The 101487-nt window shown below is 39.2% G+C and overlaps 16 protein-coding genes, 3 long non-coding RNA genes and 2 pseudogenes across 25 annotated transcripts, besides 3 other annotated features; 11 read left to right on the top strand and 10 right to left on the bottom strand.

The window, feature by feature from the left end:
• Positions 1–9065: 9065 nt before the first annotated feature.
• Positions 9066–10904, bottom strand: CG33309 (uncharacterized protein). The gene is made up of 2 exons (NM_205995.3): positions 10853–10904; positions 9066–10792 (listed from the first exon to the last, which is right to left on the bottom strand). Exons 1-2 carry the CDS (start codon positions 10856–10858, stop codon positions 9080–9082), a joined length of 1719 nt encoding a protein of 572 aa, NP_995717.2. The 5' UTR covers positions 10859–10904; the 3' UTR covers positions 9066–9079.
• A 1681-nt stretch (positions 10905–12585) lies between these two features.
• Positions 12586–17730: a mobile genetic element.
• Positions 17731–18371: 641 nt separating this feature from the next.
• Positions 18372–19331, bottom strand: CG33308 (uncharacterized protein). The gene is made up of 2 exons (NM_205994.3): positions 18694–19331; positions 18372–18642 (listed from the first exon to the last, which is right to left on the bottom strand). The coding sequence occupies exons 1-2, from the start codon at positions 19225–19227 to the stop codon at positions 18598–18600; spliced, it is 579 nt and encodes a 192-aa protein (NP_995716.2). The 5' UTR covers positions 19228–19331; the 3' UTR covers positions 18372–18597.
• A 5691-nt stretch (positions 19332–25022) lies between these two features.
• CG18420 (uncharacterized protein) lies at positions 25023–27149 on the top strand. Its single transcript, NM_205993.2, has 4 exons — positions 25023–25356; positions 25468–25513; positions 25581–25732; positions 25825–27149. The coding sequence occupies exons 1-4, from the start codon at positions 25128–25130 to the stop codon at positions 26295–26297; spliced, it is 900 nt and encodes a 299-aa protein (NP_995715.1). The 5' UTR covers positions 25023–25127; the 3' UTR covers positions 26298–27149.
• A 9917-nt stretch (positions 27150–37066) lies between these two features.
• Positions 37067–38364, top strand: CG18636 (uncharacterized protein). The gene is made up of 4 exons (NM_205992.3): positions 37067–37313; positions 37391–37436; positions 37500–37675; positions 37731–38364. The coding sequence occupies exons 1-4, from the start codon at positions 37079–37081 to the stop codon at positions 38321–38323; spliced, it is 1050 nt and encodes a 349-aa protein (NP_995714.2). The 5' UTR covers positions 37067–37078; the 3' UTR covers positions 38324–38364.
• A 190-nt stretch (positions 38365–38554) lies between these two features.
• On the top strand, positions 38555–39950 carry CR15280 (annotated as a pseudogene).
• A 6733-nt stretch (positions 39951–46683) lies between these two features.
• CG4650 (uncharacterized protein) lies at positions 46684–47851 on the top strand. 2 transcript variants are annotated; one of them, NM_001299014.1, is made up of 4 exons: positions 46684–46881; positions 46938–46983; positions 47046–47201; positions 47293–47851. In NM_001299014.1, exons 1-3 carry the CDS (start codon positions 46689–46691, stop codon positions 47074–47076), a joined length of 270 nt encoding a protein of 89 aa, NP_001285943.1. In that variant the 5' UTR covers positions 46684–46688; the 3' UTR covers positions 47077–47201; positions 47293–47851. The 2 variants fall into 2 exon arrangements, with proteins under 2 accessions (NP_001285943.1, NP_609722.2); NM_135878.3 differs by having other exon boundaries at positions 47041–47201.
• Positions 47852–54439: 6588 nt separating this feature from the next.
• Positions 54440–55757, bottom strand: CG4701 (uncharacterized protein). Its single transcript, NM_135877.3, has one exon. It carries the CDS (start codon positions 55656–55658, stop codon positions 54504–54506), a length of 1155 nt encoding a protein of 384 aa, NP_609721.1. The 5' UTR covers positions 55659–55757; the 3' UTR covers positions 54440–54503.
• A 1842-nt stretch (positions 55758–57599) lies between these two features.
• On the bottom strand, positions 57600–58900 carry CSN1a (COP9 signalosome subunit 1a). The gene has a single exon (NM_135876.2). It carries the CDS (start codon positions 58802–58804, stop codon positions 57710–57712), a length of 1095 nt encoding a protein of 364 aa, NP_609720.1. The 5' UTR covers positions 58805–58900; the 3' UTR covers positions 57600–57709.
• Positions 58901–58973: 73 nt separating this feature from the next.
• Positions 58974–59693, bottom strand: lncRNA:CR44858 (long non-coding RNA:CR44858). The gene has a single exon (NR_124268.1). It is a non-coding gene; the product is annotated as a long non-coding RNA:CR44858 (long non-coding RNA).
• Positions 59694–59740: 47 nt separating this feature from the next.
• Positions 59741–60898, bottom strand: CG4691 (uncharacterized protein). Its single transcript, NM_135875.3, has one exon. It carries the CDS (start codon positions 60692–60694, stop codon positions 59906–59908), a length of 789 nt encoding a protein of 262 aa, NP_609719.1. The 5' UTR covers positions 60695–60898; the 3' UTR covers positions 59741–59905.
• A 13686-nt stretch (positions 60899–74584) lies between these two features.
• Positions 74585–74858, top strand: CR45458 (annotated as a pseudogene).
• A 630-nt stretch (positions 74859–75488) lies between these two features.
• Positions 75489–75794, top strand: lncRNA:CR46411 (long non-coding RNA:CR46411). The gene has a single exon (NR_167821.1). It is a non-coding gene; the product is annotated as a long non-coding RNA:CR46411 (long non-coding RNA).
• A 660-nt stretch (positions 75795–76454) lies between these two features.
• Positions 76455–76820, top strand: CG42587 (uncharacterized protein). Its single transcript, NM_001169510.2, has 2 exons — positions 76455–76497; positions 76585–76820. Exons 1-2 carry the CDS (start codon positions 76480–76482, stop codon positions 76714–76716), a joined length of 150 nt encoding a protein of 49 aa, NP_001162981.1. The 5' UTR covers positions 76455–76479; the 3' UTR covers positions 76717–76820.
• Positions 76821–76847: 27 nt separating this feature from the next.
• CG42681 (uncharacterized protein) lies at positions 76848–77244 on the bottom strand (the record flags this gene model as incomplete). The annotated part of the gene is made up of 2 exons (NM_001201883.2): positions 77219–77244; positions 76848–77165 (listed from the first exon to the last, which is right to left on the bottom strand). Exons 1-2 carry the CDS (start codon positions 77228–77230, stop codon positions 76848–76850), a joined length of 330 nt encoding a protein of 109 aa, NP_001188812.1. The 5' UTR covers positions 77231–77244.
• Positions 77245–77616: 372 nt separating this feature from the next.
• Positions 77617–77724: a mobile genetic element.
• A 61-nt stretch (positions 77725–77785) lies between these two features.
• Positions 77786–78472, bottom strand: CG34166 (uncharacterized protein). 4 transcript variants are annotated; one of them, NM_001299013.1, is made up of 2 exons: positions 78358–78472; positions 77786–78283 (listed from the first exon to the last, which is right to left on the bottom strand). In NM_001299013.1, the coding sequence occupies exons 1-2, from the start codon at positions 78367–78369 to the stop codon at positions 78047–78049; spliced, it is 249 nt and encodes an 82-aa protein (NP_001285942.1). In that variant the 5' UTR covers positions 78370–78472; the 3' UTR covers positions 77786–78046. The 4 variants fall into 4 exon arrangements, with proteins under 4 accessions (NP_001285942.1, NP_001097162.1, NP_001162980.1 ...); NM_001103692.3 differs by having other exon boundaries at positions 77858–78283; positions 78358–78413; NM_001169509.2 differs by having other exon boundaries at positions 77940–78283; positions 78358–78413.
• A 1352-nt stretch (positions 78473–79824) lies between these two features.
• On the top strand, positions 79825–80504 carry CG42586 (uncharacterized protein). 2 transcript variants are annotated; one of them, NM_001169508.2, is made up of 2 exons: positions 79825–79875; positions 79943–80504. In NM_001169508.2, the coding sequence occupies exons 1-2, from the start codon at positions 79864–79866 to the stop codon at positions 80198–80200; spliced, it is 270 nt and encodes an 89-aa protein (NP_001162979.1). In that variant the 5' UTR covers positions 79825–79863; the 3' UTR covers positions 80201–80504. The 2 variants fall into 2 exon arrangements, with proteins under 2 accessions (NP_001162979.1, NP_001162978.1); NM_001169507.2 differs by having other exon boundaries at positions 79943–80262.
• Positions 80505–80526: 22 nt separating this feature from the next.
• On the bottom strand, positions 80527–81751 carry CG42585 (uncharacterized protein). Its single transcript, NM_001169506.1, has one exon. The coding sequence runs from the start codon at positions 81641–81643 to the stop codon at positions 80594–80596; it is 1050 nt and encodes a 349-aa protein (NP_001162977.1). The 5' UTR covers positions 81644–81751; the 3' UTR covers positions 80527–80593.
• A 1600-nt stretch (positions 81752–83351) lies between these two features.
• Positions 83352–83397: a mobile genetic element.
• A 498-nt stretch (positions 83398–83895) lies between these two features.
• CG31775 (uncharacterized protein) lies at positions 83896–84575 on the top strand. 2 transcript variants are annotated; one of them, NM_165091.3, is made up of 2 exons: positions 83896–83946; positions 84014–84575. In NM_165091.3, the coding sequence occupies exons 1-2, from the start codon at positions 83935–83937 to the stop codon at positions 84269–84271; spliced, it is 270 nt and encodes an 89-aa protein (NP_723882.1). In that variant the 5' UTR covers positions 83896–83934; the 3' UTR covers positions 84272–84575. The 2 variants fall into 2 exon arrangements, with proteins under 2 accessions (NP_723882.1, NP_001162976.1); NM_001169505.2 differs by having other exon boundaries at positions 84014–84333.
• A 22-nt stretch (positions 84576–84597) lies between these two features.
• On the bottom strand, positions 84598–85822 carry CG31835 (uncharacterized protein). The gene has a single exon (NM_165090.2). The coding sequence runs from the start codon at positions 85712–85714 to the stop codon at positions 84665–84667; it is 1050 nt and encodes a 349-aa protein (NP_723881.1). The 5' UTR covers positions 85715–85822; the 3' UTR covers positions 84598–84664.
• A 2834-nt stretch (positions 85823–88656) lies between these two features.
• Positions 88657–89104, top strand: lncRNA:CR44857 (long non-coding RNA:CR44857). The gene has a single exon (NR_124265.1). It is a non-coding gene; the product is annotated as a long non-coding RNA:CR44857 (long non-coding RNA).
• Positions 89105–91487: 2383 nt separating this feature from the next.
• CG42685 (uncharacterized protein) lies at positions 91488–97048 on the top strand. The gene is made up of 5 exons (NM_135873.5): positions 91488–92915; positions 93003–93148; positions 93208–93421; positions 93636–94945; positions 95145–97048. Exons 1-5 carry the CDS (start codon positions 91619–91621, stop codon positions 97005–97007), a joined length of 4830 nt encoding a protein of 1609 aa, NP_609717.5. The 5' UTR covers positions 91488–91618; the 3' UTR covers positions 97008–97048.
• Positions 97049–101487: the final 4439 nt, after the last annotated feature.

Genomic DNA, 101487 nt, shown 5'->3' with positions numbered 1-101487 from the left:
ACATAGTTTCAATTCCTATGAGGTTTGTCGAAACCGCATCCAGTGTCAATTGATTGTAATGCCATATTTAAATTTCGCTAATGCGGCTAATTCCAATTAACCGCAGCGCCTGTCATTAAGCCAATGCAAAATTGTAAGTTGCGAAAAATATTAATAATCATCAGCGCGGAAAGCTCCGAAAAAAGGCCATATATGTAGTATTAATAATCATTTCGCAGAGACCGCAACTTTGAAAGGCTTTGTTGGCTCTGCCCTGAATGCATTTAGCACGTAATTCACAAGCAATTTAAAACCAAAACCTCTGGGCGACCTTTCGCCAAACCAGGAGCCATCCGGCTTATACTTTCGCTCTACGCATCATTTGTTTGCAATGCGAACACGACCGCAGAATATTTATTCTATATACACGCTATATTTATACATTTTTTCAATTTTTTCCCTCTGGCTTGTCAAACGATTTGCAAAACCAACTGTCGGCTGCCGTTAACAATTGCATTTGCAGGTCTGTTTTCTGTTTGCGTGGTCAATTCCTCCACTTTTTGTATGCTCTCTTTTTCGCTCGCTGTTGTTTTAAGCGTTAAATTTAATTACTCGCCAATGGCTGGGAAAACTATAAAAATTCATGGTGGCATCCGAGTGCGTTTGTGTGTGTGTGGAATGGAAAACGCATTCAGCGCGGTATAGAAATTTGAACAGCTGCTGCAAATAAGCAAACAATCAAGAGAGGTGCTTGCGAAAATATGAGGATGGCCAGTTTGCAGATAGTCGACCGCATACATCCGAAAACCGTTTTTATATTAACCAAACCAAAAATAAATATCGCTATATATCAATTAAACTTGTTTATTTTTTCAAATCAAAATATTTTTAGCGGAGCAATAAGAGCATTGTTTTTTAAGATAAGAACCACATTTCATTGAAGAGAATACTATGTTTTGCAAGTTGTGGAGGATTTCACTGATTGCTTACGACATTTCTAATTAATTTTTATTGCACTTTATGCCTACGGTATTGAGATTAATTAATTATCCATTAACTTGGATTATCTTCTCGGCAACAAGTTCAATTTAATGAATTTCAATTTTCAAATTAATAAAATCGTTAATTCAAACCAACATATCATCGAAAAAAATCAGATTTTTTTTCATTTAAAACAAGAACTCGTTAATTGAAGACCCTAATAAAACCTTGGGTGGAAATGGTCAGCAAATAACCGCGTAATATTGTCGTGGTCAATTTCCGATTTATGGCTGATTTAATTCGCCAAACTTCACTATCGGGTTCACTGGGCAAATGTTTCGGCAACACGCATTGGGTTTAATTAATTTAACACGAAATCATTAAGGCGCTGTTTCCGAAATTAAGCGAAACCTGCACCAAATAGCTTATTGACATGCCACAAGTGGATGGTCATTTGTTTGTAGGTGAAAGCCAGAAAAAGTCCACCATTGGTGTTAGAGAGTATATTATATAATATAATAATTTAATTATAATTAATCAGTAGCTTTTAAGTGAACTTATGACCATATGGAGCACAAGTAAAAAAAATAGTATCAATTTTAAAATTAAAAGTCACAACTGTATCGCATACTAAGAAAACTTTGACGTCGCAAATTCATTTTATTTTTCTTGTAGCTTAAGTGAGCAACGCACTTTTTTCGAGAAAATAGGAAAGGAAAACAAGTATTTCCAACGGTGAAAAATTTTCAATTTAAATTTTCAGTTGCAATCTTTTCGGCTTGTTAACGACCATTTACTGAGAGCAAAGTTTTGCAGCCTCTATCCCCGCCCACGATACTTGGATCTTGGTCTATTTCAAAGTGTTTATGCGGCTACAAAATGAAGCAAAGCAAAGTTTTCGGTTTCTTCTCTTTTTTTTTTTTTGTTTTGACAAACTTTACTTTCGGTCACAAAAACTTCTGCAGTTGGCAGCTGGCAAGAGTGGCGGAAAGTAAAGCAAAACATTTTTCATAAATTTAAAATTGCAAATTTTTGGTCCCCAAATCAAAGGGGAGTGAGAAGTGAAGTGAAAGGGCCCCGTAACGAAAAATATTGTATATCTATTTCGAGAAGCTTGGCTTTGGCCAGAAATCAATAAAGCGGCACAAGACGGCTTAATTGTGCGTCCTTGCGGTTGTGCGAGTATGCGGATGTCGGCGGACAGGACCTTAGATAAATAGGCCCACGGCACGGAATACGATATACGGTATATACGGGATACGGAACACGATGGACGGACGGACTGTGCAACGTCTTAATTGATTTAACACGAAATCAGTCAAACGATAATCGAAAATTGCTACGCAAACTGTTTGATTACATGCAATGTGGGCAAAGGACCTCAGCCGGCACAATTGACCCATCGACCCACCATCGACCCACCATCGGCCCAACCACCCAATCACCCACTATATCCTTCGGCTCATCCGCTACCCGCACGCTTCACTGCCGACTGAGGAATTGACAAAGTTGCTCGATTTGGCCTGGTCGTGGGGACATAATTGAATTTCCTAAATTGCAACCGTTAGTTACTGCGGCTTCAACGGATTTGATTTGGGCGGTCCGAGCTGTGGGCGTGGCCGCTCCTATCAGCAATTGTCGTAATTGTGTGAGTTTTCTTTGCTTATCATTCATAATTGCGCCTCTCCCACCTTCCGAACAAAACCACAAACCAGTATCTTTTGGATACTTGGATTCATCGACAGTTGTACCATCCAGTTCCTTATCGCCAGGCTTTACATTCGATTTGGCAATGAACTGCCCGTCTGCCACTGTTGACTAATGCCCCTAATTAGTCAACGGGGCCGTTGTTTTTTCCACCTCGCTTATTTCTGTTTGCTTGGCTTATTTCGAGTTTCCCATTGTAGTTTTCCCGCTAATGTTGGATAATTTATATTTATTTTTGGTTATTTATGGGAAATGCGCCAATCGTGGGAGGTGCCGAGTGCGAGGTTAGTGAATAATATGTACACAAGAAAGAATAGATTGAATGCCAGTCCTGATTGTAATGAAAATTGATTGAGTGTTTTTGTGGTCGGAAATATGTGGAACAGTTTTCCGTTGAACTGTGAGTCTGGGTGAACTCTAAACTACTTATGACAAAGTTTGGTGCCTTTAGATATATCAACAGATTCCATTATCCTAATTCGTAGAGTAAGAGGGTATTCTAGATTTTTTTTACCAACTGATCGTGTAAATTTCTTAGCTTTAACCGAGGGGGTTGTGTACGTATGGCGGTCAGAGTCGAGCAATTATGCATGCATAAACAAAATGGTCATTTCGGCGGATTGTGGGTGGGGGTCAATTGAGGTCGATGGGTGGCCAGGGGAAATACGTGAGCAAGTTGGCACTTAACCCCGACCACGACCCGCAAACCCCTTGCTCCTTACCGGTGTCTCCGGAGAGTTTGCAATTGAATTGCCAATGAAGCAAAGTGCCATCGTATGAATTAATGAGCAGACGGTTCGGTCGGCGACAACAATAAGAGCATTATAGTGGGTCGGGGTGGGGCAAAATCAGTCAGGAATCGAACGGAACGGCACTATCGAGTGTGATAATCCGTAGGCCGTTTCGCTTTCGCTTTCCTCCTTTCACTTTGACTGAAATGGTTCTGGCCGTTCAAATATTCATGCACTCCATATGGGCCGGCCGTAAATGATGCACCAATTTTCCCTCTTTGAGTGAAACCCATCGAACAGCTTCGATTCATTCAAATGGGTTTCAAATGTTCCCATTTTCGAGTTTTGAAAGAATGAAAAAAAAAATTTAAGGGGCTAATTCAAAATAATAACATATTTTTCATAAATCATATATATTAAACAAAAACAATTATGTATTTGTCAGAAAATGTTCCATCCATAATTCTGTTAACTGATTGAAGCTACTGAGTAATTCAGTGAATAAAGGCCGAGTGAGTCAACACTTTGATAGACATTCGGATACGTAATCGAGCAGACTCATTTTACCTGAAGTGGATCCACGCCCACAATGCACACGACTCCCACGCACGACCACACACGCACGGCAATGTCGAAACGAGATTCATGCATAAAATTATAATAAATCATGGTCCGCAATAAATATGGAATGCAGGGAGGATGGCCCATATGCGTGGGCGTCGATAAGCTGCCCGAAAAGCGGCTAAACATAATCGAAAACGCGTTTCCGTTTCCTTCCTCGCCCCACAATCCACTCACTCCACTTTACCGTTTCGAAATCCATATTCCCGAACCCCCTTGCCGCTTGCCGATGCTGTCTTTTCTTCTACGTTTTTTGTATTTAAATATAAATGAAAATGTTTTGCAGCCTGATTGCGGCATATTTTGACGCAGCCCAAGGGTGTCGATGGGTCCTGGAGTGGGATGTAGTGAGTGGAGTGGTATTCGCGGTGGGCTGCTTAGTGGGTGGCTGAGATCCCCGGTTCGCTTTCCCTTTGATAAAATCACGTACTGCCTCCTCGGGCGTTGGGCTCTCCAGAAAGGCTTAAGCCTTAAGTTTTACGCCCAACAAAAGGAAACGCTTGCGCCATTTTGTTGTCTGCCTCAAGTGACGTTGCTGCTGTTGTTGTTGTCGATGCGTCACCACGCCCACCTCCACCCTGCCTGCCATCCGCTTAAAGCCCTTTTAAATCCCCCCATCGGTGGTACTTGAGATGGCTCTGAAGTGGTGAGAAATAAGCAGTTTACAGAACTTGATAAAGTCACATGTGCGCCGAGTGCATTCGGTGGAGTTGAGGCGGGTTTTGTCACCATTTCACGGGTGTTTAGCCACGGTCCTTTGGCCGCGCCCACTGATTGAAAATGCCGCCAAGAAGGCGTTCAATTTCATGGCTGACTACCGGCAGGTGAGGTCACCGAGGGTCAATCGTAATGTTTGGCTCCAGGTGCACTTAATGCTTGAAGTTGTAGAAAAACTACTTGTGCTCTCACGTTTCTCTCGGTTCTTTTTTAAAAATTGATAGCTCGTTTAAAACTTATTTTATGAACTTTAACCTTTCCCACTTATGCTATTATCTACTCTATTCAACGTTTTTTTTTTTTGCTCTGTGAGTTCAATTTCAAGCAATATTAATAAATTGGCTTTAAAAATCAACTTATATGGTAAAAACTACAGTTAATATTAGTTTTGTACGCCTTCATTTTTACGTTGAGTAATAATTGCGCTTTTCAAAAACCCCTAAGAGCAACAATTCACTGTGGCTACCCTCGATAATGTCGTTGAAATTTTACCATATATACATTTCTGATTTAGTAACCATATCCCATATCGTAGCGGAGCAATCTCGCTAAACGCATTCGCAAACAAAACGTTTTTGTCACCGTGCTCGGCGATGGGTGAACAATTAAGCAAGTTGCAAGGGCCGTGAGTTCCCTCAGCAGTTTTCCATAACGAGGCAAAAGAACCGACCGACGACGCCCCTTCCCATGCCATCCAGCCACTGAGATCTGGCCAAAAGTCAAACAAATTTAAGTACTTTTATGCGCCATAAGAGCCACCTGATAGAAATCTTTTATTTGAACAGGAGACGAGGAAACTGGCGCATCCAACCTTCCCCTTAAATGCACTTTGCATGGGGGCTGTGAGCAATAAGGGTTGCCATGTGTGCGTCTTTCGTATCAGCGCGCTTTGTGCGATTTATGAATTAACTTTTTTTGAATGAATGAATGAAGTCGACTCGCAAAGCACGCAAACACACACGCTCACACACACACCCACAGACACATTGGAAAGAAAGGAAGACATGGAAAATCCTTACAAATGCTGCCCAGACATATGTATGCACACAAAAAAACCAAAGAAAAGAAATTCGAATGCACAGCGATGAGATATATCATATATGAATGCTCTTTATTCCAAAACGACTTTCCAAACTAAGGATGCTAACATAAAGTTACATGTTTTGAGATATTTTTCTGTCATTAAACACAAATTAAGAAAAATATAATCGCATCAATTTTTTATTATAAAATTTAAATTGCAGTTAATTAGTTTTTAACAAAGTGCCCATATTAGCTGTTTTTTCTGGCAAATTAGGAGAGTTAGAATTAACCTATGGCAAGTTTTTACACCGCCAACTGAACATTTCACTCTTCTGTGCATATCGTATTAGTTGAACTTTTTTACCCGCAATTCTCATTTATGTGTATTTTTCTGGATGTGTTCCTATGCCATCTTGCACATTGCGAACCTTTAATTGAAATGCCTCTCAGACTAACGAGTGACTTGACTTGCACGTTTTGTTTTGACATAATTTCCACTTGCCTGCAAAAGTGCCTGCATAATGCATTGAAAAGATGGGACGGATGAGATGCCTTCGTTATGGGCTTTGTAGCGCTGATGCAGAGGTCCTTTGAGCACATATTTGCTGATTGCATATAGATAGCATTTGTCTAGTGAGTATTTACATCACCAGATGAGAATTTTTATGTTTGACTTGGTGTAATCAGGCCAATGTGATTCTCAAATCATGAATGTGGCGCATATTTGGTATTGAGGTGAACACATAAGAATCGATCTGTAAGGGTTTTTATAAATAGTATCCCAATTTGGAAATTAATACAAATGGTATATTAGGCAAACATTAAATGTAATGATGTAGTTCTTATATTATCTTAGCTTCTGATTTATGAGTACATATAAAATAACTTAATTTAATAAATCTATACTTAAATATTCATCCCACATCATTTGCCTTTTATACGGCGTCACTGTCATGAACGCAGCATGGATTTTTGCCTATCAATACCTCGCTACTGATAAGCAGGCAATGAATGAGCTTGCAACTTCGAAGTGGCTCTTGAGTACAGCCTAATATTAATTTCATCAACTTTGCCAAAGTGCAAAAGTCATGCAGAGCCGAAGAGGGGGCGAAAAAATCTCTCAAGAGTCATAATCATGCGAATGTCAAAGTTAATGCGACTCAGTATCAAATTGCTAAAATAAGAAACATAAATATATACTAACATTTTTATATAGCAGCGCACATAATGTAAAAGACGACCCTCATTTGATAACCGGCCTCAAAAACAGAGTTCATCACTTTGTGGCTGTCATCGTTGGGAATTGCTTTCGGCCACGCCAATCGGTTTCGAGATTTTTTTTTGCCAGAGATTTGGCCTTTGTCTGGGCGGAGTTTAAGTGATTTGACGCCACTAACTCGGTACAATGGCTCCTGCGTTGTCATTTCCTCGGCCAGCCAAAATATAATATTGTATTATCTTCTATCTGCCGCAGAGCCTTTTTCTTTGGCATGATGAATTCATGTCTGGTTTGTTTTTAGATTATTTGGACTTCTGTTTCTCTCAGTCGGATCTGAAGGAACCAAACTCTAAGCGAAAAGACAATACATAATTTCCAGCTGGAAACTAAGTTATTAAGCCTATTATTAGCTATAAAATAACTATAAAAAGAAATTGTAAAAAGCGAACACTGATTATAATATATTAAAGATAAATTTATTAAGTAATATCGAAAATAATTTACTTTCCTAAACAGACAAGCGGTTTTGAAGATGCAAAAATAAATTGAAAACGTAATGCCAGCAATTCTATAGCTTCGAATTAAACAAATAAAAGCAAAACACGCAAACACAAATAGTTCATTAAGAAGTGCAGTGATATTTCAAATTCATTTGTATCGTACCATTTGGCGATTTGCATATTTATTTGAATTGGGGAGACCATTTCTCTAGCCTTCGTTGGCTTTCTCGTCAGCTGTATGGTTGTTGGGCCCCTTAAAATCTATTCATGGTAAGTGCTTTTCCGAGTTGGTTTGCTCTGTTTAATGAACTGAACATGAAGAAATTATATTTTGCCCAACAAGCATGGAGACACACACTGAGAGCGGAATGTATCTACCAGATACAAATACACCCTGCCACACAGCTACATACAGTTTAATTTTTGCTTGTCAAGCTTAATTTGCGCTTGAATGCATTGCCCCTCAATGAGTGCTTGTGCTTGTATTTGTGTGAGTAGTCAGGTTGTTCTGGCTGTTGTGAGTGTGGCAGTGCTTGTATCTGTGTGTTTTGGATTGCATGCACGAATAACAGGACACGGCAGGAAATGCCAAAGAAAAAGCGACACACACAAATCCCCTCTGCGGATTGCAGCTGACGAGCGTCCTCCGCCCAGTCAGCATTTGCTTGAAAGCGTGTGATCCGATCCGGGCCATTGCTCATATTTGACTGCGGTCGTTGTCGGTTGTCAGTTTGGCGATCAATGCGGGAATGAGCAGAACAATTACCGTAAATGTCGGTTGGACACACACCTATGTATATTCTGTGATTGCAGCGCACAAAACCAATCCATAGCACAGGCTTAGCTTTGTTGGCATTTTTTGGCTACCTATCTACCAATCTATATACTACAGAAAATCTCGAATCTGAAAAAATAGGCATCGAAACAGTGGTTGTTTAAGCAAGTGTACCAACTTTAAATATTCTTTAACATTACAAACCTATACTCAAGTGTACACTTTCGGGACATTAGATATTCAATACTCATCAGACTGGTACATTTTTGCGGTGGTTCCTGAGCTTCACATCCCGTTCGGCTAATCTAAAATTTAAGCTAGAGTTTGCAAGGGATATGGCCAATTCTCCAGCAGAATAAGATGAAATAACACCATCAACTAATGCGCATTGATTTTCGCCTTTCTACTGGCGTCATTTTCCATTGTTATCCGTCGCTCTTGTTGTTTAGCAACGGCTCTGATGGTTCCGACGGTGAACTAATAGCAGCGGATGTGGTTAAAAGCATTTGCCCGGCTACCTTTTTCATAGACCATTAAATTTGCATTTGCTGACGCTCACTGGCGCGATTGGCTGTCGGGAAGGCTGCCATTTCCATCTTCATCTGAAACCGGGGAATTTCGGAAAAGGACTAAGCGGGAAATGCTCGTAATCCACTTGGTACTAAATACTTAAAAAGCTTGTTTCTGAGACACGTGCATTTCGCAACAATGGCACAAAACGTATAAAAGTCACTTTTAATAAACGGGTGGAGTGGAGATTTACCATTACATTTTTCCCAAGTTTAAACTTAAATAAATACTTCATAGCAGGTCTAAATATATTAGTTTAAAAAATGTAATTGAAATTATCAAATATATCGATACCAAAACATAGCAAAATTTTCTGCCAAAATGTTAGAGACTTCGGTCGCTCAGAATATATATTTTGAAAGCTCAAGAACGAAGTGGAGATGGCAATTGCACTGCAAATATTACACATTGTGCACAATTCAAAAATAACACATTTCCTCCCCCCATTTGCATTGCCCATTTCGTCTTCAAACCGCCGAGTTTCAAGCAATATTCTTCTGCGGTAAATATTATTCAATAACTGCCTATAGTGGTTCACTTCTATGGGGCTTGTATGATTGGACCTATCAGCAAACATTGCCTCTTGGTTCTGTTCGATGTATTGCGATTCCTTGTCTTCGTTATATCCAAGCGAAGTTAACGGCACTTGAACCACTAGAGTTGGATGGAGATCATCATAGTTGTTCCACTCTCCTGGACGAATAAGGTAATCCAAATGCAGATGTGTTGCAAAAGAGTGATGCTGACTAGGGCGAGTAACATGCAAAATGTACACACATGGTTGATGCACCATCCAAATATGATTGACCTGGTTTTTCAACTGTTTATCACAGCTTAATAGAATTGTCGTCAAAAGTGAGGCATCCAAGTGAGTCCAACGAGGGGTAGCAATTTGCAAAATGGTCACATATGCTTGTCGTACCTTCCTAGTTGGATTGAACTCACGGAATAGTTTATCGATGCATTTGATGTATTCGTCATACTGTTGATCATTTTTTAAATCGTTGTCAACAATCAAGTAATTTTCCGGAAGCAGTCTCTCGTCTTCTTTTGAGTGTCCTGTCAATTCATCTGCCTTATGTCCATGGATCTCTTTTTCTGCTTCTTTCACTGAATTTAAGATCTTCACCTTCTGTTGATCTTCACCTTCTGTGGATATACCCGATTCATACCCTGTCAGACTTTGAACGTCTTCATCAGAAGTAAATATATCGTTATTATCTATTACACTGCTTTCTGTTATCGTGCCATCGCTGCCAGTGTCAGAGCTATAGCATTTTTCACTGTCATTATACATTGGATAATTCCTGGGTATTATGTCTCCGAAGTTGCACAATGTTATATTATCATATTCAACATCTTTCTTAGACATCCTCATTGCTCTTCTTCTTTTGGTTGTGCTATATAAAGGTTTCGATAAATTACTATCGTTACTCTTCTGAACTCGGCAACTTCGGGACTGATTGGCGCGTCGCGGCGATATCCTTAACTTGTCTAGAATGCCTTTATCTATCGGTTTAACTATCTCGGGATTCAATAGAATTTGTACCTTATTATCGAGGCAGAATATTTTTAAAGGTTGTTGCTGAGTTACTATATTATTATCACCTCCAGAAGCATTGGTGTCATTGCGCAACTTCGATTCATATCGTGTATCTAAAATATTTCTTTTCTGGGTTAAAGGTTTCGAACGATTTTTCATGACCGGTCCTTCAAAAAAATTATTTACGTCTATTCCCAAATCCCTGATGTGTTTTTTCTGTACGCCAATAGTTTGACTATGGCAATTAAGCCAAGTCGTTGCACCTTCCTCGCTAAGTTTATAGTTTTTGACATTTTTTACTTTCTGGCAGACGCCAGTCAGCGATTTCTTTCGACCTAGACCATGGCTTACATTGCAAGTGGGTGTTTGCTTAGTTATTTGACCGTTGACCTCTTTTCTGTTCCTTATTGTCTCGTTGGCTATTATCTGTTAACAAGACGAGCAAAAGAAATAAAATGAAACCAATATTCAAAATTTGTAACTTACCGGCATGTTTTGATTTGGTTTATGTATTTCCTACGATTGCTACTGATGGAAAAATCAAGTCTTACTGCAAAAAGTAGGCAACTATGAAGCTAAAGCTAAATCTTTGAAGTTCAGAACGCGTACCACTTGCCATCGGGTACGCATCTCTGAGCCCCTTTTATAAAATTTGAAATCCTTTTAAAGCATCACCGTCATCACTGACAAACGGTTGGCACGTGCCCGATGCATAAATCGAACTGGGATGAGTATTGTCGACATCTGCTTCTGGTCTGGCGCACATGAATCATTCATGAATCGTTTTGGCACAAATGCAAATCGTGCAAATCTTTACAACAAACAAAAGCCGCCCCCCTACATCGAGCTCGCCCGCATAGCGACACGAAAACGCGAGCTAAACAATGTAAAATGTTAAATAATTATTTAAAACAGTCAAATGGGTGGGTTGTGCGGGAACGAACAACAATAAAATGTTTACTGTTTACTTTTTGGCAAATTTATGGCCTAATGCAGCTGGCACTTGACCAATACTCTCCCAAAGGCGATTCAGCAACAAAAAAGGACTATGCGAAAAATCATTCACACTGCGGGTTGGCAGTTATGTAAATAACACAATGCAACATAAGTGATTTGCATTATATTCAAATAATAATACCACAAACACTGTGTTAGAAAATAATGCAATGCTTTAAATGCTGCACATAATTCATAAAGCGATTTTATTTTATGACTTATAATCTTCGATTTTTCATTTACTTCTAACTTAATATTAATAATGAAAATTAAACCCAAGCAAGAAGATTGCTCGTTCTCGCTGAGTGCGCTTGTTGTGTTTGCCAGTTTAGGAGGCAAATCAAAGGCCCCAGTATGGCGACCACAATAATCAGGGTGGCAAACAAATCACGGTATTAAATTAAGTAACACCTTCGGCAGTGCAAAACATAACCCTAGCCTCTAGCAAGTGCAACTAAGGAAGGAAAGCTGGACAGGCAAATGTTTGACTCTGGCACATATGGCCTCAAGAGTGGAAATTTTAAAGCAATGCGAACCAACCTGGCAATTATATTTATGTTCCCATTTACCAAGGGGCACTCTGTTTACTTGAAAGCAATTAAAAGCAAACCAGAAGCAGGAATCCAAACATATACACCCACCTCTGCCCACCACCACCCACTCCCCCGATACTTCATCATATTTGTGTGCGAATATTTGCTTAGTTCTGGCCCCAAGATAGGGGTTGAGTAGCTGGGAAAGATGGTTTGGGTGGGGCCACTCCGACTGAAAGGCCTCGCAGTAAAATGGCCACTCAGGAAACGAACTTCGTTTATTGTGTCAGGGATATATATCTTTTCTGAATTGTTTGTCTGAATGTACGTACGCTAGCATCCCGGAATGTAGACCGTGCCAGCGAGTCAGAGCGATGCACAAATAACCTACGGGGCCATAAAAGAAATACGTTTACTACGTACTAAAATTGAGTAAACGCTGCTATTACACAGGCAGCACTGCAGTCAGAGATCCTTGGATCCTCCTACCAAGTTTTTAGCTTTCAGTTTGCGTTTTGTCCCTTTGTCGTATTTGCTCTATGCTGCGCTCTATTATTTTGAGTGCACACAACCTGCTGCAGTAAAGAAGACAACACAATTTAGAATGGATCTCTGAATGGGCATACATTCAATTTGAATTGTCCATTTTAGATTGGGGGCTTTGGCATTGCCCATTTGGGCTTCGGTTTCTGTTGGAATATACTATTCAACCTACAAAAATAACGTTAAACAACACTACTTTATATTTGATATGAATGGCCACACCTTTTATGCCATAAAACATATTGTAAGAGAATACCACTCTTTTTATTCCTTCTTTCCTTCTTGTACGTTTTTTGCTGTGAGTAGGTCGTGGTGCTGGTGTTGCAGTTGAAATAACTTAAAATATAAATCATAAAACTCAAACATAAACTTGACTATTTATTTATTTATTAAGAAAGGAAATATAAATTATAAATTACAACAGGTTATGGGCCCAGTCCATGCCTAATAAACAATTAAATTGTGAATTAAAGATTGTGAAAATAAATTGTGAAATAGCATTTTTTCACATTCTTGTGAAATAGCTTTTTTTTTCACATTCTTGTGAAATTATTTCCTTCTCAGAATTTGAGTGAAAAATGGACAAGGCTAAACGTAATATTAAGCCGTTTGATGGCGAGAAGTACGCGATTTGGAAATTTAGAATTAGGGCTCTTTTAGCCGAGCAAGATGTGCTTAAAGTAGTTGATGGTTTAATGCCTAACGAGGTAGATGACTCCTGGAAAAAGGCAGAGCGTTGTGCAAAAAGTACAATAATAGAGTACCTAAGCGACTCGTTTTTAAATTTCGCAACAAGCGACATTACGGCGCGTCAGATTCTTGAGAATTTGGACGCCGTTTATGAACGAAAAAGTTTGGCGTCGCAACTGGCGCTGCGAAAACGTTTGCTTTCTCTGAAGCTATCGAGTGAGATGTCACTATTAAGCCATTTTCATATTTTTGACGAACTTATAAGTGAATTGTTGGCAGCTGGTGCAAAAATAGAAGAGATGGATAAAATTTCTCATCTACTGATCACATTGCCTTCGTGTTACGATGGAATTATTACAGCGATAGAGACATTATCTGAAGAAAATTTGACATTGGCGTTTGTGAAAAATAGATTGCTGGATCAAGAAATTAAAATTAAAAATGACCACAACGATACAAGCAAGAAAGTTATGAACGCGATCGTGCACAACAATAATAACACTTATAAAAATAATTTGTTTAAAAATCGGGTAACTAAACCAAAGAAAATATTCAAGGGAAATTCAAAGTATAAAGTCAAGTGTCACCACTGTGGCAGAGAAGGCCACATTAAAAAAGATTGTTTCCATTATAAAAGAATATTAAATAATAAAAATAAAGAAAATGAAAAACAAGTTCAAACTGCAACATCACACGGCATTGCGTTTATGGTAAAAGAAGTGAATAATACTTCAGTGATGGACAACTGCGGGTTTGTCCTTGATTCTGGTGCTAGTGACCATCTTATAAATGATGAGTCGCTGTATACTGACAGTGTGGAGGTTGTGCCTCCACTTAAGATTGCAGTGGCCAAGCAAGGCGAATTTATTTATGCCACTAAGCGTGGTATTGTCCGACTACGGAATGACCATGAGATTACACTGGAGGATGTACTCTTTTGTAAGGAAGCTGCTGGTAATTTGATGTCCGTAAAGCGTCTCCAAGAGGCAGGAATGTCGATCGAATTTGACAAAAGCGGTGTAACCATTTCGAAAAATGGGTTAATGGTTGTCAAAAATTCAGGTATGTTAAACAATGTACCTGTGATCAATTTTCAAGCATATTCTATAAATGCTAAGCATAAAAATAATTTTCGTTTATGGCATGAGAGGTTTGGCCATATAAGCGATGGCAAATTATTAGAAATAAAACGAAAGAATATGTTTAGTGATCAAAGTCTTCTAAACAACTTAGAGTTATCATGTGAAATTTGTGAACCCTGTCTAAATGGTAAACAGGCAAGACTTCCTTTTAAACAATTGAAAGATAAGACCCATATTAAAAGACCACTTTTTGTAGTACACTCAGATGTCTGTGGGCCTATTACTCCAGTTACTTTAGATGATAAAAATTATTTTGTGATCTTTGTTGATCAGTTTACACATTATTGTGTAACTTATTTAATTAAATATAAATCTGATGTGTTTAGCATGTTTCAAGATTTTGTAGCCAAGAGTGAAGCTCATTTTAATTTAAAGGTTGTGTACTTATACATTGACAATGGTAGAGAATACTTGTCAAATGAGATGAGACAATTTTGTGTTAAGAAAGGAATTTCTTATCACTTAACAGTGCCACATACACCTCAGTTAAATGGTGTTTCTGAGAGAATGATAAGAACCATTACGGAAAAAGCTCGAACCATGGTTAGTGGTGCAAAGCTAGATAAAAGCTTTTGGGGCGAAGCAGTATTAACTGCTACTTATTTAATCAACAGAATTCCTAGCAGAGCACTTGTTGATAGTTCAAAGACCCCATATGAGATGTGGCACAATAAGAAGCCATACTTAAAACATTTGAGAGTGTTTGGTGCAACTGTTTATGTGCATATTAAAAACAAACAAGGAAAGTTTGATGATAAATCATTTAAAAGTATTTTTGTGGGCTATGAACCCAATGGTTTTAAGTTGTGGGATGCTGTAAATGAAAAATTTATTGTCGCAAGAGATGTTGTTGTCGATGAAACCAATATGGTTAATTCTAGAGCTGTTAAATTTGAAACAGTGTTCCTGAAAGATAGTAAGGAAAGTGAAAATAAAAATTTTCCGAATGACAGTAGGAAAATAATACAAACAGAGTTCCCGAATGAGAGTAAGGAATGCGACAACATACAATTCCTGAAAGATAGTAAGGAAAGTGAAAATAAAAATTTTCCGAATGACAGTAGGAAAATAATACAAACAGAATTCCCGAATGAGAGTAAGGAATGCGACAACATACAATTCCTGAAAGATAGTAAGGAAAGTAATAAATATTTTCTGAATGAGAGTAAGAAAAGAAAGCGAGATGATCACCTGAATGAAAGTAAGGGATCAGGCAACCCGAATGAGAGTAGGGAAAGTGAAACAGCAGAGCACTTAAAAGAAATTGGAATTGATAATCCAACTAAAAATGATGGCATAGAAATTATTAATAGAAGAAGTGAGAGATTAAAGACTAAGCCTCAGATATCCTATAATGAAGAGGATAATAGTCTAAATAAAGTTGTTCTAAATGCTCACACTATATTTAACGATGTCCCAAATTCATTTGATGAAATTCAATATAGGGATGATAAATCTTCTTGGGAAGAAGCCATCAATACAGAGTTAAATGCTCATAAAATTAATAATACTTGGACAATTACAAAAAGGCCTGAAAACAAAAATATTGTAGATAGCAGATGGGTATTTTCTGTTAAATATAATGAACTTGGAAATCCAATTAGATACAAAGCTAGATTGGTTGCACGAGGATTCACTCAAAAATACCAAATAGACTATGAAGAGACATTTGCTCCTGTAGCTAGAATTTCAAGTTTCCGATTTATATTGTCATTAGTAATACAGTATAACTTGAAAGTCCATCAAATGGATGTAAAAACAGCTTTCTTAAATGGCACGTTAAAAGAGGAAATTTATATGAGACTTCCTCAAGGTATATCGTGTAATAGTGACAATGTGTGTAAATTGAATAAGGCAATTTACGGACTCAAGCAAGCGGCTAGATGCTGGTTTGAAGTATTTGAGCAAGCATTGAAAGAGTGTGAGTTTGTAAACTCTTCAGTTGATCGCTGTATATATATTTTAGACAAAGGTAACATCAATGAAAACATATATGTATTATTATATGTAGATGATGTGGTTATAGCTACAGGAGATATGACAAGAATGAATAACTTCAAAAGGTATTTAATGGAAAAGTTTAGGATGACTGACCTAAATGAAATAAAACATTTTATTGGAATTAGGATAGAGATGCAGGAAGATAAAATCTATTTAAGCCAATCTGCATATGTTAAAAAAATTTTAAGTAAATTTAACATGGAAAATTGTAATGCAGTTAGTACTCCTTTACCTAGTAAAATAAATTATGAATTACTTAATTCAGATGAAGACTGCAATACCCCATGCCGTAGCCTCATAGGATGTTTAATGTACATAATGCTTTGTACACGCCCAGATTTAACTACTGCAGTAAATATCTTGAGCAGATATAGTAGCAAAAATAACTCCGAATTATGGCAGAACTTAAAAAGAGTTCTTAGATATTTGAAGGGCACTATCGATATGAAATTGATTTTTAAAAAGAACTTGGCATTTGAAAATAAAATTATTGGTTATGTGGATTCTGATTGGGCTGGTAGTGAAATTGATAGAAAAAGTACAACAGGGTATTTATTCAAAATGTTTGATTTTAATCTCATTTGTTGGAATACAAAGAGACAGAACTCAGTAGCAGCCTCATCAACTGAAGCTGAGTATATGGCCCTATTTGAAGCCGTGAGAGAAGCTCTATGGCTTAAATTTTTATTAACTAGTATTAACATTAAACTAGAAAACCCCATTAAAATTTACGAAGACAATCAAGGCTGTATTAGCATAGCAAACAACCCCTCATGTCATAAACGAGCTAAACATATTGATATTAAATATCATTTTGCCAGAGAGCAAGTTCAGAATAATGTGATTTGTCTTGAGTATATTCCTACAGAGAATCAACTGGCTGACATATTTACAAAACCGTTGCCTGCTGCGAGATTTGTGGAGTTACGAGACAAATTGGGTTTGCTGCAAGACGACCAATCGAATGCTGAATGAAATTTTTATATATATTTTTCAAATTTAAATTCCTGTAAACATATTTTGTTACAATGATCTGATCGGGTTTTTCTGGGTTTTCCCCGTATCCTCGCAGCAAATGCTGGATCAGTTAACACTTCCCAGAATGCACACCACCCACATTTGATAGTTACTAATGAATATTATTGTTATGTTTTTAATTATAGACGTTATTTTTGAGGGGGCGTGTTGGAATATACTATTCAACCTACAAAAATAACGTTAAACAACACTACTTTATATTTGATATGAATGGCCACACCTTTTATGCCATAAAACATATTGTAAGAGAATACCACTCTTTTTATTCCTTCTTTCCTTCTTGTACGTTTTTTGCTGTGAGTAGGTCGTGGTGCTGGTGTTGCAGTTGAAATAACTTAAAATATAAATCATAAAACTCAAACATAAACTTGACTATTTATTTATTTATTAAGAAAGGAAATATAAATTATAAATTACAACAGTTTCCCTGTCTCATCAATTAATCTCGTTTGCAGCGTTTACTCAAATCAATTAAGAACTACCACACAACGATTGACGATAATCGAATTAACCCCGTTTTGCCCGAACAATAACAACCAGCGATGGAGTTAGCTAAACCTGCTTATATCAAATCGTGATGGGAACATGAATTAAGGCAAGCAAAATAACTACTGATTAAGCTCAAATTTTGCGCACCTGACGTATATCGGTTTAGATACAAATTCAAATGTAAATTTCGACTTTAACAATCATCAGCTCAGCCAAAGCTTTAACTTGGGACTAATGGAATGGAATGAAGAACATCATCCAACCACCTGACTTGCCACTTTGCCAACATTTACATTTGCACAACAGTTGCGGGCTCGAGTTCGAATTCGATGAGGGCAAGAAGTGAGATACAGATACAGTTCAAGATACATTTTAAGCAACAATCAAGGCTTTGCATTCAGGGCATCTCCTCTGATGGAAAAAATGTTCGATTTCAAGTGGTTCACCACATAAATTTGCACTTTGCTTTGTTTACAAAGCCATTGAAGGAAAAACAGAGAGATAACAAAGAAATTGGGGAGCAAGTGAGACCTACAATTGAAAAAAGTAGAATGGAAAGGTTCACAGGTTATTCCCAGTTAAGTCAGGTTATCTAACACAGTACTTTTAATGGCATTTTATAAAATGTTCAAACAGATATTTGTTATAAATAGTTGACAATTTAATAAATTTTTTTTAGTTGCAGTCCAAATTTAATATCCGCTTTGCGTCCATGAAGTATTTTTTGTACCGATTGAGGTGAATATCATTACCATGTTGCTAAGAAAGACACGCTTATCCCATTTTGATGTTTGATGGTTTAGATACTTCCTGTCGTCCTGCCGTCCGAGTTTGCTGTGTGCTCCTTGATAGGGATTATTATTTGAGCTTATTAATTTTATAATCAATCACGTACCTTTTGAATCGATGGGACTTCCGTTGGTGGACCAACAAGATGGGCACTCAACTCTTTGGGATCGTTTGTGAGATAATGGCGCGACTGGTTCAGTAAGTCTTCAGACTTCTTAACATGTCTTAATAAAATTGCCTTTTTCGCGCTGCATAACTTACTGCCACTTTTATCGAGTTTTTCGATCCTATTATAAATAGTGTGCAAATCCAAAAATATTTCAGCTATGTCTTGATCCACTGCTTCCGCTTGCCGACTATAAGTGTCCAGGGATTTTTGGATATTCTCAACCTTCATTTCGATCGTATCATATTTGTTTAATATTTTGGGCAGAATAGCATTTGCAATGCTATTCACAGTTACGTCGACATAGTTTGGAGGTGTTGGAATCTGTTTAACGGCGTTTCTCACAATTGTCTCCAATTCCGAAGTGCTTAAATTTGGCTGAGCCTCCAGAGAACTGCTACTAATATCGATAAGTGATTCTTCTTTCTCCAGCGCGATGTCACCATTTATACAAGTTTCATTTGTTTTCGACATATTTTGGACAAAGCGATAAAATTAAAATAAATTTTGAACAATTTTGTAAGAGTTAATTATTTTGAAATAGTAACTGACTTTTGAACTGACAAATTTTTCTGAGCCATTGTAAAGTTAGAAACAATTTAATTGAACATCTCCTATTGTATAATTTTTGTGTTCTATATTAATATTTATCATTTTCTTTTTGTTTAGAATTAACCAAATATAGATTAACAGAAAATTTGCGACCGTCAAAATGGAAGTTGTTCTGTTTTTCATGTACAGTTCGTGTTGAATGCAATTTTCTACCAAAAATCCTTTGCAGATTTCACTGATTTATTCCTGGGCCTCGGGGCCTAACTCAATTGCCTACATGGGAAACTGCCCGCTATTTCCTGCATGCAGTGCGCAACCATTCACTTAAACCCACTCATCTGGTTCCGACTCGCCTCTGCCCACAGTCAACCATATTTTGTACCATTTTTATGGAGCATGCAAAAAATTGCCAGAGCAGAGCTGACTCGAGCCCAGCCGAGTCAATTCGATTCGAGTGGTCGATGGTGTATGTCGATGGCTGGGTCCGTGGAGAGTTCAGCGGGACGCTGAGCGCTGTCAACAATCACGAACCAATTGTCTATAAATACCAGCAGCGTTAAAGCAAACTCATTCGGAAAGGGCCGTAGTTCGAAGTCCTGAATCAGAACCGGACCCACTGGGCCCCTTGCTGAAATGGGGAGCCCCGTTGCGACTTCCGCCCTGTCCTTTTTCATTACATCGCATGTAACTTCCGGTTTGTTAAAGCGACACGCACTGTGCTCTGGTCCTCGTCGTTGTCCTCGTCCTCGTCCTCGAGCTGAATCCAGTCACCAGTCCTTTGGCACGGCTGCTGACAACCATGCCAACAGAAGCCCAAACAAGAGAAGGACTCACGAATGGCTGAACAGCGATCATGAATCTACATAAAGGAGGATCATGCAAAGTGACAATCAGCAGATGAAATGTTAGAGATCATATTCTATTATTAAATGGATTGATAAGCTAAAATATTACAAGCTTAGAAATATAATCAACATTTCAGGCAAAGCTCTGTTCTTTAAATTACACGTTCGATTATTTATACAACGTGTAATTTTATTGGTAATAAACTGTATAGTTTAATTGCAATAGTAATTTTATCTCCATTATCCAAAGTACGCATCACGCAATCATCTCTAGAAGCAACGCACACTGAATCGGCATTGAGCAGGCACAGCTTGGCTCGGGTTTCCGTGTTCCATCTCCTGGTGGGGCTGTCCGGCCCTCTGCGAATGCCGATTCCCGTATCGTTGTATCCCCGTAACCTCGGGCACGAGTGATTCAGTGTTTGTCCGCACGTTTAGAACTGGAAATGACAAATTCACTGTAGGTGGGCCCAGCGACGGAATGGCGCTGTCCTGTCCCCAAACTCATCCCGCTTAGCTTCGCCAACACGTTTGCGACTCAGCAAACACCATCATCAATTTCCGTGGGGAAATCACACAGAATTTTTGCACAAACAAAATGTTTGGTTGGTCAGCGGCAGCAGGAGCAGCTAGAAAAAACATCGAAATGCCCACGAATTTTTGCATGTGACTCTGCGGCGAGTTTTTATCTTTCGTATACCAGTTGTATTTCGAACTGCGGCTTAGGCTCGCGGTGGAATATTGAATTAAAGTGCGTGTATATGTGAAGTTGGGTTCATTAACGTTGCAATTCATCACCTTCACCTTCAATTCATCACCTTCAATAATTATCATGTAGTTATAATAAAATGATTATAATTAGCGCTCGCAATTAAAAGTAATTGATAGACATTTTAAGTTTTAATAAATTAAGTTCAATAAATACACATAAAAATATGTCAATTAACTTAAGCTTAAATTTTCGAATCAGATTTATTTATTCTGTAAGTTAAGCTTGCGCACTTTAATCAATTAAATCATTACATTAGAACCACACCGAGCTGTGGCCCAATTAGTCGCAATTTTGGCTCATTTGTTGCACTCACTTGTTGGGGACCAAAAGTCCCGAAGTCTCGACCATCAAATTATGATGAGGAGCGAAGTGTGGGTCACAACTTTATATCTTTGGCAGTAACTCCTGCCGAATGTCGATCTTCTTGCTCTTGTTATTGTTGGCCATAAGTAATGCCGTTTTACTTCTGGTGAAGCGTAAAACTTTCAAAAAGTCATCAAAAGTTTTTTTAGGCGGACCCACCTAAGTCGAAGCACACAGCATTTTGCCAGCTCTTGGATTTTTTTCCTTTGCATATGTTAACAGAGAAATTTTCAACGCTCGCAAGTTGGGCACAACTTTTAAAGTCTTCTCACTTTAGAGTCCATTTAAATGGGCATAATTTAAGTTGGGGTTTTGGGGAAAAGTCGGGCTGCTGTTTCAGCTAATTAGCCAATGCCAATGGGGAACGCAACGCACTAAACGTAAACTCGATTCGATGCTATCGGGTTGCGACTACTTACATTCTCCCATCCAATTGCTTGTTTCTGCTTCGCTCACTCTCGCCTCTTGTAATTGCAAAAGTTTATCTTTATCTCGGCCAACGCAGCAACTCGCAGCAGCAGCAGCTACATCAGCAGCAACTAAAGCGGCAAATGGTCGCATTAAAGTAATTACTTTCGCTGCCCTGTTCGCATGCAAAGCCAATGCTACATGAGACGAAACCAAAACCAGCTAAAAGAAATGAAGGATAAGGAAGCAGCTATATAATACCCATTGATCAGGAGTCAACCCTTCTACATTGGTAAAAATAATTTCTGACCTAAAATATAAACCGCTTGTATAGTTTTATAACTTATTTTAGAGCTCATTAAATATTGTTTTATAAATAGTTGCGATCTTTTGTAATCGCAACTGTAATAAAGTCATCTTTGTGTGAATTACAAGTCACAGTATAGAAAACACACACTAGTTTACCGGAAACGTACATGCAGTATACAAGAAATGGGAAAGCTACAACCTGGTAATGAGTTTAGTTGTTCACAAATTTGTTTTCCAGAAGAAAAATAAACTTAGGATGATAGAACCAGAAGCCAAATGATTCCCATATGGATATTCGGTGAGTTCTCCAAATTCGGGGTAATCAATCAAAGGCTTTCTATGTACATCGAAATAAGCTAAGCTGTTTATACCATCTGAACCAGGAATGTTTTAGGAAGAAAGCAGAGAGCTATAAAAGCAACGCTAGAAGGATCTGAATGCTTCTTGGCGGGTTAACGCCTTGGCTTGCTTTATTACCAACTCACATTCTCCTCTGATGACAGTCCTCCACTGGCACAGCAGCTGTGCCCGATGCGAGGGCAGTCTCACTTAAGAAGATTAAAGACTATTCGTTAGTGGGACTGCGAGTGCAGTATTTCCCATTTCCTTTTTTCACTCGCCAGCTCAATTTTCCGTTTGCGGCTTTTCGCGGTCTGCCTATATGTATGTATATAACCACTGGTGACAACTTCATTTGTTTGCGGCATCTCTTACAATCAGTTCTAAGAGCCGCAAAGTCGAATTGCTTTTTATGGATGCTGCTTTCCCGCTTTCCACTTTCGAACGTGCAGCACGGTATCCAGTTATACCTTATAGTTTCTAAAATTCAATTTTAAGCTAAATTTTCCAGCTATTAAGTTATGGTATAAACATGCATTTTAAACATGCCACGATATCGAAACTACCCTCTTCAGCAAGATGTTTTTGCACACCTCAAATAATAATCCTTAAAAAGGAGCTCAAGGTTGTATCTATCCTGTCATCGCAAACAATTGCATTCCCCTGGCGACATCCCTTTCCAACCATCTACTTATTTGCAAGTATCCTTGTATTGTCATCTCCCCCTGCTAACACATTTATAGCTGAAAACAGATTTCTGCTGCATTTGTCGCCATTCCGTTCGTCAGCCAAAATGCAAATATCGCACTAAACATAAATCGAAGCATTTTCAATAAATTCCCACAGTGTCGACGACGTTTCTCTAACTCTTACTATGACAGCCCTCCGCTCCGCTGTTCTATCTCTCATCGAAACGAAGCGAAAAATAATAAAAACTAAAAAATTTTCAACGAAATAGCGAGACACGAGAACAATGTGTTTCACTATTTGCAATTGAATTTGGCACTCTTGATTTGCTGCACCCCACATTTCCCCCACCAAATGTACCAGCCATCGACTCCTGAATTTTATTTGCAATGGATGCTGTTTTCGTTAGAAGCAGAACTGAGCGGTTCGAACGACATCCGTTGAATTAAATATTTTTAATCGTTTTTATTTTTAAATGTTTTATAATAATATAATAATTACAAAACAACGAATTATAATTTGGTGAGCTTTGTATTCATGGTTATAGGATTAGGTAGGGAGGCAATTCGCGAAAAATGATAATGAATATCGAATTTTTGTTACGTTATCCAATTAAAAAGTTATTAAGCCCTTAGACTTAATGTAAATTATTCCAAACCATCGCCAAATCGTATAAAAGTGTTATAAATTTATACCATTTTACCAATTTCTGCTGTCTCTCTTCGAATATATGTTCTGCTCTCTTATATGCGGGTTTTTAAGAGTCCTGTTGCCGGCTTTTAGCTTCAGTTGGCCTGTCTGTTGCTCCACTTATTGCCTTCGTTGGCAGCCGATTTTTCCTTGGCCTACCGCAAGCAAAAACTTGGTCAACATTTTCCGCCTCTCCACATTCAGCTGTTTCTCTAGACTCGCTGAATCGGCTCTCTTTTGTCCCCATTTTCTCTCATTTCACCAAAAATTTTCTCGTGGCGCTTGGGCCTCGTTCGCCATGCCGCTCTGTGTCAGTTTGAGTTTATGTCTTCATCGGATTGGGTCTGCTGGAAATTTATTTGCATGCCGGTCAGGCCTTGCCCCTTGGAGTATGCTCTATAAATTAAACATAAATCGGCTGCACGGCAAATCATTTGATTTCATTTGACGAAGCTCCCTGCTTTGCATTCTAGCTGATGACACATAGACCTGTCTCACGTACTCCATGCATGGATGGGCCTTTAGGTCCGGGGTCCAAAATGACTGGAGTTAGTCGAATAAGGGGTAGCAGTTGATGAGTGAGTGTCAAGGGTCACAGGTCATTGGGGTGGGGTGTTGGAGAGGTGCTCCATTGGGTTGAGACGGCATTGATAAGCAAATAGCCATTTAATGGGCCTGAACTGAATACTCAAAGTAATCAGAGTGATTAGCTGTGAATTAGGTTAGGAGCTACGTTTTTTGTTCTGTCTATCAGGCTTATTGTATTCTGGGTAGTACAAAAATCGATGATGGCACAAGGTACCCCAAAACACCCCCCATCGATATATGCATCTATCAATATATAATATTTTATGGTGCATTTTCAACCAAGTTTACGATTCACCAAAATGAAAAGTTTTGAAATAAAAATGAGGGGATGGTTATGTGGAAATAAGAGCTTACATTGTTGGACAGGTTGACGACAAAACAGACAGCCACGTGTGGCCATAAAAAGTGGTGGTACACCGATTGTACGTTAGATGGTCGATTATATTCCGCAAATGTATTAAGGTTGCCTGGCCTCGACTTAGCTTAACCTATTCATCATATAGTAAGGTAATATAATCGACCGTTTCATCGTTTTTTGAACATAACATATAAATTGCTAATATTATTTCTTAAATGATTGAAAATATAAGGTAAACTTCTTAATCGCCTCGCATGAAACTCAGCTTATACTTAAACAACTGGAAAAACAGATTATATTAAAAAAATTGGCAACCCTCTTATCACCAAGCAATGGCGACTAATGGCTAAACTTGCAGTTCCAGGAATGCGCATTCATTGCGTGATCTTAAATTCTTTGAATTGTACGCATGCTAAGCATTTATAAAATCGACTTACCCAACTGATCCGTTGGCATTCCGTCAATGGAGATCGTTGTAATCGGAATGGCATCCATTCTGCTGCTATTGACAGTTTTTCCTCTCCTTGGATCAACGCAATTTCTTGATTCGGAATGTGGTACACGGTCTCCGTTGAAGCTAGGACCTCGCATAGTTAACGGCAAAGTCGCGGTTAGAAACTCTAGTCCTTGGATGGCTTTTTTGCATACTTCGAGTAATCAATTCATTTGCGGCGGAACTCTTATATCTCGCAGTGAGTACATATACATTTTCTTGAAGAAAGTTTTTTTTTATCAATGTTTCGTTCGCATAAAAGTTGTGTGGTTCTCAAGTGGTAAAAATATTGTTTCGATTTTTTTTTTAGGACTGGTACTAACTGCAGCTCACTGCTTTATTCCGAATACCACAATGTAAGTTTTGTTAAAGCGAAAAACTTATAAATATGGATAAAAATAAATATGTTGTTGTCCTCTGCAGCGTTGTTCGTCTGGGCGAGTATAATAGAAAGCTAAAAGGATATCGAGAAGAGCATCAAGTGAATAGGACCTTTCAACATCGCTTTTACGATCCAAACACGCATGCCAATGATATAGCCCTACTGCGACTGGTGTCCAATGTAGTTTATAAAGGTAGGTTTGTTTGAAATCCAATATAAATTTAAATGTAGTCTTCTATTTTTTACATCCAATGCACCGGATTTTTAACTGATTTTCTTTAACAGCGAACATCAGGCCTATTTGCATTATGTGGGATGCGTCGTGGAAACATCATATCGATAGCATTAAAGTGTTAACTGGTACTGGATGGGGACGAACTGAATCGATGCATGACAGCAGTGAGCTCAGGACACTGGACATTTCGCGACAGCCTTCAAAAATGTGCGCTTTTGGCAGCGTTTTGAGCAATCAGTTTTGTGCCGGAAATTGGAACAGCAATCTTTGCATCGGCGATACTGGTGGTCCTGTGGGAGCAATGGTTCGATATAGAAATGCATTCCGCTTTGTTCAAGTAGGTATCGCCATTACTAACAAAAGGTGCCAGAGACCAAGTGTATTCACTGATGTCATGAGCCATATCGAATTTATCCGTCGTATATTTTTGACGCAAAACGGCAACGATAGGAACCAACCGACACCAAAGCCAGATAAAGAGCCGGAATTCGATTGGAATAATCCTTATCCTATACTCTGGTAGGCCTCTTACAAATAATATGTTCTAATCATATTTAAGAGGTCATATAATACTGTTACTGCTCACTAGCAACTACCTTCTGATATGCTGACCTGAAGTTTGCGTCGGAGAATTTTTAATTTTTACTTCCTAAAACATGTTAAGTCGATGGACAAAAAGTATGCCAGTATGCTTACATTTAAGCCCCAATATTTAAGCCTGCAGCCAATATGGTGGCTAACCCCTTAATAGAACGTGAGGGATTTTTTGCCACGTCATTGAAAATACGCAATAAAATCAAATCATGCTCAAAATTTGATGAATATTCATGGCATTAAAAGCTCTTGAATTATTAACGACGAGCATATTCAGTTGGCCAAATGCTCTTCGGCAAAAGCACTTGCCCATCCACACCCTCTGTGTGGTAACCTCATGCATATTCCCGTGCTATCATCTCCGTCGATGGCAGAAAGTGTTCAATAATGAATTTTTGACAATGCTTCCCTAGCAGCGGCGAACTCGAGTAACCGGCAGAAGGTGGAAGAGCTGCAAAAAAAAAAAAAAATTGTCTGTGAAAAGGGGGCTAACAACCCTTAAATGGGTCTGCAATTTCACCTTTGCCAGGACTTTATAGTGAAGAGTCATTGAAAAATGCCTTTGGCAGAGTGCATCCGTCTGATCCCCAAAACTGAAAAGAGCAATGCAAGTGAAAGGGCCAACAAAGGCGCTGATTAGACGATGGAAGAGACAAAAGAAGGAAAGTGTCGTCCTGGATGCATGTTAATTGAGACAGAGGAATGGAATTTGTGTCGAGCGTATGCAGAATGATTCTGTCTGGAAAATTACTCTTGTTGCTCTTCTTACAATCACAATTGTAAGAAGTCCTTAACTTGCATGTGTTTAAAAAGAAATTTTACTCTCACGAACACAAAAAACTCAGAAAATAAGTTATTGACGGCAAGAATACATTTTTTTATAATTATTATTGTTTATTTCTACTTTTGTTTCATGGGACGCACAAAAAGCTAGACTGTCTAGACTGCACGACGTGATAGAGCCCCAAACATTGATATTTCTTTGTAAAATGATAAAGAAATTGTGTAAATTAATCATAATCAAATAGTCGAAAGTCAAAAAGTTGTTGAATTTATGAATTATAATGAGAGTAGAGTGTTATATATATATGAATCGACTACACATTTTATACGGCCTAAGAATATATTTCAAGGCTACGATAAATGAACAAACCCATTTAGTAAAGCAGCAACAGAACCTGAAGAAACATAAAAACGAAATCAAATTATGACTTAATTATTCCTAAACGCCTATTACCACAAGGACACAGATGTTCGGTGTCATAATGTTTTCCTCCCCGCAGATAGCTACTGCGGAAAGTTGATTTCGCAGCAAAATAAATACTCGTAGCACAGAAATATTTGTTACTTGAGTAAATTGGTCACGTCGTCGGTTTCAGGTATAAAGCGGATATTGTAAAATTAAATTGATTCTCTTTTGCCCGCCCCTTTCTGTTCGGTTTTTGTAGACTTTATTTTTCGGTTTTTGCTTTATTCGCATAATGAAAAGCCGCATGTATATATTGTGGGTAGAATAAATAAATATAGATGTTGGTTCATCATTCTCATTTTCATCAAGAAAACGTTACAAATTTACGTGACAGATTAGTGAGTGATAGATTGTGTATCAGGAAGCAGAAAATGGCAGACGAGGAATTTATTTTTGATAAATTTCAAATGTATTTCCAGGCTTAACTAGAAGGGCTTTGAGTCCTGCCGCTGAGCTTGTGCTCGGCGTCCCAATGTTAGGACATTTATCAAAATGTTGAATACAAATTCATAACAAATAGGTAAACTAAAGGTTATTCAAAAATGGTAGCAATGGTTGGTACGACAGTATTCAAATTAAAAGAAAACAATTTTTTAAAGAAAATATAGCTTACGACTTGTTTTATGACAACAGTCAAAAGTATGTCCCCTCAAGGCCAACAATTTAAGCCAGATGTAAACTACAATAGTTTCATGCTTAAGACTACACAATTTTGAGTTTTCAGCAATAAGTTAACGGCTTTCCGCATTTGTTCTTCAATTAAAATCATAACAGCATAACCTACAATTCGCTTCAATTCTATTCAACCACTGTCAACAAGCACATCAAAATATAGAGCAAAACAAGACCGGGAAATCGAGGAAAAAACCGTGGGAAAACAACGTGAAAAACACTTTCATAAATGAAGGGGGGGGGGAGCGATGAAGGAAGCGCAACAATATGCTGCAATTTTCTCCCAGCGCGTTGCAACAAAAGTGAAATTCTAACATCACGTAGGATGTACAAGCAGCGAAAACAAAGAAAAAATGGGAAGTAAGAGCATCAGTATCGGAAAAAGCTAGAGCCACGTATGCGAACGTTTGGCGGCGGGTCCTCTGATTTTCCCGAGGTATTCGCATATATGGTCATATCGCTATGTGAGTGTGTGACAGAGCTGGTGTGTCCATCGCAGTTGCCGTGACAATCGCAATCACAACAAGAACAAGGACCCCGCGGCCAACTGCAGCAAACAGTGAAACGAATCCAGCGCTAGTATCACGATAATTGGTACTACGCGAATGAGTTTCTCCTCACATCTTCCACAAGGCGTTATGACCCACGCCAACGGCTGCGAAACGAAACAAGAAAAAGGACCACACCAGATATTCATTTTCACGAACGGCAAAAAAAAATTCGAGAAAAGTGATCTAAATTTGATAAGAATATATACACTAGATATCCGATTTCACCAATATAAACTTTTATTATATTAGAATAGTAAATAATATAATTATTTTGGATTCCTAAGTATATATATATATGTGTTTGAGATAAAGTAATACAAACGATAATATATAGATCACAGCTGAAAATACTTTAAAGGTTAATCGTGTTTACACACTTGGAAACACAATTGGCAACGATCCGAGCTTGTGTCTAATCTGAAAGACACTAAGTGCTAATTTTCGGCTGTGTTATTTGGGCCAAGTGCCAGAAACAAAGGTGTTGACTCTGCTTGCCAGGCTGCTAAACAATATATATTTTAGGCTGTAGTTTTCTTAGAACGTCAGTTTAATCTTAAGCTCCCGTAAAATGAAATGCACTTCTTAAGTGATGCACATACTTACTTGATGAACAAATTTTAACATCTTCGGACAATTTAAGCTTCGATAATTACAGATCAATCGGGTCGTAGTATTTAAAGTAGACTACATTTAAATTATTTGTCCCTGCAATTGGGACAGGGAAATGTGGGAGTTGAACAAACTTTCCATGTACTTTCTTTTTCATGTTTTTGTAACAAATGAAGCATTTCGCATTATGTTTCGTTACTCCCTAAAAGCACCACACAATTTACACACAGACATCCGCAAATTCAGGTTCGCTAACTGTCAGCAAATCCTTTACATCTCACATGGACACGTCAAAAACCACATTTATTATGCAGAGATGCAACTTGCCTAGGAAGTTGACGACGGAAAGCTTTTTAGTTCGCTCCTGTATGTTTTTAGTTTGTGCAGACTGGAGTAGTAAAAAGAGTGTGTCTTTTCTTATATTCCGCTGCTTGTACAAAATTAAAAGGACTCGCATAGATGGATTGTTGTAAGAGTTTAAGCCTTAACTGAGCAAAATATGGTTGGTTAATCTGTCTTTGCATGTATAAATATAAAACAATTTTATAAAACAATTTAATTAAGCAGTTTTATATTTCAACACTTTTATACCCAACTATTTATGTTCTGGATTCTATTATAAATACAGCTTAAGTGTTTAAAATTTCACTGAAAAAGAACTTTTTCAAAAATGTATTTAATTATTCATATCATTATTTCTTATTTATATTGGTGTTTTATGGTTCTATTTTAATTATAGCAGGCTTGCGATAAGCGCAAATTATTGAAAATAAATGTTAAATGTCAAATGGTGTCGTTTCAAACTGTCGTTTCCCTTAAATGATTCAATTAAAGAAACAATTTGCATTCGATTTTAAACGATTTTTATTTTCATTTTAACTTTTGCACGACAACAATTACTGCTGCAAATAAATTACATTAAAATAGGCAGGGGAAACTGAACGATGCTGTAGACAGCGAGAATTTAATGCCAGTCCTGTCGAAATAAGTTCATCAGAGGACACCCAATGTTGGTTACGTGAACTGAAAATATTTGATATAAAATGTGTCAGAAAGGTGGATGCCCCTTGGAGTTACGAACAGATTTCCAATTTTTTATATAGCTTTATGAAAATGGTGTTTAATTATTTCTTTTTGCATGTAATTTTCTTTTCTAAACATTAAGAATTTTTTGTTCTTTGGTATCCGAAACTAATTTCAGTAATTTCAGAAACCTGAATATCCCAAGGGTTTTGTAATATTCGTTCGTAAAAATCCACAAATACATTTCCGCTTCTGAGTGTCCCTGATCGTTATGTTGTTTCAGTTGTCTTTTTAATTTGCATATCAATGGGCAGCGATTCGACCCGTTTTCCTGGCCGCGCCCAAAATGCATCCATCAGCATTTCCATATGTCGACATCGTCATCGACAGGAGCGGAAAGGACAACACTTTTGCCCAGGAGCGAAGGCAATCGGGCAATTTGTTGTTGTCATTTGGCACCTGTGAAGTTGTGCGCTGGACTGCGCGTTTTAAATTCATTTAACCGCAAAAATGTCAAGCCGCAAAAGAGTTAATGCCACGCCCAATGGCCGCAGCTTCCCCCTTTACGCCGATGCTGAATTTAATTACTCAAGTGGCAGGCACATAAAAAAACGTACGGAAAGAAGTTAGTATTGGTAGCGGATTACTATACACATACAATTGTGTGTGTGGGTGAATTTATGGCCATTGAATATATTTTCTTCCCATGTGACTTTCATGTCGAGCAGGAGCATGAACATTCGCCAAGAATGGCCAAGGACGGATGATCAGAACAACAGAAAATCTGAAAGAACAATGAAACATTTTCCTTGATTTTATTTCCCCTGTTATCATGAGTTTTCCTTAACGGTTGATTGCGAAAAGACAAATGAGTTAAATGATATTAAGCGGAAATTATATTTATTGTACTTATATACAAAGGCTTTTTCAACATTGGTTCTAAATTTAGCTACTAGCCGCACTATACTATATATCTGATAGAACTTACCACTTTTAAGCTTAATGCCAAAAAATTGAACAAACTTAGAGCGATGCACGAGAGGGGAAACTGTTGCCATTTCGCCGTAAGTGGCAGTTTTTCGCATCCCAGTGGGAGATTCCCCTGCTGCAGGCATTTGCTGCTGCCTACCGAGATCCCGACAGAACTCTCCGGTTAAAATATTCGATTTCTGGCACTTGCCAGCCAACTCTTTAAATATGCATTATGTACATTTGTAGCACGCCCCGAGACAGAGGTTTGGAACCGTCCTAGGGGATCGTGGGGTCGGAGAGGAGCCTTCGGTGCTAGTGCCTAATGGCACTTAAGCTTAGGCATCTCCTCTGGTGGATGGCATGCCCGCAGCCCATGCCCCCCCTGCTCTCCTGCCTTTTGGTGGTCCTGGACCCACTATATCACCGCTGGTTCTGGCGGAACGTGATTCGTTGACGCCCTACGACTTTGCTTTGGTTCCGCATCTCGCATTTTTGCTTAGGTGCAAATGCAAATTTCAGGAAAATCTGATTTCGTCTATGGATTCCTTGCTACTCCTGCATAATTTATACGCACAATGCAAGCAGCCAACAGTTGGTGAGGGATTGCTCAAGAAACGGAAATGGTGTAATGGAGGATGTAATACAGATATTCCAGATATATGCGATATTTATACTATTACTTCATGGCGGTAGGAATGATAGGTAAGAGAATAATTAGGGAAAGCAAGAAACTGTGATAAATTTATATCTATTAATATGAATCGTTAACAAAATATATTCGTAAATTTACAAATTCACATCCTTCTTCTAAAAAGCTGTTGTTTCAGAATTGTTACGGGATTGCATACTTGGTTGCATACCTTAAAGGGTTTTATTATATGAAAAAAATTTTAAATAAGGATTAATATTTAATAATCATTCGCTTCATATTTATAAGTATTTTATTTCCGATCAATAAAATCAATTAATTTAGTTCAGCAAGTTAATCCTTGCTTTTTGTTCATTTTTTTACATCCGATTGCTTTGTTATCCCAATATTTTTTCCCTATCTGTGTCGGTGTCTGCTGCGAAAAAAAGGAAAAACTCTGAAATGACGCCACTAAAGTCCGTGCTGCATAGCCGCGGGCTGCATTAACACAATCTTTGTAAATAAGCTTTTATCCGTGCCACGCAGGAGCATCGCTCCACCCATTTTAAGCATTTCTGTACCACCCAGTTTTCCAGCTTTCTCTGTTCTTCGCAGACGTATTGTCCAAACCGAGTCGAAAGGGGCTTGCTTTCTCTTTATCTCTGTGCGCTGAGGCTTTTGTTTGGGCAACAACAACCGAAACAGACGTCGCGGAGCCGCAGCGGCGCTGGGTTCAGTCGTGCAACGGGGCGTATGCGTAATGTTTCCACTTTTTGTCCATACATATGCCTGCCAGTGTGTATTTGTGTTGAAGTCTTTTGTGTGCCGACGGTTGTAATTATTGCTACTGCTACCGCTACCGTCGTTGCTTTCCTTTTGCTTTACCTTTAGCCATATCGTTCCGACATACATACATACATATATACATGTATATACATATATATATATAAAAACGTATAGAAACACACATACTTCTGGTCTTTCTTTTCGGTCAGAGCTTGTTCTGGGTTTTCCACACTTCGTGCCCTGGCAACTCCTTGTATCGCCTCTGCGGCGCTGCGTTCAGTTTTTCGAGTCTTTTGTCTGCGCTAATTAGCACAGCTTGTGGCCTTTTGGCTGAAGAATTGCCAGCCAGCTCTGGTACAGTAAAGAAAAATTGTACGAACATGGTCTAATTTCCAGTGCTTTCCATAATTGAAGTATTTTTTGAAACATCATATTTTCTGTGAGCAGCTGTAGGCTTGTTTTATTGCAATATAATATTTAAGAAACTAGCAATTTAATTTATTTTTCTACCGAAGTGGTGAGATTTCTTTATTATTTATAATATTAAATACTGAAATGATATTTAAAAGTTCGAAACTATTTAAACTTAATATTATGAATAACTTAGAGCTTCAACATGTCACTTTAATTGAGTCTATTTAGTCTCCAGCCTGAATTCCCTTATACACCCTATTAATTTCTGTAAGCCGTCGGCGACACCTTTATCCATTTAGATGAAACACATTCATCAGTACGCTTGTGTGCGGCTCTATCCCTAAACTGTCAACTCAACATAATTTCAATTCCACAAATTCTAAATCAATTAATGTTAAGCTCTATCCGAAAACTTCGAATTTTTTGTGAGCCAGAAGGGGCTTGTGCGGAGGGGGATGCACTGCCCTAAATTGGAAACAACAAATGTCAGCAGTTTTATGTACTGCGGACCACTGGCAGCAGCAGCAACAACAACGGCAGACAAATACAATGTATAAATGATGATGTGGCTGATGATGAATGCACAAGGATGTGCCTGTGCGAGTGTATGTGTATGTGTGTGAGTTCGAATAAAGCGGACATCCCTTCGTGCGTGTGTATTTGTCTATTTGTGTGCATGTGTGACAAAGTGAATACGAAATTTGCATACGTTGGCTTTACGACTGAATATAGGGAAAGAGTTTGCCTTGGCTACCAATTTACGAGCAGATCACCCAAATTGAAGGACTATCCGTCTCACTCCGCCGGACGTGTGTGTGTTTGTTGGTCTCGTCGCTTGTCATTTCGAATTTCCAAACATTTCTCGCAAAAAATAAACGATTTCAGCTTGAACCACTTGATTGCGGTACTAAATTAAATTATGGCGTTACTGAATACAGAATACATTTTAAATTTATGTAAATTTTGGTGCAAGTTTATGTTCATTCAAATGTGTTTATAGTATACAAAATGTTAGAAATCTCTGGAAGTGAATGAGGTTTATTTGGAGGAGAAGCCCAGAAAAGAGGTAATGAAACTAGCATTTCGATTATATTTTCAAGTTACGTTTGCTGTCAATTTAAGGATATGCGTTTCGGAAACATACTTTTTTAATTTTTTAAAGGACTTTTCTTGAATAGTAAGCGGCCTAAAATCTAAACATTTTATCTACTAAGAGAAAAGTATGATGTAAAAGTATTTAGATTACACATAAAACATTATCGATTACATTAACTGATAAAGAAAATAAAAAGGGCACGTTTATAATTTTCGTTTCATCTCATTTTCCCTCTCAGGTAACTTTCGTAAAAAACTCACTTTTATAAACGAGCCCCAGCCATCTTTTGGTTCAATGCTTTTTCAGCCATTTCTCGTTAGCCTTCGTTCACTCGATTTCCACCTGAGTGTCTTGAAAAGCAAAGCGTAGCTCATTATGCAGTCTATTTGCAATATGCTTAAGTAACCAGACTCCCAATCCACTGGCATCCAGTTCCACTGCACCAGCTTCACCCACCGCCGACCCACCCACAACTCCACAGAGTGCATTGTAGTGCCACTTGGTGGTCCTGGGCCCTCTTTTGCGTCCTGGGGCGGCCCGACGCTGATGTTTTGCGAGTGCTGCGGTGAAAATTAAAATTACTTTGGTTACGTCAAATAATGTTGCCTGCGGCGCTGTCCAGGACTCAAAACATAAAGCGATGGCAAAGAAGAACGGGTTGCCCAGAGGAGCGACGCAAAAAGGATGCCAAAGCCAGCATCTTCAAAGGCAAAAGTATCAAAAGGCAACAATTTATAGTGGCCACCGAAGAAGGTATAGTGATAAATTTGACATGGCCAGCGCAGAGACCCAAAGGCAGCTGCGAAGAATGTAGTTGTGGAAGGCAGCAAGTGCTGCATTCCATCCCAACGTTCTCTTCATCAATTTTAATTATGCCCAAGACGGAACAATGGCCGCATTCTAGCGATGATATGGTTGGGAAGTACAAAATTGGAGTGTAAAGTGCTTTACTTATTTATATATTAACTAGTATTTATAGATAGCTTTCTAGCAGATCCAGAGATACCGATAAGATGGGAAAGTCCTTGGTGTTATATATAATAGTATCGATATATATAAATTAAAGTTATTCGCCCTCAATTGTAATAAAAAAAAATCCACTTTAATCTTAGCTTAATTCTCAACTACTACGCCAACTCATATTGCAATCATGCTGGCGTTTACCTCCTTTCAAATCAAAGGGAAAATTTTTATAACGAGCACAGTTCGTGAAAGTATACAGAGAAAGGGAGAGACACAAACTACTTGCATGCAATATTTTATGGTAATTTTATGCAATAAACGTTGAAATGTTTGTCATCAATTTTCTTAACTCATATTTCATGTGCAACCCACCCACAAATTCTCCCACTTGCCCCACTTAGTCAACAGAGTCCTGCACTTTCTTCGCGCGGTTGGATGGAATTGAACGCCAGATGAAAGGAGCGGGTAAGCCGCCTGAAAGCTATAATTTCAAACACTTTTTATTTTAGCCGTTGTCTTCGCTAAGCGCCCCCCTTTTCCACCCAATATACCACCTTTTTCTTTCAACTCCGCCCCCTGCATCACGTTTTACCTCTGCTCTCTATCCAAATGATTTTACGGCAGACGCAAAGTGCATCTCTCTGAAAAACAGGGTAGTAATATAATTGGCACTCCAGTTAAATAATCAAAAGTATTAAGTATTCAAAAATAAATATTAATGTTATTTACAATTACGTTGTACTTCCTGTTTATACTTTCTATTTCATCTTTAAAAGGGGGGTTTTGTTAAACTATTTTAATGAACACCCAGTATGAGCCATCTCTATTCTGGGGTATCTTGTATTGGGGATTGTTTGGCCAGAGTTCGAGTGGTGGAGCTATGCACTCTCCGTTCTCTGATGCCGGCCAATTTTTATTCGCTCCTCTTGGTTTTACCCTCACCTAATGTGATTTTCAGCGAATAAAAACGATAAATCTATGGGTAGTCCGATGATGATGATGACTGCGGGAGGTGCGACTGTGTTTGGGAAGGAAAGCGGTTTCGTTTTCATTCTTTCGTAGATATTTCGCTGCCTTCGCTAACGAGGCAGTTAAAACGAATCTACGCCAATTTCTGAATTGCTTCGAACTTCAGCTAGAAATTGCATCCCATTAAATGCACATTTCCGTTTGTGAACGAATTTCCTGCTTTCCATTTCGAGTTAGCAAAATTTTTATTTGTATTTTGTGTTTTTCCCCTTTCATGCTTTTCAATTATAACCTCGAACATAAAAGTGTTTAGCTAGATACCAATGTTATTTTGCTGTAAATGGTAAGCAATGTGAACAATAATAACATGAAAGAAAACTAAGTTCGGCAACTCGAAGATTATATACCCTTACACTAATTATATATTAGAAAAAAAAACACCGATGTATACCGAATATGAAAACGGTCTGATTGAAATATAACAAACTTCGATATTTTTTTGTGGTTCCAAGTACCTGCTATAAAAAAAAGAGCACTGGATGGATGGTCAGACGAACATGGCTATATCGACATGACTGTTGATAAGATCAATAATAAATGTGTGTATACTTTATATAGTAGTTTTTAATGCAATTTATAACTGCTTAAAGTGGAACTTCTTTACACTTTTCCTAAAATGATTGAAGAACTTTAATATTATTTTAGATACGAGTACCACTCGCCTGATAAGCTGGATTATAAAGCCGAGCCTCAGAATCAATCGTCAAGCACTCGCGCAATGCACACCGCATTAATCGGAGTTCCAACATTCGTTGGAATTATTCTGATGTTCCAGCTTCTACACTCCGGATGCAGTCAATTTCTCGATCCAGCCTGCGGAATTCGAACACAATCGAGGACTGCGTATCGCATAATCAATGGCCATACAGCTAAATATAACTCGAGCCCCTGGATGGTTTTTCTGCACTCAACTACAGATATGTTTGTGTGCGGCGGATCTCTAATCACGGACAGTGCGTATTCATTAGACTTTAATGGCGTTTGTTGTAAATTTCTAAGAACTGTATTTAATCTTGGTACATTTCAATAGAACTAGTACTAACTGCAGCTCATTGCTTCATTGCAAATCAGCATTTGTAAGTAGCTTTAAAAACAATACAGATAGACTTTCAAGAACTCTAAAATGCATACCCTAATAGAGTAGCCAGGCTGGGGGAGTATGAAAGAACGAGGAGTGAAGAATGCACCGGATATTACTGCAATTTTCGAGAGGAGCACATGGTAGATGCGGGCTTCAAGCACAAATTGTATGATCCAAATACACATGCTAACGACATTGCCATTTTGCGGCTGTCCAAGAGTGTTGTGTACAGAGGTAGCAACTTCGGTTTTTGGGAATAAAATCATTTTATATAACATTATTTTCGTAGACAACATCAGGCCCATTTGCGTTGTGTGGGACCATAGGTGGAGGCACTATTTAGACAAAATCGATTTGCTCACTGCTACTGGATGGGGAAAGACCCAAATGGAAAGTGACAGTGATGCTCTTCAGACACTGGACATTCGCCGCCAACCACCAGATGTGTGCGCTAAGTTCATCGGCCAGACCATCGCTGGTAACCAATTCTGCGCAGGAAACTGGGATAGTAATCTCTGCAATGGCGATTCCGGTGGTCCATTGGGAGCAGTGATCACGCATAAAAACACACAGCGCTTTGTGCAAGTCGGTATAGCCAGCTATACGAACAGAAATTGTCAAAAGGCAAGTGTTTTCACTGACGTTCTGAGCCATGCCGAATTTATCCTTCGAGTGTGGAGGATGTACGGCAAGGGTCAAACGCTACCGATCCCAAAGAAACCCCCAACGACCACCCGTCCTCCTACATGGTGGCATACTACTCGGATTCCAAAACAGACTTTCCAAGACTATGATTATGACACCAATCATGGATCGCATTGGGATTGGAACTATAGTCCCGAGTGGTATCCTGGAGGATACTTTTATATTTCAACATGGTAAAAGTTATTAGAATATTTTAAGTACATACATATGTACATATTAATTAAAAGTTAAAATAAACAAGAAATGATTACTTAATCACAATTATCTTGCGTATTGCTCGACCTATTATGAAAATTTACTTATACTTACAAATTTCCGGGAATCAATTCTTGATAAGCCCATTGGCGGCGTTATAAAGCAGAGATCTTCTACCGATCACCCGACATTCGAGCAATTAAGACCGCAGTTATGAAGTACATAGCATTAGCCGTTGTGGCTATGCTATTTATTCTACCACTTCCAGGATATTGTCAGTTTCTCGACCCGAATTGTGGAATTATAACTAAATCAAAGAGTGCAGTAAGGGTCGTTAACGGCACAATAGCTAAATATAACTCCAGTCCGTGGATGGTATTTCTTAAATCAACTGATGGTGATTTCGTGTGCGGCGGAACTTTGATCACAAACAGTTCGTACAGAAATTGTTTTATATGTATATATACGTTTATATTATAAAATGTCATTGCAGGACTGGTACTGACTGCAGCGCATTGCCTTCAACCGAACCAGACATTATAAGTGACATCCATCCAATGAGAAATTTTACAATATATACTTTTTTTCAGATTTGCTCGTCTGGGGGAGTACATAAGAAGTGAAAAAAATGCCAAGTGCTTTGGAAGTTACTGCCATGTTCGAGTAAAGCACAAAGTGGACGAGGGTTTCAAGCCACGGCTATTTCACAACCAAATGTTATGGAACGACATCGCCATTCTGCGACTAGAAAAGCCAGTGGTTTACAGAGGTGGGTTTTATAATATAACTTCAATTTACCACACAAAAGGCAAATCCAACTACATCCTTTTTGTATGCTTTACTAGAAAACATTAGGCCCATCTGCATTTTCGTGAATTCTAATTGGAAGAAGTATATTGACAATATTCAGATACTAACCGGAACTGGTTGGGGCACCACCGAAAACGGAACCGACAGCGATGCGCTCAGGACCCTAAACATACGGCGGCAGCCAGCGCAAATTTGCCGCCAGTATATCGGTGCTAAGATCGTGGGAAGTCAGTTCTGCGCCGGAAACTGGAACAGTAATCTGTGCAATGGCGATTCCGGTGGTCCTCTAGGTGCCTTAATTCCCTTTAAGAACTCGAAGCGCTTCGTCCAAATTGGTATTGCCAGCTTCACAAACCGACAGTGCAAATATGCAAGTGTGTACACGGACGTTATGAGCCACATCGACTTTATTCTCAAGGTTTGGCGTAACTTCGGCAGCGGTCACAAAAAGACAGTTTCAAATAGACCTCAGGTCAGACCTTCAACCCGACCGCCAACCAGACCAACAACTCGTCCGCCGAGTCCACCGATTACTAGACCACCAGCACCTCCAACCATCCCACCAACACCGAATCCTCCTTCCATGCCACCGTTCATATCCCCGATTCCGGAACCTAACTTTAAGGATACCATGACAGCACATTGGGACAACAATTATGATTCGTCTTGGGACTCCCATGAAGGTCATTACGGGAAAGTGGACTATGACTGGTATGGTGATTATAGCTCAGAGGGCGATTCGCACGAATATTTCTATGAGCATAGATATCCAGAACACTTTCCAATGATCATGTTTTAGCTGAAAGCGTATATGTTCGTAATAAAATATTTAAATCAATGTTAAGAAGTACAGAAATATATGCGTCAGCTTTACATGCAATGCCATAGACAAAATTATTTTTGTTCCAGCTAAGCTTTTGTTTTCCATGGGGGTTCGTGTGAAGGGTCTGGCAAAAAGCAAAGCAAAAGCATTGCCAACTAATTAAACTGATGAGAGACAAAGCCTCATGTGAAACAGTAACAAGCAGTAACAAAATAGCAGCAAATACTGCCTATCTGTCAGCAATCCACCCTGTACACTTCTGCCTATTCCCCGAGCCCAGACTGATGTATGCAAACAACGGGCAGGAGTGAATCTACATCAGTATCTGTCTTGTTCGAAATACCCTAACCAGCCTGCAGATACATCTGTTTATGTGGAGCAGTGGGGGCAATAGCATTCAGAACACCTTGTTATATTGACAAAATGAAATCCCGAAGTTAGCGCAGCATCCTGGTAAATTTACAATTTTGCTAATTATATATATATGTCATATATCTTTTTAAGTAACATCATTTACTTTACTGAAGGGCACTCCGAATTTGTGTTGCGACAGACAGAATTTCTTACAGGTTTTGTGTACTTTTTTGCACTGTTGTTACGGCACATTTAAGCAATTGAACACGCTCGTATCCGTATGATGGTCAGACCATGTGGCCATGTGTATGCGTGGCATAAGACCCCCCAAAAGCGAACTGTTGTCATGGCATTTGCACAATTTCCCACAATGAAAAATAAATAGGTGCTGGATTCATTAGGATTACAAGAGTTTGCAGTCGACAATTGTCGGAAAAAGCGGAGACATCTCATGTGAATGTGTAGAAATATAAAAACAGATAACAGTCAATTCGATTTTTTAATTGATGATTCCGGCCGTGAGCTGCTAAACTGCCTTTAGCAATCAATGGATTGACGTGTTCAAAAATAAATATTTTTACTGCCTGAAAAATTTTAATAACCCCTCAAAATTTGTAAATATGCTTTTAACATTTTAAAAAATATAATAATTTGACAAGGATATTAATTGCGTTTTTAGCAGATGGGTTTTAAAAAATATACATAAGTTCGTGGTATATAAATAAATAATGTATAACTTCTCTATGTTTAATTAACAGAGCAGAAATCTTCTACACTACAAGGAAATATTATGTAAAATGTACTTTGTGTGAAATATTTAGGTTATCTGCACTATTTGATTTCAGTGCAACATAATATATTGTTTATATATTTATCGCACTGATATGCCGACTTTCGTTTCATATTTACCTCTGAGTTTAGGGACATAGCTTACGCTGCGTCGCCTGCTAATTTCAATGTAGACTCTAATTTCATTGGTGAAATTCCCTTCTCTGGTAAATGTTTGCTCAACAACTGGCAGTACAGTTCCCAGCACTGCTAAAATTTCTGCAGTCAAAATTTTGAGCAAATAGAGTTGCAGAATGCATGTGCATGCGTATTGTTTGGACAGAAGCAGCAGGATGTGTCGGTCGTAGGGTCTATGAGGTGGTGGTGGAGTCTACCAAAATATTTAGCTAATTTATAAATTGCACATACTGTCCCCTTTCATCGACGCGTACACATATGCCCACTTTTTGTTGAGGTTTTCGACCAACAAAGGCATATGAAGCACAAGTGCTGGTCAAACAGCAGTCAATTTAATTGGCAATATATGCCTGCTTTATAAAATTAAAAGCCCGAAAACGACTGAAGGGAAATTTCCCTTCATTAATGTAGGGAAACAAACAAATATCTTTATTCTTTTAATGTGTAATGTTTTAATGAACTAATAGGCACTTATTTTCTACTGAGTTTGTAGCACACATTCAATCGTTTTTTATTAAATGTTATATACAATACAATATCCGGTATCATATCGCTTCAGGACGGTTACATACTTGTGTCCATAAATGTGTATACATATTGCATAACTGCAAACATAATTCATTTTAAAAATCGATTTACCCGCTGGGTTCTGTGTCCAGTGTCCTGTGACGCAGACGTCGTCGCTGCAGTTTATGAGTTTATTGTTTACGCTGCTTTCAGCCATAAATATTTGCAAAGTGCTTGTAAAAAACAAAAGGTGGCAAGAAAACGGGGCACCCAGAGTGGGTGAGTTGGAGCATCGGACAGACAGTGTTGATGATGGCCAAGAACGCTGGGCAGCGGAAGCGAGGGAAAGCCAATAACTTTGTTAAACGCCATCGAGTCGAGCGGCTTTTGTTTTTACTCTGCTGGCGTCGGAGTTCGCATCAGAACTTAACTTTTAGTTAGCATGTTTCAGCCATAAATGGAGCTGAAGGAAATTGAAGTGTCCATTGTCCTGCTGGGAATGGGAGAGCCAGCCATTAGCCAGCTCCACCACTATAAGCTCGCAGAAAACAAGCCAGCCAAATCTATAATTGCCCCCAAACAATCGTCAATCAAATTGGGATCCTTCCATTGACTACTGCTCCCGTCTGTCCTGGCTTCCTTCCGTGTTAGCGCACCCAAGCTATAAAATTTAATTTATTTGTCTCTAATAATTTCCCACGGCGACTGTTTGTTCTGCAAGTGTTGGCGAGCTTGTCGAAGGGCGCAGAGTATGTAAGATATTGGCTGTAGTTTATCTTTTGTACTTACTATTGTATGTTAGCATATTGTTTAAAAAAAAAAATGAATGAAAATTTTAGAGCCCTGTCTCCTCCTTTTGATCATAACTCTTTGATATGAAGTATTCCAAAAAGACAAATTTATTATTTGACAAGATAGTTAAAGGCTTAAAAGCTTGGTGATTTTTATATTTAACATCTACGTTTTTCATTTATTTAGGGTTTAGGGTCATTTATTATAAGGGTACCCACACGGCGGTGTTTAGGTATCTGACCAAAGCGCACACTTGTTGTACCGATTTCTCCAGACTTCAGCCGAGCAAATCTGAAGCAACAAGGAGCTTGAGTAAGGACCACACACTCGCTCCAAGACCCTCTCTGTTAGCCAAACTCATAACTTCATTTGGCTTGCGTGCCAATTTGAATCGAATCGGAGGTGGCTTGAGTGGGAGCAGCGACGGGAATGCTCGTAAAGCTGCTGCTTTCCCACTTAAGCGCAATTGGTGGCCATAAAAGCCACCGCGCTTGGCTTGAAGGGATGGTCAACAAAGCAGGGAAGGGCCACGGATAATAAATAATTAGATCGTTTCGAGCACAAATTGAAACAAAATGGGGCTAATAATAGGCAAACCCTTAGCTGCAGTTATTTGCATTTTTTCAATGAATTGCTAGTTGTCTGTGCACTCAAACGCAATTATCGCGTCTTAGACAATTAAATATGTAAATAATTACAAGTATACGTTATAACTTATAATAAATAATAAAATTAATTCTTTAAATATGTTTTTTGTTTCATAGCTTTCGCTTAGTTTTATTTTTACATAACTAACCATTTTCGACTTATTCCACAATAAGATAGGAACTAAAATTCTAATTTTTGTTTCTATATTTTTACTGCTCCATAATTTGATTTGTATTTATTTTTCTGAGTGCTGGAGGCGTAGTTGCTGTGGCAACGGAAATTTCAAGCCAAACAATTGACTTATCATTTGAATGGCGGAGCAGCCAATCCCCTAGAAGCGATCAAAGGGGACAATGGCGGAATTCCACGCAATCGGCTTATTCTGTTGACATTGCTGCGGTTTGTTGCCACTCCCAGGACCTTTACCTTTGACCACCTGCCAACAACAAACACCCAAAGCCAACAACAATCACCGAGCATATCTTCCCAATGCGAAACAAAGAAGAGCTCGTCGGAAAATCAACAATGTTGACAGATATAGATTCTCGCCTGGGCGAGGCACGGAAGTATCCAGTTTATTTCAATTAAATAATGCTTTTAAAATAGAAAAATATAATCTTCTTTCACTTGATTTTAGTCCTGATCAGCCTAGAAGAATATTTCCCTTAAAATTGGTTAGCTAACTCGTTAGCCTTTTGCTACCACACTAGATAAAAAAATTTGATCAATTCATTTAAATTTGCATATTCTTTCATTTTCGCCATTTTACTTTCTGTTACTAGGGACTTTTCTGTCTACACTTTTTGGAAGTACACGTGGAAGAAAGCCACATTGGCCGAGATAAAAATTCAATTAAGCCCGTCCCAAGCCCACTAAAAAACAACTGGCACGAGCACCTTTGTCAACTAATTACATGTCGGCAACCCGATGGCCGACGAAAGGTTAAAGTAATTTGCAGGGGACCGTTCTTTGGCTTTTAATTGGAAAAATACGTTTTCGCATTGAGTGACAAAGGTGTGATTTATTATATTCAATGGCTATTTGGTTCATCACTCCTTTTGGTCTTTTTCCAACTCCTTTTGGGCCCCCTTCTGCTCTTGATTTTCTTATGTTTTGCCTTTTGTTGTCTGCAAACTTTTGTATTTTAGATTGCTTCGAAAAAGATTTTTCTTTCCAGACAAATCAAATTGAAATGTATTTGTCTATGCTAACCGACGTTTGCCTTAAGCACTTTTAAATTTAATTAAATTATATAAAAAGCACAAACAGTTAACGAAATTAGATTAATTTAAATTAAGAAAGATTTATCCCAATAACCACCACCTTGTTAAATGCAACAGTGACGCATAATCAGTAATCAGACAGGAAATTAACTTATTGAACACCTGCCAAACGAATACAATTCTCGGTACGTTCCATCAACTTCGATAATGATAAAAATTTAATTAAAAAGTCTAGGAATAATACCAATGGATATCCAATGGATATAATGCATATAATAAACAGGAAAGACAAAGAAAAAAAAATTATTAAATTCAAAAATTAGGAGGGAAATCGGTACGCTTAAAAAGCTATATGATATGAATAAAGGGTATGATCAAAAAGTTAAAATTATTAACTTTGTGTAATTTTAAAGAATAAATGGAATTGTTATCTATGGATTGTGAAACTTAAAATAATTTAGTCAATATACCTTAAAGTGTTATATATTTGTGTAAGTGCACAGTATTATTTGGTTGCGATTTTTATTAAGGAATTCATATCATTAACTTATATATAAAGTACGTAAACTTAACTCATTGATTGCAATTAGTTGTATCTTCACCACACTTCCTAATAAGGACCTGATGTGAAGGCCATAATGGGAACGATCCTTTAGAGATTATAACGTATTTCCATAAAATTATCAGTTCGGTCTTATCAGCTTATTTGGTGTTATTGCCAGGGCATTATGAAAAATTCCCTCTGTGTTCGATGTCTAAGTGGCCTCAGGTGCGTGTGTTTTAAGCCACTTTATGCTGCTGTGCACGTAATTAGTTAACAAGTTGCATAAGTCCTCAGACCTAAGCCGTTTAAGTAGCCATGGAGCGTTGATGTTTTCGTCCTCCTTTCGGGTTTTCGTTCTTCTGCCACTTATAGTCGGCTTTGTCCACTTGTAGCTAACGTACACGTTCGTATAAACGTGTATATGGGTATCTACACGGATAAAAATTACAGTCTTCTTTATAAGTTTTTATGGTATAAGAAAAATAGGCATAGGTTAAACGTCCATCTTAAGACTAACTATAAGTAATGATGAATTAATCAATTAATGCATATGCTTAAATAATACCTTGCTATTTAATTGTGTACTTAAACATATTTAAACATATATTTAATACATCTTTAAACCAATTTGGATCGACATATAAGTTCACCAATTGCTCTAAACCCAAACGCATTTGTTGTTCCTTTTGAACGAAACTATTTTTCCTGTGCATCAGTACGTTTGAGTTGGCAAGGACATTTTATGCAGCTAATGATGTATTCATTTTCTATGTGCAGCTCTTGCTCCTCCCCAGTGTGTCTTTTCAGGCTTTCAATTGCCGGCAAATGAAGCTCCTTGTGGGGCTGTCAGAGCGTTCTGTGTGCTTAGTGCACTGGAAAGATACTTAAATTCGTATAAGCAAATAATGCGATTTGCTTAATGAGCTTGCCAGAACACAGAAAAAAGCAGACAACACATACACACACCGATAAGTAGGCAATTCGGTCAGCGAATTTCAACCTTGAACTCAATCTGTTAGCCGTAGTTAATTCCGGTAAATATATTCACAAATTCCGGCTGGCTCGGGCCGATTCTTTGGCCCTTCGCTCCCAGGAGAACTATAAATAACCCTTTCGATAACAAACATTGCGATGTGTTGATAATAAAGGGTTGATTTATTTCTATGCTATGTTGTGATTTATGACCTTTAATGGCCGCCGATGGAAAAGCTTGTGATGCGAACGCCGTCGCTGTTGAACAATAAAGGAAGAAGGAATTCGACAATGAAAATTTAACATTTAACATTGGGCAGCTGCAAAAAATTTGAAACAAAAAACGCAATGAGAAAAAGCAGCAATAAATGTGGTGACTGGTGTGCCTTGAAGTTAATCAGTGAGAAGACAAGGAAACATCCTAATTAAAAGAAATAATATCCAATGAGTTATTATTGTGTTAATGTAATTGCGCCAAAGGGAAACATCTTTCTAATTTATCAAGAAAATTAATTCATTTTATTCAATATTTAGTGATTTTAAGATATGAGCAACGGTGCTAATGATTATGTTCAATGATCAAGTTCAATTGCAATGCATTATACTGATATAATAATGACTCAAAATTCTCGGAATAAACAGCCTGATAAGCCCGATTGTCGAGCCTATTAAAAAGAAATGCTTTACCGATTGATACGCAGTAGCGTAATGGATTCAGTTGTAATTGGAATCTCAGCACTGCTGTTTCTGCTCCCCGTCCCGGGATCATCACAGTATCTCGACGGAAGGTGCGGACTTCTGACGAATGGGAAGATTGCGAATAATATCTCGAGTCCGTGGATGGCTTATCTACATACTTCGGAATTGCTATATGTGTGCGGCGGAACTGTGATAACTGAAAGTTCGTCAATGCAATCTACTTCTTTGATTCCAGTTACATTTTGATTTACATTACAGAATTAGTTCTGACTGCAGCGCATTGCACAAGGGCCAGCGAACAATTGCACGTGATCTGAAATATTTACCAACAATAAATTTCTTTTAATATATATGCTTACAGAGTAGCTCGAATTGGAGAGTTTATAGGAACGGATGATGCTAATGACACGATGTTATCAGAGTACCAAGTAAGCCAAACCTTTATACATTCCTTATACAATACGACCACAAGCGCCAATGACATAGCTATTCTCGGCTTGGCTACGGATATTGTGTTTTCGAGTAAGTTTACTTGTATTTCCTTTTTTTTTTAACACTATTAATAATGCGAAGAATATTGAATTTGCTTAAATCGAATTTGTTCTCTCCGTAGAAACCATTAGACCAATTTGCATAGTGTGGTGGACCATTTGGAGAAAATATATCGACAACATACAGGTGCTAAGCGGTGCTCAATGGGGTCTACCCAATGATCGAAATGAAAGCGATGCATTTAGAATTACAGACATCAGACGTCAACCAGCAAATATGTGTTCTACCCTAAACGGCACTGCAATTTTGAGCAGTCAGTTTTGTGCTGGAGACTCGGATTCCAAACTGTGCAATGTTGACTTTAGCAGTCCTCTGGGAGCCATTATAACCTTCAAGAATATTCAGCGCTATGTCCTAATTGGCATAGCAACCACTAACCAAAAATGTAAAAGGGCAAGCGTTTATACGGATGTCCTGAGTCACACCGATTTTATTCTTTCAGTATGGCGACAGTACCGCAACGGTGAAAAATCTCCCAAAACATGGGATCTGCAAAATAATTTCGATGTGGAAAATACCACATTGAAAGCTAATTCAGAAGAGGAACATTATTTTGTTTAAGCTTTTGCAGCATATTAAGTATTAATAAAAAAAAGTACAATTACTAAACTGATCAATCTAAAATGTGGCTCTTACTTTAAGAATTTAAAAAAATAATACAGAATTACATCTAATAGCAAAAAATTTCGATGAAAATGCCGCAATCTTCTTACCGTTAGCCTGCATAAATGAAAGCGTCCATTTTGACGGAGGTGGTACTGCGAAAAGTAGGAAGGCCACCGAAACTTCCGGAAAATCCCGATTTTGTTTGAACAATTAAAATGCCTGAATAGCCGAGGTGCCCGCCCACATGCCAACCGACAGCACATTAACTACAAATTACATTCACATTAGTGTTTCGGAATTTTGCAGCCTGCCCATCCGGTCGGTTCCTTGGTCCTTGTGCCATGTTCCTTCTTCCTGGTTCCTCGATTCGGCCTGCTCGTGCTCGTCCTCTTGTACTTTTCATTTCGTTGCCTTGCTTTTTTTCACCAAACACCTAATAAATCAAAGCGGACTCGTGAGAGACCCCAGGAGTATGCTTGTTAAATGCTCGTAATAAATTAGCTGCCGCCTCCCGGACCGCAAAGCCCGGCCCCGCCCCCTGAACAACCACCAACTGAACCGAACCCCCGCCCACCTGCCAGACACTGGTGGTCCCCAACTCCAGACCCTTGATTATTGGCTTAGCTCATGGTCTGACCATTTTACAATTGCCTCCCCGCCATCCGATGCCCGCCAATTGAACTCAATCGATGCCATTCCTGCTCTACACTCTGTGGCCCAGACTCATTCATTTTGCTTGCAATTTTATTTCCTATTCTTTTTTTGTTAGACATTTTTTTGTGTTATTTTTTAATGAAGTCAGCGCAAAATTTTACGCTGGTCTAGCAATTATTGAGCATGGCGGTTGGAGTTTTGCGATTGGGGGAAAAGATTTCCCGCATTCGCCGTTCCCTTTTATGCAATTCATTTTTAATTCCGCTTTGCTTGAACTTTACGCTAATAATTTGGGTGAAGTGTTTAAAACTAGTTGTACCAGTTTCTTTGTTCTCAAAGCATACTGTCAACTATTAAAAAATATTTTACGGCTCATATTAAGAACAAAAAATACTAGTCTAAAAATTCGGTGCTTGAGTTCCCTAATATCAAACTTAAATTTCAACCCTTTGCATTAGCAAAGGGCTAGTGACTGAAATCAGCTTTTTTTGAGATAAATACAACGAGCTCATGAGCACACACGGGCATTTTTATGAGTTGCGCGTAAATGTTGCATAATTGTTTCATGTACACAATGTCACACGCACGCGACTAACGAAGTGCTCCATGATCGGCGAAGAAGTCGCAGTTTTCTGGCAGAAGGAAGCAGGTGGGTCGAGTCGACGCTAATTAGAATGCCAGAGACAGGTAGAGGAAACCAAGTAGCATGGATAGTCATCTGCAGCATCCCACGTCCTGCACTAAGAAAAATGGGACGTTGTTAACGAAGTATTTGTAATAAGCAAATTATCACGCAAATTATCCTAATTGTACAAATACAAAATTAATCTGTGCCGCATATAAACCACATTTGTAAATAAATATTTTGATATTTTAAATACAATCAAAAAAAAAGTCGTGCCGACTTATTTTCAGTGCTGAAAATTTTGTGCCAGCCAGGCAAACTTGATGAGAGGCTCCTTCTTGACTTTCAGCCTCCGTGCCAAACTTCCTTTCTACCATTTTATTTGAACAACTTTGGCGCAGCAAAGTTCTTAAGCGTGCAAGTAAAAATGCAACGTCAACGCCTCGAACGTAGACCCAAAGTTAAATGTATCTGAGTAGCAGGCAGGTTGGTAATGGGGAGTGCATCACGCTAATTTCAGCAAACGCGTGGCAGGCTAAAATTAAAATAGCAACGCCAGAGATGCTTACTTTCTGAATCAGCAGCAAATAAAAGGTGGCGTGCGCTGCAAGCTATGCGACCAAATTTGTGCAGGCTTCTGCAAAAAGTTATACGTTCTAAGTGGATACCATTTTTAAAACTTTTTGTATCTCAAATACAGAAATCTCACACAGAAAATATTGAAAAAATTTTATATAGTTTAAAGGACTAAAATTCGCACTCAAATAACTAACAATATATTTATAAAATGTTTGATTTTATTTTTAAGGCTGCAAGAAACGATTCTAATGTTCATCGCCAACCCTCCGTATGAGTACATAAAATAAAAGCCCCAAAATTCAGAGACTTTTTTATTATTCAAAGGCCAAAAATAGGGGAAACCTTTATATATTCAGAAGTGAGAGGCTGAAAGGCTAAGCAATTTTTTTTTAATACATGCAGCAGCAGACGTGGTGGCTTGGTCACTTTGCAGTTGCATGCCGCACGCGTTCAGTTCCCCCACCACTTTTGGCCACAACTGTTGCCCAAGGCAGCCCAAGGAAAATCGCTCCAAATGAAAAATCACAGCGCCGTGCAGCGGTGTCTCATTCCGTGCGCCCCACTTCCGCTTTCCCCGCATTCTCTTCCGCTTCCTGCCTTTTGAGTTCCGCTCACCCACTGGCCAGCGAGGTCCTAACATTTTTATTGTGTTCTGCTCGGTGTGGCAAAGTCATATTCATTCACATTCATTCATTCACTTCTGACTTGCAACACATTTTTATATCTCCTCCTTTGGTGTTGCTCTTTTTCTGGGCAAAGAGTGTGAATGGTTTTGAATTTTTATCCTAGTTTCTCATATACACTTTTTAAAAATTTATTGTAAGCCCAACTTCTTGGAACCGAACATTGCATTCAAATATTCAGCCAATTAAGGATAACAATTAAAATATACTTACGTTCATTGATTTCATCTAAGGACTCCTCTGCAGTCATTTATAAATGTATATTCATACATATTGTAGTCCATTTTTAAAAAGAGAGTTGTTTGTAGTCGGCCTAACTGAACAACATTCGGTTTTTGTTTATTTTTTTTCGTTTTCATTTCCTATTTTCACATTTTTACTTCTGTCTGTGCTTTGGCTTTTTGATGTGTCCCATTTTGTGTTTGGTGTGGTGTGTGCAGTTAAAAGATTTATAAATATGAATTTTATACATTGTGGCATGAAAAATGCAAATTTTAGAAATGGCCAAAGGAAATAGAAATGGTCGTGCGCAAGAGCACAGATTTTGCCATTTCCCTCAAAAGACTGAAGTCCCAACATTCCCGTTTACCCCTTGCCAATGTCTATTTTGTCTCTCATTTTTCTGTGTCCTTTTACAAAGGAGTTTAATAGTTTTTTCCACCATTTTTTTTTTTTGTGTCACACAGATGCGTTTAATGACCAAACGACTGAAACATCCAGTATTGCAGCGAATGCAACAAATGGCCACAGGAACCACGAAAATAATACTCTTCTAATAGAATAAAGGATGGCATATCAGTACAGTATTTTGATTAGCTATGGTAGTATACTTCAAAATTTGGAAGCTATAGTGTATTTAATCCTTTCAATGAAATTTTTATATGTTCCTTGTTTTCAAAACAAACTGCATTTTTAAAAGGTACATAAAGGTCGTTTCAATGTTAAATTAAGCGCTTTCGTTTCATTACTAGATAATTAATTGCAATTTGTGCAGGATTTTTTTGCAACCCCACTGGCTGAATAAACTTGTTTGTTTTTTTTTTTTTTGTTTGGCAATGTCATAAATCAGTACACTTTTATGCAAAATTTTCCGGAAATTTATGGCTAAAATTGGCAGTTCGCTGGCTAGCTGAAGGACATTAATATTTATTAACATGCGGTGCATGATTAATGCACAGTAATAAAATTAGTTAAAGCCTCGAGAACTGCCGGCATGCAGCGGAAAAAAATAGGATGTGCCCTTTACAAATAAAGGTTTCAAGTTGGATTGTAAAGTGTAATTAATATTAAATGTCATCAATTATTCTAAAACAGCACATTCGTGCACATGGGGTGCGATAATTGAGAGAGAAATCGCTATTCCCATTTAAATCAATTAAATTATGAATGCGACTAAAATTATTTAATGATGCACAGGGCCATCCCGGTTTGGCTTCTCCCAGCCACTTGATGACAGCAATAAAATAAATTTTGTATTGCGCAATTGCAGTTAATTATTAATTCAATAAATTTTTGCCCACTCACTTAAAAGTATTTCAAATAATTGTCATCAATAAGTGCTCGTGAGTGTGTCTGTTGGTGAAGCAAATTACATAAATTATGCAGTTTATCAACAGCCGAGGCAAAGAAATTGTCATTTAAAGAGTGTGTTAATTGTCAAGTGGCTTGTGGAAGTACACATTTTAATTGAAATAGCCAACTGAATGACTTATGAAATTAAAATGTAAGCTATCAGATAAGTAGCAAGAGGTAAATAATTTAATATGGCAAAAACCACACGTCAATTTAAATCCAAAATCAGAAAACAGGTGAACAATCGTCGCCCTCATGTTCTCCAAAATGACATGTATTTGAATAGTATAGTCCACTGTAATTTGAATTAGCTAGCAGAGTGAATCATTAAAGTTTATGGACTGTACGCATTCAGCTTCACATGACTTTGCCGCAGTGCCTTACTAAATGAATTGTTTTTTTGCTGCTGGCTCTTAAAATCCTTCTTCAAAAGTTTCTCTTGGCTCAATTATGTCCTCTAGTAGGCAATTGTGAAGACGCCACAGCTGCATTTGATTTTATTACACCGATTTACATAAAACAGTCAAGCTAAACGGCGCATACAGTCGTAAACGTAAATTTTGTTGACAATCAAATTAGTTGGCTAAATCCGTTAACGCTGGGTGACATTTCAAAGAGTATTTTGCCATCCCTGATAAGGCAGTAATTAGCAAAATTTACATATATAGAAATTGGTTCTAGCTGAACTAGATTCTAAGCAACTGTGACCTTTACAACTTTTATCGCAAACAATGCGCAGCAGTTAGTATCAGATCTAAAAATAAGAAATCCGTATTATCATCAGGCAATCAATCATATATATAGAAATATGTGATAATTAGAAGCTTATATTAGTTCGCGGTACTGTCGTTCAATCGGACGAAGCTCTCAGTTTATTATAACCGCCATATTTATAAACTTATCAAGAAAAAAAGGGAAATGAGCTCGCTATCAAGCCACAACCAATTGGGATTTTGTCTAACCGTTTTTATTCTTTACAGAACAAATGTTGTCATTGAAAAATATCTATTGAAACTGAGAACAGAAATAGATTCAGGTTTTCCAGACTTCCACTTAGGATCGCCTTCTATGTAGAGAATCTCTATTGAATTCAGGGAAGTGCATGGCATTTTTGGGAACTCAAAAGAGTGCTCCCAAGTTTACAGGTCACCAGCGGCAGTCAATTTTCTTGTTTACAATAGAGCACACATACGCAGCCCCACAACCAACACCCCATTCACACACGCACACAATGACAAATAGCAAACAATTACAGGGGGCGGGGCGAGGCCGTCTACGCCCCCATATCTTTGTGCGGCTTCGGTGTTGTTGTTGGTTTTTGGCCGCAATAAATACAATTTGCATGACAAAATAGCAAACACCGGCAGCTTTTGCATGTGCCTGTGTGTCCCTGTGCGGGTAAGTGTGAGTGGGCGGCAGATGAGTTGGGGGCGTGGCGCGGAAGCGTCTGCAGGTTCGCTCAGCCAAACAAAACTACACACAAAAACAATCAACGAGCAGTCCAGTGCAACAACACTACCAACAAAGGACCTCATTGCATGGTCCTAAATAACGAATATAAAGTACCCTTTGCTCAAATAAGAACTTAAAAAAAAAAACAGTTTTTTTTTTCGATCTTTAAGTCGTTAGCTTTAAGCTTATTTATTAAGTTTATTATTTATTATTGTTTGGTAATTGGAGAATAAATAATACAAATATAAAAACTAACTAAAATATAACAAATCATGTATTTAGTTCATTTTTTAATGCAATCAAGTGAAGTGACTGGCTAATAAAATGTTAAATATAAGTAAACACTCCTATTTCGTTTTCAAAGAACATTTTCCATATACCGACTTTATTAATTAAGTTCTTTACTACTGAATTGCATATGCATGATAAAATTAAAAACACTCTTCGCAAGAGTAATTCAGAAGCAAACGAGGCGGAGGCTGAGGTCCGTAGTTAGGCTTCTGCCGCTTCTGTGAATCAACTTATGAATATTCAATTTTACATAAAAGATTTTTTGTTGTTGCTGTCGTAGCTGTTGTTATTTTGAGTTTTTGTTGTGCCACTGTGCTGGTGCTGTTCTTTCGCAGCCGTTCCTGGTTGCAGACCTTTTTTCAGATAACTCGCCGCTCTTCATGGCTGCAAAAACTCTTCATGCATGCCATGAAATGTGAAAAATATAGGTCGGGCTGACAGTTTGGGGTGTTGGTAACTGGGCAGGATGAGCCAAAGTGAGGTATAAAGAGCGTAGTCTCGTAAAATAGAACTAGCCGGAAGATAATGGCGAAGCACTGAGAAAAAATGAGCTTGGCTGTGCAATGGAATTTGTTATTGAACATACCAATTCGCTGAGAGAGACCAGCGGTAAGTGAAAGTGGGAGGAAGACAAGGACACTTTTTTAAAGGAGGCTTGATGCTTTAGAGTTTAAAATATTAATTAATATAAAATTTGGCTTATACAAAGAAATCTTCCAAATAAGACAAGAGAAAACTGCAAAATTGATGAAGCACATAACGAAGCTTTTATTGCCGATTTTATGCTCATCAATACCCAAAACGGCACCCTCAGTCCAACTCCAGATCCTTTTCGAGAAAAGTGCCCTGCGCCTGATGTTTCGACGCCTTCATGACGGACAGCGACTTGAGAAGGTCTTCCATTTGAATTTCCAAGTGCTCCCACTCCTGCAAGGCCTGATCCTTTACCTCGAAGTCCCATTCAATCTTGTCTTTTCCAATTTCCTCGCCGGTGTTCAGCTTTTCGCGCATAAACTGGCGCATACGGTACATGGATGCGTGGCGACACAATTCCCGCAAATCGGATCCTGAAAATCCAATCGTCAGTCGGGCCAGCTCCTTCAGATTAACCGAAGGACTCAGTTGCTCTGTCTGGAGGATCAACTGAAGGATTTCGCGTCGCTGGCAGTCTCGCGGCACTCCAATGTGAAATTGTGCGGGCATACGGCGCAGGATGGCTTTATCGAGGTCTTGCGGCCGGTTTGTGGCCCCCAAAACGAGGACACAAATGTTGGTATTGCTCATTAACCCATCCCACTGCAACATAAACTGAGTCTTAATCATGGCGGTTGCCTCGTGATCATTGCTACCGCGCATCCTGAGAAAAGATTCAATTTCGTCTATGAAGATGATGCAGGGCTGAAGTTTTTTGGCCAGCGTGAAAACGGCTGTGGCCAGCTTCTGGCTTTCGCCGTACCACTTGTCCGTTAGCACACCCACGTCCAGATTGATGAATCGCATCCCAGCATCCTTGGCAATGGCCTTGGCGATCAGGGTCTTGCCACAACCAGGCGGTCCATGCAGCAGGACTCCCTTGGGCGCTCGCCACAGTTTCGATCGGCTAAAGAGCTTACGATGACGCACTGGGAGAACCACCGTCTCCCTAAGCTCCTGAATAGTCCCATCCAGTCCGGCAATATCCGACCAACTGATATCAATGTCCTCAGGCGTCACCAGATGCGAAGCAATCATCATCTCGTGCTCATTAAAGTCACGGGCTCGAAACTTCTTTGCCGCGCCAATCGCCGAGGAGTTCAGCTTGCGCAGCTGCTCTTCCGCAACATATTTCGCCTTACCCCGGATCTTATTATTGGGATCCAGCGCATTGATCATCCATTTGGCAGTGTAGTACGTTAACGCGCTAAACACACACACCCGAATGACGATGGCCAGGATCTGGCACTGAGTACCCTCCTGCGAGTCCATTTTTCACACACCAATTTGTATCGACAATCTAGTATCGAATAATAAATAAATGTCACTTAAAAATTACACATCGGTATATTACTAACTGCCTACTGCTATGCGATGCACAACACTGATTTACTAGAAATATAATATAGGATTGTCAAGTGTTGTAGAAAAATATTCTTAAAAAAGTTTTCTTAGTTCCCAGAGACAAAAAAAAAATAAAAACAAAAGTTGCTTTTTAAAGATTTGTTAAGATTAACGTGGAAATATGAATAGTAGTTCTGCTAAATTACATTAAACCAAAGTTACTTACTGCATACAATAAGGAGTAATAAGCCATTTTTACCCACTGTGCATTGTCCAGATTCGTTTTAATTTCTGTTTAAGTTTTCCGGGCTCTGTTCTGGCCTCTGTTCCTCCTGCAGGATTTTGACGCTAACCTGCAAGAAATGCCGGCAAATAAAACTGAAAAAGCCTGAATGGAAGGCGGAGGAGAATGTTTTCTAGTTTAGTATCTCTCAACAAAGTATTTGTCTCAGTAACAAAAGATAAACTTGTCGAGCCAGCTGCTGTTCCTTGTTCCTTGTATCTAGCTGCGAGAATCCATCGCTGTTCGGTATCCTGCTGAATTGGAAGCAGCAGCCAAGGACGAAAGGCCAGGCCATAAGACGGTCAGAAGTATTAACTAAACACTGCAGCAATTTATCTGCGAACCCCTTTACCACCCAATTTTCCCAGCCCACCGAACGCAGGTCAGTTCTGTGCTTTGTCTTGAAGTTATTTCCGCTGCCCTTTCCCTCTTCACGGAAATCGCTGTGCACTGTGTTGTTTTGGGCTTCCTTCCGCATTACAAAAGAATTACTCAACACAATGTCTGGACGAAGTTTCCACTACTACGAACAGAGCCCTATTATCCACCGTTTTTGCCCAATAGTTTTCATATTCCTGGCTCAGGTGTCTCTGTCTGCCATCCAAAAATTGGTATTTCGCAAAAGTCTTGTTAGCATTTTAATCCAACATTTTCACGTCTGTTTGTACCGATCAAAAATTAAATCCAATCTAAGCCAGAAAATGTTGTAAGTTAACGGAAACCAAAGAGGATCCCACGAGCGCTTACTCCATGTAAAACTTAACCTTTCCATAATCCATTTGACTTTAGTTAGATTGATAAATAAAATGAATTGAATTGAATGAATTAAGGCACGTTTAAAAATTTCTCTAAACAAATCCAATTAAATTACTATTTGAAAGAGTACCTTACGGAGTAAGATCTATCTTAAATAGAAAATTGGCTTATTTGTGTGGAGCCCTAACTGAACTGATCTGCTCTTGACCTTTGCCCACTTAACAGAGTTTTCCAGACTTGGGCGCAGCTTTCGATGAAAATCGCCTTTATCCCGAAATGGAAAATGGCGAAGGGAGCCCTTACTGAGCATTATATCATACCGCCTCCGTTGGGCGCCATTATGGATGCAATTTCAGTGCGCACTTTGTGCAACATCTTTAAGCTCGTTAGCGTGCCGGGAACCTTTATGTTGAACAAACAGCCCAAGTTCTTCCACTGTCTATTCGCCTTTCACTGAGCTACTTTTGAAGAGTTCATAAAAATCACTTCAGCTATGCAATATTTCATGATTTCACCAACTCCTGCTCGCTCACTACCTTTCGCTGGATACCACCCACTATATTCGTAGTCCTTTCCCCTTATTTTGTCCTCTTTGTCAGATTCCAAGTCCGCTCGTTCGTTCTGCTGAGCACACGAAAAATTTAATTATATATTTTGTTGTTATTACTGTGCCTATATTGTTGCAAAAGCTGGAGCTTTCACTTGGAAAGTTGTGGAGCATTCGTCAAAATGTGACAAGACGACATAAAAAAACATCCTTTAAGTTAGATGTTTTTAATGCAAGCTTAAAGTAGCTGGCAGTATCCAACGGAAAATATATTTATAAAATTAGACTTTCAGGTTGGGCTTTATTTACTGTATAAGAGAACAGGGTCTTTATGTCAATAGGGTCCCCGAAATTCAAATAAATACTATGTTTTGATGTCTTTTTTTTTAGCCCTTATCTTGATTTCCGCTTTTTCACAGATTCCGTCATAACTTCCCTGTTCCTTTTCTTCAGCATTCTGGCCATTATCAAATCGTAAAGCGCACTAACATGGGGAGACAAATAAACATCCAGCCTAACATGATTTTCGATTTCGCGCAACAGGGTCATACAGGCATCGAATTCCCCCGCGTAGAATTTGGCCAATATGGTCCACATTTTTGGCGAAAGCTGAAAGAATGGCTTAAATGCTTCCGAGTTGATAGCGTTCAGCTGTAAGGTTTCCCGATCGAAAGTGGCTAGAGCGCAAAGGCCAGCATATAAAGTAACATCTTCGGGTGCCACGATTTTATCGTAGTCGTAACGCCCATACGGAGTACTCAGGAAATATTGGGCAGCAGACTTGTATATCTTTAGGCCCAAATGAGCCAAACCGGCGACGCAGCTTAGACGTGCTGGAACCTCCTGGGCCAGATTTTCAAAGCCATAGGCATACTGCTTGGCCTCGTCAATGTAGGTGAGGACATGCCACCAATTTTCCATATAAATTGATACCCTAATCAGATTCCGGAACATATTGATGACATTCTCGCTGCTGGTACAGTAGGGCCTGGCTCGAGCATAAAACTTGACCGCCATCTGCAAGTTTCCACTCTTCTCGTGGTGATCCCCGATCTCCTCTAGAATGCGTCGCACATAGGAGCTGCCCGAATTCGATTTCTTGAAGTTCAGTTCGGCGTCTAGTTCCTGAAGCATCAGAGTGGCCTCCATAATGTTGTCCTCCACCCAGTAGGAATCATAGGGAACCACAACTCTCCCCCTGCCACTCGACGTACTTGGCTCGCTTCCACCAGTGGTATGAAGTTCTTCGTTCCCCTTGGACTGGTTGGGGTACTTCCTGTCCACCTCAACGCACAGTGTTTTGTAGAGTTCGTCGTACAACTTGACATTGTAGGTGGTCTTCACATGATTGAGGGCCAACTCGAGGGCAAGAACACTTAGCTCCGGACAGACCTGGGCAATGAACTTCAATCGGATAAGCCGGGGAATGTCCGTATAGCGATCAGCATAGCTGGGCAGATGCAACATGGTCTCCTCCCCATTATCCATGGCATTGGCTGTTATCAAAATTTAGGATGATCGGGAAATCAAGGGGAAGGAAATTCGGAAACTTTTTCCGAAATTTGTTACTTATTTAGTCTAAATGCTTATGAATGGGAAAGAAGAGCGTTCTAGTTTTTAAAATGAAATTACTAGTATACTCTTAAAAAATTCTTTTATTAACTTACATAGATACATACTTTATAGTTTATCAAAGCGTGAAAATTTAGTTTTTACCTTGAATCCTGTGAAGAATTATTTTCCATTTTTGATTTCTCCGCACATTTGGCGTCCAAGTATTTTTTAGAGCACAGCATTTGACAGCTTAAGAAGCCGGCTAAGAGCCAAATCAATTCAACGCTTTGCACGATTTTCCTCCATTTCGGTTTTGGCCATTTTCCATTTGCGTGCGGAAGCGAAAGACCAACGACCAGGCCAATAAATTCAGCCAAAAGCGACGCATCAATAAACCGTTAACTAGCGGTAACAATTTCTTATATAAGTACGATTCCTTTCCCTTCGTCTTCCCTACTGATTTATGGCTCTCTGATGTCTGCGATTTCTCAAGTCCTGGTAATTTGATTTTTGCATTTTATCCCTACCTACCTCTCCTCCAACCGACCCTCGTTTGATCCCTTTCAATGCCTTTTGCCAATTTGATTTGTATCTGTATAATGGAATTTGGTTATTTCCCTGGGAATTGTAACCATTTCGGACAATCTGCAGATACAAACTCGCGTACGGGCTGTTGCATATTGCATTTTTGCGAGCATGTCAGGGCACCCGGCACCAAATGCCAACACCAAATTCATATCAGCTCACACTCGAAGGTCGAGTTAACATATTCACCAGGACTTACTAGGATGTAAATTCCAATTTAGGCGTTCATTTAGGAGTAATGAATGTTTGCGCAAAGCCCAATACCAATAAATGTAATTCATTTCTAATATTTGTATAGTTCTTTAATACGAGCATGACACAACACATAGTTGGGATAGAATTGTCATATGCTCTCAAAATGCGAAAGCATCTTTTGTTGCGATAGGCCTCGCGACATTAATTTAGTTCGGTCAAAACTTGGTAAAAATCCTTTGGTGAAATCGAAGTTGATTAGCCAAATCGGCGGCGGTAGTGGCGCCACATATCGCAGATGGCCGGCTTGAGCAGGCAGTTGCACTCGATGGGTCGAGGATCCGGGAAGGGATCGCGTCGACACTCGGAGAAACTTGGATACTTGGTCTTGGGTCTCTGGCCACAACGTCTAAAGGGACGACGGCACTTGGGCGGATCGCGGGCGGCCACACAGCAGTTGGGCATTCTGAAGCGCGGACATTTCGATGATTCCTTAACGCAGGGTTTGATGAGGTTAAGCTCCAGTTTGCCCAATACACACAAATCCTCGGGGCAGCGGGGCTTTTTCGACTTGCGCTTGCGCCGCGGCATCGGTGGCGGTACGGGGACGCAGTGGGCCTTCCGCTTCCGCCGCTTGACCACACATTCGAACCAGGTGCGCGGATACTTTCGTTTGCCCATGTCCGAGGGCTTATAGTGGGTGAGATCGATGGCCAACATCTCGGTGGCGCAGGGGTCTTCTAAACAACTTTTGCGCGAATCGATAAAGGCGTGCATCTGAAACTCTGGATCCGAACGGCACTTGTATTCGGTCCGCCGCGTCGTTTGCCAACAGGCATCGTATACCTTTGATCTGTCTTTCTTCTCCAACGGCTTTAGGTCCTTGCGCGGCAGCAAGGGCGCCGGATAGCCACTCTCCCAGCCATCCTGGGAGTACAAATTGCCCTCGGAGTTAAAGTGGCGAAACGAAGACGGAGGCAGAAAGCCTAAAACCTGCTTTTGCAGCAAGTGAGACATGCCAATCAGCGGTTTGCTTTTGGCAAGCATTTTAATTTTGTTTGATTAAAATTATTTTGCAGCGAGTCTTCAAATCAAAACGAGATAATTTTGGGTAAAACTGGTAAGACGCCACGAGCTTACTTCGATTTCAATTTCGCAATTTAACTACTGACCGCACCGCATTTTTTTGTTTTAGATGTGCTCCCTTTGGAGCGTTTGAGAAGACTGCGCGTGGGGTGTTGTGCTGGGGGCAAATCATTGACATAAGAACTGAAAGAAATCTCATGGATGTTTAGAATTTTCCAATTTTCCACTAATATTAGGATATTTTCAAATAGCATTATAAGGAATATTTTATAAGAAAAAACACAGCAAATGAATATAAATAAAACTAAGAAATATCTTATGTGACCGAAAATTATTTTTCTCTTGAAAAAATATACAGAATTGCGAAACCGTGTTCAAGAGCCAAAGTTTCCGAAATTTCGAGTACTGCTTTATTTCAACTGGAAATAAGGGGAAGCAGAAAAACCTTCCGACATGCCACGCCCCGCTAATGTTCACTGACAGTTCCACACTCGCCCACTTGACCGCTAATCGAGCACCGCGGCTTCGAGCCTAGATTGCAATTAAAATCGATTTTCAACTTTGATCGGCGCTCTTTGATTGCCAAAGCTGCCCCTCCCACAAGCCCCAGAGCCGCCCACTAGCCTGCGTTTGACGTCTATTGTGTCGATTTGTGTCTGTCAACGTCTGGGACTCCAACATCCATCCGACAACCGCCCTTTGCCGTCAGCCCTTTGAACAAATTTTAATGAAATTAGAAATTTGAGCGCGCGCCGACGAAAAACTGAAAACGATGTCAACGTTTTCTGGGGTACTGCACTCTTGTCCTCTCGATTACTTGCCAATCGTGAGCCACTTTTGACTTTGATTGCCGAGCCTGGGAGAAAAGCGAGTCCCCATCTCTCAGCTATCAATCTGGTCGACTTTGATGCGTGGACCCAAAATCTGTAGGCGCGATTTCTACTTTCAATCAAAGGTCACTTTACAACAGACAGGTCACAATGGCCACGCCTTTACGAAAAAGCCAACTTCGCTTTACCAAAATAAATTGAAAGCCTCTATTCTTAAAACACTTCTTCTTAAAGCACTACTTCTAAATTTCACAGATTTTATTACTTTTTAAAACGACAATTTTAACACATAATCAGGCTATAAAACACTCAAAAAGTGCAAGAAATTTATATGGCAGGTCTGCCGTTGTAAGAAAATTTAATTATATTTCAATTTATTTCCATTCCTTTTTCCCACCGCAGGAAATTAGCACAAACAAAAGATGACTAAGAAACGCAGCCGGGAGTGAAAGAAGGCTTCCACTTTTTGCACTTCAATTTACTGTCTTTGACGCGGTAGAAGAAGCTAGACAGTGTCTGCCACGCCCCCAGAATCAGCTTCGGGGGCGTTAGCCACAACACAGTTGGTAAGTTGGAAGGAATGAGCAGTTCTGGCTGTGCTAATTAAGTTTCGACTGATAACAAAGCTTTGTGACTACCGATAAGTAAAACAACAGTTCGTAAAGTATTTTTTTCTTTTAAAACCGTATAATTAATTTAACACAAAGAATATTTGTGTTATTAATATTCTATTTTCTTCTTATATTAAATTATTTCATAGAATTAAATTTTATGTATTGATAACTGTCATAAATCACAACATATGTATTTTGTATGCATTTTGAAAATACATGTAAATATCTATGTTGGTCTAAGCCGTACTTCATAGCTTTTAAAATTTTCCTGTGAAATGTGTCATTTTTTTTTTGTTTTAAGGCTTCCCAAACTGAATCGTCCAATCAAAGCAATTATCCAAAAACAAAAGATGAATTCAGACAGAAGTTGAACTGACAACTCAAAAAATGGCAGGCAACAAGCCAATCATGTCTAAATACTTGTTTATTTTCATCAAAATTTATTGTTCACTGCACCTGCGGCATGCCCCAAAATTGAGCACATAGACTGGTGCACAGAAAAGGGGCAGTTGTGTTTTCCAGACTTGTATAGATTTTCATTTGTACTCAAAAACATGGAAACTGAATGCCCTCATGAGTGTGCAAATTTTGTATATAATTTGTACAACAAACAAATGACTGCCAGAGTGAGACAGAGACGCAGTGAGTGAGACGGGGAGAGTGCGATTTAGGCTTTGTGCTGTGTTGACCATTCAGCTTGGGTAAATAAAACATGTAAGCTGTTTGTCAAATATTTACCATTGAGGCTTAAACGCCATTGCACGCGCGATATCGGACACTTAAAGCCAACCTTTCCACATTGGCCTGCGATGGAAAAAACTGAAATATTCGTTGTGCATGCAAATCCAAATTACAAATTTAATTAATTATCTTTTATTTTAGAATTTTTAAATGAAAAGAACCAAGGCTTTAAGATGGGCTAAAAATTGGTTTGTGGCATAATTGCTTGCAAGCAGAGAAAACAATAGTCTAGTTTGTACAACAATATATGCAATAATCAATAATAAATATCATATTCAATTTAATTGATTAATTATGGAAGGAGCATGATAGGGCCCTGAATTTATGAGGAGTTTGGCTGCTGTTTTTGCTCTGTACACCTGACATACTGAACAGGCAGCCCGAGTGGCTAAGTGGGAGTCGAGGACGATGAGCGGCAAAGTTCAAATTCAATTACCTTTCAAATATTTGCATTTTGCGACACAAACTTTCATCATAATGCTGCACAATGGCTGCCACTCGAACGCCACTTGAAAGCGGCCAATGGGCGGTGGGTAGAGGTGGGCTTGTGGTGGAGGCACGATAAAGAACAGACCGGCAGGAAGCAGCACTCAAAACAGTTGCCGCTAATGTCGTCCCTCTTCTTTTGGCCCAAACGACAGGGACCCAACGTCGTCGAGTTCGGAAACGACAATGACGTTAACTTTCGCCGCCTACTGTATCCCGTTGCTCCTCGTTGTCGCCCACTTTCGAAACAATTACAAAACAAAGGCCAGGGACTCTGAAACCCCTGCAGCGCAGCACGGTCGACGTTGAATGTCGGGCGCATAAAAAATACGTAAATAAGCCAATTTCAAAACAGAAATTGCAACGGCAACTATGCCGTCCTTTTTCCAAAAGCTGAATGCAGCCCGGAATATTCTCAATGTCCCCACGGCTAGATGAGAGGAAATCCAAGAACCTGCTTAGGCTCACATTTAAAAATTAATTTTCGAATAATGTAGTGAAATGCAGAGAACTCAGGATCTTACCCATCTGAAAATCAAAGAACTAATTGCTTCGTAAGTTTATTATTTTGTTTAAACAGTCTCCTCATCAAACTCTTAAATATACTTAAAACTTCAAAACGAGTTTTAAGGACAAGCTTAAAATATTTTTGAACCGCAATACATCGAACTCTCGACCAGAATTGCCAATTGATGCAAGCTGAAATTTGTCATTTCCGAAGCAGACATCGAATGCATTATGCATCAAGGTACATAGTCACTCACTGACTCCACACACTAACCCTATTTACATGATGAATTCTTTGCCACGCACCAATTGAGGAACCCAGGTGACTGGCGATAGGTCCGCACAGAGCATAGGTAATGCCTTCCGTCGTCCTGCCAGTGGGAGCCCGCGTGTATAGGGCAAAATGAAACTCCCATCTGCATACATATAATATGAGTTCTGCATGTACTTACATTCATCGTACGAATGCCCTCTGGCACGATATAAAATGCATAGAATTTTCCCTTTAGTCGATGCGTTTTGAGTAAAATTTTTATATTATGCATGGCGCTGTCTCAACAAATAAGCTAGAATAAAAAAAAATGAAAATGGCAAAGCAACAAGAAAAATCATTTGTAAAGGAAATCATTTAATTTGAAATTCACAAAGTATATTTATAAACATGAGTTACTTAAACATGTGTCTAGTTTTAATTTGGGAATCTGAAGTGTCTACACTTATGACAACATATGTGTTGCTTTTGTCTATTATAAAATACACACACCATGTTCTTAATTATTTTTTTTAAATTTTTTGGTTCCCTTGAGAACAGATTAAAAGATATGTCTTTGAATATATCCGAAATTTATGAGTCATGCCAGGGACAAAGCAGAGGCTTAAGGAACAAAAAGAACAAGCTAATGGGGAAATATGGTATATAGGGTGCTGGCTCCCCTGGCGTAATGTGGGTACTATTCCGTCCGATCTGAGGCGGCTAAATGTGCAGCTGCTGTCGCTGCAGGAGTCAGCGAAGGACAATGGGAGCTGTCATCTACAATGAAGATGAGCAGCAGACTGGCTTGAATGAGCTTGGTATGGAAAGTAGTATATGGAAAGTAGGTGGGTATGGGAATTGTCTGGCCGCCTGCATGACCAGCCGGGCAAACAATAAGGGCTAACATTTATACAAGCCACCCACATGGGCACATGCATGTATCTGTATGTAGGCACATGCGAGAGGGGTCATACATACAGTCCAATCCATTCGGCCAAGTTTGTTTCTGTCCTCGTCATCGTTGCAGTTCCCTTATCCCCAGCATTGTCTCTATGCCGGTTTAATCTGTGTCAAAAGGCGTGAGTTATTACAAGCCGGCCACGCCCACTTAGCTGCAGCCTGAATTGTGGGTAGAAAATGGGGCTGAAATCCAGGGCCAAGTCAAAGGTTTATCTCTTGTCAACGGCTTTTGTGCTCACGGCCTAATCAACTCATCTTGATCGGATTCCCCTTCAAAGCTTAAGTTACCAGACACGCAATCCGTCTCGTTTAGGTCAATTATGCACGGATAATTAAATAAGAGGCATATGCTAAAACATTTACTTATAGCCCATGCTAGCTAAAAAGACCTTGGCTATAATGGAACCAATTAAAATTCAAATACAACTGACCATACGGCACATCTGACCAAACCACATAGAAAAAGCCTATTCAAAGGGAAATTAAAATATGGTTATATGAGCATAAAAGTAACATTAACTATAATTAAACTAAAAGGTTCTGGCAAGCATTTGCAGTCTGATGTTGGAAGTTCCCCCTCTTTTACTTTAATGCTAATGAACTTATTCCGCATTTTGAACTCGAATGCGGAACGTTTTCGCTTCACTCGCCCACACCTGCCCATTGCAAATTGGCTTATGGCAATCAAGGGTCATTAAACAATCGAATCTGCTCCTATGGTAGGTAAAGCAGAGTGCAGGCTATTTTGAATATGAAAGGATTGCCGACGCTGGTTGGTGGTCTTTAATGACATCCTTTGATTTTAAATGTTTTACAAAGAATATAACTTTCCTGAATTACTTAAAACTAAATAAATAATTGCACAAAATAAATATAAGCTATAAAAATATACAAAATATAGAGATTGGTACCTGAGTTAAGTGAACTGAAACTAGTAAAGCGTGCAGACGGCATATAATTTCTTCTGTTCGCAGAACTCCAGAGCCAAATGCATACAGTTGCTGTTGTCTGTGCTCTTCAATCGAACCCTTATTAGTTCAACAATATATAAAGCTATTTTAGTTGATATCTGTGTGAAGTGGGCGTCGGAACCGCCCCTAGTTCTGTACTAAAAGTGCAGAGATATGGGGGAGCTGAGGAAGCGAGAGGATAGAAAAATATGGCAACTAACTATAGAACAAAATAACCATGAAGCTGTATGTTTTGCAGTTCACTGCATTCTGCTTATTGTACTAGCCATGGCTGCCCCTCTAACAACTTAACCCACTATTTTCTGTAAAGTACTTTGCCGGATGACCAAATAAATGGTATGGTATCAGCTGAACCCAGTTAGAAGTGCTTGTATTTGATCTTCTTACCTCCTGCCTCACTTGACCGCTTTTCAATTTATTCATTTTTTATTGGAATGTTTTCAGCTTTTTGTCTAAGACAGGCTAAACTCTAGATAAGTTGTTAAATTCCTCGGAGATGGGATTGTTTTGTTACCGGTGCATAACAATTTATGTATTTATGTAGGAGTAGCAGTAGCAGGAAGTTTTGGTTTCTGGAGGGTTTTCAGAAGGTTTCGAAACCAGTCTTCATCAATACTTAAACGATTGTAAAGCAGTGGAAAGCTATTTTAAAATATATAAACGCCTTACCTCAGGGAAACATTATTAAGCCAGGATTGTTTGCTTAACATGACGTACCTATTAGGCAACGCAATGTCGTTTGCTCTTCTATGTAGGTATTAATTTTTTTTCAAACTTTGTAACTTAAGTTGTGTAGTGGCATTTACATATTTCCTGAGCTGCATGCACTGTGCGATAGGATTAATGACACTTAACATCTGGGACGGAGCTCAGAACCAATAAAGGGAAAAGCCATTTTCAATAGATATCTACACTGCTAAAAAAATTAATGTTTTTCCGGACAAATTTCATATCTTGATCAACCGAAGTTGTAAGAATAAAAATTATATATTGGACCTTTTTTTTAATTGTCAGGAGATAAAATATTTAAAAATAATGTAAGGATTGGTAAGTAAACGTACAATATAAATTTAATTTATAATTATATACGTTTCCTTTATATGTTGAATTTGTCAGCACTGACGAATTTTCAAAAAATAATATAAAAGATGGCCAACGATAGGGGTGAGGAGTTTGAGCTGAAAAGTGTTTCCAAGTTAAATGAAGCGCATCAAACGTCAGTCGATAAATTTAAAAGCCAAAGCTATTGACTTGCAGAAATAAAAGCAAATAATGCTCCTGACCAGGCAGAGTCAGCCAGGATGGCAAAATGGAGGGATCGAAGGATGTCGCATGGCATGGTGGAATGGCTGCAGGATGACTGGATGGCGGAGGCCAATCGCCAACCCAGACCCAATCAAATACAGGAGAGTGGAAAAAGCGATTCCATGTGCAGGCTGCTGACATTTTGCTGACAGCAGCAGCAGTGGCAGTGGCAGCGGCATCGGCATCGGCCACCGGAAGTCCAAGTGTTGACAGCGCTCTCTACGGACCGCCAAAGGAACTGCACACGAAACTTCAGGAGAGAGACCGAGGGTTGCCAGGGCTGAGTGAAGGACAAAAGGAGGACATGGTGATTGGCTACTTAACTCCTTGGCAAACTCCTGACTCCGAACAGTGGGCGTGGCAGCAACGTATGTGATCCAGCCTCTTAACTTCCTTTGCCCAACCCCAAAATTCACCCACACCTCCTACAGCGGGCAGTGGACAAAGTTTGTCTTTTGCATGCTGTCGAAACTTTTATAGAAATTCAATTTCTCCTATATCGGTTCTATTTTATTTTGTTCTCGTCGAACTGCATGTGTCGCCGGGGTCTATTGAAACAATAAATTTTTGAACTTGAGAAGGGTATATGTCTAACCCAGCCGAGAGCTTTGACCCCAGCCCAATAAAACGTATAAAATGAATAAAAGTGTTCGAGCAGAAGGTAAAAATAAAACAAAGTTTGCCCATTGCTAAAGGTATTGTGCAAAGAGTTTTCGAAATGTTTCAGTGAAGGAACAAATAGTACAATGTCACCAAGTTTATAATTGGAAAATAGTAAATCAAACTATAGTAGTTTTAAGACGAAGGCTTACCTTGTAAATACAACCAATAACTTTGGTATATACGTTAAAGTCTAGAAGTTATAGCTTGTTTCGATAAAAGCTGCTTCTTCTTTTGTTTTTTATTACATTCTTATTCCTGTTGCTTTATATGCTCTTGCTTTCTGTTATTTTTTTAAGCTAATAACATCCACCTCAACATATTTCCCATTTCAGAAAACGCTGACACAATTAGTCAAATACGGTTTCACTCACTCTAATTTGTGCTTTCCGCAAACAAATTGCATATAAATTGCACTCATTTATTTGCGGGTTGGGAATGATGTTGCAAAAAATGTGGAATCTACATAAAAATAGTTCGTGGGAACATAAATTTCAAATTTTGCAATTTTCTTCTACTCTGCAGGAGATATCATTTGGCTGCCACGCCCCCAACTATACCACTACACCTTCTCCTGTCAGCAAATGAACAACAATATCATCAACACAATCAAAAGAAAAGGGAAGGACAAGTTTTACCTTGTCAAATGACTTGCCACGGCAGGTTCCCCTTTTTCGGATGGTATTTTTGATGAGCCGTACTTGCATTGTGGCACTCGGAGTGTCTACCAAAGTCCTGTTTTCCAGGACTTTATTAAAATTATATATTTGCATACTCGTTGCAATTTCGGCGAACGTACGAATGCAAAAGGAATGGGAGTATTTGAATTTATAAGTATGAAAAGCCATTTCAGTTAGCTTTTTTAAATTAAATGTATACTTGCTACTCAAGGAGGAAAAGGCTATTCTGGAAATTTGAAAGTAAAAAAAAGAAGAGTTTTTGAAAACATAAAGTATATATTTTCTTGATCAAAATCACTGTCGATGTGAAAAATTTTTAATATTTTATTCTTACTACTCTGACCAGCTGAGTATCTAATAATTGTATTTTAATAAAGCAAAAAATCCAAACTCGAACGGATGTACTACATAGAATTGCCTCATGCACTTCATTGAAAAAAAGTTTCTCATTACATAAGTGCATCAAAGCTGAAAATAACATGTCCTTTTAATCAGTGAATGGAAATCAGCTTTTAACTTTGTTTACCAGGAAGTGATCCCGAAAATTCCTCCACGCCAATGAGTTAAGTGAGATGTTTCCGTATCTGTGTGCAAAATGCTGGCTCTTGAATTTTTGTGCGCACCTTCAAGTGGCATAGACGTCTGCACAAATAAGCCGAGCATAAAATGCCTGTACAGATAGCAAATTCAGGATGCGGGAGTCGTGTAAACCAGTGGCAGGTGCAAGTGTTCGAGTCCATGGGTTAAATTAAATTGAAAGGCAAATGCATAGAGCCAGGAAATGTGAGCATAATATTTGCGCCTTGTTAGTTTGTCAACGCTCCGCTGGAGCTGAATGATGACGACGACTACGATGATGGCGCTGAGTGGTAAGCGGAAGGAGTCGAATGGAAGGGGGCGATGGGAGAAAATGTTTCACATTTAATGACATTTAACGTCCGACAACGTCGGCCACATAATTAAAATGCTGAACACACTAGCTTACAAAAAATGCATTTCTAAACTTTTCTTGAAAACTCATTTATGTGGCTTATAATTGCTCAATAAGTTTTAATAAAAGTCTTTTATTCCAAGGGCCTATATTTTATAATTATTTTACATGATCTTAAGAAAAATTTAAACCTAGCTAGACCCACTCTCCACATTCAGCTCTGTAAACCAGTGTAATTATGGTGCAAAATAAATAGTTCAGGAAAAATTAAGTAAAATAAAATGCGAACAATTTCTGCTCCAATTTCAGCTTGGCATTGGACTACTGAAAAAGTTAAAGAATTGCCGCACCGAAAGACCAAAACCCCAACCATGCAACTGCCAGAATCACGCTTAAGCTAACGATTTATGTGAGATTCTTTATGTGAGATTCTTTAAGCGAAATCCAAGTCAATTAGTTTCCTAATTCGTTTTACGAAAAGGAATTTATCGATTTTATCTGCAGACGTGCAGAAAGTAGTTAAGACCAGTTTCCTCAGAACCTACTTTCTCCCCATACAATTCAGCGAGTGTGTGTGAGTGTGTTTCAGTGTGGCTGTGCATTAGTGTTGATAATGATGTTGGGTATGTGTGAGTCCGTGTGTGTTTTATGCTCTCTCTGTGGGAGCGTAAGCAATAAACCAGCCGCATTGTTCATACGCCGCGTGGAACATTGTAATAAAAAAAATTGGGGAACTAACAAAAGAAACAACAAGCGAACTCTGCTTAATTAAATAAGATTTGAAATTGTTTGGAATTTCATTTGATTGCTTAAAAGGACCAACTTCTTTTTTACAGGTGGGCACTCTACCCAAATAAATAATAATGTCATGTTCTTCTATAAACTAAAACACACATGTTTTGCTATTGTTTTTTGACAATCTACAAATGTTTTTCGAGTCCTTTATTGGCCCTTTAATTTTAAGTATATAAAAATAAACAAAAATATTATTTAAAATTAAAAACCTAAGTTCATTCCGCATTTGTTTACACTTTCCAGCGCCTCTCCATCTCTCTGCCCTCCTCTCCTCCGACATCCTTTCAATCCGCGACGCGATCGCAATTTGTTGGCCTTCAGCAGGAAGGAGTCTTGTAGTGGCTCAGGACGAAGTGGTAAAAGTGTTCCGCAGTCTTAAAGAATTTTTAATTGCTTTAAAAACAAGTTGAATGCTGTTTTATTTATTTTGGCGGCGCGCGGCAAAAGGAGTGCTGGCGAATGGGCGAATGGCAGGCCTGGGGGCAAGACGATGCCATAGACAAATTCCATTAAACTTTTGGCTCCTAAACTGTGTCAAAGTTTTGGCCGGGGAGTAGGCTGCCTTGGTCCGCTGGCTCAGGATAATTCACTGAAGAAGCTTAGGGACGGGGGACTCGGAAGCTCTCTGGGTAAAAGTTTTAGCGCAAAGTAAACTCAACTCTGAATGAAATGAAAATGCCACAGAGGCAGAGTCCAATAGGGTATAAAAAGCGGGGAGGATGCTGCCATTGCTGCTGGTGTTCTCGGTGAGCAATCAATTTCTGTTGACGTTGACAACAAGGCAAAAGTCCGGCTAAAGTTAAGGCCAAAAAGAGATGGTACCGGGGGCAAGGAAGATGAGATGAGACGCGACCGTGGCAACAAATCAAAGTCGAACCGATGCCGATGCCTCTTAAGACGCCTGTCGAATTGTTCTGAACGCTATGCGGTGCCACGCCTCCACTTCCTCCTGCCTTCCGCCCACGGTTTTTCCTACTGCAATATCTCAATCTTAAGCCTGCTGCGGTTGAAGTGTATTTAAAAGTTTGATTAGTTTTAATGTTTGTAGGGTAAGTTTTTGATCATCATCGTTTTTTGGTACTTCTTGTAATTTCTATAAAGTTGATTCGATTTGCGGCTGGTATTTAATGTATCTGCATCTGAATGTACATATGCCCAACACTGCCTATTCATCCATAAGCGAACTAATCACAAGCATATTGCATAAAATAGCAATTTCATAAATGGAAACATTTGTCTAGACACATTGTTTGGTGCCCATTTAAAATGGTATGAATAAAATTATGCAAATTGCTTGAGTTCCAATGTTGTATAAAAGCTCAATTGAATTTTATAAATTCAAGGAATATCCATTCGGTTCATGACTACATTTGATAATTTTTTGATTATTTTAGTTGATTTTTAAGAGCCACGAGTTTTATCGCATAGCCTTTTTAAGTGAATTCAACTATTTCGAATTTTGCAATAGAACTGTAATATTAATTAATTATAAGCGTGCATTCCGCTGCAGTAAATTAAATTATTTCAAGTATTTCAATGCTTTCGGACTTCAAAGTAATCTCCTGTCTTCCGACTGCCACCTTTCAGCAGTTAAATTATAATATATACATTGGAAAAAGGACCTGGCAGATGCAGTCATAAATTATGAATTATGAATGTCAAGGTGCCTACGTACGTGTGTGGCCCAAGGACTTCGTCCTTTCCGTTGCGTTCCTATTGGGCTGCTCGTCCCTCGGGTCCAATAATGTTAAGAGTCCCATGCTCTGCAGGGGGAGGAACCTGGGGCCAAGTTAATAGAAACACTTTTGGTGTGCTGAAGTTATAAACATTTATGGCAGCTACTTAAAAATGTCAAGCGAAAAAATTATGATAATGATACGTGACATTTGAAAGCAATAACAATTTAGTTAGCACGCACTTTTTGATTACTCTTCTTTTTCATCGCATTCAGCCATTCCTCTTTTTTGGCATCGACCTCATACTTTGCTTTGGGTTGCCTATATTATTTATGATTTGGTCCGCATAAAATGGTAAAATTGCTTTAAAAATTGCCCCTATACACATTCAGCGGAACAAAATGAAATGGCCAAATAAAATGCTTCCGCCATTTTGTGATGTTTAAGTAGGAAGACAGGTACTTTATGGAAATAATTCCCTTATATATTTAGCCATATACGATCGTAAAGAATGTTTAAATTCATATATCCTTCCATGCCACCAAGTCAAACAGTAAACCTTAAAAAAGGCAAACACCTTATATGGAGGACACTTAACAAGGATTTCAGAAGCTGAACATTTTGCAAACAAAAAATATAAAGTCAGATATATGTATAACTGCAAAACTTACACAGCTAAGCGCTTTTTTGGCAATCCGCGCTTTTAGCTTATACAACAGGCAAGTGTGGGTGTGTTAATTTTTCACCAATTGTCATGGTTACGAAATTAACCAAAAATGCAGAGAAAACTGGGCTAGGATCCGGGCGCAGATCCTCTGAGGAAAGCGGGCAAACAAACCAGAAGCCAGCAACTGCAACCAGCAGTGTGGCAGTGCCAACAACATGAACAGCAAAGCACACATCCTGTGTGTCAACTGAATAATTCGTTGCATGCACAAAAGGCATGCACTCACATCCGGTTTCCTGTCATTCTTTTTGCTTTCTGCTTGCCAGAGACAGAAAGGGCTAACCAACACTGTTACACTACAGTGCTGGGAGTGGGAGTGGAATGGAGTGGAGTGGCCAGGCCTGCAATTTATGTCTATATATTTGCTGTTGTTGTCTTTATGGCGTGTTCGGTATTTGTTGCAACTTTTGTTTTGAATTCCTGCGGCCTTGTCACACGGCTCCATGAGTTTGCAGTTAAATTTATGTTTCATCCCACACTCACACACACACACACACACATGGGTCCAACTCTTCACGAACAATGAGCGGGGCAGAAAAAAGTGTTGAATGCATCAGAGGGCATCCAGACCGGGTCCGGGTCATAGGTCTTCTGGGATGGCGACGCGTCGCCCGCTTTTGTAAAGCAGCGTATAATCCACTGATTGCTCCCAAGGTTCAGCTTTCAACAATGAAGGACACAGTGCATGCACAGAGCGAAATCAGAGGGCGCAAACGTGAAACATGGGCAGTGCGGAAAAGAAGAATGATGACGGGACACGTTACCTTTGGTTCTGCCATAGCTGTCGGGTCAACGGATGTGATGCACTTCGCTGTTGCAGGCAGAGCAGTTGCCCCATTGTAGGTCCATCAGCTATTGCATCTGTTTGTAGTTGACCTATATATTTATTTAGGATATCACAATTTCGCTCAAAGCTACTAAAGACTTTTATGGTACCTTTTTGTTTGAGAATATTTGGCAACAAAAAGATGTTTCTAATCAAATGGGTACACAATTTTTGTAATTGTGCGAAAAAGTTTTAACATAGTTTCAAATATTAACTTAATGTTTTAAATGTTTTAAAGAGTGTATTTAAATTGTTCACCATCCCGGTAGCTCCGTCATCCCTATCCTTGGTCCAACATTCTGCAAGTCTTGGAGTCCTTTGTATGTCCGCTGAATGACATCGCACCTGGCCTGTTCGAGGCTTGAACTTTCCACAGCAAAATTCCCCATCTGGAGTCCCTAGCCAGTATTAATTTTGGATATGAATACGATGAATATGGACCATTGAATGTGTTCTTGTGCTTTGCCGCCGCTGCAACTATTCCCAGCATTGCCATTTTCGTTGCTCCCACGTAAAACTTATTGCATGCGAACCTTTTAATAAATAGATACATTCTAAATAATAAAAAGGGAACATAATCGTACACATAAATTACTTCCAAGTATATTTAGTGACTTCTTGCACTATACCTGTTATTCGATAACTAAAAGTATATAACGGTTAGTAGAGAGAGTTTCCGACCCCATAAAGTATATACATAAAGTAAATACATTCCTAATTAGGATGACTAGCAGAGTCGATTTAGCCATAAATTAGTCAGTCAAGTTTGTTTCAGAGTCCCTAGCCAACAATCCGCAGTGAACTGCTAAACTTTTGTTTCTAAAATGTTTATCGATATTCCATAAATGTTTTGAAAACGCATACGCTAACGCATATAAACCTCTGATTTTCTTGCCACGAGGAGGCTAGGAGAAAACATTTGGAAGGCAAGATTCTCGGCTTCTTCTTCTAGAGACACCAAGTTAACATCGTAGAGAGTCTGTATGTGCTGCTAAGGAGTTTGATCTGTAGGTTGATGTTTTATTTCACCAACCATGCATTAACTATGTACTTTGTGCAGAGGAAACAAAGGTCGAAAACGCTGCTACGTTCATTCAGAAAACAAACGAAGATAAATGTTCACAAAGTTACGCGAAATAAAATGATTGATACATAATAATTTTAATAACGATTTTGTCTACGATCTATATACTATGTTAATAGCGACAGTAAAACGATCTGTTAACATAAAAAAAAAAGAAAGATTCTTCTAATCACTTCTCGTAGCTGAGAAAGGTGTATCCATTGGGCGAAGAAATCGACTGAACCGTCCTCGATTGTTTTTGTTTTATTGTCTAGTACAGCAACATATCTGTGCCATTTGTATTCAATGTGCTTTTACCATAAATAACATAATTTCCGAAAGCCTAGTCCTGACTTCAAAAAAACCTCACCGAAAGAATGCAATGAGCCTAGAATTTTCTAACCATAAACAATCGATGTTTTTGCTGCTGATTTCCATTTGCATTTTCCGACGATGGCTTCATTAGGCAGCACCCAAGTAAATCAAGTCTGCCTGCAAACGTAGCAGAAAAATTTAAATGATATGTATGCACATCTGAACCAAGTATTTTTCTTTCACATACGCAAGCACACTCACCTGAAAAAAGGGGTAAAATAAAGCTGCCAACTCTGCAGTTGTTGTTGCACTGCACTGCATTTAAGTAAAATGAATTGCTTGCAATTTATTTTTGTTGCTTATCATATAAATTGCACTCGCTCGCCTGCAAGTCATTATTTGGCACATTTGCGCTCAATGACTGCACATTGTTTCTACAACGTCCTCCAACCGTATCCCTCGGCCTCAGTGTTAAATAGGAGTGACGAACCGGAAGTTTTCAGATACAACAACTGCTGACCCAGTGGGGTTTGGGTGGCCAAAATAGACCTGATCGGTTGGTCTTTTGCACTTGACTGCATCCTTAACCTTTTGCCCAAGCTGAATTCGAAGACACCTGAAAGTGCCACTTGAGCATTTTCAGATTCTTTATTTACCACCACTTGAGCACCCCGCCCAACGCCCACCCAAATAAATTTCCGGTTTGTTTTCCACATTTTTGATTTACGCATTGCTGTGTGGAGTGAATGGAAAATATACATTTTTACATTTAAAAGTGCATGTCGATCTTTACCAAATAAAGTCAGTAGAGAAAGTGTTTGGCCTATATTTTTTTTTCAAAGAGCAAAGAGTACATACAATGCATTATTTTAATTGCAAGTAATAACTATAATTTGCATTATAAATTATAATAATTTCCAAGCATTTGCTTACATTAACATGAAACATTTTTATAACAATCGCTTGTGAGGTCAAATTCCAAAAACCTATGTTATCAATGATGCTAAAAACCATGTACACAATTTCACAAGAAATCTTGGGCCCCAAATACAAATTTCAATCGCATTGAATGTCGACACCGAAATATGAAAACAATAAATTCAGCACACCGAAAAAAAAGCATTAATTTGAAATCATGAAACAAACCATTCACATGGACTCAAACGTATCAATAAGTTCAAAGGGTACCTTTGTGTGTGAAAATTTGTGAATTAAAAATTTGATCTCCATTTAATATGATATTTGAAAAGTTTGTGTACATATGAGATGAATTTTTTTAATTCGCTTTCGTTTCAAGTGCATGTTTTGAAAATGGTAAAGTAATCATTGGGTTTCCCAACCGTTTGGTATATAAGCAGGCCCTGCGGCTCCCAGCAGATTCATAGCAACAATTTTAATTGGTGACGATGGACCTTAAGTGCTGCGTAAGTTCGCTTGGAGCAGCATTAAGCTGATCTGATAGCCGTGAGCTGGTTCTGACCCCACATTTGATTAATAATACCTCTCTTCAGCTGCTTTTGCTATCGCTTCTGTTTGCCGGGGCTTTGGCTCGCCCAGAGCCAGACACGCCACGCCCAACTTTACCGCCCTGCTCGCCGTGGTGTGCCGGACAGCCCCCACCGCCACCCGGAGCAGTGAACTAACTTGTCTTGTCATTCCGATTGTAACACAAAGAAATACCATTTTATAATACCTCTAAGTAGCTAGTCAGTCGAACAAATAAAGCTGCTAAGCGATAATCAATCTTAATTTGTTTATTCATTTAATTTCATCCTTACTTTGTGGTAGTAACGCTTGTGGTACAATTTTTATGACCGCCGAAATATTGGGTGCATCGTATATGAGTGCATTTATATACTCCAGTATTCCAAGCACAAGAATACCTGTAGGAAGATGCTCTTCTCTGGCCAGCTATATTTTTAGGAATGAAATCACTAGTAGTGCAATTTTGTGTACCATCCAAAGTATTTGTGCAAAACTTGTAAGTGCATTTATATTCCCCTGTATTTAAATTACAGGCATACCGGTAAGATGATCCTAAGTTGCTGGCAGCTAAAGCAACGACCATGAAACTGACTAGTACAAGCTGAAACTATTATTATTTTTTTATCAACAACTTATATTAGCCCATTTCACTCCACTTACCATAAACTCCATATTCTATGTGATGAAGCTCTCTATTGCAAACTTCCACTTATATAGCGAAAATTTAAAGGAGCTTACACCTTATCATTAAATACCCTACCAAATACAATCATTTAAAATACTTATTATAACCATTTAAGGTACACATATTTTTACTTAGGACCTCACCTCAAACGTATATGCATGTTTTTTTATATTTCTAAATAGATCGTAAAAATGGTCGTACTCGAAATTTTGTTGAGAGTAATTACATTTCCCTATCATCAGTATTCACTAGAAGTTGATATTTGCAGCCTTGCAATGTTTCTTCAAGAGAATTTGCTGATGCATCGATGAATTCCCAGACCTAATTGAATGACAGAGAACACTGCTCTTATTGAACATGAGAAGGTTCTCGTTCGATCTGTCCACGTTCGTCCGCCTGCCTGTCCGTCCGTCGAGATTAGAGGAACTATAAAAGCTAAAAAGTTGAGCTTAGGCATACAGATTCCAGGGGCATAGACGCAGCGCACGTTTGTTATTTGTTGTAGACACGCCCACAAACTGCCAAAAATTTCGTGGCTATATAACAAATACAATAATATAATATATTATAATATAATAATATAATATAATAGGAAACGAAAAACTCCGCTGCTTGTGTAAAATTTTAACAACTCTAACTGTTGCTTTACTAAACTTACAAGAATTTACGTGAAAGAAGAAAATACATCGGCTTTTTAGCTATTGTAAATAGTAATTTCTGTACATTTTGTGTTGCGACATTAAAAACTTAACTAATTTAAGGGTTTTTAAATTTGGAAAATATTATTTTATTAAGGCTGTATTTTAGTAACGTCCACCGTGTCCGAATCCTTGCTGGCCATGTCCTCCTTGTCCGCCGAATCCTTGCTGGCCGTGTCCACCCTGTCCGAATCCTTGCTGGCCGTGTCCACCCTGTCCGAATCCTTGTTGGCCATTTCCACCTTGTCCGAATCCTTGCTGACCACGTCCACCCTGGCCGTGTCCACCCTGTTGTCCATAGCCAGCGGCAAAGACCACAGCGATCAAGGCGAAGAAAACAATCTAAAAGAAGAGAAATAAAACAATGTTTAATTCCGAGCCCACCAAAATCCTTGAAAGGAATTTGCAGAGCTTACGAAGAATTTCATTTTGGTAGATTGATTGTTTACACTGTCGAAAGCGTTCTAACTAATTCTATGTAAATGGCAGGGCTTTTATAGCAGGTGGAAGCCGAATGGAGCGATTTGCACCAAAACAAAGTAATAAAAACAAAATTTTCTTATTTTTTGCTTATTATTTCCTATCGAAATCTATATACCCCAAGCTGTGATTATTAGATTAAGCGTCTGCGATGAGGTAGCAAAATTCTAGCACTGCATTAACAGAGCTGATTTCTGATCAGGGGTTGAGGACCTTTAGCCTGATCTTTCTTCTTGTTAATTTGTTTTGCTTATTTTGGAGCTGATTAGCTATATACCGATTAAAAGCTTTTCAATTGCCACTAAAAAAAAAGTATAAGAAACGGCGAAGACTTTTTAGCGCTGCATTTAAATTCACAAGCTTAACAGTATTCTTTTAGGCTGAATTTGCTCTCAAAAAAAGTACAATTGGTTTGGAAAATTTTAAATGTTTTTGAATGTAACCAAACACAGCGAAAAAAAATACAAATAATATTTCTTTAAAAAAAAGGATGTAAAGAAATAAACTAGTCTTATTAGTTTAATAAATACAATTTTTTAAGACACATAATTTCTATGTTTTTATAGACGGTACTTGTGGAGTAATTGAGTATACCAAATTCTTTAAAAAGTCTGTGGGAGTTCGAAGAAGGCGTTGCCGAACCTTTACCTATACAGAATATATATATTCTTCACCAGCATCACCAGCGGAGTCTATCTAGCCGTATTCGTTTGGCCATCTGTCTGTAAGCCTGTCTGTATGAACTGAATGAGATTCAGACCTCTAAATAGTTCCAATTCTTTCAGAACCTGTGCCAACAACACTCTAGATTCTTCATTGATTTCATCTAGTCTTGTCTTGTAAATATCTTAGTTCTTCTATTAGCTAAGAAATGGGTATCTGATAATCGAGGAATGCGACTATAGTGGTCTAACCTGTTAAGCGCTAAAATTCAAAGACATAACATAATTATACGTATGTATAAAAAATTAATCCATGATTACAAGGATTTCATACTTAATTATCCCTCCTCATTTCGAAAGTCTAATGATAACCCAGAAAAGCAAACAAGAACATTTGTTGCCGTAACACGTTTGTGATGCGTGAAAACGGAACATAAATGATCTAAAGTAATCTCAAACAACGTCTTCTTCTAAGTCGCCCTTAGTTTTTCTTAGCAACTGTTGCGGACTTATTAGATTAGGCTCGACTTCCCAGATAAGATTGATGTTGAAGGGTTCCCCCCGTTGAGCATAGGCATTGATACAGTGCTCAAATATTAATTTCCCAGACGTCTGGAAATTTTTTTCGTATTTTTGTTGGGTTAATTGTACTTGATTTTGTCAGAACATTGATAATACTTCGGCGCGTGACGACATGATGAGATTGCAGGAGAGTATAAAAGATCGGAGGCGTCCAAAAATTTTATTCACATTAGCAAGACTAACCGAAGTATCAGCACCATGAAGTTTTTGGTACGTTTTACATATACGCTTCAAAGAAAAACCTTTAAGAACTAAGTTGATTTTAATATTGTTACAGATCCTCTTCATTGCCCTATTCGCCGCGGCCGCTGCCCTACCTCAGTTTGGATTCGGCGGTGGATTCGGTGATCAGCAGCAGCAGCAGCAAGGAGGATTTGGAGGTGGATTTGGTGATCAGCAGCAGCAGCAAGGAGGATTTGGCGGTGGATTCGGAGGTGGATTCGGTGATCAGCAGCAGCAGCAGCAAGGAGGATTTGGAGGTGGATTCGGAGGTGGATTCGGTGATCAGCAGCAGCAACAGCAACAAGGCTGGTAAAAACCAATTCATAGCACCGTCTTAACGCAGATACCTCAATAAAAATATGACACCTTTATGATAAAAAAACAATTGGAATTTTTTACTTTATCGTTCTCGAAAATTTATGAGTTTTATGAAAATAAATTTATATTTATTATTCATTTATATTTATTAAATAGTGCCCAGAAATAAATACACTTAACATAAGGGACAACGGGAAATATCTTCTCTTTCAGATGTTCAAATGGTTTTACTTAAAACATTGTAAATATAAATAAAAGCCAAAATATAAAAGCCATATTATAAATATAAGCCAAATTTTCACAAAAATTTTGTTTTTCTTTGAAATATGTAACGCAACTAAAAAGCGGATTCAACATGATTGAAAAAACAGATACAATTTCGAGTATCCTAATCAATGGCCTCCTCAGCAGCCACCCTTTTGTGCTCCTCGATCTGCACCTTGTCCAGATCGACTCCATCTTTTTTGGCTGCCCGTATCTCGCCTTCCCCCTCCGATCCGTCTAGCTGGTTGGTCTGCCAAACTCCTGTCCACGGCAGTGACATCACTGACATGACCTTGACCAGACTGCTATGGTTTTCCTGGTCTAGATCACTCTCCCCATTTCCTTCCCGTATTCGTCTGTCTCCATCCGGCAACTGCAACTCCTCGCAGCACAGCATGGAAATCAGCAAGTGCTCAACGAAGAGGGTTCGCCGCAGCCTTTGAGATTCGTCCGTATCGTGGCACTGCACTTTTTGCTGTGCAATCCACTGAAGTAGAACATATCTGTCGTCGTCGTGTTCGAATGGCCCCCCGGAACTCAAGCCTAACGCCAGGGACTCTGAATTGGCTGCCTCCTCTGGAGGATCATTGTTGCTTAGGAGCTGGGGATCGGAGCTCACACGTCCAGTTGACAGCCATACGGATATATCGAATATCCTTGAATTCGGAGTTGTTTGCAACTGCGATTGGCGGTGGTGGCGCATGTGATTACGGGTAAATATTCGGCGTAGTGGCGGTGTGTCGGGCTCTAGGTAATTGGCGTGATCGATGTGGTTGTGCAGGAGATGTTTGGAAAGGTGGCGTATGGCCACCAGTTCGGCGGCCGACAGTCCGGCGCACATGGGGCAGACCACATATTCATTGGACACCCGATGTTGAACGTAAACATGTTCGATGAACCGCTTCGCTGTGAGCGCAAGTAGGCCGCAATGTGGACAGGTGAAGCAATTGGACAGGTGGACCAGCTCTGGGATTTCGCCGTAAAGCAGCGGAACCAGATCGTCCGAGTCAGGGAACAATTGCATGGGATGATTGGCGCGATGCTCTTCCGTTTCTATCTGATGATCGTAGCATATGTCACATAGGTTATAGTTCACGCAGCGCAAACACCGGAAGCGGCTACCCTGGAAGATCGTCATTTGACAGCCGTTGCAGCAAATGTTGCGGTGACCCATCCTCGATCCTTGTGCTAACTTCGTTCTTAGCGAATATACCTAAACTCTGGTCGAAAAAACGGGCAAAAGGGTTCTAAATTTTAACAAATCGAATCTATACAATGACATGATTTTCATAGATGTAAAATATTTCGGGGCGTTTGGTAATAACATATAATTCTACTTTTAAAACTATTTTTCAACCTAAATGTATCAAACTTACTCAAGCTTTCTACATATTTCCTTTGCCTCTTTTAAACAAATGTTTATTTTTGGAACCTTAAGTACAGCGAAAAAAAAGTTAAATAAACATGCACTGTACTATTTTGTCCGGTGAGCACAGCTATCTACGTGACAAATAACGATAATGCAATTTGTTTTCCAAACCTATATGAAACGAGAAATAAGCCCCCATTATTGATAAGGAACTAAATCTTTTATCTAAATCTTTTGACAGTAGAAGATAACTCAAAGGATATTTTATATTTGCTCAAATCAGAATGCAGTTATCGAAAATTAAACTTCCCTTGAGCTGAAAATTTAGCTTGAATTTATAATTATACATATGTCCAAATGTAATACAGCTTCAGTGTGTGTACACATAAAATTCAAAACCCAAAAAATCCACAAAAATTGCTATTTTAGTAGGTATTGCGTTGAACACATCGGTTCTAAATGTGGCTGTTGTGCCATTAGTTACTCTTCTGTCTCTGTCTCGGTTTGAATCTCCATCTCGCTCTCTTCTTTTTAATTTTCCCGACTTGGTGCGCGGCAGTTGTAATAGAAGTTTTCCGGCTTCATGCACCTCCGCCCTTGCACCACCCCCTTTCGGCGACCATTGTGGTGGATTCAGTACACTCTTAAAAATAAGATGTTTAATAAACATATAGCAGGTGGAAGCCGAATGGAGCGATTTGCACCAAAACAAAGTAATAAAAACAAAATTTTCTTATTTTTTGCTTATTATTTCCTATCGAAATCTATATACCCCAAGCTGTGATTATTAGATTAAGCGTCTGCGATGAGGTAGCAAAATTCTAGCACTGCATTAACAGAGCTGATTTCTGATCAGGGGTTGAGGACCTTTAGCCTGATCTTTCTTCTTGTTAATTTGTTTTGCTTATTTTGGAGCTGATTAGCTATATACCGATTAAAAGCTTTTCAATTGCCACTAAAAAAAAAGTATAAGAAACGGCGAAGACTTTTTAGCGCTGCATTTAAATTCACAAGCTTAACAGTATTCTTTTAGGCTGAATTTGCTCTCAAAAAAAGTACAATTGGTTTGGAAAATTTTAAATGTTTTTGAATGTAACCAAACACAGCGAAAAAAAATACAAATAATATTTCTTTAAAAAAAAGGATGTAAAGAAATAAACTAGTCTTATTAGTTTAATAAATACAATTTTTTAAGACACATAATTTCTATGTTTTTATAGACGGTACTTGTGGAGTAATTGAGTATACCAAATTCTTTAAAAAGTCTGTGGGAGTTCGAAGAAGGCGTTGCCGAACCTTTACCTATACAGAATATATATATTCTTCACCAGCATCACCAGCGGAGTCTATCTAGCCGTATTCGTTTGGCCATCTGTCTGTAAGCCTGTCTGTATGAACTGAATGAGATTCAGACCTCTAAATAGTTCCAATTCTTTCAGAACCTGTGCCAACAACACTCTAGATTCTTCATTGATTTCATCTAGTCTTGTCTTGTAAATATCTTAGTTCTTCTATTAGCTAAGAAATGGGTATCTGATAATCGAGGAATGCGACTATAGTGGTCTAACCTGTTAAGCGCTAAAATTCAAAGACATAACATAATTATACGTATGTATAAAAAATTAATCCATGATTACAAGGATTTCATACTTAATTATCCCTCCTCATTTCGAAAGTCTAATGATAACCCAGAAAAGCAAACAAGAACATTTGTTGCCGTAACACGTTTGTGATGCGTGAAAACGGAACATAAATGATCTAAAGTAATCTCAAACAACGTCTTCTTCTAAGTCGCCCTTAGTTTTTCTTAGCAACTGTTGCGGACTTATTAGATTAGGCTCGACTTCCCAGATAAGATTGATGTTGAAGGGTTCCCCCCGTTGAGCATAGGCATTGATACAGTGCTCAAATATTAATTTCCCAGACGTCTGGAAATTTTTTTCGTATTTTTGTTGGGTTAATTGTACTTGATTTTGTCAGAACATTGATAATACTTCGGCGCGTGACGACATGATGAGATTGCAGGAGAGTATAAAAGATCGGAGGCGTCCAAAAATTTTATTCACATTAGCAAGACTAACCGAAGTATCAGCACCATGAAGTTTTTGGTACGTTTTACATATACGCTTCAAAGAAAAACCTTTAAGAACTAAGTTGATTTTAATATTGTTACAGATCCTCTTCATTGCCCTATTCGCCGCGGCCGCTGCCCTACCTCAGTTTGGATTCGGCGGTGGATTCGGTGATCAGCAGCAGCAGCAGCAAGGAGGATTTGGAGGTGGATTTGGTGATCAGCAGCAGCAGCAAGGAGGATTTGGCGGTGGATTCGGAGGTGGATTCGGTGATCAGCAGCAGCAGCAGCAAGGAGGATTTGGAGGTGGATTCGGAGGTGGATTCGGTGATCAGCAGCAGCAACAGCAACAAGGCTGGTAAAAACCAATTCATAGCACCGTCTTAACGCAGATACCTCAATAAAAATATGACACCTTTATGATAAAAAAACAATTGGAATTTTTTACTTTATCGTTCTCGAAAATTTATGAGTTTTATGAAAATAAATTTATATTTATTATTCATTTATATTTATTAAATAGTGCCCAGAAATAAATACACTTAACATAAGGGACAACGGGAAATATCTTCTCTTTCAGATGTTCAAATGGTTTTACTTAAAACATTGTAAATATAAATAAAAGCCAAAATATAAAAGCCATATTATAAATATAAGCCAAATTTTCACAAAAATTTTGTTTTTCTTTGAAATATGTAACGCAACTAAAAAGCGGATTCAACATGATTGAAAAAACAGATACAATTTCGAGTATCCTAATCAATGGCCTCCTCAGCAGCCACCCTTTTGTGCTCCTCGATCTGCACCTTGTCCAGATCGACTCCATCTTTTTTGGCTGCCCGTATCTCGCCTTCCCCCTCCGATCCGTCTAGCTGGTTGGTCTGCCAAACTCCTGTCCACGGCAGTGACATCACTGACATGACCTTGACCAGACTGCTATGGTTTTCCTGGTCTAGATCACTCTCCCCATTTCCTTCCCGTATTCGTCTGTCTCCATCCGGCAACTGCAACTCCTCGCAGCACAGCATGGAAATCAGCAAGTGCTCAACGAAGAGGGTTCGCCGCAGCCTTTGAGATTCGTCCGTATCGTGGCACTGCACTTTTTGCTGTGCAATCCACTGAAGTAGAACATATCTGTCGTCGTCGTGTTCGAATGGCCCCCCGGAACTCAAGCCTAACGCCAGGGACTCTGAATTGGCTGCCTCCTCTGGAGGATCATTGTTGCTTAGGAGCTGGGGATCGGAGCTCACACGTCCAGTTGACAGCCATACGGATATATCGAATATCCTTGAATTCGGAGTTGTTTGCAACTGCGATTGGCGGTGGTGGCGCATGTGATTACGGGTAAATATTCGGCGTAGTGGCGGTGTGTCGGGCTCTAGGTAATTGGCGTGATCGATGTGGTTGTGCAGGAGATGTTTGGAAAGGTGGCGTATGGCCACCAGTTCGGCGGCCGACAGTCCGGCGCACATGGGGCAGACCACATATTCATTGGACACCCGATGTTGAACGTAAACATGTTCGATGAACCGCTTCGCTGTGAGCGCAAGTAGGCCGCAATGTGGACAGGTGAAGCAATTGGACAGGTGGACCAGCTCTGGGATTTCGCCGTAAAGCAGCGGAACCAGATCGTCCGAGTCAGGGAACAATTGCATGGGATGATTGGCGCGATGCTCTTCCGTTTCTATCTGATGATCGTAGCATATGTCACATAGGTTATAGTTCACGCAGCGCAAACACCGGAAGCGGCTACCCTGGAAGATCGTCATTTGACAGCCGTTGCAGCAAATGTTGCGGTGACCCATCCTCGATCCTTGTGCTAACTTCGTTCTTAGCGAATATACCTAAACTCTGGTCGAAAAAACGGGCAAAAGGGTTCTAAATTTTAACAAATCGAATCTATACAATGACATGATTTTCATAGATGTAAAATATTTCGGGGCGTTTGGTAATAACATATAATTCTACTTTTAAAACTATTTTTCAACCTAAATGTATCAAACTTACTCAAGCTTTCTACATATTTCCTTTGCCTCTTTTAAACAAATGTTTATTTTTGGAACCTTAAGTACAGCGAAAAAAAAGTTAAATAAACATGCACTGTACTATTTTGTCCGGTGAGCACAGCTATCTACGTGACAAATAACGATAATGCAATTTGTTTTCCAAACCTATATGAAACGAGAAATAAGCCCCCATTATTGATAAGGAACTAAATCTTTTATCTAAATCTTTTGACAGTAGAAGATAACTCAAAGGATATTTTATATTTGCTCAAATCAGAATGCAGTTATCGAAAATTAAACTTCCCTTGAGCTGAAAATTTAGCTTGAATTTATAATTATACATATGTCCAAATGTAATACAGCTTCAGTGTGTGTACACATAAAATTCAAAACCCAAAAAATCCACAAAAATTGCTATTTTAGTAGGTATTGCGTTGAACACATCGGTTCTAAATGTGGCTGTTGTGCCATTAGTTACTCTTCTGTCTCTGTCTCGGTTTGAATCTCCATCTCGCTCTCTTCTTTTTAATTTTCCCGACTTGGTGCGCGGCAGTTGTAATAGAAGTTTTCCGGCTTCATGCACCTCCGCCCTTGCACCACCCCCTTTCGGCGACCATTGTGGTGGATTCAGTACACTCTTAAAAATAAGATGTTTAATAAATAATGGATAACATATAAAATAATTATTTCATGGTTCAGTCCTTTGAAACACTGCGGAACCTTATAAATGAAAATGACGTGCATACATTGGACTGGAAAACTAGGAAACTATTCTGAACTTATATTTTAAAATAATTTTCAAATTCATTATTAGGTTTAAATAAGATGTCAGCTTCAGAACTTTGAAATTATTGGAACATTTTTGGGAGTGCATAGCAGAGCTCCTGTTTTTGCGCTGGTGTTGGTAATTATATTATAGAGTGTGGCGGACGGAACGCAATCTCTTCGCCAGAATGAGTGTGTGTGTGTGTGCGTGGGCAACTTATGTTTACCAAGTGCGAAAGTGGAAACGTGCTGCAAACATGGAGTCCTGCCGCCACTGCCTCCCTTTCTCCCACTTTCCCAGTGTTTTACGCTTTATAATAGGATTTGAATACAATGGCATTGTAATGAAATGTGCAGCAAACGATGGTCTGCAGACGGTCGGTCTGTCGGTCTGTAGCAAGTCGAGCTCTGCGGTTGCCTTTGGACTGGGGCAACTTCTGCGATTGCGATACGGTTCTGCAGCGGTTCTCCGCCGGCTGTCCCTTGGCAAGAACAAGCCAAACAGCTGTTCCTCCTCCGTCTGTTAGTCTGTCTGTCTGCCTGGCCGTGTAATTTGAGTTGGTAATTAAAAGTAAAGCAAAAGGCAAACTGCTGCAACGGCCGCACATCAAGGCACCTCTTCACACGTATGCTCCGTACGCTTTCTAATGCCAAAGCAGTCTTCCAAGTGCTCCACATTGGTTTTTATTCGAGACTGCTGCTTTAAAAGGTGTCCTGTTTAAATCGGTCCTAGGGAATATATCTGATTCTGCACAATATCCTGGTGGCTGACGGATCTAAGCAGTAAAAACATACAAGACATGTTTAAAAAACGAAGAATAAATTGGTCATGCCCAAAAGTAAAGCTACAAAGGCGGTGCTTTTTTAAGTTCCAAACTCTCGAGCAGCGTCAAAAGGCTTGAAAGCCCTATTTAGTTGAGGACGAAATATGTACTTCTACGAAAATTTAAAGAAGAGAACGAGAAAACCCCATCAATCATTGCCTGTCGACCTTTGTTGATTAGTTTATCAATTAAACGTAATTGAAATTTTATTTTCATTAGCCTTGCAAAGGGTGTCGTTAAGCCCGCTTCAATTGTGCTAATTAATGGCAAGCCTGTCTGAGAAGCTTCACCGAAATCTCGCAGCCATAAGCGATTTGGAAAATCAGAAGCCTTGATGAAAATTAGAAGGCATTGCTCATTAGAATTGGTAGGTGGAAAACGGAAAATGGATACTTCTAATTGCCCTACGCTTTTCCTTTTGTCGGAAGCTGTCAATGAAAATTCGTTCCTTGGCCTCTTTTATTTATGTTAATTCATTTGCCTTGCTTTGTTCGATTTCAGATTTTTTTTTTTTTTTGCTCCCCCCAGCGTGACGATATGCTCAATTGCTTTTGTAATCAATCAAAGTCAAAAGCGCAAAATGTTACTTACATACACGTATTGGGGGAGGCGTTAAAGGAGCATGTCCTGATGGGTTCGGGGGCCCGGATGGGTTGCAAAGTGCAGCCAGGATGCTCGGGGCGGAAACTGGATTGTCATGTGTGCTCGCGGGTCTCCCGATGCTAGATACTCAATGCTGGATGCTCGATGCTCTTTGCTCGTATTTTGTGTTGGTGTTTGACGTGACACTTGAGCGACACTTGAAGCCCGATAATTGATATTGTGCAGCCTGGAGTTGGGTGTACGGATGGGGAAACGGATGGGACTACGGATGCGGCTCCGGATGTGCGGGGCGTGGCCAAGTGCCGGTGTGCGACAGTTTCGGATTCTTGTAATTGTCGCTGACACATTTCGTGGTTTAGTTGTGGGTGAATGTCCGTCAATCACAAGTTAAGTCCTAAGTTAAGTTCATTTATAAGAAAAGGCTGTATATATAATTCTATGAATTTTATCTAAATAGGAATAAGTTAAAAAAGACGTCTTTAAATAATATTGGAGACCTAGGACCTAAGTTTGTTTAAATTTGGGAACTCTGAAGACTTAAATCTGGTCAATGTGCTAACTGCCGCACACTTAGTGTCAACTTCAGGAACAGGGAACTCCTGCCCGCAGAAGGCCACCAGATAATTGTTAACCATTAAGTCGCACCGCAAATCAAGTGCAGCAATTGCAACTGGACTGCAATTCATTTGCGGCATGGATCATTAAAGGGCGCAGGGCCCGAGAACTTTGGACCGGAGACAAACCGCATGCAAAGTTGCCAACGTGGCCGAAACAGACGTCACCGCCGGAACCAGTCCGGTCCAAAGTAAACCGAACTCCATCCCCCCGGGGCCATCGAAAATGCTTCAGCTGGAAAGTTTGTGAGCATAAAGAGTTTTCAGCCAAGTGATGGATGGAGTGGATGAGCTGCTGGCAGGGTAATGGGCACAAAAAGGATTGCAGAATGGTTTCACGCTGCTTTCAGATCCATTAAGCATTCCATGCCGGCGATGGCAATAACGAGAAGGGGAAGAAGGGACGATGAGGATGACGAGTGGCATAGCGCTTTGAACTTTGACTGAGCAAAATAATGACACGCGTCGCAACTATTTCGCATTTCGAATATTTAATCTACATAATTTAGATAACATTATTCGTCATTAGTGTCAGAAATCATGGCGGATCTAGCGAAATCCTTTTAATGTCAAATACACCAGGACCTTCTTCTTACCGAACCCTTCTCGACGACAAGTGATAAGTCGATTCAGTTAATAATGTCAGACCGTCAAATGAGCAGATATCAGAGTTGACATCTATTAGACGACTGCGAGACACTTTTCAGCCAGCCTGCCAGACCGCTCGCATTAATATTAATTTATCAGCAAAGCACATTATTTATGAAATTTTATCATTTTTGGTAATTAAGATGCGCCAACGGGGTCTATGACATTTTAATGAAAGCCAACCCAAAAGCCGCAGTCGTAGGAAGCCGCCGCCGTCGAATAAAAAAAAAAACAGATAAACGCGCCAGTCGATGTGACTCTTGAAATTATTATCATCACACCCACGATGGCAAACAAGGGTAAAAAAAAAGAGCAAGTAAAGAAAGCAAAAGTTTGTCGACAATCCCGACGCACTTTTATGGCACGGCTTTTGGCTGTGAATGAAAATGAAGATACGGGAAAGTCCCGACCCGACACCAACTGGGTGTCAGAGTCATGAGTGTGTAACACTTAGGGATGGCATAGAAAGAACTATTCCGTTCAGGGAACTTCGATTTATACAAGGCAGGATATCCTAAAAAAAATATCATATAAAATGCATCTCAATCCTATTTCGCGGATTAATGCAGAATCTGTGGTTTTTGATTGAGATACTCATACTTATTGTGTTAGGGATCAACTTGAAATAAATAAATTTAAGTTCTTCGTTTAAGAGAAGTGTGAATTGAACGATGTATTTATTTCATCGAGCTTATGCTGTTTTCAAGATATGCGTTTTCTTGCGTTTTTTTTTTAAGATTCCATCTCTACCGTAAAAACTTGGCCGTATGTGAGAGCGTACTTTTCTGCTTAAAGTATGATTGCAAGTGTGAAAATATATATGCTAAACGTGCCCGAACGCCCCGCTTCGTCTTCTCCGTTGCGCTTCATGCGTTTTTGTTTTATGACGCGGCGACGTGCTCGGAAAATGAAAAGCACTTGACGCGCCAAAGTCCTGAACTTGGCGGTCCTCCACTGGCGCTCCGCTCCGTCCGTATGTGAATCCGTCCGTCCGCCGGTTCATCAGGCCCCAAACCACCCGACCCACAGTTGGTCCGCACATGCTAAATCGTAAAATGCTCCATTCTTTCATTTTTGCTTTTTTTTCTTTACTGTTAAAGTTTTTATACTCTTTTTTTTGGGGTTTGGTACGCACGGCCAATAATTGAGACAAGTCAAAAACTTTATTTAATAAACTTCAATTTTTTAAATATATATTAATTGTTTCAAATCATAAAGCTCAAAGATAGTCTAACCTATATCAAAATAGTATTTATAAGATTTACTTGTTAATGGTTCAAAAGCAACAGATAAGAAGGGTTAAGTCACAAACTGAATTACTCCCAAGACTATATGAGAACAATTTATGGGGTAGAGTATCTCTAAAGCATTCAGAGGAAGTGAAATCAGTTTCCACTTTTTCTCGGTGCCTTATTTTTTATGCGACGTGCGCTCGCCTGTAAATGGGTTTCTCCTTGGCTTCCATTACTTCTATTCCATTCTCATTTGTTCGAACAATTTAAGAAATTGTCGCCCTGTCTTGGAACAGCTTCCTGGCCACTCCTCCTGGCATAAAAAACACTATGCATGTGCGAAGTTTATAGTAAATAAAGTATGATTGTCTATTGTCAATGCTCGTTGCTTTTGTGGTTTATAAAAATTCAACACTCTATTTGCTGCTTTTCCTGCACTCGCTCACTCTCAGTTAATTTCATTTGATTTATATGGACTGTGTAAATGGAAATTGGAATGGGAAAGCGGATGAGCTTGGATTTGAAGTTGGGGTTAAGCCGTGTTCTGTAATCGCTCTTGTTGATGACGCCGATTCTGGATGCTATTGTGGTCAATAAATTACCAGCTGTGCAGAAAAGCCTTTTACGCTTTTGTTCCTTTTCACACATTTGAAGTGCACTTTATGCTTTTTGCATGCACAATTCGCAATTAATTAAAACAATTATGTAGGCAGCGACACGACAAGAACAACAACAGCAGGAACAGGAAAAAGGCAAACAAGAGGGTAGTGATGAAAAAAATTAAAAATCCAACAAGATATACGAACATTTTCTGCGGTAAAATGTCATGTCGCCTGTCAACCACACATTCCCAGTTCGAGTATTATGCAATTAAAAAAATGAAAGAGCTGGTCCGCTGAAATTGCCAAACCACGTCAGACAGTCCTTACCTTGCTTCTTGAGTCAAAATTTAATCGAAAATGGAGGAAATTAAGCAAAAAGTGAAATATTTTTCGATACGATTGTGTAAACTATGATATGTTCCTGTACTTCATGACCATATCGATGTCGCTAGTCTTGATCATGGAAAACAGCGGAACCCCATTAATGTCCTTATTGGATGGCACATTTCTGGAGGCATACAATCGTTCGACAGAGAGCCCTGAAGGCGGGCCTACTTCTCATCCGTGGAGAAGTGCTGAAGCTGGGAAAATCTCTTTTTCAGAACGTACTAGATTTACTAAAATGTTAAGTCGTAAGCGTCATAAAATAATACGTCGAACGATTCCCGAAGAGGAGGAGAGAAGAATTGAGAGATTGTGGGATCCCGTTCTTAATAAAAGCTACGACTTTTCTAGCTTTGAGGAATATAATACGACTACTAAGACATATCCCACTATACCAAGTGAAAAGTTTGGTTTGGAAGATGCTGCACGTACTTATAAGAATATTTCCGAGCAAAAACCAGGTGAGAATTCAACTCACCTCTTTAATGATGAAGACTATTCGTGGAGTTCAGTCAATACCGAAATAAGTTATGGATACGAAAACCAAACGTATGAAAACGGAATCGAAGGAAGCAAGTCCCAAAATGGAAATGTCTCATTCAGCTTAGCTGATTTCCCCCTAGTTGATGAGTATCCCATCTATAATCAAAGCTCAACCTGCATAAATAACAGCTCTACAGAGTATCAAAATCAAACTGTCAATGATTATAATTTCGCAGTACCTTGCCTTGCACCGAATGTTAATGGCAGAACAAGTTCTGTAAAAAACCAACAATTGCTTGGCCAAAAAGGTCCATTGAAGGTGTACCTATTCATGAACCGAAATCCAGTTTATGGAGAAGAGTATTCAGTTTTCACAACTATGCCGAGCCTGGGAAAGAAAAACTTTGCTGTCAACCTGACTGTAGATACCAATGATTACTTAATTGATGAGATACATTCGGATTGGAAATACACCAAAAATCTTCGAAAGTTAATGCGAAAATGGGGCATAAGAAGTAAGCGAATCGTATACAATCGTTGTTATTTCCATCGATGTACGGCCCGATTCTACAATACGAAACATAAATACATTGTGGCGAAAGTTAGTTCTTTGAACGACAGAAGAAAGCTATTGGCACATGTAGTGCGTTTCAAAATTAAAGTACGCAAACCACCAAATGTGTCGTGCCTACCAGCTTTGGAGTTAGAATTTTGCAAAAATCCCGAAAAGCCAGTATATTTCTCTCCCATGGGTCATCTAGAATTTTTTGCGTCCATTAGCGATGCATGCTCCACAGTGGAGTATGATAAAATAACATGGCAATTATGTGATATCACAGAGAACAGTAAGTTTTATTTTCTTTATTCTATTAATTTTTTTTAAATTTCGATGGTGAAACAAGTGAATAAATGTTGATATATTCTAACCGCAGAAATTATTGCTCGTCTAAAAAATGCCACAGGACTGGTGGTGAAGCTACTGCCCTACAAGGTGCACATCCTAAACGAACCGGATAGGCGGAAAGTCTTTTTGCTGCGAGGTAAAGCTGTAATAAACGGCGTAACTACGGTAGCTCGTGTGAGTGGACCAAGTCTAGAAGAAATGTATAACCCCTCAGGGTTTAAACTTTATTTCAGTGCTATATGAAGTACAAACCGCCCCCAATCGAACCCCTTATCAAAGGCAATGAGCGACGTCTGGTCGACGTCAGAAAACCCATTATTATCGACGGATCCAGCTCGAAGGACAGGTTGAAAATAAGGGAATCTATAAAGTCGAAGCAATTCTTGTGGACTTGTATCAGCTTAGACGATCCATTTAACAATTATTGCAAAAAGTATATGTCCAAGAGTGAGTATGATGAACAAAACTAGATTTGTAATGGCGGTGATATTGAAAAGTGCGTTGGGGAAATACTATTGACAGATATTAAAATGTTATGTAAAATAGAATTTTTTTCAAATTATCTTGATAAAAGCGCAATATTTTACTCTGTCAAATAGGAAACATCTTACATAAATAAGTCATTACCTACTTTAGGGTATATCAAAATTATTTTTTTTAGGCCCCACGTTGAGATTACCCCCATATGCTCTTAAGGAGAATGCCGTTTACGACTTCAGCTTAACCGTCATCTCACGCTTCGATCCGCGGAATCGAATGACCACAACCCAAACAATAAAAGGCGTCGCTAAAACAACCTTCACGCCCCAAATCCTTTGCCGTCGAAATTGCGCTCTAGGTGTTTATGCGCCGTTGGACAGCATACACCTGATCTCGAAATGCGATGACTGTCCGGGTACGGTTAAAAGATATGAGTGGTGGTTGTTGGACACAGAATCACAGCCCACTCTGGAATCCTCTCATAAATATCTGATTCTCCACACTCTAGAGCCCCTCGTTCAGATCCGTCTAAGAGTGTGGGTGAAGGGCCAAGGGTGGGCAGATGCGTTCTACACGCTGCGCCGGAACAATGGCCCTCAACATGGTAGTTGCACAATATATCCTTTTTTGGGCGTCGAGGGCTTCACAATGTTCGAGATCGATTGCCCCGGATTTGAGTCGCCTTTCCCGCCAATAACCTATCGCTATATGGTGTCATATGGAGTTGTGGCCTCGAATGTGCCATACTCAAGGATTGTGCTCACCCTACCCGCTGCAGAGACTATCATGATCTCGATATGTGATGCCATTGACATGTGCGTCGAAAAACGTGTAGAAGTGAAAGTATTGTCGATAGATAAAAGCATGCTAACGGGGCAAAAAGAAGTAATGAACTATGTGCCGAATTTCTTTAAGCGAGGTCATTGGAATAGGGCCTATATCATGGGAATAGCTGCCATCACTTTTATAGAGACGTCAATCGATGGAGATGAATTCTACTCTTATCTGACTGGCTTGGTCGCCTCAACGGGGTCGCAGATGGAGCAGATTACCACGCTGAGCTCGCACATGCTTATTAGGCTGCATCCAGTCGATTTTCGTGGAGCCACCGTCATGGCAGAAATGTTTAGCCACTTGGGCGACAGCTTCTCGGCGATCGTTCAGGAGCATGAATGGCTTCATCGGGAGGGCTACTATTCGTTGACGGCCATGCATATGTTCTTTATGTCCATTTTAGGAAAAAAAACCGAAAGCCATTCAAACGCCATGTGTAGTCTACATAATCCCGCGTGCATGAATTTGCAAATAATCGATTTGGAGAAGCCGTTCGTCATTAAGTTTGATCCACTCATTTTGGTGCGGATCAATAGCTGGCTGATGAGTACATGGTTCTTGTACAGGTGCATTTACTTTCTTGGCGTCATAGCCACTCAAAGACATCATCCGTATGATGACGCATTAACAATCCACAAGAGCGGCATTGCGTACCAGGTAGGCATGTATTCGAAAAATTTATAATCTAATGCATCACAAGATTTTTGATATCCCAATATATATATTTATAACTATTATATTATATTTTCGCATTATATATTTAAGAATACGAAACGTCATTTTCACTTTGCTTATTGATATAATTGGATTGCTTTATTGATAACATTTTCTGAATTTTTTGCATGTTTACAACCAGATTAATGTGACTGAGGTGACAGAGAACACCAAGGACATCCAGGTGAAGACAATCGACCACATACACGTTATTAAATTATCGACAAAGCTGCTCTATGAACTGCAACGCAGACTGAACCATAGCTCTATTCTGCTACAGATCATCTCGCAGCAGAACTTCCACAATATCTACTGGTGGTATCCAGATCCATTCCCCTCGAAGACCAGTGTGCTTATCGTTCACGCTTACAGTCCCGTTCAATTTTTTAGATCCGCCAAGGAGTTTCAGCTGACTAATCCTTTAGTATACAAGACGAATATCACGCATTTCAACGACGCGTCCTTCAATCAGTACATGACCAATAATAGTATCCAGAATAGTACAGAAGTCCACATATACAGTGTGATGCTAAACCACAAGGCCATGTTGGCAGTGCGAATCGTAAATTGTTCGGAGCTAATGTATATTAAGATGCGATTGCACAGATGGCCAACGCTCGGACAGATAAGGCAGCACGCTTGTCGGATAACACCTGATATGCAGGGTAAACGCATTTGGATAGCCAACTCCTGTGAACGGAGCCCGGCATATGTGGCCATACACAAGCCGGGCGAAATCCGATATAAAACCGAAGACAAGGATCAGTTAAGTGCGCGGGGAAGGAAGAAGGGGAACAGGACGCACGATGGCTCGGAGACACCAGAGGTGAGACAAAAAGCGGACTTTATTGACTATGACAATGAGGACATAGTGGAGGAGGTTCTACCTCTGAACTACTCGATACTTTTGGAAATTTACCAGTGCAACATCTGGAAGAACCGTTCATTGGATCCCGGCTGGAGCGAGGATCATTGCACCACCTCCTTTGAGCACAGTCGTGGCTCATCTGTTCAGTGCACCTGCCATACCTTAGGAGCCCTATCCTCTCGTATTTTTCCAATTTCATCGCAATTGTTTGTCGAGCACATACCCGTACCCATATTTACGTTCAATATGATCCTAATGATTTTTTTCGCTCTGCTTTTTCTGCTGCTCGTCTTCAAGTTTCTCTTACACCTCAACATTATTTCTGCCTATCTGAAGAATCCGGAATTTCGATTGCAATGCGATGCGTCAGTTGGAAAGTCGGATCAATCGTTTGTGAGTGGTTCGGAGATTCTACTCGTGATTGTAACTGGTGGTCAGGAGTTTGCCGGAACTACATCAAACGTAAAGTTTTACCTTAAATCGCCGCATCGTCAGCAAACATCGTATCAAATTACTCAGGATCCAGGACATCCGAAATTACTCAGAAATAGCACCATTAAGATAATGGTTCCCCGTGGACATATCTATATACCAACCCGTTTGGCATTGCGTCTCGTTCCCAATGGACGGTATCCATCGTGGTACTGTCGCTCCATAACAGTGGTGGATCTGAAGTTGAAAGTTCAGCAGCTATTCCTCGTAGAGAGCTGGATTGAAGGCGGGAGTCACATACAGTTTATGCGATCCAAGTACTTTACATATGGCAACTATAGTAGATATCCCAAGTATACGTGGTGCAAGCGGTTCCGGAGTCGAGCAGAGCAGCTTTATTTCAGTTGGTATTTGATTAATGCAATAACCGGGCCATCGCAAAGTAAGGTCGGGGGCATCATCATGAATCAGTTCGAACGCACTTGCGTGTGGATCTGCAAAACGGCTATTACATTGGCGTTTGTAACCTTGTACTTCGGAAAGCACACGGTATCTAGCATTCAGGAAGAGACTAGGGAAAACGTTGATAATTCCCTCAAAGTTCACTTAGTGGTTATGCTGGGATTTTTCGCTTTTTTAATTGGTTTAGCTATTCATGTGTTATTCGAAGTTATCATTTTACGTTGGTTATGGCCACAAACATAGTAAGAAAGCAAGTACTTTATTGAATGTTCATATTAATAAATAAATTAAATAAAACATATTGTATATTATTAGGCATTCACACAGTCGGAACTTTGAACTAATTTTAAAAGTCGTATATATTTTCTAATATCTATCAAAAGCTCCAATTAAAATATTATGTTTGCCTCTTGCGGGTATAAAACTATATATATTCTGTTCGATTTCTGTATTTACATTTTAAGTATAACGTGTGGAGCATTTGATGGCAATTTTGAAATTTAAATAATTCAAATTAGCACTCGAAGGGCTCCGCCTTATGTTCTGGCAACTGTTTCCGACCGGGCTTGGGCTAATGGATTTTTCCACGCCTAATTACCATTACTTAGCCGAAAGGGGCAAAAAACACAGACATACACACACGTATAAAAAGGTAAAATTGCATTAAAAATTATCGCTTTTTTTAGAAACTATGCTTTTCGTTTATTATTTTTTGTAACTTGAGAGTGTATGCAAATGGAATTTCATAGTCACCATTAACACCTTTTTGCACTGTCTCTCCTTCGCACCTGTTTCTTGTGGTCCACACCTATTTTTTTGTTCGCATATTTTATGTGACGTTGGGTGAAATTAAAAAAAAAAAATAAAATAAAAATGCATTTAATTAAATGCCACACAAATGCTGCGAAAAACGTTTCCAACGTGTGATATTTTATGCCAGAAGTCGGGGGAGTTTTTTTCTTCGCTTCTGTTGTTCTCGTTTCTCATTGTCGTGGGGACAGTCGAAAAATGCATTTTCATAACGTTACTGGGCATTATAAATGTTTTAAGTTGCGGTGGCTTGGGTCTTGAATAGTTTGTCTCTATGAGAATAATTTACAATACCCAAATAAAATATTCTTGCAAAAGTTCAAGTTTTATTCGATTTATTCAATTACTTGCGAAACGTATTTAATAACTGATAACATTTGGTGACAGTGTCTAAAACAAAGAATCTTAAGAATAGCTCTAAGCATAAATGATTTCCAATTCCCCTGATGATTGACGGCGTTTCAAATCTGGTCGCAATTCTGATGCATTTCCATCTGGCACTTCAGTATTCACCCTTCAGGCTGTAAGCCAGTCTTGGATTTCGGAAATTTTGGCAACAGCTCAATCTGCAACCAGTTCCGATTTCTGCTTACCTTGTAGTTAGGCATGGATTTGCACATCTGCCTCCCATTTCGCACGGAGCGATTTTTTCCTCTTTGTTCGAATGTCGCACAGAGTATGCAACGGAAATTGTACTGAGGGCACGGCCATTATTCTCTTCACTCAGCCATAAGCCCAAGGAGACGACATACGCAGCTGAATTTGTCATATCGTAGTCCTTCGGGTTAGTGCCTAGGTACCCTCTACTTCAATTCTAAAATTTGGGTATACTTGGTACAGGTAAATGATAGGTTACCGTTCATACTTGAAAGAATTTCCAACCTTTACCTCAATATTAGGGCTTAAATTTATTTATTATTTATAAGTATGCGTATGTGTTCAATTTAATTGTTACTACTTTGTACTTAAAACAAGCGCCTCTTAAATTATAAATTGTAAAATAAATGCCAATAAGATTTGATGCCATCTTTCTAACTAATATAAGGCAGCTTTGAAAGTGGTATGTTCGAGGTTTTAATATGATTAGTGGGTATACCAGAGTCGGGGAAATCTAGCAACGTTCTTACGTGCTTTTTTCTGTTTATGCGTTTTTCTGAAGCCACCAGCCGACAAAATTGCAGCCGACAGTTTGGCACATTCCCATTTCGAGGCCCTGGCATAACAACGCCCACTTTTTGGCCACTGTTTGCATACGTGCCCGTTGTGAAATTGCCTGGGCGCACTCCTCAAATCATTGGCCGCTGCCACGCCCCCCTCCCACGGTAACCGCCCAGCCGCCTGCCGCCCCCTTTGGCCCGTGGATGCGCAACATGTTAGTGACACAATCGAAATGGAAAACGACATGGAACATGGCAACAATAACGAGCGGCAATAACAAACAACTTCGAATTTTCTCCCCACCATGAGACAGGTAAGAAAACCGTGCGGAAATTGAAGTGTGAAGTGTGTGAGTGGATTAGTTATCCTGAAAATTGTTGCCGCTTGGCATTGGCAAATTTCCTTCTGATTTGCTGCACTCGCTCGCTTTTGGCCGACATATTTCAGCTTATGGCTCACAGCTTGGGAGCTGGGGACTCAAGCTCAAAAAGATTTGCGCTCGGGGCAAACAGCAAAAATTTCCATTTAAGGCAAAGTTTGGCTAAGGTGCTGCAGCAACGTTAGCTATCCCTCGAGGAAAACCGTCTGTAAATATATATGTATATCGGTGGCATTTTCCCTTCAGCCCGATATTCGCTTTCCCACCACATATTTTCCCACCGGTTTGTTTACGCAGCAACGACGCGACACTGCAGTGGCTCATAGGCAAATGCAGTTGGAAAAAATTTAAAAAGAACGATGCAGATTTTGATTGAGTGACTGTCAGATGATATTAGTTTTAGGAAAACATTTATCATACTTCATTTAACTAACTAACTAATAACTAAAGATTACGTTATTTTGAAGTAAACTTTACTGACTATCTATTTTTTTATTTGTGTTTTGGTCATGTATTTAAGCCTTTTAATCCACCTAATCCATTTTAAATTATTTTCTAACAATGTCACAAAACAAGTACACTTATGTCATATGCCCTGAGTAGATTTCTTCTTCTGCTCATGTGGTACTTCGCCTAAGTCGTCGTCTGCGGTATTCTCGGTTTTTCAACTTCCAATTCCCAATCCACCAACGCCCTCAGCGGCGCATTGCACATACGCCGTGTGGTGCAGTGGAGTTCCGTTGACGGTATTTTGCCTATAAAATTTGCAAGAATTCGTTGTGTCAATTGTTTACCCATGCCCTAAACTTTCTCTCCCTCCCTTCAAGTCTGCGCTGGCTGACTTGCGAAGTTGGCAAATATTCCTTGGCAGCCTTAAATTTTGGTTAACAAATTGGCATTTTTATTGTGACAGAAAGGGGGCTTTAAGCCAAACACGAAGTCGTTTGCAGCTACGTTTTGCGCGAAATTGTGGCTGTAGCTGAAAGCAAACCATCAAGTCTGCATTACATGGGGCGTATGCGTAATTTCGGATGCAGTAAAAATCCAGCTGCAGATGTTTCGAAGCACGAAATTAATTACGAAAAATAAGTACGCAGATATGTATACACACACATACGCGGACACATATACTGACGCATAATAAGATGGAGAAGGACCAAAGCAACGAACAGAGCCAGAATAATAATAATAAGTAACAAAAATAAACTTTACACGCTCAAGAAAAGCAGCAAAACCAGCACGAGCAAAGAAAAGCGAAGGAAGCACTGTGGCATAAGCAGCACAGGCTATAAACAAGCATATGCTAAGGCAGAAGGCATAAAAATAAATCCGTAGAAGGGAAAAACTTTTTATATTATCTGACTACGTTCATGTGAGTGTGTGTGCGATGGATGTGTGTGTGCGTTTTGTGTGTATATTTGAGTTTAGCAGATCACTCTCGAATGTCTGAGTATCCGCCGCGAAGGACGACGATGGAGCTTTGCATCTGACGGCTGTCAAACTTTTAACTCTTCCAAAATAAAAAACTTTGCATCACAATTAATAACCTGTTTATGCACCCACTTAGTTTGTATTGACATTATATACTACATTATAATGTATTTATAATTTCAAGCCAAATGATCGCAAAGAAGAGGCCTTACTGAGCAAATCTAATTGTATATATTCCCCTTAAGAAAATGGTTTTCATTTTGTCAAAGTTTTCTATCTCATTCATTTTATTTCCTTTGTCTTGCTTTCCATCTTGGCCTGTTTTGCTTATTCTTATTCCAGGTCTTCGCATTTTAAGCATTTTATTTTACTGCCAAAGGCAAAGACCAAGCTTAGGGGTTAAACATAAAATAAAGGCAGCAATTAGTGCTATATAAAGAAATCATAAAGTGTAAATAATATTTTTCTAGCGCAAATGAAAAGCAAGCACCATAGGAAAACGTAACAGGCCGAAAAAGAAAATACGTATTATTTACGGCTTTAGTTGTTCTGGTATTTAAAGGGCAAACACACAACAATCAGTTGGCAAAGCCTATTATGAAAAATTACTTGGTAAACAAAACATTCAAAATAAAAGAGACAAATTTGCCAAAGCCCATCTCATGGCAAAAACAGACATGAGTGATGTTTAAATGCAGGAGCCTCTTTCTTATATTGAAAAACTATATCCTTTATTTATCCTAATTTCAACAGTTTAGTTCTGATCAAAATTTAAGTAAATACTTTAAAATACTTCAAGTTCAATTATTTCCCAATGGATTTCTCTGTTCTTTATTCATTCCCTTATACTTTCGCTATGCAACACGTCTTTATTTATTCGAAACGAAATAAATCTCAGAAAGCACATTTGTGTTACAACAAATGCATGCGAAATGCATTTCCTCA

Source organism: Drosophila melanogaster, chromosome 2L, assembly GCF_000001215.4.
Source record: "Drosophila melanogaster chromosome 2L".
Lineage (NCBI taxonomy): Eukaryota > Metazoa > Arthropoda > Insecta > Diptera > Drosophilidae > Drosophila > Drosophila melanogaster.
Note: the sequence above shows the minus strand (reverse complement) of the source record. Positions and strands in the feature narration are given on the sequence as shown.

Excerpts from the sequence above, each read along its gene's own strand:
- CG33308 (NM_205994.3), bottom strand. The coding sequence starts at position 19,227 with ATGTCGAAAACAAATGAAACTTGTATAAATGGTGACATCGCGCTGGAG. Across the intron at positions 18,643-18,693 it reads AAGTCCCATCGATTCAAAAG|GAGCACACAGCAAACTCGGA; the intron begins GTACGTGATTGA and ends ATCCCTATCAAG.
- CG18420 (NM_205993.2), top strand. The coding sequence starts at position 25,128 with ATGGAGATCGTTGTAATCGGAATGGCATCCATTCTGCTGCTATTGACA. Across the intron at positions 25,357-25,467 it reads CGGAACTCTTATATCTCGCA|GACTGGTACTAACTGCAGCT; the intron begins GTGAGTACATAT and ends TTTTTTTTTTAG. Across the intron at positions 25,514-25,580 it reads TTTATTCCGAATACCACAAT|CGTTGTTCGTCTGGGCGAGT; the intron begins GTAAGTTTTGTT and ends TGTCCTCTGCAG.
- CG18636 (NM_205992.3), top strand. The coding sequence starts at position 37,079 with ATGCACACCGCATTAATCGGAGTTCCAACATTCGTTGGAATTATTCTG. Across the intron at positions 37,437-37,499 it reads TTCATTGCAAATCAGCATTT|AGTAGCCAGGCTGGGGGAGT; the intron begins GTAAGTAGCTTT and ends ATACCCTAATAG. Across the intron at positions 37,676-37,730 it reads CAAGAGTGTTGTGTACAGAG|ACAACATCAGGCCCATTTGC; the intron begins GTAGCAACTTCG and ends TTATTTTCGTAG.
- CG4650 (NM_135878.3), top strand. The coding sequence starts at position 46,689 with ATGGATTCAGTTGTAATTGGAATCTCAGCACTGCTGTTTCTGCTCCCC. Across the intron at positions 46,882-46,937 it reads CGGAACTGTGATAACTGAAA|AATTAGTTCTGACTGCAGCG; the intron begins GTTCGTCAATGC and ends TTTACATTACAG. Across the intron at positions 47,202-47,292 it reads TACGGATATTGTGTTTTCGA|AAACCATTAGACCAATTTGC; the intron begins GTAAGTTTACTT and ends TTCTCTCCGTAG.
- CG4701 (NM_135877.3), bottom strand. The coding sequence starts at position 55,658 with ATGGACTCGCAGGAGGGTACTCAGTGCCAGATCCTGGCCATCGTCATT.
- CSN1a (NM_135876.2), bottom strand. The coding sequence starts at position 58,804 with ATGGATAATGGGGAGGAGACCATGTTGCATCTGCCCAGCTATGCTGAT.
- CG4691 (NM_135875.3), bottom strand. The coding sequence starts at position 60,694 with ATGCTTGCCAAAAGCAAACCGCTGATTGGCATGTCTCACTTGCTGCAA.
- CG42585 (NM_001169506.1), bottom strand. The coding sequence starts at position 81,643 with ATGGGTCACCGCAACATTTGCTGCAACGGCTGTCAAATGACGATCTTC.
- CG31835 (NM_165090.2), bottom strand. The coding sequence starts at position 85,714 with ATGGGTCACCGCAACATTTGCTGCAACGGCTGTCAAATGACGATCTTC.
- CG42685 (NM_135873.5), top strand. The coding sequence starts at position 91,619 with ATGTTCCTGTACTTCATGACCATATCGATGTCGCTAGTCTTGATCATG. Across the intron at positions 92,916-93,002 it reads ATGTGATATCACAGAGAACA|AAATTATTGCTCGTCTAAAA; the intron begins GTAAGTTTTATT and ends TTCTAACCGCAG. Across the intron at positions 93,422-93,635 it reads CAAAAAGTATATGTCCAAGA|GCCCCACGTTGAGATTACCC; the intron begins GTGAGTATGATG and ends TATTTTTTTTAG.